The sequence below is a fragment of the Pan paniscus genome, chromosome 3 (assembly GCF_029289425.2).
Source record: "Pan paniscus chromosome 3, NHGRI_mPanPan1-v2.0_pri, whole genome shotgun sequence".
Lineage (NCBI taxonomy): Eukaryota > Metazoa > Chordata > Mammalia > Primates > Hominidae > Pan > Pan paniscus.
Genome location: NC_073252.2, coordinates 182,085,538 through 182,229,716, shown reverse-complemented (window position 1 = coordinate 182,229,716; position 144,179 = coordinate 182,085,538). Strand labels below are relative to the sequence as shown.

Here is a 144,179-nt window from a genome sequence, read left to right as displayed (position 1 = left end):
GATGGAGTCTCACTCTGTCACCCAGGCTGGAGTGCAGTGGCGCAATCTCAGCTCACTGCAGCCTCTGCCTCCTGGGTTCAAGCGATTCTCCTGCCTCAGCCTCCTGAATAGCTGGGATTACAGGTGCCTGCCACCACGCCCAGCTAATTTTTGTATTTTTAGTAGAGATGGGGTTTCACCATGTTGATCAGGCTGATCTCAAACTCAGGACTTCGTGGTCCACCTGCTTCGGCCTCCCAAAGTGCTGGGATTACAGGTGTGAGCCACCACGCCCGGCAGCTTGCAGGTAGCTGCTTTCTTGCTGTGTGTTCACATGGTCATTCGTCTGTGTGTGCACACGTGTAGTGTCTGTGTGTGTGTCCTAGCCTCCTCTTCTTATAAGGACACCAGTCAAACTGGATTAGGGCCCACTTTCCTGACCCCCTTTTACCTTAATTCCCATTTTAAAAGGCTTATCTTCAAATACCATCACATTCTAAGGTACTGGGGGTTAGAGCTTCAATATGTGAGTTTTAGGGAGACACAGTTGAGCTCATAACATTTTCTATAGAACAATCAAGTTTGAGACATGCCACATGCTATATTTTCTTCTTGGAAATTTGCAAGGTATATATGCATATGAATGACTATGCAAAGTCCTGGAAAACATCCAGTATTCATCTTTCACACTCTCCCTGTTTGATCCATTATTTATTGATAACCTTCCACTGGCTTCCTTTATGCATTGGCTGAGTGCATTGAGCTGCCGCGTGGAAATACGATCTGCCGGCTGCCGCTGGCAGTCAGGAAGGGAAGGTGGACATGGAGAGAGCAAGCAAAAGCTGGAGTCTCAAGGAGATGAAGTGGAACCCCGGGCTGTATCTCATTAGAGCGCACGTTGGCCTCTCATCACTTCCAGGCCTCCGGCTTTGAAGATGCTCAGGGAGTTGCTTTGGAGGGCTACGTGGAGAGAATGGGATTGGTAAGTGGGCAAGAGGGTTGGCTCTTGCTGGATGGAATTGCGTCTTCCATCTCTTCCAAGGGGACTTCTGGATTGCCAGGGGCCTGGCATGTCCTGCCTCACCCATACTTGCTGGCCAGGGTGAGTGGCCTCTCACCTGGCCTAACCTTGCTGCCCTCTTTGTTTTGCTCTTTGCGGGTGAGGAAAAGAGCAGAGCTGCAGATGCCACTGGAGCGTGGCCAGGCTGGGTGAGGACCCACACAGAAAGGTGTGGGCAGGCGTGGTGGGTGGGGGCGGGGGATAAGGCATGGGCCCTGGGCAGTCAGCCAGTGCCCCCGTCACGCCCTGGCTCCAGGTGTCCAGCATCAGCCGTGTGCACATCCCACCTCGCAGGCCTCTCCCGGCTGCTGGCCCACTTTCTGCATGCTACTCCTACTTCTCTGACCTCCTGCTCAGCTCAGCTATCCTAGCTCCGAGTTTCGCCTTTCTTCTTGAATACAATCAGAATTCTCTCTGTTGGCCCTGGACCCCCATGCTGAACAATTCCCATGGTGCTGGCCTTCTCTCAATCCTCTGAATTAAACCCCAGACTCACTGCAAGTCTTCAGTCAAGTGAAGACTTCCGGTGGCCTCTCTGCCACCCTGGCACTCGAGGAAGCAGATGCTTCTCTCTCTTCCTGTAGTGCTCTTACCATGAATCATCTCCAGGTCCTTCCAACAGGATCAGTCAGCTCCTCGTCTCAGCTGTGCTGTAACCCTGGTATCTCTGCAGCCTGGTGAAGATGACGGTGTTTTAATAAAGCGTGCATCTCTACAGTAACTGGCCTGGCACATGCGAACAGCAACAGCAGCTTCCTCTCCTGCAGGGTACGGTGCAGATTGCTTTCCACGCATTATTTCTGCTCCTCGCACCACCCTCCCCAACCCGAAAGATAGAGCATATTGTCCTAATTTTACCAAGCAGAAAACTGGCTCGCAGAGAGCAGCTCTGCTCAGCTAGGGCATGTCAGAGCACTGCCTGGGACCCACATCTCCTGACTCCAGGGCCAAGGCACCTCCGGGCCCTCACACGGGCATTAATAGAGATACATTTCATGTTCAAACCAGCCCTTTGGCCAAGCATCATCCTCAGTCTCTCAGAACTTACTGCATTTTCTTCTAAACCCCAATTCAAAAGTTCCATATAGCATGGTGGTTCGTGCCTATAATCCCAGTGGGAGGCCGAAGTGGGGGGACTGCTTGAAGCCAGGAATTTGAGACCAGCCTGGGTAACAAAGCGAGACCCCATGTGTAAAAAATAAAATAAATGAAAAATTAGCTGGGCGTGAAGGTGCACCCTTGTAGTCCCAGCTACTCCAAAGTCTGAGGCGGGAGAATTACTTAAGCCCAGGAGTTCGAGGCTGCAATAAGTCATGATTGTACCATAGCACTCCAGCCTGGGTGACAGAGAGAGACCCTGTCTCTAAAAAACAAAAGAAATAAAAAATTAGCTGAGCAGGGTTGCACATACCTGCAGTCCCAGCTCCTTGGGAGGCTGAGGCAGGAGAATTGCTTGAGTCTAGGAGGTCAAGGCTGCAGTGAGCTGTGGCCATACCACTGCACTCCAGCCTGGGCGACAGAGCAAGACTCTGTCTCAAAAAAAAAAAAAAGTCCCTCAGTAGGCTCTGTCATAATACTCCCCTTGGTATTCACTGCACTTGGTAACCCTGAAACAATTCCTACAGTGAACCCCATTCACTGAATTGCTTTGGGAAACGTACACTTTCTAAATTAAAGCTGTCACATCAGTGTGAGAGTTATGCTTACCCAGGAGGTCTGGACGCGTTTCTCTCCTGGTTTGGCCTTGATCTGTTATCCTTGCGGCTTCCTTTTTCAGAATCTCCCTCTCTCGTCTCTGCCTCCACAGTCGGTCCCCACCCCACACCTCACAGAATGTATTTGCATTCTAAGCAACATCCCTTCAAACCTCACACATGTCTTTTTCTCCTATATATATTTAAAAGTAATACATTTAAGGACGTGCCAACTTAATTAAATACTCTTGAGATACTCACAAAATCATGGGAGTTGTCCATGGTGGCATTTCTTCTTTTTTTCTTGAGATGGAGTCTAGCTCTGTCACAGTGGTGTGATCTCGGCTCACTGCAACCTCTGCCTCCTGGGTTCAGGTGATTCTCTTACCTCAGCCTCCCGAGTAGCTGGGATTACAGGCGCCCACCACCATGCCTGGCTAATTTTTGTATTTTTAGTAGAGATGGGTTTTCACCATGTTGGCCAGGCTGGTCTGGAGCTCCTGACCTCAGGTGATCCACCTGCCTTGGCCTCCAAAAGCGCTGGGATTACAGGCATGAGCCGCCACACCCAGCCCCGTGGTGCACTTCTTAAGCAGAATTTTGTGTTCATGCCATCGAGAAAGGGCTAGTAAAATATTTTGTATTTCTTTAAGACTTAGTTTAAAAAGCGTTGTAAAAATATTTTCTCACCAGATCCTTAAACAATCTCTAAGAGGATTAGGCTGGTTGGTATTTTACAGACGAGGAAACAGGCTCAGAGTGGGTGGGTGACTTGGAGCACCCCGCAGCTGATGTGGAGGGAGGTCTTCTGAGCCAAGGTCTGTGCACATTGTCTACACCACACCGCACTACACGTGGTGTAGACAATGTGCACTGATTTTAGCTCAGAAGCCCTCTCTCCACATCATGGATAAATGTAGCTTTTATCCAGAGGGCCTACTGACGCCCTGTTTGGTGGACCAGTGCTCTGCAATAAAAGCAAACCTTATCCTCTGTTGGAAGTCCCATGTCCACAATTCCGTTAAGAATTCTGGCCTGTGCTTGTGCCCTTGCTGGCTATAATGTGATGGAGATGTGGTTGAAACGACCACGGGGAGAGTTTCAGTGACATCTCGTTTTTTCCCCTGAGTCTGGGATATGGAACACATAGTCTCTTCCTTCAGCTTCTTAATCTCCTGGGTGGGAGAGGGGAGGAACATCCATTTATATCAGGGGTGTCCAATCTTTTGGCTTCTTCCCTGGGAAGAAGAAGAATTGTCTTGGGTCACACATAAAACACACTAACGATAGCCGATGAGCTAAAAAACAATCACATACACACAAAAAATCTCATGATGTTTTAAGAAAGTTTACGAATTTGTGTTGGGCCACATTCAAAGCTGTCCTGGGCCTCTTGCAGCCCATGGGCTGTGAGGTGGGACAAGCTTGATTTACGCCAATTGCAGGAGAAATCACTAGGTTGATGGAGTTCAGAACCAATCGTGGCCTCAAGAAAGCTCTCATTCCCTCGCTACTGCCAGATAAAAATGTAGAATCTGAAACCAAATCTGTCTATGCAGGGTTTGGAAACTGGTCACTATGGCAGCAGATACAGTCTGACAGTGTATGACCTTCTGCTGGTTTTGTCCAAGTTAAGCCAGACTTTATGAGAACAAACCAGCCACGTGAAAAGCTAGAGAAGAACATACCAGGAATAGAGACTAGGAAACAGGGAGCCCTGAGGAAGGAATGCACAGAGTGAGTTTCAGCAACAGAAAGGTCTTCAGTGTGGCTAAAGCAAAATTGGCAGACTTCTTTTGTAGTGGGCCAGCTAGCAAATATTTCAAGCTTTGTGGGCCATTTAGCCTTGGTTGCAACAGGTGAGCTCTAAAAAATAAGAGCTGCTTCTTTAGCCTAAAAGCAACCCTGGACAATACGTAAATGAATGAGCATGGCTATGTTGCAATGAAACTTTATTTATCAACACTGAAATTTGAATTGCATCTCATTTTCATGTGTCACAAAATATTGCTTTTCTTTTTTCTTTTTTCTAGCCATTTAAAAATGTAAAAATCATTCTTGGTTCAGAGGCTGTACAAAAACAGGCAGTAGGCTGGCTTTTGCCTGTGGGCTGTCGTGTGGAGACCTCTATGCTAAGCATAGTGAGCAGGGAAAAGAATAGTTGCAGATGAAATTAGAAAGTTAGGCAAAGGCCAGACCATATGCAGAGAGAGGTTTTAAGCCATTGAAGGGAGTGTGAATTTTATTCTAATTGCTATGGGAAATGTGTGAAGAACTTTAGGCAGGAAAGTGACATGATATATTTGAATCACACTCTGGTGCCTCTGAGCAGACTGAACTATTGGGGAAAAAAAAAGTAGAAGCAGAGATACTGGTGAGGAGCCTGCTCCAGCTGACCAGGCAAAGATGATAAAACACGACACTGGGAATTCCATCCCCAGCCTCAAAAGGGATGACCTCTCAGGATGAGAGAGTGTTTAAGTATCCAAGAGTGCCCAGAACATACTTTATACTCAGAATGTTAGTGCCATGTGCTTTTTTTTCTTTCTTTGGTGGAAAAAGCTAAGGATACTTGGCTTTGTCCAAATCTCTAAAATGGGTCGTTCTACTTAAAGCAGGTGAGATAATGTCATTAAAAGCAAGTAGACATATGTTTAAGTTCTGTTAATGACTCTGTGACAGAATACAGGCACACACGCGCACACACACACACACACACATATATATGTTAACTTTAGGTGTCAGTGACTAGGCTAAAGGATACCCAGGTAGCTGGTAAAACATTATTTTTGGGTGTGTCTGTGACTGTATTTTAGGAAGAAGTTAGCATTAGAGTCTGTAGGCTGAATAAAGAAGATCTTCTCTCATCCATGTGGGCAGGCATCATCCACTCTGTTGAGGAAGTGCCAGAATAGAACATAAAGCCAAAGGAAGGGTGGTCAAACATTCTCTGTTTGAATGAGAACAGCCATCTTCTCCTGCCCTTAGCCATCAGTGCTCCTGGTCCTTGGACCTTCAGACTTGAACCAGGACTTACATCATCAGCTCTCCTGGTTGTCAGGCCTTCAGACTTGAACTGAATTATACCACTGGCTTGCCTACTTCTCCAGCTTACACATGGTGGTGGGACTTCTTGGCCTCCATAAACACATGGGCCAATTCCTGTAATAAATTGCTCTCTCTCTCTTTCTGTGGTATATATATATGTGTGTATACACACATATATATGGTGTATATATGTGTGTGTGTGTACACAGACACACATACCTATTGATATATGGTATTAGGGTTCTCTACAGAAATAGAACCAATAGTCTAAATACCCCTGAGGGTCATGGGAATCTCAGCATGTCAATGGGGGCATTTTTACATTAATAACTGAAGAAAAATGTGGCCTTTTAATGATTTTTTAAGATTAGGGAACAAAAATAAGTGAGAAGGAGTCAAATCAGGGCTGTAAGGTGGATGCCTGATGATTCCCTTTAAAACTCTTGCAAAAATGCCCTTGTTTGATGAGCAGAATGAGCAGGAGCATTGTCCGGGTGGAGAAGGAGTCTCTGGTGAAGCTTTCCTGGGCAATTTTCTGCTAAGGCTCTGGCTGGCTTTCTCAAGATACTCTTATCATAATAAGCAGAAGTTATTGTTCTTTGGGAATCCAGAAGGTCAACAAGCAAAATGCCTAGCGCACTCCCCAGAATGGTCACCTTTGCTCTTGACCAGTCCTCTTTTGCTCTGACTGGACCACTTCCACCTCTTGGTAGCCATGGCTTTGACTGTGCTTTGTCTTCAGGATTGTACCGGTAAAGCCATGTTTCCTCTCCTGTTACAATTCTTTGAACAAACGCTTCAGATTATTGATCCCTCTTGTTTAAAATTTCCATAGAAAACTCTGCTCTTCTTTGCAGCTGATCTTGGAGCAACAGTTTTGGCACCCATTAAGGGGAAAGTTCGCTCAACTTAATTTTTTAGTCAGAATTGTGTAAGCTGAACCAATTGTGATGTCTGTAGTGTTAGCTATTGTTTCTGCTGTTAATTGTCAGTCCCCTTTAATTGGGGGCATCAACAAGATTTTTTTTTTTTCCTTGCGAATTGATGTGAATGGTCTGCTGCTGTGGGCTTCATCTTCAGCATTGTCTCATCCCTTCTTGAAACAACTTTTTGGGGCTCCTGAAGGCAGCAGAGGCTGAGGCCTGGAGCCAGGCTGGGGCAGCCCTAGGAGGTGTCTTAGCCAAAGCAGGTGTCCTTCGGGGGCCACAGGCCGCCCACCTGCCTCAGGCCCTTGGCCACCCCTCCCCTCCCTGCGCCCAGTCCCCAGTCGTGCCAGAGAAGCTGTGCTGCTGCCTGGTGGGAATTGGGGGAAGGGAAGTTGAGAAGAAGGTCCTGGGGTAGAGCTCGGGCCTGCTGCCCACACAGACTGCCGTGGCTGAGAGAGTAGGATCCTGGCCGTCCCTGTGCCTGTCTTCTTGGAAGGAGCAGGGGTGCCTTGTAGCTGCACCTGTGAGGAGCAGGATTCTGCTGCAGGCACTCAGCCAGCAGCTGCAGGCTCTGTTGTTTTTACACCGGTGACAAATGACATGGCCAGACACACTGCAATGTCTGAAGAAACCTCTGTAGAAGAGCAGGATGCTGTGGACGCGCTGTGGCCCAGACAGAGGCTGCCAAGCAGATGGAACCTGCACTCGGCCAATTTGGCCAAAGAAGCCCCCATACTCTCCGTGAAAGAGTTCCACCAGAAGCTGTTGTGTCAGTAACAGTCTCAAAAAAAAAAAAAAAAATCAAACAACAACAACAACAACAAAAACCCCACAAACCCACCAACACTAAAGATCAGTTTTGAGTCTGATTTGAAAGCTAGGATCCAATTCTGCAGAGGCATTGACATGGTGAGACGCCATCCTAATAGCCAGATCTGCAGGTCCCTCCATCATGCCAGTGAGAATGCTCCATTCACCATTCCTCAGCTTCTGGTTCCAGTTTCAGAGTTCTCTCTGTATTGGAGGAGTGTTAAAGCTAGAGGGGCCTTTACCCACTTCCTCTTATGCCCAGATCTGAATATGGAGGTCAAGAGGGGAAAGTGACATGTCCTAAATCCGAGTAGAGTGAACACCCTGCAGAGAGGCCTGGCCTGCTCGCTCGTCAGACTCTGGGACTTGTGGTGTGAGTTCTTTACCCCTCTATAGGTTCTATACCTACTTCATTTTGTGTATTTACAAAGATAAAAGCATTTAATCATTAGTTATTAATGTTAAGTACACAGCAAAAGCATAAATATGACCTTTATTCTTGGCTTCAAACCTGATCTAACTTGCTGAATTTCTTATGGGGTCATAGATTCAGGGAGATTCAGGGTGAATGACTGATTGTATTTGTTTTCTAGGGCTGCTGTAAAAGATTACCACAAATTTGGTGGTTAAAAAAAACAAACAAACAGGAATTTATTCTCTCACTGTTCTGGAGACCAGAAATCTGAAATCAGGGTGCCAGTAAAAGGCCCTAATCCTTGCAAAGGTTCTAGGGAGGATCCTTTCTTGCCTCGTCCAGCTTCTGGTGGCTCTTGCAGTTCCTTGGCTTGTGGCTGCATCACTCCAATCCCTGCCTCCATCTTTACATGGACTTCTCCTCTGGGTATGCGTCTTCTCTTCTATCTCATAATGTCCTTAGATTTAGGGCCCCTACCCATGTAATCCAGGATGATCTTCTCATCTTAACATCCTTAATTGAATTATATCTGCAAAGACTCTTTTTTTTCCATAGAAGATTGCATTCATAGGTTTTGGGTGTTAGGCCATGGACATATATTTTGGGGGGTCACCATTCAACCTGCTACAACTATGGACTCTGTCTTGGACAAAAGGTTACTTTAGGAAATCAGTGGCATAATTTGTCTACGTATAAGATGCAAGTTGATGCATTGCCCTGGAATCATTTCCTAATTGCTTCCAGTATGCGAATCTTACCTCTTTGATTAAGTTCTAAGTTTTATGTCCAGGGCTTTTAAAATTGAATTCCTCGATCTAATTATGAACTAGTGTCATCCCATTGTCTTGGCTTGCAAGATTCCGATAAGTTTGCTGTTAACTTTATTTTTGTTCCTTGTATATAATATGTTATTTTCTTCTCTGGCTGCTTTAAAAATTTTTCTCTTTATCATGAGTTTTCAGAAATTTGATTACGATATGCCTTATTGTGTTTTTTATTTGTTTGATTACCTTGCTTATGGTGTGTTGAGTTTCTTGGATCTGTGATCTTATTACTTTCATCAGACTTGGAAAAATTTTGTTCATTATTTCTTCAAATATTTTTCTCTGGCCTCTGTTTCTCATTCTGAGACTTCAGTTATATATATTTTTCAGACAGCTTTGTGTTGTCCCGAGAGTCACTCAGTCTCTGTGCATTTTTTCTTTCAGTCTTTTAAAAAAAAGTTCTGTTCTTTATTTTGGATACATTCGATTACTATGAGTTTCTGTCCCTGTGTCTTTTCTGTCTAATTTTCTGCTAATCCTATCCAGTGAATCGTGAAGAATAAAGTTTTATTTTAGAATAGTCATAGATTTATAGAAAAATCGTGAAGATATACTCTGTATATCCGCTTTGCTATAAAGAAATGCCAGAGATTGGGTAATTTATAAAGCAGAGAGGTTTAATTGGCTTACGGTTCTGTAAGCTGTACAAGAAGCATGAATCTGGCATCTGTTTGGCTTCTAGGGAGGTCTCAAGAAAATTTCAATCATGGTGGAAGGCAATGAGAAAGCAGGCAGTACATCTTACATGGCCGGAGTAGGAGGAAGAGAGAGAGGGGAAAGGTTCTACACATTTTTAAATGACCAGATCTCACAATAACTCACTCACCCACTATTGCTAGGACAACACCAAAGGGGATGTGTTAAGCCAGGAGAAGCCACCCCCATGAGCCAATCATCTCCTACCAAGCCCCACCTCCAACTTTGGGGATTACAATTCAAAATGAGATTTGGGTGGGAACACAGATCCAAACCATATCACCCCAACCCAGTTTCAATTTTGTGCATATGGCCAGCCAGTTTTCCCAGTGCCATTTATTAAATAGGGAATCCTTTCCCCATTGCTTGTTTTTGTCAGGTTTGTTGAAGATCAGATGGTTGTAGATATGCAGTCTTAGTTCTGAGATCTCTATTCTGTTCCATCAGTCTATGTGTCTTGTTTTTATACCAGTACCATGCTGTTTTGGTTACTGTAGCCTTGTAGTATGGTTTGAAGTCAGGTAGTGTGATGCCTCCAGCTTTGTTCTTTTTGCTTAGGATTGTCTTGGCTATACAGGCTCTTTTTTGGTTCCATGTGAATTTTAAAATAGTTTTTTTCTAATTATGTGAAGAATGTCAATGGTAGTTTAATGGGGATAGCAATGAATCTATAAATTGCTTTGGGCAGTATGGCCATTTTCACGATACTGATTCTTCTTATCCATGAGCATGGAATTTTTTCTATTTGTTTGTGTCCTCCCTGATTTGTTTGAGCAATGGTTTATAGTTCTCCTTGAAGAGGTCCTTCACTTCTCTTGTTAGCTGTATTCCTAGGTATTTTATTCTTTTTGTGGCAATTGTGAATGGGAGTTCATTCATGATTTGCCTCTCTGCTTGCCTGTTGTTGGTGTAAAGAATGCTTGTGATTTTTGCAGATTGAACGTATTTTTTTTAAAAGATAAAAATAAAAAATAACAATAAAATAATACAAATAAAAATACCGTATAACAACTATTTACATAGCATTTACATGGCATTAGGTGCTGTAAGTAATCTAGAGATGATTTACTGTATACAGGAGGATGCACATAAGTTATATACAAATACTGCTCTGTTTTATGTAAGGGACTTGAGTATCTGTGAATTTCCTCATCCATGGGGTCCTCAAACTAATTGCCCTTAGATAATGAGGGATGACTATACTTTATTTATTTTAATGCTCAAAATTTTCAGCATTGACTATCCTTAGTTTGCTACTGTGTTCCTCTGACATTTTACTTTTTAGCACTTTCTTACATACTACCATTTTTTATTAGCACTTTTTAACTTCTGGCACTATAAGATGCTCCAGGCTCATCTTGTATATTTCCTGCCCCAGTCCTAAAATCAGTCATTTCTCCAAGGAGGCCTTGTTCCTTTTGTTGGAGAATGGTTTTAGAAACCAAGATCTGAGCACTGGCTCTACTAAGTGAAATTTTCATTTCAGATGGTGTACTTTTTTTTTTTTTTTGAGATGGAGTCTCGCTCTGTTGCCCAGGCTGGAGTGTAGTGGTGTGATCTCGGCTCACTGCAAGCTCCACCTCCCAGGTTCACACCATTCTCCTGCCTCAGCCTCCTGAGTAGCTGGGATTACAGGCGCCTGCCACCACACCTGGCTAATTTTTCTATTTTTTTTTTTTTTAGTAGAGACGGGGTTTCACTATGTTGGTCAGACTGGTCTTGAACTCCTGACCTCATGATCCACCCACCTCTGCCTCCCAAAGTGCTGGGATTATAGGCGTGAGCCACCGCGCCTGGCCCAGATGGTGTGCTTTTATCTTAGAAATTTCATTTGGTTCTTTTTTGAAAATATTCCATTTATTTCCTCATTAGCTTCATATTTTCCTTGAGATATGCATTCACAATCATAGTAGCTCTTTAAAAATATTCTTATCTACTAGTTCTATCATCTCTGGCTTTTATCCATGATTGTCTTTATTGATTGATTTTTTTCTCTCGATTATGGGTCATATTTTCTTACTTTTTGACATGTTTGGTATTTTTTTTATTGGATTTTAGACATTGTGAATTTACATTGTTGTGTGTCTAGATTTTTGTGTACTTGTTTTTTTATCTTACTTTCATAATATTTTGGTTTTTTTAGGCAGGCAGTTATACTTGCAGATCAGTCAGCCCTTGAGACCTGTTTTTTAGTTTTGCTCAGGCAAGGCTAAAATAGCTTTCAGTCCATAGATTTTTCAGCCTTACCAGAGAGACATGAATACCTTGGATAATCCGTAAGCTCTCTCCATTCTGGCTCTCAGGAGCTCGATCAATTCTAAGGCCCATGCGAGCTCTGGGAATATTTAGTTTAGCATGTTTTAGTCATTCTTTGTCCAGCAGAGTGGAATATTGTTGTCCACATACATGGCCCAATACTCAGCAAACGCTCAAGTAGACATACTCTGTATAATCACGGCCCAATACTCAGCAAATGCTCAAGTAGACATACTCTATATAATCACTTCCCTTCCAGAACTCTGCTTCACAACTTCCAGCTGCCTCAGCCTATCTGATCTCTGATGTTTGTTTTCTCAACTCCCTTTCCTGGCTGTTTTTGAGTCCTCCCATCATTGCAACTGCAGTACGAAAATTGCCTCTGTCATAGATGATCACAGGGCTTACTTCGTTTGTTTCTTCTCAAGGATCATAGTCTTGTGCTGCTTATTACTTAATGCCTGAAAATAATTGCTTTATATGTTTTGTCCAGTTTTCTAGTTGTTTTCTCCAGGATTTCAAGTCCAGTGCTTTTACTCTCTCATGGCCAATGGTCCCTTTAGTTTTTATCGTGATGATGGTCTTAATCTCCACATCTGATCTTCATTCTAATGTTGTGCTATATATTGGGATGCCTTTTAAATTTGGAAAATCATGCTGTTGGAAATTTTTTAGGAAACGTTCTTATGTCTTTGCTAACTTCCTGTCTATTGTCATCTAAATTTTCATTTTCTGGAATTTCCGTTGGATATTGGATCCCTTGGATTGAGCCTCCATTTTCCTTGGTTCTTTCTTTCATTTGTTTGTTTTGGATACTGCCCATTTCTTTATTATTTCCTTATATCTTATATGAGATTTACTTGACCTTACCTTCTGTATGAGTCCACTTTCACATTGCCATAAATAACTACCTGAGACTGGGTAATTTATGAATGAAAGAGGTTTATTTGACTCACAGTTATGCATGGCTGGGGAGACCTCAGGAAACTTACAATTATGGCGGAAGGTGAAGGGAAAGCAAGGCAGGCCTTACATGGCAGCAGGAGAGAGAGAGAACAAAGGGAGAAGTGCCACCCTTTTAAACCATCAGATCTTGTGAGAACTCCGTCACTAACACAAGTACAGCATGTGGGAAACCACCCCCATGATCTAATCACCTCCCACCAGGTCCCTCCCTCGACACGTGGGGATTACAATTTGAGATGAGATATGGGTGGGGACACAGAGTCAAATCATATCATCTTCCAATTATTCTATTGAATTTTAAATTTCTATCACATTTTTATTTCTAAGAGCTTTTCTTTGTTCTCTACTTATTCATTTTTATATTACTTTGCTCTTATTTCACAGATGCAATATGTTCTCTCATATCACTAATGAGGTTAATTAAAGTTTTTTTGCAGTCTTTTTCCTTGTATCATCTTGCTTTTTTCTGGTTCTTCTATTCTGTTTGTTTTCATCTTGGTCATGTAAGAGTTTTTCCTTGAGTGTCTCTTCACCCGGGGAGTGGAGGGGTCACTTTTTAAAAGTAAGGCACCAAGGGCCAGTGCAGTGGCTCATGCCTGTAATCTCAGCAATTTGGGAGGCTGAGGTGGGAGGATTGCCGGAGCCCAGGAGGTTGGGGCTGCAGTGAGCTGTGGTCATGCCACTGCACTCTAGCCTGGGTGACAGAGTAAGACCCTGTCTCAGTAATAATAATAAGAAAAAGAAGAAGAAATCAAAAAGGCTGACCAGAAAGCTCTGTGTACATGTGTTGGGCTTATGACGCTGGTGGCCTTCGTTGAGGAAAATTGAGGGACCAGCTCCACTGAGGAAAATTGAGGGTCTCCAAATATCATGAGTTTGCAAGTATTTTCTCTGGCATAGCATCCTGCAATTTCTTTTCTGAGGATTTTACTCTGGTTGCTTTTCTGGGTCTCAGCAGTGGGAGGGGGATGGAGATATCTCACTATTTACTAAGCTGAGTGTTCCTCAATTCTTTTGCCTGGAAAAAACTCCATTTTTGTCCTCTTCAGTATCTGCAGGGAGAGGAGTCAACCAGCCACTTGAGAACTGGATGGAGGTTGAGAATTGGAGAGACCTAACTGTTCCCTATTAGCTTAATCCTGCTGTCCTTCTGTTCAGTTTCCCCTCTTCCTGTGCCTTGCCTTTGAAGATTCTATGTGGAAATTAGCTCACTTCCCATAGAAAGCCCCTCAACTCCCTTTGTGAGGAATGAGGTTTGACTTTCTTTCTCTCTGCTAAGTCATTTGTCATTCCTTTTTCCAAATTCTTTTTTCCTCATTGACACATAATAGATGTACATATTTTGGGGGGTACATGTGATAATTTGTTGCGTTCATACATTGTGTAAAGATCAAATCAGGGTAACTGGGATATCCATGACCTTAAATATTTATCCTTCTTCCAAAATTGTGTCTTCTCATTTCATGTTTACAGATATTTCTTAGTTTCCTAAGGATGGGGTGTATTTCTGTGACTTGTTCTCCTTGCTGTTTCTGAGTTATTTTTGAGAGAGGGCAGCCGGTGAGTATGTCTTTACTCTGCCATTCTGAAACCAGGTCTCTTACACTTTTATAGCAGAAAACATGGCTCACCATATCATGGATTTCTGTAGTTCCTTTGTTTTTTAAAGTTTAAAACCTAAAGTTAGAGATAAACAAACTTTTAATCTACTTTGGGCTTTACATTGGCTAACTGGAAGAGATGAATTCTATAGAAAAAGGGCTATGGACACATACCACCAAGCATCTGGGTAGAATCCTACTTTAGTGCACAGGTGTTCTGCCTGTGTGACCACAAGGTAAACATCTGGATATTAGACATTGTCTTCGTTAGTTTTCACCAGATGTTTGGTGTTATGGAATAGGCATAGCCATGTAAGTAAATTAACTCGCACGTGAAACACTGAGTTAACAAATAACCGGGCGCGGTGGCTCACGCCTGGAATCCCAGCACTTCGGGAGGCTGAGGCGGGCGGATCACGAGGTCAGGAGATCGAGACCATCCTGGCTAACACGGTGAAACCCCGTCTCTGCTAAAAATACAAAAAATTAGCCAGTTGTGGTGGCGGGAGCCTGTAGTCCCAGCTACTCGGGAGGCTGAGGCAGGAGAATGGCATGAACCCGGGAGATGGAGCTTGCGGTGAGCCAAAATGGTGCCATTGCACTCCAGCCTGGGCGACAGAGTGAGACTCTGTCTCAAAAAAAAAAAAAAAAAAAAAAAAAAAACCAAAAACAAAACAAATAACTTGAAGCTACTCTTCCGTACATCCTGCGTGTGACCATGAATGAGTGAGCCTGTCATTACGTCAGCCCATCCACTGATGAATGCTATAAGAGGGGCCAAGGAATTCATGTCTGCGGGCACTGACATGAAAAGTTACTGACTGTAACTTTTCTCTTTCGTTCCTAAGGAATCTGTTAAAGTATCACAAGGAGATAGTTTTCCATCTATGCTTTCAGAGGCTGAAGAGCTGCCTTAGAGATTTGATTAAATGCACATATTTCTTCCACATGTTGGATCTAGGATTCCTCCTACCATCCCTAATTTAACTGGGAAACAACCCTTCTTTTATAACTCTACTGATATCTTGAATATATAATTCAGCAAAATCCCCTTGGCTTGAAAACTGAGCTGGATTGGACTAGAGGACCGAATGCGTTTGTCAGATTGGTGCTCTCGGTGGAGTGAGAAGATGTTTAAGTCTGAAGGCCACTGTCAAGGATTTTTAAGGCTGGATATTAGCAACAGATACATATACACACATAAATCTACTTTTGATTACTCTGCTCTTTATTTTCAACCTGTTCTGTAAGGTAGAGCTCAAATCCCACTCCCTGGCGGAAGCTTTCTGAGCCTTTCCTTGGGCGTCCTCACTGGCTTCCTTGTTTACGATTGGCAGTTGGTTAGCTCTGTGCTTGACTGATGCCAGTGTCACCTTGAAATGAGGGACCTCTATCTCCCGTACCTCAGAAGAGGTACAGTGGAAACTGGATGAAGGCACCTGCTCTTCCCAAAGCCTCTGAACTGGCGCTGTGGGCTTACAGTAGTGTTGAGCAGAAATGTACACAGCACTTTATTCTCCAAGCGCACTCAGTGCGACCGGCCCCACCAGCGGCTTCCTTCCTGGGGATGCATCCAGCCGGCCTGGAAGGTGCTGGGTCGGTTCTCCAAGGTGATGTAGGCGAACTCCATGGTACAAGGCAGAAGACCTCCAGAGTAGGTGCAGGATTCAGGCCAGCATGAGAGGAATGTCCCTCCACCCCTCACAGTTCTACACTTCAGGAAACTCTCATCCTTTAGGCAGCAGAGATACACAGGAAGGGCTAAGATGGGCCGCTGTCACAGGGAGAGCCGGCAGCCTCAGAGGGAACTGAGACGATTGCTGGTTAAAAGTCTGCGTGGGTCTGTTGGGTGGCTTTGGGTAAAAGGACTCCCGCGGCCAGATGTGGTGGCTCACGCCTGTAATCCCAGCACTTTGGGAAGCCGAGGTGGGTGATGGCTTGAGCTCAGGAGTTTGAGACCAGCCTGGGCAACATGGTGAAACTCTGTCTCTACAAAAAATACAAAAAATTAGCCAGGTGTGGTGGCACACGCCTGTGGTCTCAGCTGCTCGGGAGGCTGAAGTGGGAGGATCACTTGAGCCTGGGAAGTCGAGGCTGCAGTGAACTCCGACTGCACCACTGAACTCCAGCCTGAGCAACAGAGCCAGGCTCTGTCTCGAAAAAACAAACAAAAAAAGGGACCTCTGCCAGAAGGCCCTTGAAGTGATACCAACATAGTTGGCAGTAAAAAAAAATTTATAATTAATTGCCCAGGGCAGGTCACACACACACACACACACACACACACACACACACACAACCTAATAAAACAGAAATCAGAAACTAGTGATTTTATTTTCTCTTTAATTTTTTTCATTTTCACATTTTCATTTTGTTTTAAAAATTTTACTTTTTTCAATATAAAAAGAATTAATAACCGACCTGTCGTCAAGGTAACCAATATTAATAGCTTGGCATGTCCACCTTTCTATCTTTTTTTAATTCAAACTTTTTGGGGGGTGTCACTGTTGCCTTTGCAAAAAGGAGATTATAATAGGAACATTTCTTTGCACCTTGACTTTCATTCTTTACAATACATCCTGTCCTCTTTCTAGATCGACAGATTTTTTTTTTTCTTTTTGAGACAAGATCTCACTCTGTCGCATAAGCCGAAGTGCATTGGTGCACTCTTGGCTTACTGCAACCTCTGTTTCCCGGGTTCAAGTGATCCCCCCAATTCAGCCTCCTAAATAGTTGGGACTACAGGTGCATGCCATCAACACAGCTAATTTTTTTTTTTTTTTTTTTTTTTTTGTATTTTTGTAGAGACGGGATTTCACCAAGTTGCCCAGGCTGGTCTCAAACTCCTGAGCTCAAGCCATCCACCCAGCTTGGCCTCCCGAAGTGCTGGGATTACAGGTGTGAGCCACCGCACCCAGTCAACAGATATTCTCAATTTGTTCATTTTTGTTGGTGCATAACATTCCAGAGAATGGATCAACCACAGTTAATTCAATCACTTAGTTATAAACAGACATTCAAGTTTTTTCTAGTGATTTTGTCACTACAAATAAGTCTGTAGTGCTCTAATGTTCTACTATAATTATGTATTATTTATTTTAGAAAAACATTTAAAATATATTAATGAAAGAGATTAAAAGAAAGATAATTATACTATGAAGCTGGGAAGCCCTATACTATATAATACTATAGAGTCAATGATTTTGAATGAATACATAGATGAATGTACTAAAATGTTACCTGGGAATGTGGCTCCATGCCATTTGTCTCTTGCAATAATGATCTTTTCATTGCAGTCTATGTCTCCCAATGCACACTGCAAAGGCCTTAAGATCAGGAACTAGGCCTTTCTTCCTTGGCTCCTCCAAAGCTCTGAGCATAGCCGTGCCAAAGGCAAACAGTCCCAGGCCCACACATCCCAGGGTGCTCTAACAGTTTCTTCTAAAAAATAGCAGTTTAGACTTCAGAATGAAATTTTCCCAAGTATACAATGTTATAAACTGGTGTATTCTCATGCCAGCCCACAAACCCTTCTTTTAACCCATAATGAAGCTGAACTATGTACTTATAATATTACAGTTTCTTATTATTTCTGTGGGAAAAAATGTTCTGAATTCCAAATGAGGATCTGGGCAGAAGAGCCCTCCTCTACTCTGTGTGCGTGTGTGTCTGCGTGTGTGTCTGCATGTGTGTGTCTCGTGTGTGTCTGTGTGTGTGTGAGAAACAGAGAAGGGGAGAGATCCTTTCCGTCATTGCCCTCAAACAAGATGTTCTTGTCTTTCCTCTTCTGCCGATCTGGCTGGGTATGGACATTGAGCAAGTGAAGTAGGCAATATGATAAGTAAATATGAAAGTGCCAGAAAGAAAGCCGAAGAACAAATTTAACATAGATGTCTGATGTTGTTCTTTGAGTCCTCATTCATTTTTGAGATTTAAGAATTTGAATTTGATTGCTAAGAATACAGTAATTGAAATTTAATGTAAGCGAAATGAAATTTACAATTAGAGAAGACACTTTAGTTGTTACACATTTCTCAGAATTCTTAAGCATATTTAAAACATGATATTCATCAAAACAAAATGTTATTTAGATACTTACGATGAGCATGGGATGTATGATTTATTAATAGCTATTGAGCTGGTCACACATTAATTGATACATTATTTTTATACTTTGGGAGCACTGAATCCCAGAAAGTTTGTTCTTATATGTTATTATAAGTTCCTTTGGAGAGTCAATATTTGAACTGCTAAGGTAAAAACAAATACTTCTAAAAAGGAAGTATTTTGATGAAATGAAAGACTGGGAGAAACTATACAGCATTTGTAGGAAAAAATTATCATCTGTCTAGATTTAAAAATTCTTAAAAGACGTGTTAATCAGTGCTTTCTGTTTTGAAGCATGGTAGAAAAAACAGCTAGGCATTATAGCCAGTGAATATAAAAAATCATAAGCATATCAGGAAATAGGTTCTGAAATCACCTATAAAATTATGTAATATTTTGTCTTTTTTTTTTTTTTGGAGACAATTCTTGCACTGTTGCCCAGGCTGGAGTGCAGTGGTGCGATCTTGGCTCACTGCAACCTCCACCTCCCAGGTTCAAGTGATTCTCCTGCCTCAGCCTCCAAGTAGCTGGGATTACAGGCACTCACCACTATGCCCAGCTGATTTTTTGTATTTTTGTGTTTTTAGTAGAGACGGGGTTTCTTTTTTTTTCTTTTTTTTTTTTTTTGAGACGGAATCTCGCTCTGTCGCCCAGGCTAGAGTGCAGTAGCATTATCTCGGCTCACTGCAAGCTCTGCCTCCCGGGTTCATGCCATTCTCCTGCCTCAGCCTCCCAAGTAGCTGGGACTACAGGCGCCCGCCACCACGCCTGGCTAATTTTTTTTTGTATTTTTAGTAGAGACAGGATTTCACTGTGGTCTCGATCTCCTGACCTCATGATCCGCCCCCCTCGGCCTCCCAGAGTGCTGGGATTATAGGAGTGAGCCACCACGCCTGGCCGAGACAGGCTTTCACTGTTGGCCAGGCTGGTCTCAAACTCCTGACCTCGTGATCCGCCCTCTTTGGCCTCCCAAAGTGCTGGGACTACAGGCATGAGCCACTGTGCCCGGCCAGCATTTTGTCTTAATAAAAGTCAAATCTGTTCTCAAAAATGTTAACTTTCCAATAGGAAAAAGAATCACCCATAGCCCATCACTCAGAGACACCCACTGTTAATGTTTTGATGTACTTCCCTGTGGTTTCATGTATGTGCCCATCTTTACGGTGGTCATACTCTTTTCCTTTTACTCTCAATGTATAGCAGAAATATTTCCAACTAACATGCTTAAGTTCATAATCGGCAAAAGTATCAACAAATGAAAAGATATCTGTGTGGTAAGATATTTCTATGCATTGTGAGAGATGATAGAATGAGGGATAACGTTCCTCCAATTTCTCCATCAGCAAAAAAGATTTGTCAGAAACTGTCATAACAGTGTGACATCCACTGCACACATTGTGAAACAAGTGGCCATAATGCTGTTGGTTGTGTGGAGTCTGGATAAATAAGTAACAAGGAGGAAGGGGCCCCATGTTGGGGAGGGCCCCAAGTGGAGAAGAACAATGAACAGTTGGGAGAGATGGCTAATCACAAACATCTGTGGGCACAACGACATCTGTTTTGCAGGTAGCCCTTCCAGCATGACCCTATTAGACTTCCCTCCAGCCTGTTTCTTTGCAGACAGCCCCTTCTCTGCTGTGCTGCCTGTTGCAACCTTGCAACATATTTTCATACTTTTTTCATACTTTCTCTAAAAAATCTGCCTTTTTTTTTTTTTTTTTTTACCTACAACTATCCTGGTAAATCCCTTACCAACTGTGAAGACTGCCCTGGCTAGTAGCACCCGTGGCACATTCTACATCATTGGAAAGACCAAAAGATCTTATCAAGATAGGAAATACAACTAAAGAAAAGTGGAGGCATTTTGAGCATAATTTGATGATGATGGCCCTGTAATGTGGGTATCTCATAAGTGGCTGGCTCTGCCTGGCTGCCCAACACAATCTTGCTAACTAAGGTGATGCTGGCCAAGCCTTCTCCTGTTTGCAGTACTGTTTCTTCTCTCCTTCAGTCTTACAGCATTTCAGTCATGTTTGGCTGCATTTTCTTTCTTCTCTCCAATTATTTGAAATGAAGTGAAACTAATAGTTGATATTAATGACTTTGATTTTTTTCCCTATATTTTTAAGCAACATAATCTTTTTCCTAAATGACATCCTACCCAGAACTTCAATATGTAAGACAGAAAAAAGCAGACCTTCTTTGTTTGGAAAGGAGCGGTGCCTAAAGCCAGAATCCACAGTTTCAGGTTGAGAAAATATATGACGGGCTGTTGAAACCAGTATTTTCTTTCAAATTACAGCACATTCAAATTTTACTTATGCTGATTGTTTTGCCAACAAAAATTCAGTTTTGCAGAAACCATTTATCACATAAGGAGTTTCTGATGGAAAAATCTGAAAATTTTTAGAAATCAAAAAAGTGCTGGCCAGGCGCAGTGGCTCACGCCTGTAATCCCAGCACTTTGGGAGGCAGAGGTGGGCGGATCACGAGGTCAGGAGATCAAGACCATGGTGAAACCCTGTCTCTATTAAAAATACAAAAAATTAGCCGGGCATGGTGGCATGTGCCTGTAGTCCCAGCTACTCGGGAGGCTGAGGCAGGAGAATGGCATGAACCTGGCAGGCGGAGCTTGCAGCGAGCCGAGATAGTGCCACTGCACTCCAGCCTGGGCAACAGAGCGAGACTCCGTCTCAAAAAAAAAAAAAAAAAAGTGAATACATTTGAAACCATTACAAGTTTGAAATGAATGTTGGTTTTGTGGTGACACAATCTCTGAAAATTATTACTGTTCATTCAAGATGGAATGAGGAAAATAGTGTGTGCCTGAAATCCACAGTTGAATATACTTCTTCTTCTTTTTTTTGAGACAAGGTCTTGCTCTGTTGCCCAGGCTAGAGTACTGTGACACCACTGAAACCGACCCAATAGTTCCATAGACAGTTTTTTTCTTGGAAAACCGTATCAATTGATCCTTCTGGTCTTAAAGCTTGAAATTTACATTTGTTTTATCTGAGCTTCTTCCTCAGGAAAGGACCTCCAGGTCTGGCAAAAAGTACCTAAGAACTAAAACTTACCAGCTAATCATATCCAGACAATGAGATGCCAGGCCCTCATTCATCATGATTGCTTCCTTGCCCCTCCCTAGTTCCTGCTTTCTTACACATTATTACACATCTTCCCTGCTACATAAACCCCTAATTTTAGTGGCCAGGGAGATGGATTTAAGACTGATCTCCCATCTCCTTGGCTGCAACACCCGATGAAAGCCTTCTTCCTTGGCAATAATTGTTGCTTAGTGATTGGTGATTGGCTTTCTGTGAGGTGAGCAGCGGGACCTAGACTGAACCCCTGGCATTTTGGGGACATGGTCACGGCTCACTGCAGCTTTGAACTCCTGGGCTCAATAAATCCTCCCATCTAAGCCTCCCACGTAGCTGAGACCACAGGCTCTAGCCACCATGCCCAGCTGATTTTTGTAATTTTTTTGTAGAGACGGGGTCTATCTGTGTTGCTCAGGCTGGTCTCGAACTCCTGGTCTCAAGCAATCCTCTTGCCTTGGCCTCCCAAGTGCTGGGATTATACACGCGAACCACCACACACACCTGGCCTGGCCTAGCTTGTTTTTTTTTCTTTTTAAAGTTGTTGTGTATTTGTGTGGGCGTGTTTGGTAAAAGAACATTAATTAATTTTATTTATTTGTGGAAATGGAAATTGGAGAGAAAGTTAAAGGGGAATAAATATTTTGACTTAGGAATTCAAAAATAGAATTAAAAAGACTGAATTGTTTTAGAGTGTTACAAATGTGTCATGCAATAGACTGAGAGGGCAATAAAGAACAGTTGAAAATTCCTCTAAGAAATCAACGACTTGGCAGGTGCAGTGGCTCACACCTGTAATCCCAACATCTTGGGAGGCTGAGGTAGGAGGATCATTTAAGGCCAGAAGTCTGAAACCAGCCTGGACAACATAATGAGACTCTGTCCCTACAAAAAATAAGAAAATTATCCAGGCATGGTGGTGCACACCTCTGGTTCCAGCTACTCAGGTGGTTGAGGCAGGAGGATTGCTTGAACCCAGGAGTTAAAGGCTGCAGTGAGCTGTGATTGTGCCATTGCACTCCAGCCTGGGTGACAGAGAAAGACCCTGACTCTAAAAAACTTTAAAAAAAATCAACAACTGAAGAAATTCTTGCATTTCATTGATGTTGCAGAGACAATTGGGAAATGTATAGTGTCAGTTTTTAAAACCACAAGTCGATCTTATTTAGAACCCTTTAGAGTCTTCCTATTGCTCTTAAAATAAAATGCAAACCCCTTATTCTGGTGTCTTCCACCTGTTCACCACATCCCTGTCCTCTTTCTGTCACACAACTCTGAAATCAGTCATTTCCTGTCTGTTCCCAGAATATTGCCAGACCCTCTTGCTTCCCAGACCTCTGGCCCCACTCTTTCCTCTGCTTGGGTGAAGTTGGTACCTGTGGAGGGTCGAATTGTGTTCTCCTGCTGCAAATTCATATGCTGAAGTCCTAACTCCCAGTACCTCAGAACGTGGCCTTATTTGGACATAGGTTAGTTGGAGATATAATTAGTTAAAATGAGGTGCTATGGGAATAGGGTGGGCTCCTTATCCAATACGATCAATGTAAGTGTCCTTATCAAAAAAGGAAATGTGGGCCGGGCGCGGTGGCTCACGCCTATAATTCCGGCACTCTGGGAGGCCGAGGTGGAGGGATCATGAGGTCAGGGGATCGAGACCATCCTTGCTAACACGGTGAAACCCCGTCTCTACTAAAAATAGAAAAAATTAGCTGGACGTGGTGGCGGGCACCTGTAGTCCCAGCTACTTGGGAGGCTGAGGCAGGAGAATGGCGTGAACCTGGGAGGCGGAGCTTGCAGTGAGCCAAGATTGGGCCACTGCATTCCAGCCTGGGCGACAGAGCAAGATTCAGTCTCAAAAAAAAAAAAAAAGGAAATGTGGACACAGACACATGTGCAGGGAGAACACCACATAACCATCAAGACAGAGATTGGGATGATACATTTACAAGCCAAAGAATGCCCAAGCTTGCTGGCAAGCCACCAGAAGCCAGGAGGTGTGGAAGTCTCCCCCACAGCCTTGAGAAGGAACCAACTCTGTAGATGCCTTGTTCTCAGACTTCCAGCCTCCATAACTATAAGACAATAAATTTTGGTTATTTAGGCCACTCAGTTGTGGGACTTTCTTATGGCAGCCTTGACAAACTAATACAGGACCACATCATTCTTCAGGTCTTGGCTTAAATCTCATTTCCTCAGAGCAAGCTTCTTGACCACCTAGTTGACACAGCATTTTCTACCAAAGCGCCTGTTGATTTCCTTCAGAGCACTGAGACAAACCCGTGACTATTGTGTTGGTTTGCTTGTTTATTTGTCTGTTGCCTTCACCTTCACTAGAGCATCAGGGGCATGGGCGCAGGGGTCTTGTCTGGCTCTTGTTCTCTTCACAGCAGCTCTCAGAGTGCCTGGAGCATCCCAGTGCTCAATAAACATGGAGGGTAAATGACGCCAAGATGCATCAAAGGTTAAGGAGAATGCGCCAAGAGCTGTGTATGTGAATTGCCATGCACATTTGGTATTTAGCAGAGATAAAGTTTTTTAAGGAAGTGAGAACATTTCTAAATGTTCTCAATCCTTTGTTTTATGACACTCTGCTGTCTTTCTGATTGGTGAATTTCCAAACATTTTCGAATAGAATAAAGGTGTATTATTCAGAATGCTATGAAGTTTGGGAAGGAAGAGAACACACTGAACATCATCATGCTTCATACGCTGAGACCAAAGGCTTACAGAGAAATGGTGAAAGTTGCAGCAAATGAGCAAAGAACCTGAATAGGCATTTTCCATACAAGACATACAAATGGCCAACAGGTGTATGCAAAAGTGCTCAACATCATGAATCATCAGAGAAATGCAAATCAAAATCACAATGAGATATATCTCCCTCCTGTTAGAAGGGCTATAAAAGGGAACCTTTGCACACTTGGTGGGAATATAGACTGTTGCAGCCATTATGGAAAACAGTATGGAGGTGCCTCCAAAAATTAAAATGGAATTACCATTTGAATGAGACTACCAAATGGAACCACCATGCGATCCAGCAATCCCACTTCTGGGTACATATCAAAAGGAAATAAAATCAATATCCTGAGGAGATGTCTGCTCCCTTATATTCACTGCGGCGTTATTTCCAATAGCCAAGACGTGGAAACAGCCCAAGTGTCCACCAATAGATGAAAAGATAAAGAAACTGTGGTTCATATATACAATGGAATATTATTCAACCATAAAAAGAGAAAGAAATCCTATCTCATTTGCAACATGGATGAACCTGGGAGACATTATGCTAAGTAAAATAAGCCAGACACAGAAAGACAAATATTGTGTGGTTTCACTTACATGTGGAATCTATAAATGTTAAACTCATAGAAGCAGAAAGTAAAATGGTGGTTGCCAGGGACTGGAAGTGGAATGGAGAGATGTTAGTCAAAAGATACAAAATGTTTAGTTATGTATAATATCAATATGTTCTGGGAGCTGATCATAGCAGGGCGAGTGGCGGATGTTTTAATTCATTTGTGGTAATTGTTACACAATATATGTATATCAAATAATCATGTGGTTTACTTTGAATATGTTCAATCTTTATTTGACAATTACATATTTTATTTTTACTTACTTTAAATAAATTTATTTATTTATTTATTTACAGATAGGGCCTCCTTCTGTCACCCAGTCTGGAGTTCAGTGGCATGATTATAGCTCACTGCAGACTTGAACACCTGGTCTCAAGGGAACCTCCTGCCTCAGCCTTTCAAGTAGCTAGGACTATAGGTGCACGCTACCACACCCTCTTAATTTTTTTTTTTTTTTTTTGTGTGTGTGTGTGTGTAGACAGTCTCGCTATATTTCCCAGGCTGGTTTTGAAATCCTGTCCTCAAGTGATCCTCCTGCCTTGACCTTCCAAAGCTCTGAGATTACAGGAATGAGCCACCATGCCTGGCTGACAATTAAATATTTTAAAATAAGAAAACAAATATAAACACTATTAAACATTTCTTCAAATATACAGATGACCAGTGAACCAAGTAGTCTCCTAAATTTAGGTTACAAATTTGAAATTTATTCTTTAAAATATCTTCAATACCTGAAACTATTATAGTAATTGCTCTGCAGAATGTCAAGGCAAAGCTATAGACACCATGTCCCTCTGTCTTTAAAGGTAAAAGGACTACTTTATAGTTTGTCACCATAGAGAAATAAGGAATATTTCACATATTCCACAGCCATTTGGGAAATTATGCCAAAAAACACTTCATGAAGTTTTCAAAGTTGAAAGCCTTCCTTTGGGAAAGGAAAAACACACACACGTGCGCACACACACACGCACACACACAGACACACAAACACACGGAGATGCACACAGACATAGACACACACACACACACACACACAGACACACACAGAAATCCAGGCAATTTTAGAGAATGTGTTTTCCCTTCAGAACAGGGCAGAATGAGTATCACCCAAAACTGAACAATATATTACTCAATGTAAACTCATGATTTTCAGAAAATAGTTGCAACAAAATGACCCCCACTTCCTAGTTTCTTGTAAAATGGAAGGAACCATTACATAAAGTAACAGTCAAACATGCTCAAGAATTTTTCAACTTGAGGCCAATGACCTTTGAACTTTGACTGATGGTTTTTTCAATCCCATCGCTGTTCTATTGTCGCAAAAAATTTAACTTGGCTGTGTGTTTATTCAACTTGGACTTCACAATAATGTTCTTTGCAACGCAGGACTGTTAATCTGTGGCTTTTGTATTGGCAACTGTTCTGGCAAGGGTGGAACCCTCGTTTTCCATGACTTTCTAACCTCCTGAATTGCAGCACCTTGGAGGGGAGCTCCAGTGGCCAAGACAGAAGTGGTCCCAGTGATTCTGGGGAGAAAACTGAGCATCTGCTTGCAGACCTGGGGCTCCTGATTTAATCATAGCTATAAATACTTAGGTTTTCATTTATATGCCTTCATGTTACACATTCCTAAGTTGCATGTACAGTTCTAAAGGCTGTGATTACAGGTGGAGATGATGTCGGTGCCATTACTGGGATGCCACAGTGGAAATCAACATGTCAACCTACAAGACTGTAAGAAAACGTCTTAGAAGGCTGGGACTTTCATTCATTTGGTTCACTGCTGTATCCCTAGTGCTGGGAAATGTTCCTGAGCACTCAACAGATGTTATTTGAATGATCATTTTATGAAACTTTGTTTCAATTTTAGGAAACTAAGTTAAAAACCCATTTGAAAGGGGTCAACTTTGAATGTGCCTTTACATTTCTTCCTTAGTTAAGATCCACTCAAGGAGAGATCCGGCACTATTGTGCTGAAGTAATATTGTCCGCACCCGACTCCCCTGAAAAGAAATGAGTCCTGAGGCAGCCAGGCAGATCTTTTAGGATATTCCATCCCACAGGTGAAATACAAACATGCTTCATCCAGGAGATGACTCTAGTTTCACTATACAAGACCCTTCAGCTTTTTTCACGTTAGACTGAAGTGTTTGGTCAGATTTCCTCAGTATGACAAAGGTTACTCTTTTTTTTTTTTCTTTTCTTTTTTTTTTTGAGATGGAGTCTCGCTCTGGCTCTGTTGCCCAGGCTGGAGTGCAGTGGTGTGATCTCCGCTCACTGCAAGCTCCACCTCCCGGGTTCATGTCGTTCTCCTGCCTCAGCTTCCCGAGTAGCTGGGACTACAGGCGCCCACCACCACGCCCGGCTAATTTTTGTATTTTTAGTAGAGACGGGGTTTCACCGTGTTAGCCAGGATGTTCTCGATCTCCTGACCTCATGATCCACCCGCTTCGGCCTCCCAAAGTGCTGGGATTACAGGCGTGAGCCACTGAGCCTACTTTCTTACCCAGGCTTCCAAAAAGGCTGGAGTTTCCACAGAGATTTATTACTATATGCATCTCATCAAAGGGCTAAGATACTTCTTGACTGTGTATATCAGTACCATGTGGCTGTTTTGGTTCATTTGTACATTTTTGGTTTGCAGTGACATGTCATCAAGGGCCTAAGAACAGAAATTCATTCTGTCTATGTTTTATGAGTTTAGGGGCCTGGAAAATTGCAAGCAACACCCATGCTTCAGGGAGGCCCCAGGACTCAGGAAAGGGGGCAGTCTGTGAGTCCTCCCAGTTTCCCAGCTAATCAATGAAGTGAACAGTGCAAGGTTGTGGAAAAGATGTTTTCTCTGACTTGGGACATGTATAATTTGTTGCACCTGAGGCATGTGTAGGAGCTAATGTGTTCAGAGCTCAGAAGTTACAGATTTTGGAGTCATCAGCAAATAGTGATATCTGAAGCCCTGGGCGTGGAGGAGAACACCCAAAGATAAAGCATGTAGAATGAGAAAATAAGAGGGTTGAAGATAGAATGCCTGGAAACACCATAATTTAGGGGGCTGGCAGCAGACGAGGAACCGGCCAAGAACTAGAATAGGACAGCAGGCTGTCACATGGGCATTGCGGAGAGCAGCCTGCACAGTCAGCATTCTTAAATCCTACACAGAGACAGAGGAGATGCGGATTGGAAACGGTCCCTTAGAAAGATCACTAGAAGGAAATACATAAAAATATCCACAGGTCTATTCCTGACTAGTGAGATGTCAGGTGGCTTATGTTCTTCTCTCACCATTCTTGCATCTTCCAAATTCTGTACAAGAAACATTAATTACATTTATATAAAAAGCTATTAAAATATAAAACAAGGCTCTGATCAAGTCTAAAATATTTTATGAGAGCCTGATGAAAAGAGCAAGTAATTATTAATTCACAAGTATTTCAGTGCCTGTGTGCTGGGCACCATGCTAAAGATAAAACAATGAACAAGAGGACGGCTCTGTTGTTTGACAAAAAGGAACGGAGGCTGGTTTGGCAAGGGAGGGATGTAGGGCTTGTGGGACACAATGGCAGGAGATGAGGCTGGAAAGGTCGTTTGGTGCCAGATTACAATGGACTTTATGTGTCTTGTCAAATAATATGGTCTTTATTCTGAAGGCTACAGAGAGGCTTTTGAGGGGGGCAGTGTTAGGTTTGGAATTGTGCTTTACCTGAAGTTAATTTTCGACTGGATTTTGGCAGTAGTGTGGCTGCTGGCCTGGGGGAGTCCAAGCAGGAGACCAAGAGCACAGGCAGCAGGCAAGTGCAGTAACTGAATGAAGGCAGTGCCCTGAGCACGGGCCAGGCCCAGAGATATTTAGGGGTAGTGTCAATAGGATATGACTGATTGGATGTATGTTGCACGAAGTAGGGCATTAAGAAAAAAAAGGAACAACAAACTTCTTCCTGCTTATCAAAGACCATAATTAGGGCAATGGCCTTTCCTGAAACACGTTCCTTGGGAAGTCAAGCATGAGCATCACAATAGTTTGGAAGGTATCTGCACCCAGCAAGTGAGTTTCCAGTTAGCCTCACGCATGGCAATAGGTGGTTAGGATGCAGGATGCAGGTTCGTGGCCCCAGCCCTGTCTGGCTCCCCTGAAATCACACCACAGAGGCAGCTGCCTTTCGTAAACACAAGGCAGGCAGTGTTAGCTGGTACAACTAGGCCTCATTATTTCTTTCACCTGGGGCCTGTGCACGGAGGCTGCTGACATGAGTGGACTCCCACGTGTGTGGTGAATGAGAAGTTCAAAGTGACACTTTGCATTCTTCCCTTCTCCACTCTCCTCTTCCCGCTCCAGGAAAAATAAAGGAAGATGATTGTTTTGGTACAGGAAAAAAAAAAAAAAAAAAGAATACTAGGTTTTTAACTTGTGTCCCCGGGTTGGGTAAAGAATGACAACTATTCTATAGTTTGTATAGACTTTCCCTTAGTGGTCATTGCTATATGACATAAGAAAGTCAGTGCCTGGGCCAGGCACTGTCACAGGCCTGTAGTCCCAGCTACTTGGGAGGTTGAAGCAGGAGAATTGCTTAAGGCCAGGAGTTCAAGGTTACAGTAAGCTATGATAGCACAACCTGAGTGACAGAGCAAGACCCTTTCTTTTTTTTTTTTTTGAGACAGAGTTTCGCTCTTGTTGCCCAGGCTGGAGTGCAATGGCACAATCTCGGCTCACCACAACCTGCGCCTCCTGGGTTCAAGCAATTCTCCTGCCTCAGCCTCCCAAGTAGCTGGGATTAGAGGCATGCGCCACCACACCTGGCTAATTTTGTATTTTTAGTAGAGATGGGGTTTCTCCATGTTGGTCAGGCTGGTCACAAACTCCCGACCTCAGGTGATCCTCCTGCTTTGGCCTTCCAAAATGCTGGGATTACAGGCATGAGCCACCGCGCCCTGCCTACCCTGTCTCTTAAAAAAAAAAGGTGAGTATTATAATAGAGGGAATAAGGAATAATGTGTATGTGAGGTCTATTTCTGAGACCAGAGCCACAAAACAGAATCCTGCACCTTAGCCATTTTCTTACCACATGCGTTTTCTTGGATACTTCCATTTTTCCAGTCTATATAATTCAATACTTCTGTGACAGAGAGATGTTGGAGTTTTTTGTTTTGTTTTTGTTTTTTGGCAACTCTTTACAAACAAACAGCTATGGTCTCCCAGGAAGGAACTTCCTCTGTCGAGTACAGAAGTCTGGGAAAAGACTGGTGAAATTGCATGCGAGGAAGAAACAGGTCTAACTAAATGTGAATCTATACTTTTAAAGCAAGGGACCTCAAAGGGTAGGTCCCAAGGAAGTTGCATTGCTTGCTGCACTTGTCATACGGGCTGTACCTTCTTCTCTCATTTATTTCCATTTACAGCGTTGAAAACTGAGGCCTTAGGCTTTGGTTGAAAACCGAGGCCAAGGGTGACCAGCCAGTGAGTTAAGGAGGCCCCAGCCGAACTTTGCTGGAAGTGCTCCAGCATAAAGCCTCTCTCCAGAACCAGCCGCCACTGAGACGTCTTGAAGTCAAAGTAACTCACACCCTTGTCCACCTGGCCCTGCGGTGAAGAAACTTCGGTCGCACAGGCTCCAGAACTCATCTTGGCGTGGGCTGTGACTTACTGGGGGATGGGCCTCCTTTTCGTTCTAGCTCCTAAATGGAGCGGAGCGCCAGGTGGTGTCAGAGGGGGCGGCGGCCCCTCCAATGGTGGCACCCTCAGCCACGGATAAGGTTCCAATTAGGTAAGGACGCAAGTAATGCTGTCGTTTCGGCTGACTGCTCCTTTCATTCCTTGGAGGTGGTCAGTGTCACAAAACGAATTTTCATTTACTCTAAACGGTCACACCAGCCCTGCTAACTGGATGGTCGCAGCCCCGTGCCTTCGCCGGACGCCCTCCTGGAACCTTCAGGCCACCCTGAGGATGGAGACTCGGGTGCCCGCTCTCCTCCCCTACCGCCGCGGGCCTGCGCCCCCCGCCCCGGACCCCGACTCGGACGTTCTAGCCGCACGTGCGGGCGCCCCTGGGTGCGCGCCACGGACTCACGAGCCGCCGCTTGTTGCTCCCGCCGCCGCGACCTGGGGAAGCGAAAATGAAATTGACTTTTCCGAGAAATGATGAAAGCGGCGCTGCCCGCCAATGAGCTGCTGCGGCGAACTTCCGCACCTCCCGGCCGGGCCGCTCGCGCCCTCCCTCCGCCTCCACCTCCCGGTTGCACAAGCTTGAAACAAACACTGGGGAGGAAGGGCGGAGGGAGGAGGGCGGAGAGGGGAGGCGAGGGAGGGAGCGCGGCCGGAGGAGGGCGGGGGGTGGGGGGATTTCCAGCCGCGGCTCTTCGCAGTTTCCTCTCCTTGTTTTGCTTTCGATCTGGACTGTTCTCAGGCAAGCCGGGGAGTAACTTTTAGTTTTGCTCCTGCGATTATTCAACTGACGGGCTTTCATTTCCATTTCACACACCCTAGCAACACTTATACCTTGCGGAATTGTATTGGTAGCGTGAAAAAAGCACACTGAGAGGTAACATTTTTCAAATAATAGTTGTGACTGTGTGTGTTTCTCTCGAGGGCATGTTTCTGGGGACTGTGGGGGGCCGTGTGTGTATGCGTGTCCTGATGCCTTGACACGATGTTTTGCAGACGGAAAATGCCGGGGTTCATAAATATTAATACTGATTTTTGGAGGAACAGTCGGCGCAATTATGGATCATCTGATTTTAGGGGAAGCAGGTTCTGCTGCTGTTGCTGCTGCTACTGGGGCTGCTGAGGCTGCGAGGAGGAGGCGGTAGAGAGGGAGGAGGAGGAGGAGGAGGTTGGTGGAGGTTTAATTTCACTTTTGGATTTGCAGATGCGGAGAGGGCTCCATGGACACAGACCTGCTGTGTGTGCTTCTGCGCCCCAGGTGTTGTGTGTGGGGGTGCAGGTCAGCTGGAGTCGGGCCTCATTTAAAACAAAATTGTGTGTATGTGCGTGTTTGTGTGTGCGCGCGTGTGTGTGTGCAGCCACCGCCGCCACCGGATCCGAAGGAGGGGAGCGGGTCCTTCTCGGTGCCCGCGGCGGCGCCTCTCCAGGCTGCCTCCAGCGTAAATAAGCAGGCACCGCCGCCCGCCCGGCTGCCCGCGCCCGCTCCCCGGCCGGGAGGAGCGCCTCCAGCCACGGCCAGAGGAAACTTGCTGGGGCGCCCCGCGGCGGTCCAGGGGCTCGCCTGCCTGCCGGGCTCGGGGTCGGGTCGCGGGCGTCGGATGCCAGCGGCCGGGGCGGGAGGGCGGGCTCGGAGCCGGGCCGGGCGCCGGGCCTGGCCGACGCGCCCTGCTTCCTGGGGGCTGGGCCGCCGCCGCCGCCGCTCAGAAGGGACGCCGCGTCCTCCTTCCCGCCGGCCAGCGCCCGGTCGGGCCCTGGGGCTTTGTCATTGCACTTGTCCCAGCGCGCCAGGGGCTCGGGCGGCGCGTCCCAGGAAGGCACCGTGCCGAGGGGTCAGCCGCCCGGGCCGCGGCCTAGCGCCGTGCGCCCCCGGGTCCCCGCAGGCGCCCCCGGCCGGCCTCGCGCGCTGGGCCTGACCCGCCTCGGCTACGGAGCGGGCGAGGTGGGGGCGGGGAGCCTCCGGGGACCGAGCGGCGCAGTGGGGGCCGGCGTCCCCTCGGGGTCCCGGGGCGCGGGCCGCGGCGGGGTGGGGACGCGAGTGCCCGCCCCGTGCCCTCCGACCCGGCTCCGGGCGCCGGGTGACATTCGCCCGCTGGCCGAACATGGTTGGTGCAAAGCCGCGGCGGCCGCCACTTCCTTTCCGCCTCGCCGGTAGGGCTCGCCCACCGAGTGAAGCCGGCCGCGGCCAATCGCGGCGCCCGCCTGCTCCCAGTGGCACGGCCTGGGGGCCGGCGTCCGCCGGGGCTGGGGAAGCCGTTCCAAGTTCCAAGGGTCGCGGGTGTAACTCATGCCCCTCCCAGCACGCGCCGGCGTCTCCCCTTGGCCCCCGGTCTGGGTGCGTTTGCCACCCTCTCCTCCTTGTTCCCTAAGAAGCGGGGGAGGGGAAGGAGGCGGGCAGCCTGGGCAGGGCGCCAGGGCCGTGGTCGGGCACCAGGTGAAACGCCCGGGTCAGTCTGTGTAGGCCGGACCCTTGGCGCTCGGCTGCGGATGTGATCCATGGGACTGGCAGCCGAGGTAGCTCAGAAGAGCGAGGTGGCTTTCGCTCGTTTCTAACCCTCTACTGTCTGAAACTTGGGGACATATTGCCCGCCCCCTCCCTCTTCAACCTCCTCCCTCCGGTTGCTCCTTGTCCTTGGTTATGGAAGGAAAAAACTCAGTTGTTCTAAATGAGGAAAAGTGGTGCTGGCATTCGTCTTCAGCCACCGGCCTCCTTATGGCTGTGACTCGGTCTGCTTTTAATGAATGGCCAGGAGGTATGGAGGATAGTTAGATTTCCTGTTGTGGATTTTCAGGAATCACCGAGACTGCTGTCAAGCCTGCAGTCATTTCCTAGTTTTCATATCGACTGCAGGTTCTCTTTGAGCAGTTCAGTTTTTGGTGCTTAAGGGCAGGTGCACAACGGGGTCTGGGGTTAGACCAGGCGGTGGATAGTCTTGATGCCAGGCAGATGCAGTTATCCCTACCAGGCCCAGAGGGTGACTCTGTTTAACTTCACCACGCACGCAGATTCAGGATTCTCTGATTTCCCCAACTTTCCTTTATTCTTCTTTTAGTGGGAGAAGGGGCAAAAATAGAAACCTAAAAAATCCTGGGAAAAGGAGCCTTTTCTGAGGAAACTTCAGCAGATGAAATATTTAAGACTTGAACTGGGATCTCTAGGGGGAACGTTGGAACATCTATTGATTGATGTGTCAAAGTCCGGAATTTCACTGTAATTAGTGAACGATTATAACTTGTAACTTTGTCTGTTGTGTAAGAAATTACATTTTGGTCTCTTAGATCCAAGAGTTCTTGTCTGTTACGATTTGTAACTGCTTGTTAAAATTAAACATTTACATATTTCATTCTCAGTGAGTTGTCATTTTTTTGTTAGAGAAAGTTCCAGTTATTTCAGATTTACTTACCTGTAAAAATGTCAGCATAATCAAAAGTAAGGATTTGTAGTCAAACTGGAAGCAAATTATGGCAAACACATGCGTGCCGTGAAGTTCTGACAGCCTTATGAACAATGGTCCCACTTTTATCCCACTTTCTGAAACACTTTATTAGGCAAATAGTGCACCAGAGCAAAAGATGTTTAAACTTACTGGAAAAATAGAAACTTTGGATGCTCCACATTTGATGTGCATCAATTTTCTCATGTTACCAACGATGTTATATTTTTATTCTTAACGTCATCTCGTACAAAACTGTTGTTTTTAGAGCATTTTCACATAATATCCTTTTGATAGTGAAAAACCACTGTACTCTATCTAAATGGAGTATCTGGGTTATAGTTCCCTTATCTGCCTTATACCAAAAAGGGCTTAACGCAGACAAGAGAATTTATGTACACACTCAATAAATATCCTTAGAACATCTATTATAAGCCAGACACAGTGCTAGCCTCTGTATACTCAACTGACAGCGAGAAAGACAGCGTCTTTACACTAGGTTGTGTTCTGGTGAGTGAGCTGACCATTAACAACGAAAAATACAGTTATTACCTTTTGGGGTTAGCTGTAAGGAGGATAATAATAATTCTTAACTATATCTCGTAAGTGTTGCTTTCATGAACAATTGAGATACTGTATATGAAAGAACATTGCATAAATTATGGCAGTCTACAAATGTGTAAGGCATTAACTTTCAAAATTATATCAGATTATTCTTAGTGTAAAAGGGCCAGATAATCATGACTGGATTAGACACTATCTTTCTCATAGAATTTCCAGCAAGGAGGGATTTTACTTCTGAGCGTATATAAATAATGATAAAAGATTAAACATGGAATAACTGTTTTATGTAAAGTATCAAAAAAATTTCACAGTGGAATCCGATATTGTCAGTGAATTTTTTCCTGTCAGAAGGAAAGTTAGGTGGTATCCATGGAGACCAAATGATATGGAAATAACAGTGATTGGACCAATGTATTTTCCCTCTTTATGTCAGATAAGAAAATCTTCCCAAGCCTCTCTGTGCTTTAGTCTGAATCTTCTTCACTCTCGTGTCAGCTTCTTCATTATCTGTCATTGCAGGTGTGCACTGGGCTGATTGTAGTATTTTGCTTTTACCACCTTTTTTTCTTTTTTTTTTTGTTTTTTGAGGCAGAGTCTTGCTCTGTCGCCCAGACTGGTGTACAGTGGCACAATTTCAGCTCACTGCAACCTCTGCTTCCAGGTTCAAGCAATTCCTGTGCTTCAGCTTCCCGAGTAGTTGGGACTACAGGCGTGCGCAGGCGTGCGCTACCATGCCTGGCTAATTTTTGTATTTTTAGTAGAGACGGGGTTTCAGCATGCTGGCCAGCTTGTCTCGAACTCCTGACCTCAGGTGATCTGCCCACCTCAGCCTTCTGAAGTTCTGGGATTACAGGCATGAGCCACTGCGCCGGCCTGCTTTACCATCTTGGCTCATGTGCATTTATTGAATGCTTACTGTGTGCCCAACACTGTATATGTGACAAGATACATGAAAGTAAATATTAACTGATAGCATATATTTATAACATATATTAAAATACATAATATATGCAAATAAATGAAACTGCGGTGAAATGTCAGTTATTATTAGTAAAAATTAGTTCTTCTTTTCATCTGTATGAGACATGATGTTCCTTCCTGCACAGGGGTAGGAGGTCAGGACCTTCTGTCTCTGCCTGCCCCGTCGGCCCCCTGTGTTTGGCCTGAGTGTAATCAGTGGTCGGTGCACGATGCCAGCTTCATGCACAGTGTGCTGAATTGAGGAGTGGCTCTGGTGGTGGGAGTGACTGATGGAAAAGTGGGTGAGGAAGTTCCATCAAACTTTATCAACAAAGAACAAAGAATGATGAATAACATATAGGGTCCAGATTTGAACATGAAGACGGTATTTTTTATAGAGTACCAAGGAAAACACACAAGCAGGAAACGCAGCTCACAGGTCCCCTTTGTCCCTGGGACTCCGTCTGAGGCTCGTTGGATTCAGAGCAAGCAGCAGGCCTGAAGTCTTGGCATTGACCTTCAAAGGTCCCCTAAAAATAATTTTCCCCCTCAGAAGCTCCATCTTATGACAAACTGTCTCTGAAACAAATTGTGTTTATTTAAGTAGACTTCATGTATCCTTTTTCTTTTATTAGAGTCAAAGTCTCACTCTGTCCACCAGGCTGGAGTGCGGTGGCTCGATCATAGCTCACTGCAGGCTCAAACTCCTGGGCACAAGTGATCCTCCTGCCTCAGTCTCCTGAGTAGCTGGGACAACAGGCATGTGCCACCCCAAAGCCCAACATACATTTTTGTGTAGAGACGGGGTCTCGATATGTTGCCCAGACTGGTCTCAAACCCTTGGCCTCAAATGATCCTCCCTCCTCAGCATCCCAAAGTGCTGGGATTATAGGCGTGAGCCACTGCACCCGGCCCTAGTGCCCATTTTTATTCCTCAGAAACACATATGACTTCCAGTCAGAACTCCTGATTGCCTTGAGAAAACTGGTATCATCAAATCTCGTTGATCTCATTATAGCCAAAGGTAGAGACCCGTGGTGTGTTGGACAGGCTGGCCAGCTCCGTGTGAGAGAAACTCACCATCCCGTTAGGCTTTCTGAGGCACTGAAACTAGCCGGGACCCTCCATCAATAACTTGGTCTGCTTGGGGATCCAGGAACCCCATGCAATTATTTTAAATGAATAAATGATTTTGTTAAATGTAGTAACACATGCAATGGTTTTCTTAAATGCACACATTGTGTTATTATTTCATTTGTTTATTAAATATTTCTTGACAGCCAGCTGTGTACAAGGCTCTGCGGTGGAAGGTGCATGAACTCAGATGCCTAGAGTGGCCTTTTAGTTCTCCAATGACTTCCCCCTTTGGAAGTTTTCACTGTAAAATGTGACTGGATAATTCTGTCATCCTCAGGAGACAGAACCTGTGTGTGTTATGAAAATCACCTGGGGAGGGGACTTTTAGAAATTACACGGGACCTTTTAGATTTGAGACTATCTGTGGCCCCCTTTCCCTTCCTTCCCCTTCCTGCCTTGATAGTGAGCCTCTTATTCACCATTGGATCCCTGCTCCCCAGCCTCCCTCAGGTGTGTGGCCAGAGCAGAAATGGAAAGCCACTGAATCAAGGATCTCTTCCCAGGGCCAAATAGTTGATCCTTTCCTTGGCTCAGATGAAACCTCTTTCCACATTTTAAAAAGCACTTTGGACAGGGGCCTGTGGTCACTCTGTTGGCTCTGCCCACTTGCCCTTGCTTGCCATACAGAAATGGGACTCATGTTAAGTTTGTGATACATTGAATTTTCCTTTTTTTTTCTTTTTTGAGAAAGAGTCTCGATCTTGTCTCCTGGGCTGGAGGGCAGTGGTGTGATCTCGGCTCACTGCAACCTCCGCCTCCTGGGTTAAAGTGATTCTCCTGCCTCAGCCTCCCGAGTAGCTGGGATTACAGGCACATGCCACCACGCCGGGCTAATTTTTGTATTTTTAGTAGAGATGAGGTTTCGCCATGTTGGCCGGCTGGTCTCGAACTCCTGACCTCAGGTGATCTGCCCGCCTCGGCCTCCCCAAGTATTCGGATTACAGGTGTGAGCCACCGCGCCCAGCCGAGTTTTCCATTTTGAAGAGGCAAGAAGGACTTTATTTTATTTTATGTATTTGTCTCTTTGTCCAGGAAGGCCATGGAGAATTAGGCATTTGGTTTTGTTTTGTTGCTATTTTGGTTTATAGCTCCTTTATCAGTTTAGTATTCCCTTCTGATAAGCAAGAAAGAGCGGAGTTGACAAAGAATGTCTGCAGATGAGAAGCAGGTGTGTGAGGTTCCTTCTGATGATGGATTCTAAGTATTTTTATCCCAAAGGCAAGACTAATTTAGTTCAGCAAAATACCTTAATTTAGGATTTTGTGTGATAAAAGCCTGTCCTGTTTTCATTAAATGACGATTTTTGAGAATTAACTACTTGCTGTGTAATTTTCATAAATAATTTCATTTGGGCATACTTAACACTCTGTTGCTATCTGCTGAAGGCATTTGATACTCGCACACCTAATGCCATCAAAGGAGAGATGAGCATACACTTTAATTTGTTCTTATTGAGTGTACATTTTAATTGTTCTTATGAATGTCAGATTTTGGGAAGATCCAAAGAAGTACTCTGTAGACAGAATACGCTGTCCTGGCCCCCCTAAGCTTAGAATCCTGCCAATTTTCCCATTTCATGAGATTGACCTTTCAGATGAGGAGGAACTGCATACAAATTGCTTTATTTCAAGTAATATCTACCATGTTATTTTTGAAAGAATTCTTTTGTCCTTTTAACCCTAGATCTATTGGAGAAGATGAGAAAAATTACAGTGGTGATAAGAGAGCGTCTTAACACCTAGATATGATGGGTGTGTTGGGTGATAGGATAGGAATGGGAGGCTGGTGGAAAGTGAGAGTTGGGGGATGGGGTGATGAGAAGGAAAATAGGCGACTAGTGCCTCCTGGATTCTTGAATGGGAGAGAGTGAAGAGACAATCAGGCAGGGAGATTTTCTGTCTTTGCACAAATGTCACTGAAAGAGTTTTAGAGATCGGAGGGGTGAGGTGAAGTTGGTTAGGCAATTAGTGATAACTCAAGGACCAGTTGAAAGACTGGAGGACCCTCCACTGCTGACTGTGGGATCAGATCCTTTTATCCTGGGGATGAGAAAGGCTGATGGGAAAACTGCTAGGCAGCTGCTGACATTATACCACCAGGAAACATGAAGTTGTGAGTAGTTGTCACTTGGACATGGCTGAAGTCACCTTAGGGTACAGTGATGTTGCTGCATCACAACGTTTAGGTCATCAATGGGCCATACACATGACTGTGGCCCCATAAGATGATAATATCATACTTTTACCTTTTGCTATGTTTAGATACACAGATACTTGCCATTGTGCTACAGTTGCCTACAGTCCTCAGTACAGTAACCTGCAGTACATGTTTGCAGCCTGGAAGCCATAGGCCATACCATAAACCTGGGTGTGTAGGAGGTTATACCATGTAGGTTTGTGTAAGTACGCTCTGTGATGTTCACACAATGACAAAATTGCTTAATGGTGCATTTCTCAGAATGTATAAGTGTGCTGATGTTGATGCATTGTTTGGGGATGGGGAAACTGATACTATGTGAGGCCCCAAACTCAATCTAAAACTGCCTTTGGAGGCAACCACGGAAATACGGTAATAGCTCTCTTAGGCCCTTCTTCCCCCGTACTGATCTTTCTTGGTACTGTTTTATTTTATTTTTAAACTCTTGAAATAATACATAATAGATGTAAGTATTTTCAGGGCACATGTAATAATTTAGTGCATTCATATTTGTAATTTGTAATGATAAATCAATGTAATTGTGCTATTGAGATTGTGGGAGGTAAATATGGAATCAGGGAAATAGAATGGGCTGATAATGTGTTTTCCTAAAGAACAGATGGGACTGGCTGTGCGCGTTGGCTCACGCCTGTAATCCCAGGACTTTGGGAGGCCGAGGCGGGCGGATTGCCTGAGGTCAGGAGTTCAAGACCAGCCTGGCCAACATGGTGAAACCCCGTCTCTACTAAAAATACAAAAATTAGCTGGGCATGGTGGCGGGCACCTGTAGTCCCAGCTACTCGGGAGGCTGAGGCAGGAGAATCGCTTGAACCCAGGCGGCGGAGGTTGCAGTGAGCCGAGATCGCACCATTGCACTCCAGCTTGGGTGACAAGAGTGAGACTTCATCTCAAAAAAAAAACAAAAAACAAAAAACAACCAGATGGGACAAGTTAAAACTGAACTATGAATTCCATAAGTGGGTAGTGTGGGTCACTGAGTGGGGCACTGAGTACTCCACAGTGACTGTAGTCAGGATTCTACATTGAAATAAACTTTCTGGAATTTACCTTGGTGCTATATACTTAAAGTCTTAAAAATGTTAAGCTCTCTGTTCCAGTAATTCTGCTTCTTGGAACCTACTTACGTGAAGTAACCAGAGATGGGAACAAAGATGTATGTACACGGATGTTTATTGAATTAGCTTTTGTTATGTAAAAACTTGGAAACAAGCTAAATATCCAACAATAGAGACACATTTGAACGAATTACGGCACATCCAGACAGACTATAGGTAGCTTATAAAGCTCGTGTTTTCGAGCAGCGTTTGGTGATGGGAAAATATTTATGATCTATGCTGATTGGGTGGGGAAAAAATGATATGAAATTGTGCTTCTAATTTTATTTTTAAAACATATGTGTATATTGGGGTATTTTTAAAAACCTGGAAGAAAACATATCTTTTTGATGGTGGAATTGTGGGTGTTTGGCTTTTTTTTCCCTTCTTGAAACATTTTTGTATTTTCCAAATTTAAAACAGCAAGCACAATTACCAATTACCCTTTTAACCAGAAAAATATTCTCAAGAGAGTGCTAATATGTCATCTCTGCCCTCACCTCTGGTCCACGTAAGGTTAGGAAAAACACACTGGTCCTGCTGAGGAGGAGGCTGTGCATGGACGGGGCCATTCTCGAGCCTTTCTGCCTCCATGTGTGGAGCAGGCTCTAGAGCCAGGGCTTTCCTGGCCAGGCTCTTGGAAGCCTTTGTCCTCAGACAGCTGTGGCTACTTGGAGACACTTAGATTGGTGGCTTTTTGGTGAGGTTGGGACATAATGTTTTGTCAGTAACTGCGAAGGGCTTGAGATATGATTTCACTTCACAGTTAACATTCTTTATACATATGAATACTGCAGAAACACAAAACCCCTGGGTAGGAGAAAAGAGTTCCTTGTTGATATTTACAACTGGGGCAACAGCCTGAGTGACACTATTGTGTCAGGCCCCTAAACCTTGACCCTTAGGTGACACTGAAAACTAATGGAATGTACATGTGGGCTACACTTTGTTGACAGGGACAGAGCAGCTGTCCCTCTCCCATCCCAAAAGGAGAGAGAGAGAGAAAAAAAAAAAAGAAGAAAAAGGAAAACCAAACAAACAAACACCTTAGCTCCCCTGACATGGGATGAAAAGGTTCCAGGGGTCTTATCCTAACCTTTCAGAATGTGAGACACTTGTAACCTGGGGATGTCTCCAAGGTCTGTTTTTCATGCTTTTTGAAATACACATGCCTAGGGAGATACATCTTCCCAGCACCTTGGGAACCAAGGTGAAATTATTTGGTCCTCTTGAGGAGATTAGAGGTTTTATTATCCTTTTGGAAAAGAGCATTTAATGTACACAAATGGCTACAGATCTAATTCTCATAGTAAGTGAAGTATAAAATGTTTGTAGGGGAAGTGAGAGTGAACATTCCCTGTCTTCATGTCCTATATAGTCCCTATCTTCATGTCCTGTACATTCCCTATCTTCATATGCTATACAGTCGCTATTTTCATATCCTATATGGCTCCTATATTCATATCCCATACATTCCCTATCCTGTACATTCCCTACCTTCATGTCATATATGGTCCTATCTTCAGACCTTTTATGGTCCCCATCTTCATACCCTATACATTCCTTATCTTCATGTCCTAAACAGTCTCCGTCTTCATATCCTACACATTCCCTATCTTCATTTCTTAACAGTCCCCATCTTCATATCCTATATAGTCCCCATCTTCATGTCCTGTACATTCCCTATCTTCATATCCTATACATTCCCTATCATCATGTCCTAAATGGTCGCTGTCTTCATATCCTGCACATTCTCTATCTTCATGTCCAATACATTCCCTATCTTCATGTCCTATATGGTCCCTATCTTCATGTCATAAACGGTCCCTATCTTCGTGTCCTATACATTTTTTCCCTTTATATTATATTCATTTCTGTATATTAGGAGGTGAATGCATTTTATAGGAGTCTGGAAAGAAGCCTGAGAAGTTGTATTTTCCCCTCACACCTGCCTTTACAAGACCGCTGTTGGAGAATGACAGTAGAACTTAATCAGAGTGTGACCTCTGACTTTTCAAACTGAAGACCTCAAATCTCCAATTTTTATCTGAAAAAATATTAGAATAGTTTCACTCTCTTTATGAACAAGGAGACGTTTTTGGATTGCTACGGAAGTAGGATTGGGCATGACCATTATGAGTTCAGAGGCTGAATGCCGTACCACAGCCCATCAAAAAAAAAAAATATATATATATATATATACACGATATTGTCCAATACAAATATAAAGTGAGCCACATGTATAGTTTTAATTTTCTAGTAGCCACTTAGAAAAGTAAAAAGAACTAGGTAAAATTAATTGTAATAATATATCTCATTTAACTAATTTTATCTAAAATATTTCAGTATGTCGTTAATGTAAAAATACTAATGAGATATTTTGTATCCATTTTTCATACTGAGTATTTAAAATCCAATGTGTCCTTTACACCTATAGCACATCTTAATTCAGCCCAGCCACATTCCAAGGGCATGGTAGACCTATGTGGCTGGTGGCTACCATCTTGGTTGGTGCAGCATAAGGAAATCAAGGTGTGAAGACAATACAGGGGAAAGTTGTAGTACAGTCCTGAAAGGACTGAAGGAAAGTAGAGTTGGAGTGGTTGTTTTGGTCATAACTGTATGACTCTCCCTGTGGCTCTCCCCACAAACCATACCTGATCTCTTCAGCCTAAAACAATGAAATGCTCTGAATTTCTATAGAAGCAGCATACTCTACATCCCATTCCTAGGGTAGTTAGCTATCTGCATCTTGATGAGATGAATGTTTTCTAGACTCTTGAACTGTTATGAAAATCTTAGATTATTTGAATTTTTCCATTTGTATCACCTATGTGGTAAGTTATTTGAGAGCCAGGATCCAGTCCGATTTATTTGCATTCCTCACCGGTGTTTGACACCTTTAAGACCTAGATAAATATTAGTTTATTTGATTTTCAGCAGTAAAGCAAAGGTTAGCTTGAAAGGCTGAATTCCAGCTCAGGAAGGGTGGCACAGATCTAGTTTGTACTAGAAACCTAATGGTATATGAATTGAACACATAAACATTAGGATTTGTCACTTTGCATTAGGATTTGTTACTTTGTATTAGGGCTTCCACACCCAGAAGGTGAAAAATTGTTCGGATTTTCCTCCTTCGTATCCAGACCTTTAAAAAATCTTATCAGTTCCTTCTTTTGATGTTTAAGTTCCAATGATGATCCTAATACCTTCTTGTAGGGATAAATAAGCTATATTTGGTGATGACCTGGAGATAAACATTTGGAAGCTGGTACTTTTTCCATGGGTTCTTTGTTAACAATAACTTTGTTATTAACAAACACAGCCCACAACATCTAGGCGATGAAATTCTTTTGAAATCAAGTATAGTATTTTACAGTTGCCTTCATTTGTTCTCTTTGACTGTAATTGTTGGGTTGAAGCAACAGACTTATCCAGAGAGCCAAGGCAATTTATTTTTACTGAAGACTACCTAAGAACTGCTTAGGTAGCTTTTCTCTGCAAGATTAAATGTGACCTTCATGGAATCATGTTAGCAGGGCCAGCAGCTAGAAAAATAAAGACTAAACCAAACCTTCAGCAGCGAAATTCCCAGCTGCTCAGTGGCTCAGAGCTTTCCTGATTGCTTTCTTCCAATGAAAACACTGTAGATTAGTTTTAAGTGAATTCTAGTAGGTTTGGGGATTTGCAACTGACAGAAGAACAGCAAAGTGTAATCTCACTTTAAAATAATAGTCCTGAAGGTAAATCTCTATTGGCTCTTTCTTGGGATGCTGGGATTTTTGTTCATATGGGAAAACTTAACTCATATGCACTGTTTAGCTGACCTTTGAAGGTAAGGCCCTAGAAGGCAGACGGAGGCTGGACACCTGGGGATGTGGGGCAGGACTGCTGCTCCTCTTTCTTCTCTCCATTGTAGGCGGGTGGAAACTTGGGAAGCCTGAGAGGAAGGTCCCTGTAGGGAATGTAGGTGACCCGTTTTTTCCACTTTTGGGTGTGGTCATCCTGACGATTGGTGAAGTCAGGGTGAACTGAAAATGTTACAGGAGAGGATTTACTTAACTTACAGGTGCTTTTAATGCATTGCGATTTTTTTTTTCTTGAAAGTCCTCACAGTTTGGGAGATGGGGGTTGGGGGGGGTGGGGTAGAGGAGAGTGCTCAGCTGAAACCGTTGACTATTTTGATCATTCATCCATTCAGTCATTTATTTAGCAGGTGTTGATTCAGTGCTAACGATATGTAGAGGGAGGTATAAAACGAAAGAAAATTATCTTGGATTTGAGGTAGCCAGGTAGGTAGATGGTCTGCATTCCTTACAGTTAGGAGCCTAATTCATCCAGATAGAGAAAACGCAATTAGGCAAGTAAGATGACAGTTCCAGAAACGATTTTACTTATCTGTGAGTCCCTTTTATAGTTCTTTCATGGGCCCTGTGGGGTTGTTTCAGATTGTAGGGGAAGCCGCAGTGCTAATGTGACAGATTTTTTTGCCAAGTGTATACATTTTATTTTATTTTTTTAAAACAGACTCTTAATAGATTGTAAAATAGGCATAGAACAACGTATTGTTTTGTTGTTCTTTCTGTTTTTCCACAATTCTCCCACATTTAGTTTGGAACATGGAACTATGGTCTGGTGTCATTAAGGAAAACTGATGGGGTTAAATCCTGATAATTATCTCCCCTCTCTACTTCCCCTTCCCTTGTGGGGAGACACTGTAACCAGCAGAGCTGCAGAATCAATACTCCTGCCCCCCACGGTAAAGTGAAGGAAGCTGATGAAAGATATCCAGGAACTCTTGGCACTATTTTTGAAATTTTTATGTGGATTGGAAATAATTTCAAAATAAAAAGGTTTTTTTAAGGCTTCCCATTAGTGCTCTAGAGTTACTGTTGCTTATTTAAAATAACAGCCTAATAGAGTATATTTGTAAGTTCCTTTGTTTGCTTCCCCACGTCGATCTAAAAGGGATTTTAGTAGCTCTTTTTCTACGTAGGTCCTACTTTAGGTTAGTACCCTCTCCTCACAGGGCTTGAGAAGACATTGCCTTGAAGGGGAAACTGGTCCTTACTTCATTTTGAAAATGCCTCCTTTTCTCTCTTCACACGTGTGTGTGTGTGTGTGCGCGTGCATGTGTGTGTGTGCGCGTGCATGCGTGTGTGTGTGTGTGTTTGGCTATAGTGAATACTTTAAGTTGCCTGAAATTAAGGAATAATTATCATCCATAAAAGCACTGAAGGAAACAGTGGCAGCAAGTAGGGAATTCATAAATGCATGTTGAAGCATTCTTTTTAAAACTGTGGTAAAATTTACAAAACAAAATTTACCATCATAATCATCTTAAAGTGTATAATTTGGTGACGTTAATTACATTCACAAGGTTGCCTAAGCATCACCACCATCCATCTCCAGAACTTTTTCAGTATCTGGATCAGAATCTCTATACCCATTAAACCATAACTCTGCTTCCCGCAGCCCCTGGCAGCCAGCATTCTACTTTCTGTCTGTGAATCTGGCCACTCGAGATGTCTCATGTAAGTGGAATCATACAGTCTTTGTCTTTTTGTGTCTGGCTTATTTTGCTTAGCAGAATGTTTTCCAGGTCCACCCATGTTGTAGCATGCATCAGAGCTTCATTCCTCCGTAAGACTGAGTAATATTCCTCGATTGTGTTCGTCCATTCATCTGTTGGTAGATACTGGGATTCTTATTAATTTGGCTACTGTGAATAAGGCTGCTGTAATCACTGGTATAAAAGTATCTGTTTGAGTCCCTGCTTCCAGTTATTTCAATTCTGTAGAATGGCTGGGTCATACGGTAATCCTATGTTTAACATTTGAAGAACCACCGAATTGTTTTCCATAGCTGTACCATTTTGCATCCCCATCAGCAATGCACACCGGTTCCAGGTTTTCCACACCTTTTACCAACATTTGTTATTGTTATCCTTTTTTTTTTTATAGGGCCACCCTAATAGGTATGAAGTGGTAGCTCACGATGGTTTTGATTTGCATTTCCCCGGTAATTAATGATGCTGAGCATCTCTTCATGTGCTCCTAGCCATTTGTATATCTTCTTAGGAGGAATGTCTATTCAAGGGCTTTCTTCATTTTTGATTTTGTTGTTGTTGAGCTGTAGGTTCGAGTCATTCATTTTGTGGTTTTGAAAATGACACACTAGTAAGTCTGAAAAACTAAGCTTCTCCCCATTACAGTATATGTAGCATGTGGCAAAAAGTTCTGTTTTAGAATTTCGAGATGCTGTGAAGCTGATGAAGCACACTTTGAGGAATTAACTTAGGCTGGAGTGAAGTAAATCAGAGTGCATGGGTAAGTGAGAATCAGATAGAATCTCGCGCCATGCTGGAATTGGGAGTTTCTGTAGCAACGATTGCCTGCCCCTTCCCTTCATTTTTTCAGCTGGAGAAATCAAGTAACCTGCTCAGTGTATTGTGGCCAGGTTAAGTACTTAGTATGTTTTGTTGAACCGTGCAGTAAATAATTATTTTTTTTCTGTTGTATTTTGAATCCGGAAATGTCTTGTGAGAGGAGAAATAGCAGTGCTTGAATATGGTAGTGGATTTATCCTCGCGGCTGCCCTTGTGGTAGCCTCTCTGCTTGGGACTCGGATATGGTAGTGAATTTATCGTTGCGGCTGCCCTGTCTGCTTGGGACTCATGAAAAAAGCCTTAGAGTTCTTCACTTCTGTGGTATTTCAGGATAAACATTAGTAAAAACAGCCTCAGAGTAACATTTGGGGACTTAAGAATTTAAATATAATCCATTCAATTATGGTTCAATAGTATTACTGAGTGGATGAAAAAAAAATATTGCCGTAATAACAGATCTGTTAAGTAAAATGGATAAAAGCATTTGTGTATTTATTGTGAATTGTTGACAGCATGAGAAGCCATTCATTTGTTCTTACAAGAGCCATAGTAGATAAAGAAATTCAGTGAAATAACACAACTGTATGGAAGCAAATTCATTGTTGGTTTAGTTTTATGTCCTGCAGAAATTTTTCGTTTTGCTCAATCCTTTTGAAGAGTTGAACTTTATTGAATACTATAGCCTGGCAAGGTCATGTGTGGATTATAACTGAGTTGTAAATAATTGGAAGAAGATGCATAATATATGTGAGAAACAGAGAAATAATATATGTGTTGTGAAGCAGAGTGGTAAGAGGAGTTGCAAAAAATTTTATTCTCTTTAGGCTTGGGGCAACGATTTTAAAAATCCTTAAAACTAGTTTTAAGTACTGTGAAAACAAACATGATAATGATGAAATTAAATTGAAGACTCTCTTCTACAAACAAATATCTTAAATAAAACCCTCAGAGGAAGTCATTCCTTCAGCAGACAATTTTGAACAGCTGTGTGTGAAGCCCTATGCTGCGAAGATGTAAAGTTGAAAATTTCGGATCCATGCTCTCAAAGAGCTTATCATTTGGTTAGAGAGACAAGCAGGTAAATAACCATTCCTGGTCATGAAAAGAACGAAAGATGGGCTTCATGGAAGCACAGCAAGCCAAAGGCTAAGGGAGAGAAGAGGAAGAAGCAGCATCTTCTTTCTATTCTTTTTAATTTACTGGAGCTACCCATGATGAACTAAGAATTATGTCTTTGACCAGAGAAACTGGGGCGTGCCTCACCACTGACTTCTGACTGGCCGGAAGGAGGGAGGCAATGTCATCTGGTGGCCAGTGGGTGAGCAGGGCATTTTTGGTTGAAAGAACAGCAAGAGCAAAGACATGAAGGGTTGACAGTTTCTTCCGTTCCTGGTGCATGGACCACTCTCCAGGGTGGCTGGAACAAACAGATGAAGGAGGGAGTGTCAGAGCCAGTTCCTGGTGGCCACAAATATCTCACTCAGTGCATGTGTTCCTGTTTCCCAGTAAGGAAGGGTTTTGTTCCGAGGATACAGCCAGCTTTTTTCTTTTTTTTTGGAAGGTTATTGAGGATTTGGAACATTTTCCCCTGTGCGTTTCAGAAAATGATAGCTAATGACTGTTAGCAGCAGGGCGTGTCGCAGCTGTGCACCTGCAGCATTGGAGAGGAGCTCTGAGGCGTGTGCATTTGTAGTCTGCGGTCCATTGCGGGAAGGACTGGGTTGTGCCTTTGATAATAGCCAGGCCTGTCTTTGAGGTGCTTTTATATAAGTTTCTAAGAGGAAATGATGAATAGGTACAAAAATATTTTTTGTACTTTCTTTTGTTTGTTTTGAATCGGTTTGTAAAGAGAGTGATTATAATAAGTTTATAATCCTCAAGTGAGGAGGAATTAAAGACAGTTGGCTCAAATTCAGGTAAGAAACCCAAGTTAGAGAATCAAGGATAATGGCAAGACCCCCCAGAAACAATGCCTTCATAGGGCAGAAGTTAGGACAGGGCTTCCTATCTGCCCAGAGTGTCCCCAGGTCCTCCGAGTGACGCCACGCCAGGCCACAGAAGGGCTGGGCGAACACCTCAGGTGCAAACCTTAGCCAGTGGGACTCAGGAACTGGAGGGAGCCCCAGAGCTGCCCGTGCATATTGAGGCTTCTTCCCTGCATTGGGACCACATGGATGATCCAGGAAAATTCCCCTCTGTCAAGGTCAACAGACAACCTTTAAATCACCTGCCTCCTTTATTCCCATTTGTCACATAACACAGTCTATTCACAGGTCGCAGAGGCTAGCGTGTGGGATACTTGGGAGGCATGATTCCACCTGTATCATGTTTTAACCAATTACCTCACGCTCTTCATCCGACGCAGCTACAGAGTGATCAGGGAGATGTGGCCATCAGGTGCCGAGGCCCTCACAGCTGGGGTGACCGGCTGCCTTGATGGCATTGACTGGATGTTTGCCGGACTCTTCACTTCCCTGGGGCGATAAATTGGAAGGTGTTATTCAAAGGCCTAGATATTCCTGTGGTTTATTTCAGTATTTCACCGTCTCCACTGTATTATCACTAACTGCCTTTTTTGAACCGGTTATATGTTGTGGAGGCCGAGCCACATGACTCGCGTAGACTCGGTGCCCTCAGTACGTGTTGGCTGAATTAGTTGCAGTGACTGACTTGGTCCTCCAATTGTTATTTCCTGTCCAGACACAGAGGCGCCTGCAGGACATTGGTGCCCCTGGGCTCAGGCACCCCGTTTCCCGGTGGGGAAGGCGGACCGGGCCGCAGGAAAGCGCGTCAGCCGGGTGTGTGCCCTGGCTGGACCGAGGGCTTTCCTCCGCTCAGTCGTCAGGGACCCTCGCTAAGGTGCAAGGACACGTGGCTGACTCTGAACTAGCAGCTTCAGGGAAACCTTCCAGCAGATTCTCCACCGCGGCTCTCACGTTCCCTGTGGCGCAGCTTCTTGGTATCACCAATGGCTCAAACATGCGGTCGTCACCCCTGTCTTGCCCTTGTCGTTGTTCTTCCTTTTGTTGGGAATGTTGTTTCTTCCCTTCCACCTGAGGATCCCTCGGCTTCCAGGCCCAGTTCAGATGCCCCCTCTTCTAGGAAGCCTTCCAGAGTCCTCTCTTCTGGGTTTTTACATAAAATATTAAAACTTCCCCATAGGCCTTTGAAAAAAATTCATCTATTTGAAGTGCAGAGTCACATTTTTGTGAGGCGAATGAACTAATGGGGGTGAGTCTGATGCAGAGAGGGAACTCAGACCCAATGTGTCAGACGCCCGTGATCAGTGTGATCAGTGATGGTGGGTGTGCGGCCGCAGGGCAGGCACCCACTCCGGTGTGCTCTTCCTGGCAGGCTTCGAGTCTCACCTCCGGGACACCACGTCTTGCTTGAAAGCCTGCTTTAACACTGACGTGCCCGCCTTCGTCTTTGCAGGGTAAGCCCTTTGAGGCCAGAGATCATGTCTTCATTATCTTTGTATACTCCACAGAGCTTTAGATAATGCTTGGCACACAGCGATTTTCATGTGGTTGGCTCGGGGTAAGGTTTTTGGAATGAAAAGTTGAACCAACGTAATTCAAAACTGTATTAACATCCTTAGCCGGATTCACCCAGAAAATGGCATGTAAATAGTAAAATTTTTTTTTAGGTTGCATGCTTTTTGTAGTCATTTTATTTCCTTTGCTTATCATTTGTTCATAAGTTTATCCATCACAACGTATAGTTAATATCATCTGCCTTATCCTCCTCAGCCCTTGCCCTCAGTGAGTTTTCCAGGAGGGATTCATCCACTTTCTTATCAATGAGTGATTACTACATGTCATTATGTGCAAGCTACTGTGCTCCATATTTTGGGATGAGTGAGATGGGACTCCTCCTCACAGGACTTTATACAGAGATAAGCCCGTTGCCAAGTACCTGAAGCTGTAAGCTTTGGTTGCATCAGAAGGTGGAAGGAGGCTGAGTGCGGTGGCTCATGCCTGTAATCCCAGCGCTTTGGGAGGCTGAGATGGGAGGATCACTTGAGGCCAGGAGGTTGAGACCAGCCTGGGCAACGTGGGGAGATGCCTTTCTCTACAAAAAAAAAAAAAGAAGAAGAAGAAGAAGAAGAAGAAGGAAGGGAGGGGGAGGGGAGGGAGAGGGGAGAGGGGAGAGGGAGGGGAGAGGAGGGAAGGGGGAGGGGGAGGGGAGGGAAGGGGGAGGGGAGGGAAGGGGGAGGGGAGGGAGAGGGGAGAGAGGAGAGGAGGGGAGGGGGAGGGAAGGGGGAGGGGAGGGGAGGAAGAAGAAAGCAATCAGTGGGATAAGAGGTTAGAAGAAGAAGGTGGAGGGAATCAGTGGGAACAAGAGGTTAGAAAGGTGGGATGGGGATGAATTATGGTGGCCAGGAGTCCAGATTTTATTCAGTGGGCGTTGTGGAACCGTGGAAGGATTTTCTGCAAGGTCAGGAGCCATTTGGGGAGATTAATCTGGCCAAGAATGTGCAGGGTGGAGAATATGCTTCTATTACAGAAGGTGGACCCTGGACATCGTCTTGCTCCTTGTGGAACACTGACTTAGTCACTGCAGTTAGGTGGAGCACGGGCCCTACTGTTTGGAATTTCTTTGGGGAAGTCTTAGGGGAGACCAAGGAAATCTCACCTCATACTTTTCCTCCTAACATAAACTAGCCTTTATCTGTTTCTTCTCACGGTAGCTCTGCTAAGTTGCTATTAAGATCTCTGTTTAGTGATGAGGAAACTATGGCTTGGAGAAGTTGAAGGTTGTGAGTGGTGAGGTTCCAATTCAGGTGTGCTTGACGCCACATCTGAGCTCCCACTACCATATTATGCTTTAACAAGGAGAGGGAAAGAAAAGAAATCATTGTGGTCCTGGGAGGGGTTGGCAGAGAGGGGAAATAGTGACCATCCAATGGCTGCCAGATCCGACCCTCCCACCTCTGGCTACCATTCAGAAACTGGTGAGAGGCAGTAGGTATCTTCCAAAAATATTTGAAGACAGTTCTGCAGCTCGCAGAGGAGACATGGATTCTTGCTTTGGAGGTATTCCTGTACTTAGAGTGGTAGCAGTTTTGGCTCTTTTTCCAGTTGGAATTCATTGGTAATTGGGATGGTTTATCCCAGGAATAGAATCAAACTAGCGGAAACTGTAGTGCGTAAGTTTATAGTTTGTGTGCTGGAGCTTGACCAGATTTGAACATAAAGAGTTAAATTGGATGTCTCTATAATAATTAATAATAATAATAACACCAAGAATAGCTGGTAACCTTTATGGAGAGCTCCCTGGCAGAGGGGACAGCTTAAAGGAAATCCTCAGAGGAAAAGTGGCAGCAAGAAGCAGACCCTGAGGGCCAGCCTGTGGATGTGGAGTGTGGGAGGAAATCATTTATTCTCATCCAGGGGAAAAGATCGTGCCCTTCAAATCAACCTTTCAGAACAAGTTATTTTCAGGCAACTGGTTTTTGGGAAGGCGTTGGTTTTCAAGGTAGTCTACTAGTGATGTGATTGAAGTCAGAAAGCAGCAATTTTGTTGCTCTATGCAAATAGGTTTTCTTAGGTTCCAGTTCCAGTATGCTGGCTCTTTGAGTTTCTGTTATTTGACTTTTCACAAATACTGACCACATTGACATCTCCTCTATCTTGTCCCCTTTTCTTTTCTGTGTTCCTGAAGGGGCAAAACACACCTTTTGAGGTCTGTGGAGCTCAAAAATGAAGTCAAAGGTGACTGGGTGACACAAACAGCTCAGGTAATTCAGGTCCTGCCGTTTCTGCCACGCTCCTCCTCCTCAAGCCAGCATGGCTCAGTTATCCACTTTGATGTCTACCCTTTTCCCACGTGCCTCCTCTTATTGAACTTGTTCTCTATACTGTTACCTCTCCAGTGTCTGCACCAGAGGACTGAGAGGTCTTTTCCGGCTTGCATACTGCAGGCTGACACAGTCTTAAAGGAACTTCCCACTGCACTCTGAGGAGGAGGAGCTGTGCCTTCTCGAGGTCACGTTACTTCTCCTGTACTGCAAAGGCAGTGCTCAGAGGACGTGCTGATTAAGGGAAATATAGGATCACTTCTTTTCCCATTTTCCATATGGAAAGAAGCTTTGAAAATGCAGTATGTGCTCGAGTCCATATGCTTCGAAATCTGTGCATGATTCTTGCTTTGCTGAATTGCAGAGGCTGATGCCATCTAGATGCTGCGACCCAGGGCCAAACACACCTAAGGGTCCCAGCATGAGTTTAAATTTATAAAATACTTTTAAAAGTCAGTCTACCCTTTTAGGTCTTAATGGCCTTGCATAAATTTTTCTAGAAAATGCTCTTTAAAAAAATGATGGAGTAAAAAGTACTCTTAGATTTTCATAATTTAAATGTATCTGGAAGGTAATTTAACTGCAATTCACAGTTTTCTCATGTTGTCTGTTTTTTACAGAAAAGAATATTACATGTGTATCTGCATCAAATTTAAAGATCATTGTAGTTTTTTCTTTTTTTAATTTTAAGACAGCATGTTTCACACATGATTAGATTACTTGGGAAGCATTCCTAGAAGTGACATGGCTGGGTCCAAGGGTGTATTTTTAACATTTTTAATACCTTGGCCAAGCTGCCGTTTGGAAATTTTGTACCTATTTTATACTCCCACCCATAATGCATGTAAGATGCAAAACACTATTCTAGATATTTTACATGTTTATTTGCTTTTTTCTTCTCTCTCTCTCTATTTCTTCTTTCTTTCTTTCCCTTTTTTTTTTTTTTTTTTTTTTTTTGAGACAGGGTCCTGCTCTGTTGCTCATGCTGGAGTGTAGTGGCATGATCATAGCTCACTGCAGCCTCTACCTCCTGGGCTCAAGTGAACCTCCTGCTTCGGCCTCCCAAAGTGCTGGGATTACAGGTGTGAGCCACCGCATTGCCTTATTTTACATGCTTCTTCATTTAATCCTCACAAAGCCTGATGAGAACAGAGAAGGTCAGTAACCTGCCCAAAGTCACAGCTAAATGATAGAGCTGGGGGCGAAAGCAGGCAGTGCTGCAGAGCTCCACGGTCCATGTTGTTGCTGCGCCTGGTCTGCACTTCCATGGCAGCCGGCATGAGAACATGAGCAAAGAGAGGCTGTGATGAGACTCCTTCCTTCTGGGAGCCTCTGGATATGGCTATGGCCTCGTCTTTCACTCTCCTTCTTGATTCATCAGGTAGGACAGGTGCAGAATGCTTTTCCTGGGCCAAAGCCTATGGTCTTCGCATTCTTTATGCAGCAGTATAATTTGGAAAGAAGCAATGGTCACTTTGGAGAGCCAGCCCCTTTGCTCAGCTCTCCTGTGCCCCTGTGCTGCTGTCGTTGCCCCTGTCACCTCTGCCAGCATCATTTCCCATGACTGCAGTGCTGGGGGGACTTGGGCCTGGCCTGGGTCCCTATATCACCTGAGGAAGGTCTCCAAATAGAGGTGTGAAGGTTTTACAGAGTTTGTGTAGGGATTTCAGGCTTTAAACCCTTGCTTGTCTTTGCTGCTGCATTTGGTGTGAGAGATTGCAAAAAAAATGTGTATGTTTTCATCGGTGCAACCCTAGGGTCATATAGGGTCAAAAGGCTTCCTCTTTTAGGAAGAGTCCCAGACAGCTGCTAACTTATCTTCTTGTTCCGTCCCTGTTTGTGGGGGATTTGTATTTTTAATTGTCTTTCACTCTGAACAAAGACTGAGCAAGCAGTAAGTGTTGGGAAGGGCCCCAGGGAACATTCTGGCTTGTGTTTTCTTTCTGATCTGTGGGCCTGGGGGACTTCAATGTTCACTTTCCTGACAGGAGGAGACAACCATAGGAACTAGTGTGGTGTCCAGTGCCAGCTGGGGAAGCAAACCAGTTTCCTAGCATTTATGTTTCAGGATCAATGGCACATGCAGAAAAATACTATATCCCAGGGGTTCTATATTACCAAGAATACCCCTGAAGATGAAGCCCATTTTTGGATCCTCAGTTCTCATGATAATGGAGTTTGATGACCTAGAGTCAGCTTTGGCATGGGCTAAGCCAGAGCACCCTTTTAAAATGAGGATAGTAATGAGAGCGACCCCATGGGGTTACTGTGAGGGTTAAATGAGATAATGTATAGAGTTTAATGCTGAGTGCATCGTGGGTGCCCAGTGAATAGTCATTGCTCTCACGATCCCCACCACCACTATTATCTCCCTAGACATCAGGAGAACAATTTTGTGAAGCAACTTTGGACTTTTGCATGTATATATTTATAAACAATTCAGTGCCTGCAAATGTAGAAGCTGATTTAAGTACCTTGGCCCTTATGGTAGGAAGGTCTCTGGGGCCCCTTCACCTTGACCCTCTTTACCTTTAGAGTTTCTTCTTTCTTCACACTTTCGTGAGGAAGTATGTGCCTCTTTGAACTGAATTTCTACCCAAGTACCATGGAATCTAAACAGTTCAGTGCTTTTCAACTTCTCACGTTGCATGATATTTGCCATTTGATTCAAAATTACGTGATAAAAGAAATGGAGGAGGTAAACTTGCCAGACAATTCCTGTGTCTGTTTTTGCATTTGTGCCTCTGGGTATTTAGTCTTTTCGGTTTGCACCAGGGCTTCCGCGGAGGAGGAGGGCATGTGAAATGGAGCAGTTGCTTACGTACTCGTCTCAGTGGACGGTGTGGATGTCATTCATAGGGCATGCACAGCAACAAACAAACAAACAAATGCCATTTAACGTGATCCTTGGAAAGGTATTTTTATAATAACTTTAGTTTTTAAATCAAATATTTAGAATGTCATGGAGAAAGAACAATGATATTACAAATGCCATCATAAAGGAACCTTAGGGAGACTATTTTAAAGAAATTTTGAATCTAAATATTTAAAGCTTTTCTTATTTTATAAGTATTTTATGTATTTGATTGGTAAGGTAAAGCACATACATATTGTTAGGTAAACTCAACTTAAAGGAAATAATACTTTTAAATGGCTACTTAAGATTTCAAATTTTATAAAAATATTTAGGAAAAGTATTTTTCCACTTTCTAATAAGCAGAAATAGTTTGCATTACATTTTTTCATTTCAGAACTAAACAGTGCTATTATTCACTACATTAAGCCTAGTGTGTGCCAGATTAATGTGTAATATAAATACAGTTTAAGGAAAATGATGCTGATTTTTCTGTATAGCATGATAATAATAATATATTCCAAAGATTGAAATAACTTGAAATCTACTGCAAGCCCCAAATCCCTTATTTGCAATCCAAAATGCTCTGAAACTGAAAGTTATTATCATGACTCATTTGGCAGGATAGTCTGCCCTGAATTGACATGAAGCTATTCATAGCTTTTATTTATCCCAATCAGTGTGAATGTTCATGTTTCACTGCAGAAATATTAACTGTGTTGGATTAAGGGGTTCTGCCCTAATTACTTTCCGGGGTGTTTTGTTCCTTGTGGTATATGGTATGTGTACCGCATTATCTTGCTAACATCCACACACTTTTGAATTCTGAAGACTTTATCTGGCCCCAAGATTTTGAATAGAAGATGGTGAGCCTGCATCAGTATACCTAGCCCCTACAACCACCTACAAACACCAGGCTTCTCACATCCTGGTGTTTCCAGGAACAGTCGCTCTTTATATCTGTTTCAGGTGTCAGTATTAATGAGACCCCATTCACATTCAGAAGTGCTCCATTTTGGCTTGGTCACCATACTGACCACATACCATAGTTCTTGGTAACGGCCAGCGCAGTGTTGGTGAACATCAGTACATTTCTAGTGATTTCCCATGTATAAAATAAACAAGATCTACATAAACAACATTCCAGATTGTATCTTGAAAACCTAAAGTCATTTAAAGCATTATTGGTAAGGTATCCCCGACTGCCTGTCTAGATGGCATTTCCCACGCATTGGTGCACGTTTCTTTTGATGGCAGTTCATCCTTCTCCTCACCGTGATTGCCTGTGTCCCTGTTTTCTCTTTCTAGGCTGCAAGCTCCTTCCGTCATTGCGTATCACTATGCTGGGCGTATATAGCAAGTTCATTATTTAGTCAACTCATATTTATTGAGCGTTGGCCTCTGCCGTACTCTGGGCCCTGGGAATAGCATGCTGAACAAAACAGAATTGACTTTGGTCCTCATGGAGATTCTTGTCTACAGATTTGGGGGCCTGGCCTGGCGAAATGGAGAAGGCTTGCTGTCAAGTGACTTTGAAGCCAAATCTGAAAAATGAGTAAGAGTTAGCTTGTGAGAGGGGATGCTCTTGAGGCCGAGGGGCGACAGACGCAGAGACTTGGGACGGACCCCTCGCTGGAGGCTTGTGGGGTAAGGACAGGCTTTAGGCAGTGGAATGATGAGAGTCTGTTTGTGCTTTTGGAAGGGTGTTCTGGCTGTAGGGCAGAGCTGGGTTGGGGTTGGGGGCCGAGGAGAGCAGTCTGAGTGGCTGCCTGGTCCAGGCTTTGTGGAAGGAAGGATCGGTTCTTCACCCCTGGTTTCGGTTTCTGTTCTGAGTGTGGGAGCTGTTTTTGGACAGTGCTGTGTGCTCTTCTCCGGAGTCCGAGGCCAGGGGAGTGACTGCAGTGTTCAGCCAAGTACGAGCAAGTGGAACTGACGGCTGTTCAGGCTTCCGTCTTGCACACGTCGAGGAAACGTTGTAAACAAGAAACAAAAAGCAAAGCCCTTACTCCTAGTGGGTCTTCCCTGAGCCAAGTGCTTGAAAAGCTGTGGGAGTGGGAACTGTTGTCATGATCGAAAATGAAACTATTCTGGGAACGCCAGCTTTGGGGCGCTGGGAACCCTGAAGTGTCCTGCAGAGAACTGGTGGTGGAGGGGCCTCTGGAGGACAAACATCTACGATTTGCAAATCTATCAGTGACCCAGCGATGGCACTTCTGGCGGTTTTTATTCCACCTTAACTTTGAGGTGAGGCAGAGTGACTTGGAAACCAATTCTGTGCTTTAAAATATAAAACATAAATAACTTCTATTGAATTAGCACAGAAGTTTGGCTGGAGGTAAATCTTTGGCGCCTAAATCTGAGCGCTTTTCTCTCAAATAGGCACGAGAGCTCTTTGGCCGTCTTATTTCTCCTCTTCTACACAACCGAACAATTTAAGTGAATTATGGACCATCACTCCTCATCTCCCCCAGGAAATGAAGCTTAGAGCCTCCTTGTTCAGCTAATTGTTGCTTGATTAAGCTGCCCCTTATGGATGGATAGATAAAGTGATTGATGCATGTGCTTATTAATACCATCCCGGTGCACGGAGGACGAATAAACCGCCAGCAGCTTCATTTAAGCACCACAAAGGGGGTTTCCTAGAGTTTGTTGCATTTGCAGAAAGGCTGTCGTCGTCTTTCCCTCTGTACTGGAAATTACTTACCTACTTGGTATTGTATTTCTGGCCAAGTCGTTTTCTTTTGAGCTAATTTCAGACTTCCACCACAGTTTAACAATAGTACAAAGAATTATTTTTCTACACCTTTGGAGAGTAACTTGCCAATACTGATATCCCATCACTCCTGAGTACTCGAATGTGTCTTTGCTGTAACGAAGACAGTCTCCATTGAGACCCTGGCACGGCCATCAGAATCAGGAAACTGGCACCGCTGTGTGAGTCGCCTCCCACCCGCAGACCCCGTTCCTGTTGGAATGTCTCAGTCATGTCCCTTGCAGCAGGAGAATCTGATGCAGGGCTAGGTGTTGAATTTCGGTGCCCTGCCTCCTTCATTATTCCTTGACTTCCATGAACTTGGCACTTTTGACAATGACAAGGCAATTTTCTTAGAGAATGTGTATCCGTTTGGGCTTGTTGACGTTTCTGGTTATGCATTTCTTACAAGAATATCACGGCGGTGAGACTTTCTTCTTCTTGCATCCTTACAGGTGATACGTGCTTTTGATTTGCCCCTTAATTCGTAACGTTCATTTGATCTTTTAATTAAGGAGCCGTCAGTCAGCCTTCTCCATGATAAAGTTAGTCTTTTTCCCTTTGTCATAAAAAATATTTTGTGGGAGGTATTTTTGAGGCTATGTAAGTATCCCATTTTTCACCAGCCTTTTACCCACTGGTTAGCATCCATTGGTATTTCTTGGCTGAGTACTACTTTGATAGCTACCAAATGTCGATCTTCTAAGTCCATCATTCTTCCTGCATTTATTTGTTTGCATTCTACATTTTGGGAAAGCTTTTTCATTCCCCTATTTATTTATTCGTAGATTCCAATTTTGTTCAATGACAGAAATACATTTCAGTCATGTATTTGGGTGCTCAGATTGTCTTAGATGTGGCCAGTGGGAGCTCCATCAGGTTGGGTTCTGTGACTTTTTTTTGACATGTTGCTATTATCTTTTGAGCCCTTCCTTATTTTCTGGCCCAGGCTTATCTTTTGCTTTCCCTGCCCCAGCTCTGGAGTCAGCCATTTCTCCAAGGAGCCCTGATTCCTTTTGGTGGAGGATGGTGTTTGGAAACCAAGATTTGGGCACTGCCTGTGCTCATTGCTGTTGGGGTCTTGCTGTTCCCAGGCCCTTTTAGTGTCAAGGTTAGAGAATATCTGTATTAGTTGCATATATACTTACACATATGCATGCTTTTTTTGTTTTTTTTTGAGACGGAGTCTTGCTCTGTCGCCCAGGCTGGAGTGCAATGGCGCGATCTTGGCTCACTGCAAGCTCCACTTCCTGGGTTCAAGCAATTCTCCCTGCCTCAGCCTCCCGAGTAGCTGGGACTACAGGTGCCCATCACCACGCCTGGCTAATTTTTTTTTTATTTTTAGTAGAGACGGGGTTTCACCGTGTTAGCCGGGGTGGTCTCGATCTCCTGACCTCGTGATCCGTCCGCCTCCTATGCATGCTTTTTTACCTCTGTATTTATTTCTGTGTTTATCGAGATATATGAAAAAGCACAAATTCAAATCAAGTCCTCCTATTCTAGTGCCACAGCCTGGGTTATTGTAGTTTTCTTTCTTTCTGTATCTGTAACTTCCTTCTCCAGTAGTCAAAAGCCTCACTTCCATTACCCTGGTATATAATATAATTTACTCAGTTGCCTGTGTGTATGTGGTCTTGTGTCCCCACGGTTGCCCCACCACAATGACGATGCCCTCCTCACCTCCCTGCTCTGGCTCCCAGCCCCTGCACAGGGCTGTGGTCTCCCTTCTGTGTCTATCCTCACTGCCCACATGGGCTTTTGTATTCTGTGTGCCAGGTGGCTGCTGCCCCAGCCACCCTAACAGGTGCTCTCTTTCTGCCAATACCTACCCTGGCTGCACCTGCCCCTCTACCCCTAGTGTCTACTCTATTAGTTTCCTCTGGCTGCCATAACAAATTACCACAAACTGGGAAGCATGAAACAACAGAAATTTATTCCCTCACAGTTTTGAAGGCCAAAAGTTGGCAATTAAGGTATGGACAGGGTTGGTTCCTATTGGGGACCCTGAGCGGGAATCTGCACCATGCCTCTCTCCTACCTTCTGGTGGCTGCTAGCAATCCTTGGCTTTCTTTGGCTTATGGAGGAGTCACTCTAATGCCTGCCTCTGTCTTCATACAACATTCTCCTTTCTTCTATGTGTGTCTGTGTCCAAGTTTCCCTCTTCTTAAAAGGACACCAGTCATATTGGATTTAGGGCCCATTCTAATCTGGTATGACCTCGTTTAACTTGATTATATCTGCGCAGACTCCATATGCAGAAAAGGTCACATTCACAGGCTCCAGGTGGACACGAATGTTGGGGGGCCACTGTTCAACCCAGTACATCTTCTTTGCTGCGTTGCACCAAATGGGCTTTTGGAGTAAATCATTCATAAAGGAAGGGTGGAGGAAGGAAGGGAAGAAGGAAACTCAGTTGTTTTGAGAAGAATGTTCTCTATTACTGTATTGTTCTTCTTCTTCTTTTTTTTTTTTTTTGTGATGGAGTCTCACTCTGTCGCCCAGGCTGGAGTGCAGTGGCATGATCTCAATTCACTGTAACCTCTGCCTCCAGGGTTCAAGCGATTCTTCTGACTCAGCCTCTTGAGTAGCTGAGATTACAGGCACGCACCACCATGCCCAGCTAATTTATATATATTTTAGTAGAGATGGGCTTTCACCATGTTGACGAGGCTGGTGTCGATCTCTTGAGCTCACGTAATCCGCCTGCCTTGGCCTCCCAAAGCGCTGGGATTACAGGTGTGAGCCACTGTGCCTGGCCTATTGTTCTTATTTTCTCATCTAAAATTAGGGCACCCTGCTGACATCAGGACAGTCTTGGAAAACTCAGGACTTAAGAGTGAGCACAGGATGGCACTTACTGTGATGACACTGGGCTGTTCAGGAAACACGTTCACCTTCTGTTCTGTGCCAACCCGGGGTTGGGGCACACCCCCGCCCCCCAGAGGCCCAGTTCCAGGTCAAACAACTGTCTCTTGGTGCATGTTGTCAGCCCGGCGCATGCTCTGAGTTCTGTAAGGGTGAGTGAACGGGGAACTCTGACTGTCATTGGTGCTGTGGGGGAAGAGAGCAGCGTGTCAGCACGTGGACTCAGCTGGGGACTCATGGGGAAGCCACCATGGTACGGCAGGGCCTGGAAGTTTGCGCGTGGTCCTTGATTGCCCTGATGGTTAAAACCGCCTGCTCCCCGACTTTTTTCACATTATGCTCTGTGCATTCCTGCACAAATTAAATATTCTAGACAGTAGTTCTCCCTTATCTGTGGTTTTGCTTTTAGTGGTTACAGTTATCCATGGTCAACTGAGGTCTGAAAATATTAAATGGGAAATTGCAGAAATAAACAATTCATAAGTTTTAAATTGTGCACTGTTGCAAGTAGCATGATGGAATGTAACATCCCACCTCTTCCTGCCCAGGACATAAATCATCCCTTTGTTGAGATGAGGGAATCTGCTGTAGTCCCAATACTCTATTATTTGACTCTATTACATTTTCTTTAAACATCTTCCCACTGTCTGGTATTTGGGTTAGTTTTGCTATATAAATAATGCTCTTTGAACAATATTGACCATAAATTTGTGTCTGCAGAAACTATTATTTGTTAAATATCAACTATTGATGGATCAGGTACTAGGCTAGGCATGTTACACATCTTATTTAATCCTTACCGCAAACCGTGCGGAAGTTATCCCATTTTACAGAGGAGAAAACTGAGGCATAGGGTCTTGGGTTCTGTTACCTTCTGCGTTTGGTTCCTGAAGCAGTGCCCTGGGAAGTGGCTATAGTTGCCGGATGGAGACCTGAATGGCTTCTACAGTTGTGGAGATGGTGACCAGCACCAGGGGATTTCTGAATTTTTGGGGCAATGGCTTGTTGATTTCTCATTTAAGGTCTCATTTTTGTCACTATACTGTATATGAGATAAGGTCCCTCTCCTCATCTCATATACAGTATAGTGTTAAAAAAGCGTCACTAGCCAAGGCTGGCTCCTGCCCACTTGTCATGGATATGGGAGTTGCCGAGGTCTTCCCTGGTCTCTGCCCTGCCCTTAGGGGGCTGTGCTGTCCTGGAGTCATGTGGCTGTCAGACCTCGGGTGTCATCCTGAGTCCTGCATTGCAGCTGCCATCCTACTCCATGATGAATAAGGGTAGGCCTATGAAGGGCCTAATCACTTATTAGGAATTTGCATGTTGCCAAATTAATGAGCTAAGGGTCAGACATGATTGATCACCATTAATACCCAAACCATTTCCTAGGTCTGTCATCTCAGCAGAAGTTGTGGTCATAGATGAGCTTACACTGGCTAGGGAAAGCTTTCTGGGATGGGTGGATTTAAAACTGTCTCCTGGATTTCTCAAAGAACTAAAAATAGAACTGCCATTCAACCCAGCAATTCCATTACTGGGTATATACTGAAAGGAAAAGAAATCATTCTAGCAAAAGATACCTGTACTTTTATGTTTATTGCAACATTATTCACAATAGCAAAGATATGGACTTAACCTAGGTCCTCATCAGCAGTGGACTGGATAAAGAAAATATGGTATATATACACTATGGAATACTATGCAGCCATAAAAACAATGAAATCATTCACAATAAGAAGCATGGAGCTGGAGGTCATTATCTTAAATGAATTAACACAGAATCAGAAAACCAAATACTACCACATGTTCTCACTTATAAGACGGAGCTAAACACTGAGTACACATGGACATGAGGATGGGAACAAGAAACAGTGAGGATTCCAGAAGGGGAGAGAGAGGAAGTAGGGCAAGGGTTGAAAAACTACCTATTGGGTACTATGTTCACTACTTGGACAGCAGGATCATTAGGAGCCCAAACCCCAGTATCATTGCAATATACCCATGTAACAAACCTGCACAGGTACCCCCTGAATTTAAAACTGAAAGCAAAAACAAAAACAACCTGTAATCCCAGCACTTTGAGAAGCTGAGGTGCGTGGATCAGCTGAGGTCAGGAGTTTGAGACCAGCCTGGCCAACATGGTGAAACCCCATCTCTACTGAAAATGCAAAAATTCACTGGGCAAGGTGGCACGTGCCTGTAATCCCAGCTACACAGGAGGCTGAGGCAGGAGAATCGCTTGAACCTGGGAGGCGGAGGGTGCAGTGAGCAGAGATCGTGCCATTGCATTCCAGCCTGGGTGACAAGAGTGAGACTCTGTCTCAAGCAAAACAAAACAACCCCTCCCACCCCGCTGCCCCCACCACCCCCACCCCCACCCCCACCCCCACAAAGTTATCTTCTGAAGACCAAGAGAGAAGTACTTGGTATCAAGTGGTAAAAAACAAACAGGGCTGAGAGATTTAAGTAGGTTGGAGAAAGGAGTTTTGGGGCACAGGGTTTTTGTACTTCTTAGAGGTCCTGATACTAAAAATGAGGTCATTTTTAGAGTGGGAAGCAAAACGGCCCCATAACGAAGTGTTTGCTCTTCATATGCGCTGAAATGGCAGGAGGTGGAAATTGACAAATATTGAGGATTCTTACTACTTCACTGGTTTTCAGCACCTTAAATAAATGTTAATGTGAAATTAACATTAAGATAGTAGCGCGTTTGCCTTCTATGGGACTTACTTGTGCTTCTGAAATAGTTCTTCAGGTTAATCAGTTATGGGCTGGGCAGGGCACACTTTCCTCCCCTTCTGCCTTCAAAAGACCCTGGAAGCACCCAGGTGGCCCTGCTTTATGGCAGAAGCAGCAACTAAAATGAAACAACTGATTCATCTGCATCCAGGTGATGCAAAGCCAGGAAAAAGCCCCTCTGGTTCTCTCTTGTTTCCTTAAAGAGAGCATGGAGGTGAAGGGGTGGAGAGAGGGTGAGTATCTTTATTTTGGAGTATGGGAGTGTTTTCCTAGTCCGGACTACAAAAGGAAAGCTCGGGTTGGCCAGGAAACGCAGCATGTTTTGTTGATGCCCACTCGCTGGGAAAGTATTAAATGGGGCAGGAAGTGTGACTTTGGAAGGGGCTGCAAAAAGGAGGCTGGGAAACTGCTTCCTGTGCACCCGGGCCAGCTCAGGAGCTGGAACGATGCTTGGCAGGCTGTGGGGATCTTGCTGCCCTGGCTGTGTCCCCTTCCACACAGGCTCCCAGTGCAGATGCCAGGTCAGATGGAGGTGTGGGGCCCTCTCTACCTCTTGATGTGAACCCCAGTTTGGCCTGCCTGTGCGAGCCTCATATCCAAAGGCTAAGTAAGGGCCTAAGACTCCAGTTCAAATATGAGTTTTACCACTCAGCAGCTCTGTGACCTTGGGAAGTTACTTAACCTTACATGCCTCAGTTTCTTCATCTGTAAAATGGGGACCACAGTAGTACCCACGTTCTTGGGATGCTGTGAATCAGGTGAGCTTATCCTCTTAAGGTGCTTAGAACTTGCCTAACACTGCTAAGCGCTTAATACTCCTAGCAATTGTTAATACCCTCATGGTGGAGGATATTGACAACATCCTGATAAGTGGGACACTCCCTGCTGACCAGCTGGTATCATTTTCAAGGGTTTGCAGGTCTAGATCTGGATCAGGCAGTTACTCACAGAAAAGCTCCCTTGCTTACCAACAGGTTGTGTTCCAAAGGTGATTAAGTTTGCAGAGTGTGCATCAGGCTTTTTAAAACTAAGCTTTTCCCAAAACAAAGCTGTTTCAGTAGCAGGAACACTACAGGGGTGTCACGAGCAGGTATTTTCTTTCCACCAGATACCTGACCACTCACTGTGATTTGGAAAGATTAGAACCGGCCTGGAAACGATGTTTCCATCTTTGATGACAAAGCTTTCCTCATTCATGGTAGCCACATTTCAGGTATTCAGGAGCCACCTTGTTGACTGCCCTGATAAATAACAAGTTAATTGTTGCAAAACGTCTACTGGATAGTGCTGGTCTACATTCATTGGGTGTTTGCTGGGTGCAGAGTACCAGGCCTATTTAGGCCTAAGGAGCATTGGTCTCAGTGGATTATAGCACATCACAATGAACCGGTGACCTTAGGGCAGTGTAAGATGCGTGCTAACTCACTGTTAGAGGCAGTGAGTTTTATGACTTCAAGGGAAGGGGGCATGTATGTGTCTTGTGTTGGCCAGGCCAAGTATTGTGGAAAAGAGACATTTGAACAATCTTTCACGGTATGGCGAGACGTTTCCAGGCTGGGCCTTTCTCCTGAGCTCCAGCCTCGCACAGCTAATAGCCCAGCCATCACCTCTTTTTGGGTATCCCAAAGATCTCCAACCCTGTAGGCCCCAAACCACTCTCAGTATCTCTCCTCAAACATCCCACATCTTCTGTTGCAGAGTGGCACTCCCACCCATCTAGTCTAAGAAAGGGAAAAAGGTCACACCCAAGTGAGTATGAAGAGGGAGGCGAGGTAGACATTCAGAAAGAAGAGCCTCGCAGATCTCTTTTCTCTGTGAAGCTGGAGGCAGGGAGGGATCTGAAATTGCACCTGTGGAAAATGGGAACAGGACCTGGGGAGAAGAAAGCAAAAAAGATCTGCAGAGGCAGAGACTCTGAGAGCTCAGATGAGGCGATCAGCCGCCCATCTGCTGCGAGGTTCTCCAGCCTCTCACAAATGTTTGCAGTGTGAGCAAACAAGACGGAGGCATGAAGGCCCATTTGTAGTGGGAAAGTGGCCAGGCCACTGTGTGGGAAGGAGAATGGGGCCGGGGAATGGGCATTCTAGGGAGAAGGGCAGGAGGCCTCTGGAGCTGGAATCCCATGTTAACGTTGCTGCCCATGTTAATATATAAGCCTACATAGTCTTGTACTCTCACCCAGCAGACACGCAGTATCGGCCTCCACTGTGTGGAATGTGGAAGTGGATTGAAGGGAGGGTGGCCAGGACAGGGACGCTGCAGCAGCTCGGGGCAGAGCGGAGAGCCCCTGAACAGGCTGCAGCGGGAGCATGGAAGGAGGCCGTGGGTAATGGGGATGGTCCGACGGATGGAGACTGCACCCCTTGGTGGCTGACACGGCAATGGGTGGGAGGGCCAGGGAAGTGGCTACTGAGCCAGGGAAAGTCAAGAAAGTGTCAGCAGAGAGGTCTAGCTGCTTTCCCATTCGTGTTCTTGCACTGTGTTTCTTACATCTGCCTAGGGAACTGCCCTTTGAGAGTTTGTGGGGACCTTTCTCAGAAAAGTACACATCTGGGTGAATGTTAACACACTGCATGTATTTTTAAGGCTTCATCTCTGGATGAAGATCTGCTGTTCTTGTTAGGCTGCATTGAGAACTGTTTTCTAGAGTGACCGCTGGGTCATCTGCAGAACCAAGAACCAGTGATAGACAGGTGACTTTTGTGCACACACACATAGGGGCCCCAAGTCAGTTTGCTCGATTATGGTTCTGATGCAGCACACATTTCAGGTACCAGAGGAGTCTGTGGTCAGAGACAAGGTAAATTTTATAAAGCAGCTATGGGAATAGCTTCCGAAAGGATATAGAAAATGTGCCTAATAGGAAAATTGTGCATAGAATGGCAAGTATGTAAAACTGTAATCTGGATGATTTTCAGCCTGGAAAACTAGTTTTGTGGTATTTAAAAGCATTTTAGACTTTTGATTTCATATACGTTTCTATTCCATTAATGATGAAATCTATTCACCACTGGCCTCCTGTTTTCCCATGACTCAACTGGAGATGTTTATTAAACATCTAGAATCTGGAAGTCCATTGGGTTAATGGATACTAAATAACAGTGATTTTCATACTTAATTGCTTATCAAAATTATTCTAGGATAAAAAAAAAATTCCCGGTTCTTATTAGAGTGGGGCCAGGGACCTTTTTTTTTTTAAGTACCCCCGCTCCGCCCCGCTTTTTTTTTTTTTTTTTTTTTTTAAGTTTTAAGGTAATAGCATTGCAAGGCAGTTTTGGGATAGTGGCATGAACAGAACAGAAAAGAATAAAGGTGGGTTATGATGTATTTGGAGTAGCAGTCCTGCCTCATCATTCATCCTGAAAAATCTACGTAGTAGGAGAATTGGTGGTTGAATTGCTTAAAACCTTATGAGGAAGACTGGCTGGAGACTCCCATTCTTAAATGAACCTATGACTTTCTAAAGTTCAACAAAACTTATAAAAATCAGTTTTGCATTGGTGCAGATAATATGTACACTGAGAGGCATGGTTTTTTCCGTATCTAGCCCTCCATCCAAACGTTAAACGTCTTTCTGATTTCAGGACTGGCAATGGCTGACTTCAGCCGTCAGGGTCCCATGAGAGTCTGGAGAGTGATTTGAATGTCGCAGGCAGAGCAGGAGGAAGCATGGCCGCATAGGAAGGTCTCAGGCCACCTCTCTCATATAGGGGGTCCTGTTATCTTTGCTCCGAACATACTATTTTCATGCCATGAAGTTCTTGTACATTTTATTTCTACCTCTTAGCAGTCAGTACAGCTCTTAGGATCTGCTTCTCCTTGTTTCCCTGTTTCTACAAAAATGTTAAAAATATTAGGCCAGGCGCGGGGCTCACGCCTGTAATCCCAGGACTTTGGGAGGCCAAGGCAGGCGAGTCACATATCGTCTTCTGCACTCTACTTCTCACAGTGCCCCCTCCCTCTCTCTGCCGTCCACATGCTCGCACACACCCGCACACACACCGTCGGGAGGCAGTCCAGCCTAGTGCAATGTTTTTATACCCCTTCAACCCCAGGACCAGTATAATATAATGTGACATTAAATGGAAGCAAACGTTTCATAAAACAATGCTTACCTCACTTTGTTCGGGGTGCTCCCTCATTTTCCATTCCATCATTGTAAATTAAAATTAAGTTAAAAGTGCTGATCTTAATGCAACAAATGATCCCACGACCCTCTGGTGGGTTGTTAGCAGAGACTTGCAAAACACAGGTCTAGAGGTTTCTGGCATATTCTTTGGAGTCGGATGTAGATTTGAATGTTTGCTTTACCACTTAATGGCTGTAAGTGGAGCTTTGTAAGTAGCTTCATTTCCTCATCTGTAGAACGGAGAGTAGCTACTCTGCCTCATGTGGCTTGTTGGAAGATTAAGTGAAATAACGCATGAAAGGCATTTGGGCTGAGGGTCAGGCTCTAGTTAGGGCTGGAATGGTATTGATGGGGATGATGATGATGATGTTCAACTTCTAACTCCAGCTTTCAATTTACATAACTTTCATGGAAATTCTTACTTTTGCTGAAAAAGCACACAGAAGTCGTTGTGAGGAACTTGCAAGAGGAACTTGCATTTGGGAAAAGACTATTGTGTGCCCAGGAAAAATTACTACTAAACACTGCTGTTAGATTCCTATACGCGTGTCATCGTGTGTGTGTGTGTTTTTTTTTTTTTGTACATTCCAATAGCCACTGTCCTGACCCAGAGCAGTAGTTCTAGCTCACCTCCTTCCCTCCATTTGGCTCTGTATAGAGTGCTGCATGACTCGTGAAACTGAAGCATGGCTTTTCCCAAGTCGTGCACTCAGAAGTCATTATAGCAGCCTGCGTAAACAAGCTCAGACTCTAGCTGGGCATCTGAGACCCTCCTGAGGTTCAAGTCCTGCCTCCTCATCTAGAGGCGTGGATGACTTAGACATTTTCTTTTCTTTCTTATTTCTTCTTCTTATTTTTTGTGGGGGCTGCCTTTTTGGCTATGCTTTTCCTATCTCTAAAATGATGATAATAGGCTGGGCACTGTGACTTATGCCTCTAACCTTAGCAGTTTGGGAGGTTGAAGTAGGAGGATCGCTTGAGGCCAGGAGTTCAAACCAACCCGGGCAACATAGGTAGTGAAACCCCTGTTTCTACAAAAATATTTTAAAAAATTAGGCCAGGCGCGGTGGCTCATGCCTGTAATCCCAGGACTTTGGGAGGCCAAAGCAGGTGGATCATCAGGTCAAGAGTTCAAGACCAGCCTGACCAACATGGTGAAACCCCGTCTCGACTAAAAATACAAAAAAATTAGCTGGGCGTGGTGGCGCATGCCTGTAATCTCAGCTACTCAGGAGACTGAGGCAGGAGAATTGCTTGAACCCGGGAGGCAGAGGTTGCAGTGAGCCGAGATTGCACGACTATACTCTAGCCTGGGTGACAGAGCGAGACTCCATCTCAAAAAAACCGAAAAACAAAAAATTAGCTGGGTGTAGTGGATGCACCTGTAGTCCTGGGTACTTGAGAGGCTGAGGTGAGAGGCTCTCTTGAACCCAGGAAGTCAGGACTGTAGTGAGCTAGGATTGCACCACTGCACTCTAGTCTGGGTGACAGAGTGAGACCTGTCTCAAAAATAAAATGAAAAAATAAAATGGGGATACTAGTATTTAACTGGTTAGAGCTGTTATGAGAGTTAAAGATGATTGATGTGAAATACCCAGTGCTTGCTTCTCACACACCAGTGACTCTTATGAAGACACCCATGTTGGTGCATAAGACAGTTGCTCTGCTCACATCAGCAAACACATCTTCAGTCCTGCTTTGGCCGCCGATACCAACCTTTTACCTCCCCTGGCTTGCCTGCCACCTTCTCCCTGCCTAGACAGCACCTCCCCATCCATTAAGGTCTTCCTTTACCATAAAGCTTTCCTTTGCCATAAAGCTTTCTCTTACAAGCCCATTTAACAATGATTTATGTATTCCTTATGAACTACCTTAGTTGGCAATTAATAATACACTACCTTCTGATCTTTATTGCATAGTCTTTTATTATTATAATTATAGGATTATTAGTTAGCTTTATGTGATTTATCTCTCACATCCTCAGTTAACTTATTTGTTCCTTGAGGGTAGTGATCATGTCTTACCGTCTTTGAATCCCCCACAGCACTCAGCACAGTTCCTTGTAACAATGTGTGTTTAATGAATTTTTGCTGATCCATTGGGTGACTGGGTAATAAGAAAAGGCGTTCCATGGCCGGGCGCAGTGGCTCACGCCTGTAATCCCAGCACTTTGGGAGGCCAAAGTGGGCAGATCACGAGGTCAAGAGATTGAGATCATCCTGGCCAACATGATGAAACCCTGTCTCTACTGAAAATACAAAAATTAGCTGGGCATGGTGGCGGGCACCTGTAGTCCCAGCTACTCTGGAGGCTGAGGCAGGAGAATTGCTTGAACCTGGGAGGCAGAGGTTGCAGTGAGTCGAGTTCGAGTCACTGCACTCCAGCCCAACGACAGAGCGAGACTCTGTCTCAAAAAAAAAAGAAAAAAGAAAAAGAAAAAGAAAAAAGAAAAGCTCCAGAGATAATATGAATCCTAGGGTAATGTTATGTTCCTCAAGATTTGATTTATATTTACTTTTGGTAGTTCCAGGTCATTTTCATTTGATCAGGGATTGAGATGATTCAAAGCTGGGCTTCAGCCTTTGATATTAGTTTATTTCTACTTAGTTGTATTACTTACAAAGCTTGTGAGGGTGTTTCCAGGAACCCCTTTTCCTAGCTGGGTCCTGATCTTCAATTTTTGTCTCCTCAGTCACCTGAGTGTGTCAAAAGCTCTGCTTTCAAAGCCCCACAGCCTCCTCTTCAGAAAGGAGCAGCTGTCCCTGCACTAGGATGACAGCAGCCCTAAATGTCAGGTTCACCTTCCTGGGTTTCTTTTTCTCCTAGATCTTGCCCCCCTAATTTTTAACTACCTTGTTAGCTCTCTGATGCATTTAAATGGATTTTAAAAATATATTTTGCCCATGTTTCTTAGTTATTCAGCCTGAGAGTCAGGTCTGAATTACCTACTGTACCATTACCAGAAGCACCACCCCCCTCTCAGCTAAGGAATTTATTACCTTAAATCCAGCAGGCACATTTAGAAGTCTCTGGAACAGAGAATTAACATGATTGAATGGTATTTTAGGAAGATGACTGTCAGTGGTTTGCAAGACGGAGAGGAGTTTGGAAAGTCTCAGTAAGTAGAACAATTGAGAGGTCTTCATAAGTCAGTGCTTTCTAAAGTACGATGAAGGCAGAGGTTAGAGTGGATAAGCCTGGGTGTTTCACGTTAGATAGGCCTGAATTTAAATGAGAGTCTTGGCTCTCCACTTACTAGCAGGTAATAAAGGATAATAAAGTCCCTATGTCCTAGGCTTGTAAGGGTTAAATGGCAAAACTTGTAGAAAACCCTAGGTTTTTAATTTTTTATTTTTAGAGAGGGGCTGTCTTTCTGCCACCCAGGCTGGAATGCAGTGGTGTGATCATGGCTCACTGCAGCCTCGAACTCCTGGCTTCAAGTGATTGTCCCACCTCAGCCTCCCAAGGAGCTGAAAAGACAGGTGTGTCCCACCACACCTAGCAAGAAAACCCTAGTTTTAATGCCCAGCACATAGTAGGTGCTCTGTAAATGGTAACCGTTGCTCTTACTATTCCAAGAACCAAAATTCAGTTATTTGGGTGAAAATTCAACCTCACTGTTAATAGCACTAATCATGGATAGTACTGTCAACTTCATGGGGGATCATTCGTGACTTACGAATCACAATGAATAGCTTGCATGCCTTATATAGCAGGCTTGGCACCAGTGATATTCTCAATACCCACCATGGGCTGAATTGACTTATGGCCAGATGCCACAGTTTTGAAGCCAGTCCCAGCCTCAAATCTCAAAGGTGTAAAGGTAGATGATTTTACAAAGTGCCTTTCGTCAGGCTCCAGGGTAGATGCTTCAACTCTTTTACTTACTTTGAAGTACAGGTTGCTCATATATTAGGTTTGCAGAACCATAAAATGTTAGCATTTTACTTCTAAAAACAACCTGATGTGCAAGAAGAGAAGCTTACAGAAAAGAAAACCTCAGATTATGATTCATCGTATCATGGATAACCCCAGGAATCATCTGTTTAAAACGTCCCATTTTTCTAGATGATCAAAGTGTGGACCAGGAAGATGGAGGGATTAGCCCAAGGACACACAACAGCAATGGCAGAGTCGAGGCTGCGACAGAACTGTCCTGATTTCTGTGCATTAAACATAGCCACTCTGTGTCATCTCCACTGAGTTACCTGCCTTCTCTAACTCTGTTCGAGGTTCATGTGGCCTGGCTGTTAGCGCCTGTGGGAGGCTTGCCTTACAGAAAGACCAGCGTGTCACCTTGACTTTCGATAATGGAAGCTAGACAATACATACCGAGTAAGCATCTTTCTTTCCAGTCCTCAGTCCTTTGACCCTCTGTGCCTGTCATCTCAGTCTTTTAATCTCCGGAACCATAATTAATCTATTTTTAGTGTCCAACTAAATGATCCATTTCTGGTGCTAGGCTTGAGGTAGATTCTGCCTTTGCTGTTTTTCACAGAAGTAAAGATGTATGCTCACCCTCGGCTAGTCATGAGAAACCTATGTAAAATGGCAAACTTTGTACCGTGTCGCGTGGCAAGCGCACTGGTTATGCACTACCTGCCCAGGGCGTGGGAGATGGGTCAGGGGAGAAAAATCAAGTCACAAAGGAGAAGGGCCTTCATGTAACTGGGTTAGCTTTTCATTGAGTCTCATTGGAGATGTCCTAGCTACAAACAAACCAACCAACCAACCCAAACAAACAAAACCTGAAATAAGTGTAGCCCTTTTTAAGTTTATTTTTTACTCTGATGAAATACTTGTTCGATTTTTTGCTTTTTCTAAAAGTTACCTATAATTAGTAACAGTCCTGATTGAAGATTATGAACTTTTCTAATAAGTTTGCGGTTTGGCTGAGCTGCATCCTTACTAGACAGGCACATTGCGTAAGTGAGGAATGCACCCAGCTGGTGGATGACAAGCCCGGCACGCCGACCAGCGGAGGAGTCTATCAGAATGGCCAAAATGACCACACAGCAGGAGCATGGGAGAGCCAGGCCATTGAGCATGAACAATAAGGGGCTCTAGAGCTTTGCTTCTCAGAGTGTGACCCAAGGACCTAGGGGCTTGTCAGAGATGCAGACCACAGCGGTCGCCTGGAATCCACTGACTTGGGATTCCTGTGCACGTTCAAGTTGGCGAAGCGCTGGATTTCAGGATTTCACAGTCAGCTCTTCCCTTTACGTTGGCCAAACTGACCCTATCATTCTTTTGCTAAAATCCTTCGGTTTCCTCTTCAGTCTTAGATCGTGGTCATGACCAAAATCCTAGGCATGGTCTTCTGGGTGAGCCGGGTCTCTGGGCCCTCCCTGTCACTGACTGCTGTCCACAGGGGCCACCTTGCCTCAGGGCCTTTGCAGCTCTCCCTTCTCTGTTAGTTGTTCAGGGCTGCCATAACAGACGGCTTTCACACAACAGAAATGTATTCCATCACAATTCTGGAGGCCAGAAGTCTCAGATCAAGGAATCAGTAGGGCCCTGCTCTGCCTCAAGGGTCTTGGGGAGAATCCTTCCTTGCCTCTTCCAGCTTCTGGTGGCTCCAGGCATCGTTGGCTGCAGCAGCCTCACCGCAGTCTCTGCCTTTGGCTTCACATGCCCATCCTCCCTCTGTGTCTGTGTCTTCACGCGGCATTCTTCTGTGTGTCTGTGTCCACACTTCCCTCCTCTTATAAGGACATCGGGTTCCTGCGAGCTACTGGTCACAATATTTTGTCAGCTGATCATTGTATAACCTTGTCTTATGTGTTTCTGTTTGAAGACACCCTCTGTAATATTTATTGTTGATTGATTAGCATTGAACTCACAGCACTATAATGCATGCCTGAGCAAAGCTTATCTTATATAAGTATTTTCCCTGTAAGGCGCATCATAGCCTTCTGGTTCTTAGGAACCCGGGAAGGCACTTCAGCACAATGCCTGGGGGCCATTTTAAACAGCAAAGTCACCAAAAAAAGCACAACGATGTGAAAAATGTCGCACTCCGTAGCCTGTGAAAAGGACACTTGTTTGCCATAGGAGAGCAAGAGCGGGAAGGCAGAGTGTGGCCTTGTCCAGCCTCAGCTGGGAACACGTGCATCAGATGACTTGAATTCAGCACACGTCCGCGAGTGACCACCAACGCATCTGAGTATTGATTTGGGGGTTGTGGATATGTTTCAGTGAGTAGGCAAATTCACAGATACAGAATCTGCGAACAGTGTGGATCGAATGTGTCTTCACACACAGGCTTTAGTTTTAAAGACAGAAAGTTGGGTTTTTTGTCTTGGTGCTTTGCTTTACCTGACGATTGACTTTTTCGACTACTGTTTCCATTTAAAACTGATCTTCACTGTCTTTCAGAGAGATGCCCGTCTGTGTGAACTTTAAAAGCCATCACTAATATAAGAACGGGAACCACCATGGGCTGGAGGGGGCCACCTGATAGGAACCATACCATATGGCTTTTTGAACTATTTTGGATGTGACCATTTTTTTTTTTTTCCCCCAACTGGTTATTTGTGAGAAACATAATGGAGGAAATATGATATTCTGAGTACTAGCTGGAGGCAGGGCCACTTCCACACGCCTCTCGTGTTTCCATATTGCTAGGCTCAGGCTCAGCTGCAGCGCCAGGGACCATGCACAGCACTTCTGCACGTCAGGCTGTCAGGAGAACTGGCGTCTGTTGCTCTCTACTCGTGACCACTATACCTACCCCTATCCTGTAACTACTCTTCCCTCGCTCTTCCCTCTATTTTCTTGACCGCTCTGGATTTAGTGGTCTCCAATCTGTGTCTTGAGGTCTTTTCCAGAGGGAAGATCAGGCCGGGCTGGTGGTCACTACCCTGGGGGGCAGAGCTCTTGCAGGGTGAGCCTTTGAGGGGTCACCAGTGCACTTCTCTGTGCACAGCTTTCCCCAGCACTCCCTAGTCTTTTCTGAAACTCTTTATCATCTTCATGGGGCATGGTACCTCCCTTCTTTCCAGTGTCCTGTTAGTTTGGGAGTTCCTAGATGGCAGGGAATGTCATCTTTCCCTGTTCCTGGAGCATCATTCTCAATACATGACCTTTGAATGGGTGGATGAACAAATGAATGAATGGAACAAATGAATGAATGAGACCAAGAGCAGCAGTATCTGCAACTCCTTGTGGCCATTCCGTGTTCTTGTGAAATATCTCTAAGGTTCCCGTTTGTGTCTCAAAGAATGGTGGCTGGAGCCTCCATATGAGTGGAGGAGGCCAACCTCTGGCGGCACCCCACCTAGGCCATCAGAGCCATCTTCAGAGCTGGCCTGGGCCTGGCAGTGAGTGTTTCCTATGTGGAAGGCAACATTTGCGCTTTGTAGGACTAGCAAAAGACCTAGAAGAGGGCGGAGCATGGGAGCTCATGTCTGTAATCTCTGCACTTTGGGAGGTCAAGGTGGGAGGACTGCTTGAGCCCAGGAATTTGAGACCAGCCTGGGCAGCATAGGGAGACCCCAGCTCTACAAAAAATAAAAAAAATTAGCTGGGCATGGTGGCTCACACCTGTGGTCCCAGCTACTGGGAGGCTGAGGTGGGAAAATCGCTTGAGCCCAGGAGGTTGAGGCTGCAGTGAGCTGTGATCATGTCACTGCACTCCCGTCTGGGTGACAGAGTGAGACCCTGCCTCCAGAAAAAAAAGGTGATGCTCTTCCTATGGTAGAACTTAAATTTGGTTAGGAAAAGAGAGTGGACTATACACAGCCGAGAGGTGTATAGGTAAGGCAAGGGATAAGATGAAAGACTTTACTTAAAACAACTGCCCTAAAGCAATGTTTGGTTTTTCAAAGGAGCAGTGTAAGATCAGTGAGTAACATAGGAGCTGGAGGCAGAGGGACTACTTTAGGCGGGAGTGGTCTGGGAAGCCCTTGTGGAGGAGGAGGCTGAGTCTTAGAGGGCGGATAAGGACCTGCAAGGCCAGGGAATGAAGAGCAGAGGGCACGGGATGAGCACGGAGCAGGAGGTGTCTGCAGCAGTCAGTGGGCCAGACTGCAGGAGGCATACAAGGAAAAGGCTGGGCCAGACTGCAGGAGGCATACGGGCCCAGGGTGAGGCCCAGGGGGTGGGGGTCATGGAAGGATGCTTGTAACTCTGGCATGTTCTGGGCGCAGGGAATAGAGGAGAGAGGAAGTCCATGGCAAGCTGGGAAGGAGAGTTATTGAGACATCAGCCCAAATGCCAATGAATAGAATTTTCAGAGCTCAATTTTGGAGGACATGAACAAAAGAAGAAAGGGACCAATCAGGATTGAGAAGAGGATGACAGTGTCACACTGTCTGTGAGGTCCTATAGAATGGAGGCTTGCACCTGACCCATCTTTGCTTTTGGAGCCCAGATTAGATGTAAATGCAGGCATAGATAGGGTGAAGATGAGTGGGGGACAGTGTGGAAGGTACTTTGTTAGTGATTCCCCTCTGGATCTATTCCGATGGACCAGGAGAAGTCTATCTTAGAAAGGAATCTGGAAGCAGCAGGGAGGCATTGTGTGGACTGGCGGAGGAAGGGTGGTCAGACTATGAAAATGATTTTCAAAGGGAAAGTAAGTTAAAGGAAAAGGGGGTGGTGTCAGGTCAGCGGGGAGGCTGGCATTGAAGAAAGACACTTGGGTGAGAGAATGCATTCGGGTAAAAGCAAAAGCAAAGGAGATACCTCTGCAGGGTTCCAGGGGCTCTGGAAGTAAAGTCAGGAGGGACGGGTAGTTGGTGGAAAACTTTGGGAAAGCCAAATTAACTGATTCCTTTCGAGCTTTAAATGTTAATATTGGGGGTTGAAAGCGTTTGTATAACCCAGATTCTCAAAAGGAATGGCTTGGCTATCATAATTTTTTCCCACAACTGCTTTGCTCTGCCCACCCCTTGGCTCTTGGAAGGATCATCCCCAAAGGCGTTGGGGCCTCTGAGCAACGGAAGCCTCAAAACACGGCCAGTGTAGTGGGGATAAAGCCTCCCTCTAGGCAAATTCCTGGAGAGGAGTGTGGGTCCTGGTCTCCAATGTCCATAGGACCCTCCCAGCAGAGGGCAGGCCTGGACCATCCTGTGTCCCCACATAGCCCCCTGGCTGGTGCGAGGGCTGGGCTTGCACAGGTGGCACAGCCCCTGAGTACACCAACCCCCCAGCCCCCTGGTTCCCAGCCCCAGGAAAGGAGAGAAGGAAAGGGTCAGGCGGGGTGTAGAACTCTGCAGTGCAGACACCACACTGAGTGGCACCAACGCCTGACGCCGTGTTTCTCTCCCTCAAGGGCACCATGCCGGTGGAAAGGATGCGCATGCGCCCGTGGCTGGAGGAGCAGATAAACTCCAACACGATCCCAGGGCTCAAGTGGCTTAACAAGGTGAGTGGGTCAGGGTGGGTGTATGTGTGAGAGAGGTCCTGGCTGAAACACGCCCATGCGGACTGCTGAAAGTAAAATCGTTTGTATTCAAAATCTTAGGCTTATTCATGACAAAAACCAGCCAACCCAAAATGATCATAAAACATCAGGTTATCATCTCAAAGGCTTTTTTTCTTTTAGAGACAGGGTCTCACTATATGGCCCACGCTGGAGTGCAGTGGTGCAATCATGACTCACTGCAGCCTCGACCTCTTGGGTTCAAGTGATCCTCCCACCTCAGCCTCCAGAGTAGCTGGAACTACAGGTAAACGTCACCACACCTGGCTAATTTTTGTATTTTTTTGTAGAGCTGGGATCTCGCCATGTTGCCCAGGCTGGTCTTGAACTCCTGGGCTGAAGTGATCCTCCCACCTCAGCCTCCCAAAGTGTGGGGATTACAGGCATGAGCCACTGAACCCGGTCACAAAAGGATTTGTATCCTGTACGACTGTAGCCTCAGCCTGGAGTCTCCAATGTCTGCTCACCTTTGGTGTTTTGGCTGACTGCCTCTCGAAAGCTCCTTGCTTTTTTTGGAAAGCTCCTTGCTTCTTTGAGGATTCTTACCCTCTTCCTTCTCCAAATTCCTTTTTTTTGCTTCTCCTGGCCTTTTAGGACTAGAGGACATGGAAACTCCAGGGTTTTATATTAGGAATGGAGCATTTCCTTTTCCATGTTCTCTGTTTAAAGAAAGCTTGCTTTTGTCTTTAAAAAAAGCCTTCTTTTTACCTCTGTAATGAAGCCCTAACTGTGTGTCCACCTTTCCTAAGAAAGCAGCCAGTCATTTACAACCTGCCCCTTCCAGGCACAAACACTCCCTTACATTGTTAACCTTAAAACTTTTAATTTAATTGATCCTAGCTATTAGGGGTGAATCAGAAAGAGATAATGTCGGCAAAAATGAAAAACTTCTGGAACTATATAATCTAGAAAAGCAACTAAATATATATCATGCCTTCTTTAAGGAGGCCCAGGAGAGAAGTTCCTCTCCTACCAGAACAGTTCTGAGTAAATGCCTTTTTCCTCTTCTCCACTCCCTCCCCTTTTCTTTTTTAATCTTAAGGACACAATGAATAATTCAGCTGGCCAGGCTTTATCTTTGTATCAGGTACAAGAGCTTAGAGCCAGATTGCAGATTATAGTCTGCTTCCAACAAGGGAACAGGATATTGCAGTATAATTTTTTTTAACTAATATCATTCCTGGCCTTATTGGGTCTTTTCAGATATCTTTCAAATCTTATTTCTTTTTACTATTTTCCTTTTATCCACTTATTTTGATTTTTTTTTTCTTTAGACAAGGTCTCCCTCTGTCACCCAGGCTGGAGTGCAGTGGCGCGACCTCAGCTCACTGTCACCTCTGCCTCTGTGCTCAAGCGAGCCTCCCACCTTTGTCTCCCAAGTAGCTGGGACCACAGGTGCGCTCCTGGATAATTTTTATATTTTTTGTAGAGATGGGGTTTCACTATGTTGCCCAGACTGGTCTGGAACTTCAGGACTCAAGTGCTGCCCGCCTTGGCCTTCCAAAGTGCTGGGATTACAGGCATGAGCCGCAGTGCCCAGCCTGATTTTGAATTTAATGTTACTGTGTTGAATATGTCTGTCTGAGCCTTTCTGAAACAAGGTGAGGCACTAAGTAAATAGAAATGAAGAAACCATCTGCTTATTTCCTGTGACCTGTCCCATATCTCAAGGTCTTACCACAATGTATTTTTCTAGGGTTGCTCTATCTATAGTGTTTTAGATTTACATATGTAATCAGCTTCTTCCAAAGAAACAAACAAGAAATGGAGTTGCTCCTTGGTCAGCTCAGTTAGCAGGGGTGCCGTGGAGGTATAAGGAAGGGGGGTCCAGAGTAAAGGGGAGCTGGACAGCCAGGGTAGCAAATGACACTGAATGAAAGCTGACGTGTACTCAGCACTTACTGTGTGCCAGGCACCCTTCTAAGCAAGGTACGTGCATTAGCTCACGTTCCGCCACCATGGGGTAGGTACAGTTAATATTTTCCATTTTACAGACAAGGAAACCAAGGCACAGAGAGGTTAAGTAAGATTCTGTTTTGAGGAACAAGGTAGCGTTACTGTTTGATGTGGAGTGGGAGAGGAAAGCAAATGCTCCTGTGTTCTAAAGAGAAGCAAGTGGTCTGCTTCTGCTTTTCCTTTTTTAAAAATACCTCCACTAGTTTTGGTTGGCAGGATGCAGTGGAGAACAGACAGTGTCTCACACCTCTCCTGTTGAGCAGGTGCCTGATATGTTGACCGCTGTGATTGGTTTAGACTAACCATTAGTCCCTTCTTGGTGCTGTAGTAGATGGAACTGTGGCTCCCGGAGAAGATATGTCCACATCCTAACCCCCAGAACCTGTGGATGTCACCTCATTTGGAAAAAGGGTTTTTGCAGATATAGTGAAGGACCTTGAGATGAAATCATCCTGGATTTTCTGGGTGGGCCCTGATGCCAATGAGGAGTGTCTTTATAAGAGACAGAAGAGGAGAAGGCACACACAGAGGAGAGAGGCGTGTGAGGACTGAGGCAGAGACTGGAAATAGGCAGCCACAGCCGAGGGACTCCAAGAAGAGGCGAGGAAGGATCCTTCCCAGAGCCTTGGAAAGGAGTGAGCCCTGCCTGGGCGCAGTGGCTCACGCCTGTAATCCCCACACTTTGGGAGGCTGAGTTGGGCAGATCACCTGAGGTCAGGAGTTTGAGACCAGCCTGGCCAACATGGTGAAACTCCATCTCTACTAAAAACACAAAAATTAGCTTGGTGTGGTGGCAGGTGCCTGTAATCCCAGCTACTTGGGAGGCTGAGGCAAGTGAATCACTTGAACCTGGGAGGTTGAGGTTGCAGTGGTGGAGGTTGCAGTGAGCTGAGATTGCGCCACTGCACTCCAGCCTGGGCAACAGAGCAAGACTCCATCTCAAAAACAAACAAACAAACAAACAAAAAAACCGGAGTGAGCCCTGCAGACACCTTGATTTTGGACTTCTGGCCTTCAGGACTGTGATGGAATACGTTTCTGTTGCTGTGAGCCACCCAGTTCGTGTAATTTTTCACGACAGTCTTGGGAGATTGATGCACCCTCTAAGGGTCACCTCCTTACTGGGACTCTCGGTTGAGATGCCTTTTCTTCCATCTATTTTGTCCATGTTTTTCTGATACAGAACCAGAAGGCAAATGGATTTCCCTTTGTGCAAATGAATACTTGGCCCCTTTCAGGCAGTCCTTACCTGCTGAGCGTCACTCATCTGGCTCTTGGCTCGAGAGTTCTCTTCCCGAGGCATGGAAGGAAAGGAGACCTCTGTGTCATCTCACAGGGCTCCTCCGCTACAGCTGGACCTGAGCCAGGCTGATGAAGAAGAGCATGCCCGTGGCTGCCAGCCCGTGCCGCCTCTCAGCACCGCCCTGGCACAGAGGCCAAGGCCTGCACTGTGGCCCCGAGGCCCTGTCAAGCTGCATCCTGCTGAGGCCTAGCCAGAGTGGGCACGTGGCGCTGCTCGTGCACATGGGCACTGCCATCACTGTCACTGCAGGCCTCGGCTGGGGTCAGGATCTCTTCTCTCCATACCTACACTCCCACAGGGCATCTTTTTATAGGTTTCCGCTAACTTAGGCTTGTTGGCATTCATCTGTCCGTATAAATACTTAACTGAGAGCCTAATGTTCTTCCCTCCCATTCACAAGCATTCTGCCTGGGAATCCTTGTTTATATTTTGAGTGGTTTGAGGTCATTCCAAGATCTCTTTTGCCACTGAAGATTGTTGTAACTCTTAGAATACACTGTCCACGGGGCTGTGGGACTCACTTCTGCTTCAGTCGGCATTCAGGATGTGTTCATGTTTATCGTGAAGTGCTCCAGGCTGGGAGCCCCATGCACCGGTGCCTTGGCTATCTTCTTCGTGTCTGCATGCTCAGGGCCAGGCCTAGTGCCTGGTAAGTGGGAGGCCCTCTGTCAAAATTGTTCTGGGAATACACAGATGAATGTCATGGACTTGAAGGGGAGCAACATTGGTGGTGTTTTTATTCTGTTAAGATAATCAGATTTATGGACACTGGCTTGGCAGTTGTCACATGGCTCTCAGAAAGTCCATTCAACCTACTCCATTCTTAGTAAGAGAGAAAGAGTTGGTTAATTAATGCCTTAAATTTGTTTCCATCCTCTATTGTCTTAGTCTGTTCCCTGTTGCTTATAACAGAATACCTGACTCTGGATAATTTGTAAAGAAGAGGAATTTATTTCTTACAGTTATGGAGGCTGAGAAGTCCAAGGTTGAGGGGCTGCATCTGGTGAGGGCCTTCTTGCTGGTGGGGACCCTCTGCAGAGTCCTGAGGCAGTGCAGGGTATCACCTGGTGCGGGGAACGAGCATGCTTACGTGCTAGCACAGGTCTCTCGTCCTCTTAAAAAGCCACAATCCTACCCCCATGACAACTCATTAATCCATTAATCCCTGAATGGATTAATCCACTCATGAGGGCAGGGCCCTCATGACTCAATCACCTCTTAAAGGCCCCACCTCTCAGTACTGCCACATTGGGGATTAAATGTCAATATAAGTTTCATAGGGGGCAAATATTCAAACAATAGCACCTACTTTTAATAAGTTTGAAGGAGGGTGGGAATGGAATGGGTCCCTTGGATTCCTCTGAAGGAACAGCGAGGAAGTTTGGAAAAGTGCATTATAACCAGCTCATGAATGAGACCTTGGCTGGGGCAATTTACCTTTGGTTATGGGTATTTGCAAATGTGCATAGCATGTTTGAGTAGCCCAATGACAAAAAGAAATAGGATAGCAAATTTTCATATGCCTGTATCTAGATGTATGAATATTTTGCCTTATCTTTGTGTGTGTGTGTGTGTGATCTGTGTGTATCTGGTATATTAAAGCAGCTCCCTGACAGCATACATTGTAAGACATTAGGGCATTTTCTTATATATCCACAGTATGCCATTGTTAATTGGACAAAATTAATACTGTTTAATATCATCACTGCTCCATTCAGATTAAGAATGCCTTGAGTATTCCCAAATAATCTTTTTACAGTTGATTTGTTCAAATCAGAATTCAAAGGCTGTCCACAGGTTGTGTTTGGTGTTTATGACTCTAAGTCTCTGCTGACTGTGGGCCTCTGTTTTTTCCCTTCTTGCCATTGACTTGTTGAGACCAGGTTAGTTTTGGGTTTGTCCACGTGCTTGCTTGTGGTTCCCTGGGCCATTTCTTGAGGAAGGAAGGAGGCAGTCACATCCGGGGTCCTGGTTTCTCTCGTAGCTCCGTGTGACCCCCAACTCTGGTGGGGTTATTGATGTCCTTATTTCCTCCTGGATCCATGCACTAAGGCAGGGGAATCATCAGATCTTTCCCTTTTTTTCACTTTGAGAGTAGACTTGTGTTTGTGTAAACATCAGGCTATCTCTGACCAGGGTAAGGAGTCCAGACGAAAATAGCACACTAATTGGAACATCTTGCAAATGTTGGGGGGAAGAAGAGGCAGAGGAGATAACAGAACTAGTTTCCATGTGGGGCCAAGGAACATTGTTCTACATTGCTCAAAATAATGTCAGATGCTTTTCTGAAGTCAAGCAGCACTCATCTCTCCTGCCTTCCTTCAGATGGGCAGAGTTGTGCACACACGTACAAATGGTGGGCCCTGGCACGGGGCGTCTATCTATACACAGCATGTACCACCACCACGTGTGCAGGACTGGTCACTCGGGGATGAGACACCTGGCACATACTGACGTCACGGGGTCTACACACACATAGCAACACCGTCATGTCCCATGGAACACACAACTTGTGACCAGAATGTTTACTGGTCAGAATCTCTTTCAGTTTTAAAATGAATCTTGCTTTCTCTTACCTTTTCATATGGTCTTCTTCAAAAAAAGAATCTGTGATACAATTTTAAAGATATTTCTGATAAGTTTATTAGTCTTTTCTTTTTTTTTTCCTGAAGTATGAAAAACTAGGTAAAGGTGACATGTAGTTTAAAAAATATTTACCATTTTAAAGTGACATTCACGATGTCATGCAGCCATCACCACTGTCCAGTTCCAGAACTTTTTAACCCTCCAAAAGGAAATGCTGTACCCATTAATCAGTCACTTCCCATTTCCCTCCCCGCTAGCTTGTGGCAACCAGTAATCTGCTCTCTGTCTCTATGGATTTGCCTTTTCTGGATATTTCATGTAAATGGAATCATTCAATATTTGGCCTTTTGTGTCTGGCTTCTTTCATCCAGCATAATGTTTTCAAGGTTCGTCCACGTGGTAGCATGTGTCAATACTCTATTCCTTTTTGTGGCTGAATAATATTCCATTGTATGGATATACCACATTTTGTTTACCCATTCATCAGCTGATGGACACTCGGGTTGTTTCTATGTTTTGGCTTTTGTAAGTAGTGCTGCTATGAACATTTATGTTTTGGTTTGAATGTTGGCTTAGAATTCTTTGGGTATATATCCAGGTGTAAAATTCCTGGATCATCAGGTAATTCTGTGTTTCACTTTCTTGAGGAATGGCCAGACTTTTCCTCCAGAGTGGCTGTACCATTTTGCACTTCCACAGCGATGTGTGAGGATTCCAGTTTCTCCACATCCTCACCAACGTTTGTTATTTGTGTATCTTTTTTTGGAGACATGTCTGTGGGTTAGTCTGTTTCATGTTGCTACAAAGGACTACCTGGGGCTGGGTAATTTATAAAAAAATGAGGTTTCTTTGGGTCAGGGTTCTAGGCTGTACAAGAAGCATGACCTTGGCATCTGCCTCTGATAAGGCCTCAGGATGGGAGGCAAAGGGCATTACATGGCAAGAGAGGGAGGAAGAGAGAATGGTGCAGGCGACAGGCTGTTTTGAATAATCAGCTCTCACCGGAGCTAATGGAGTGAGAGCTTACTCATTACCACGAGAACGACACCAAGCCATTCATGAGGGATCCTGCCCCATGACCCAAACACTGTCCACCAGACCCCACCTGCAACACTAGCGATCACATTTTAACACGAGATTTTGAGGGGACAAACACCTGAACTATTCTAGTCTACTCAGGCCTGTTGCACATTTCAAGAGGGTCCATAGTGTATGTTGCTGGGTTCGGTCAGCGCTTTTGTAGTTGCATGACTTTTGCGGTTTCTGTGGGACTAGGTTTGGTTGTGTGTGTGTATGTGTATGCATGCATGCGTGCAGATGCTTAAAAAGATCTACTTTATCTGTATCAATTTTGTGTCTTGCAAGTTAGATTTCAGATTGTGTCACCCTAGAACTCCTTTGATCTAGAAAAAAGTGCAACAGCAAATTCTTAAGAATCTCGGTGTTTAAGCATAAAGCTTTAGATTCTGGGCGTGCACTTCAGGAAAAGCTCTTTCACAAAATGAATTTTCACTTGTATTCATTTTCATGTGAACATCAATAAATAGCATTAAGTGATTTTGCTGTCGATTTTCATCTACATTAAAGCATAAAATGTCACTCAGCCCCTTTCTGATCACTGTCCTTTTGAAATTGGCTAACCCGAAGCCCTCTCTGTGGATGATGCAGAATGAACACCGAGGAATTTATGAAAAAGTCTCTCACTTTCAGTTCTCCTTTAATAACTGACTTTTTAGAAGATGGTAGAATTTTCCTTTTAACAGGTTTTGGGAAACTCTCCAATGTTCTGAAATAGTCTTTGTTCTGGCTTTGTGATTGGTTCTGTGGAGAGGCGCTGAATCTCTTTGAGGACAGCTGGGACCCTTTCTGTGCTTCACTATGTGAGACTGAAGTGGTGGAAACTCCCTGCTGACATTTCCTCTCCTTCCTCAGTGTCTAGTGCAGGGATCTGCATACCTAGCAATTACCAGAACTGCCTTGAGAGCTTTGAAAGAGCACAACCTCCTGGGCTTTAATCTCCACAGAATCCAGGTCTCAACTGGTCTGTCATAGGACAGGGACTCTTCCAAATCTAAAAGCTGGGAGACAGTGAGTGGGTGATTAAGTAATAGTATATGGAGTCCCATGACCTGGGTTTTGAACTTAGACACTTATTATCCTGCAAGTTCCTTGACTAAATAGTTAAAATCTGCTTCTCGGTTTCCTCAGCTATAAAATGGAAATCGTAACATATACCTCACTCAGGAGGCTGTGGGAGGAAGACAAAACTGAGGTTCCTGTGGATGTGGGTAGTCAGATGCGCAGTGCCAATGGGACCTTAGTACCTGCCGGTACCGCTGCAAGAGCTGCTTGGGCCAGGTTCCTCATCTGTAGCTTTACTAAGAGTACGGCTTTGTTACTAAACCATGGGTTTCCAATCATGTGTTTTTCAGAGTTGCTTGAGGCGGTTTTGAGTTACAGACCTCAACACTGAGAGAGATGTAGAGATAGTCTGATATAAGGATTGTATTGAGGGATGTTTCTCCAGAAAAATGTGTCATTTCATAACCTCTACCTCTTTGTTTGCACTTCTTGCTATTTCTTGCAGGCAGTAGACCCACAGGGATTCGAACATTACTTTCTATTTCTGTTGGATGCACAAGCAAATGGAGATATTTGGTTTCTGTGACAGTGGCCTCAGATGTACCCGACTTTTCTTTAGTAGCATCAAGGGTTTTGGAAAGTTGTCTAATTTTTAATTTACCTAAGATAGCTGGAGTTACTATTTACCAAACAATGAGAATAAATTATAAGAGTAAGCATTAGAAGTTTCGGTAGGTGGCCATTTTTCTGTGGTTTTATTAAAAAAAGAGGCACAGGGCCGGGTGTGGTGGCTCACACCTGTAATCCCAGCAGTTTGGAAGCCTGAGGCGGGCAGATCACTTGAGGTCAGGAGTTCGAGACCAGCCTGGCCAGCATGGCAAAACCCCATCTCTACCAAAAATACAAAACTTGGCCAGGCGTGGTGGCACATGCCAGTAATCCTAGCTACTCAGGAGGCTGAGGTGGGAGAATCTCTTGAACCCGGGAGATGGAGGTTGTAGTGAGCTGATATCGCACCACTACACTGCAGCCTGGGCAACAGAGCGAGACTCTGTCTCCAAAAAAATATATTGAAAAATAGAAAAGAGGCACAAATAATGGAACACACTGGCATATCCCAAATCATCACCTTTGACCTTGGAAAACATTCCTGCTCTGCAAGACTTCACGAGACTGACTGTCACTCGGGGTAGTCTATCAAGATTTGGGATCCAGCGGGGAAAGTGGGTTTGGTTTACAGTAGATTTTCTTGTCAGCAGTCAACACATTCAGCGATGCTTGCTGGGGAATCTTGCTGGCTAGACCTTCACAACCTTTTGCAATGGTGGGCCAAAACCCATGACTGCAGTTCTTCTTTACCTTTTTTTTTTTCAGGAAAAGAAGATTTTTCAGATCCCCTGGATGCATGCGGCTAGACATGGGTGGGATGTGGAAAAAGATGCACCACTCTTTAGAAACTGGGCAATCCATACAGGTACTAAAACTCCCTGCAGCGTTTATAGAGGAAGGCACTCTTGCTTAGTTTTGTTTTTATTACACATAAAATAGCCTGGCTTATGACCTCCTGAAGATGGCTCTGAAAAACCTGTGACTTGTCCCTAGGCACATCCAGGACACATGGGGTACAAACTGCAGCCCTCAGAAGTAATGCTCCCCTCATCCTATACACTCTTAGTCCTTCAATTTCCTATAAATGTGGTATTCTAAGAAGTTCCCTAGGTGTTACCAGGGGAATAGAAACTCAGTTGTTCTGATGGTATAAACTTTGGTCAAATTTATCTCCCCCCCAAAAGGTAGTCAGAAATACCTGTATTTATTACAACCTTTACGTAGGGAGCTGTTTACAGGAATGGACTTTGTTGGAGCGTCAGATGAAAAAGAGGCACTCAGGTTCCCTCTGCCTGTTGACTTTGCAGCCTCTCAGTCTTCTGTATTTTTCTTACACTGATGCTCCATTCTTCCAGCATTTATAGTTTCCTCAAGCTGTTCAGTAGAACCAGGGTGACCAACTTGTCCCAGTTTGCCTGGAACTGTTCAGGTTTTAAAAACAAAATTCCCACATCCCAAGAACTTTCTCACCCCCAGGTACACCAGGACGATTGGTCACTGGAGGTATAGCATGGAGTGAAAAGGTTTCCTTATACTGCCTGACCAGCAATACTGTGTTTCCAGAAATTCCTTCCTCTGTATCTAATGTTTTCTCTCTTTTTCTTAATCTTTGTCTCTTTTGTTAGGAAAGCATCAACCAGGAATAGATAAACCTGATCCCAAAACATGGAAGGCGAATTTCAGATGCGCCATGAATTCCTTGCCTGATATTGAAGAAGTCAAGGATAAAAGCATAAAGAAAGGAAACAATGCCTTCAGGGTCTACCGAATGCTGCCCCTATCTGAACGGCCTTCTAAGAAAGGTAAAGGCATTTACAGACTAAAATAAGATAAATCAATTTGTGTCATCGTGCCTTCGTGATCTCTTCATTTCTACATCTGCAGTCACTTTGCAGGTAGAATAGCCTGTTCATGCTGTAGGGGATCATTCCGCCCCTACCTGGCTTGGAAACAAGACTTTCGATTCACCAAAGGCAGTGAAAGATACATGTGGAATTTTGACCATGTACAGATTAAAGCAACAGGTTCATTGAGAGTTTCAGAAAGAATTTAATTTGAGGGAAATGTTTCTCTGGAGGCCCTTCATGAATTAATCCAAAACTACATTTTTGTTGCCACAGGAAAGAAACCAAAGACAGAAAAAGAAGACAAAGTTAAGCACATCAAGGTAATCTTGGGTGATTCAGAGAGAAAGCCAAAGTTGGGATCCTATTAATGACTCATATTCTGCCTTGTAAAGACGAGTCACAGGACCTCAGTGTGTCCTCTTTCTTCCTTTGCTTGTGTCTTCTGTGCTTTACATGTTTGCTCTTCAGCATGTATCCACTTGCAGACATAGGTACACAGGGCCCTGCCTCATCCCGTTTCTCTGGGAAATTTATGAATGAAGTCACAGATTCTCACTGTGCTCGGCAGGCTGAGGCCTCCATCTGGCCACCACCGCCGTTGCCAGCGGTCATTTTGTGCCAGCTAAACTCCACAACAGCTTATGTCTCATACTATTAAGTATATTTTCAGGCTATTAAGTATACTTTAATATGTATTAAATGTTATAGACCTCTATACAATGTATGAACTCTATGTTACAGACATTCCATCACAGGCCCTTCGGTGGGGGACAGAGTGGTCAGTGTCAGCACTCTATCAGCACAGCTCTCAGTGGCTGCCTTCTGTCCACTGTAGAATCATCTCTCACACCCCACAAAGGTTTTCCATGGGATGTGCATGTGTGTGTCAGCTTCTCACTAGGCTGTGTCGTCTGAAGTCCCCTACAGTCTGAGGATCTTTATGCACAGATTAGGTGGCCCTTGTTAAATAGTAAGAGAAGAGCCGAATATGCCCTGCAAAACTGGGGACGAGCTTCAGTGGCTGAGCAGAGAGCATACACTGCGGTCACAGACCCAGGGATCTCAGACAGATTGTCGAGCTCCCTGGCGTCCCTTTGCAGATGAAGAAATTTAGGCGGAGGGTGTTTTTGCAGTGATGCTTTCAGTTTCACTTTTACTAGTTTTTATTTTTAACTAAATTTAAGTATTGTACTGTATTAAAGGCCTAATTTTGTTTTAACTTTTCATTGTGGAAAGATTTTATGCACATAGGAAGGAGACAGTTGAGTAAAATTTACCCCATAGGCTATCATTCAGATTAATTTTAACCTTAATCAGCTCCTGGCCAGTTTTGCTTCATCAATAGCCCCTCCCATTTCCTGACTTCTAACATGAAATTGCAGCCCTTCAACCATTTTTGACTTACAAAAGTAATTTATTTATTTAATTTTTTTTAAACTGAGATGGAGTTTTGCTCTATTGGCACAGGCTGGAGTGCAATGGCGCGATCTTGGCTCATTGCAACCTCCGCCTCCTGGGTTCAAGCGATTCTCCTGCCTCAACCTCCCGAGTAGCTGAGACTACAAACACGTGCCACCATGCCCAGCTAATTTTTGTATTTTTAGTAGAGATGGGGTTTCACCATGTTGGACAGGCTGGTCTTGAACTCCTGACCTTAAGTGATTCGCCCACCTCAGTCTCCCAAAGTGCTGGGAATACAGGCGTGAGCCACGGCACTTGGCCCCAAAACAGTTTTTTATAGTTCAGCTTTTTTTTGAACTATTTTTTGGAATTTGAAGCAAATTCCAAACCTCATAGCATTTCTTCCATAATAGTTCAGTCTATATATTTAAAAGATAAGTGCTCTGTAAAAATACCATGATGTCATTACTGTACCTGAAAAAGTTCACAGTAATTTCTCAATATCAGTGAATATCCAGCCAGTGGTCAGAGTTTCAGTTGTTTCATACATGTTATAACATTCGTGTAGTTTGTTACTTAAATTAAGACCCATATAAAATCCACATGTGATTTTTGAATGTCTTTTAAGTATTTTTTAAGTATATATGTTTCTCCTATATTACCTCTTAAAACATTTTTTTTTTTTTACAATTGAACAAACCTAGTTGTTAGCCATATCATTTCTCACAGTTTTTGTTTTTGTTTTTGTTTTTTTGTTTTTTTTTTTGAGACAAGGTCTTACTCTGTCACCCAGGCTGGAGTGAAGTGATGCGATCATGGCTCACTGCAGCCCCAACCTCCCGGGCTCAGGTGATCCTCCCGCCTCAGCCTCCCTCTAGTAGTTGGGTCTACAGGTGTGTGCCACCAAGCATGGATAATTTAAAAAAATTTTCTTTTATAGAGGTGAGGTTTCATTCTGTTGCCCAGGCTGGTCTCAAACTCCTGGCCTCAAGTAATCCTCTTGCCTCGGCTTCCCAAAATGTTGGAATTACAAGTGTGAGCCTGGCTGAGTTTGTATTTTTAGGGCCTACGTTTTGATTCATGTTATTTAGTCAGAAAAGCACAGCTTTCTCACACATGTGTGAGAATTTGCTACAATTTCAAGTGTGACTGAATCGCATTTACTACTCTTCTCCCATTATCTAGCTCAGTGCCTGGCCCAGAACATATCACTAATACGTATTTGATAACTGAATAGATGCATCCGCATTTGTTGACTAAATAGATGTATAAATAAGTAGGATATGTGGGGTGGGAGTGAGGGGTTTTCCATTAGGATGCAGATTTAATTTCATAATCGCAGTTAATGGAGAAATAAGAATGGAGTAACAGATGTTGCCTTTTCAGCACACTTTGCTCACATGTACCCACTGTATTCCATCGAACGCCAGATGCCAATGATGCTAAGATGCACCGTTATTTTATGTATCTCTTAGAAAAACTGCTTCCAATGAAACCATGACACGTAATGGATTGAAAGGCATGTCCTCTTTCAGGGATGTGGCAATGCGAGGAAATGTACATCTTAGTAGTTCATGCCATGTGGTGGTCCCGTTTGTCCGGGATCTCTACAGCCACATCGGCACTGGTGGTGTCTTCACATGGCCCTGAAATGAGCAAGTTGTGGAAGGCACGGTCCTGGGTGGGCTTGACCATCCTGGCCCAGGGAAGTAAGTGAGAGATCCCGTTAGGTGCAGCCGTGTGGGTCAAGAGCCACCTCAGCCAAGTGTGTTTTATGAAATCCTTGTGCCGTGAAGATATGATTCATACCTGAAACTTTTTTCTTGAAAGGACCTGATTCCTTCAGCGGAAGGCAGGTGATTCATTAGGCCTAAACACAGCCTTACTTTTGAATTTAGATCTACTTGCATTGTGCTTTCCAGTGTAGCAGGGAAGCTCAGAAGAGGCCAGTGGGCTTCCCGAGTTCTGTGCTTCCTGGCTGTTCAAGCTATTGTGTGGACTCAGTGTCTCTGTAGAGTGTTTGAAAAGTGAACTCCCTAGGGCGTCTGGAATTGGAAAGTCAGAGGACAATTACTAGCTATTAATATATTACTTTTTAATTGTATATCAAAACACCCAAGCACTGAGTTAATATATCCTGTGCAAATATACTAAACCTACTTAGTCTATCCAAATATGTAACTGGATACACTACGTAGGTTTCTTCTACTGAGGAAATTTGTCTTTCATATGGTAACTAGGTATGAAAATTTGCTGTTGAAGCAAGCTTTTCCCAATCTTCAAGTTGAAGTTTTAATTAGCAAACAATGTTTACAACATGTAGGCCAAGTGTTAGAATTTTCTTGGGGTCACTCATGATTTATCTCCATGCTATATGTCCCCCAACAAATAGTCTCCCCGAGACTGGAACACCCAAGGCCCATTGGCCATGTGGCAGGTGCAGAAACGGCCTCAGCATCCTCTGACATTTCGCTTTGTGAGCATATCCCTGCAAACTCAGTCAGCCATGTTTTCCTTGAGCTAAGCCCCACCTGTGCGGCAGTAACTGGATATCTAAGGAAATAAGAACAAGAAAAACAGCTGGGTACAGTGGTACATGCCTGTCCCAGCTACTCAGGAGGCTGAGGTGTAGGAGGATGGCTTGAGCCCAGGAGTTTGAGGCTGCAGTGAGCCGTGATTGCACCACTGCGCTCCAGCCTGGGCAACAGAGCAGGACCCCTTCCCCACCTCAAAAAAGAAAGAAAAACAATAATGGATTCTACATCATCAGTGCATGTATATGTTTCAGAAAATATCATGGAACGGTTTGCTCTGAGACTTCAGACAAGGCCAAGAACAGTAAGAATAGAAGTAGTTAAAACAGAGAGGTGCTAGTTGTTGATATTTTTGAGCTGATTCCAAGTTCCCAGCTATGATTTTTGTCTCACTGAGTTCTCCCTGTGATGGGCAGGTCGTTTCCCTTTTATACATTTAGGAAATGGGTGCACAGAGAAGCGGATTCATTTTCCCAAGGCTGCATTGCTTTACAGAGCTGAGATTTGAATCCAAGTTTGTCCACCGGGTGCCTCGTAGCCTTTGGGGCCTAAGCCAGGCCTTGAGGGGTGGACAGGGTCAAACTGGTCCTTCCCCAGCACTAGGGGCATCAGGAATGAAGGCCTGGAGATGACAGTTGGTTTGTCTTTCCTGGATGAGACAGGAAACTGGCTTAATTAGAGCAGCAGTTTGTGTGAGAGGGCAACGGGAAATACAGGCATGTAGGTGGGGTGAATAGAAATGGGTACTTCCTGCTTCGCAGGGTTGTTTGCAGCTGAAACATACATGCCTTGAAACTGTAAAGTGCTTCCAGATCAAAGTGTTAGTGTTATGAAGGAGACAGAATTGGGAAGGGCTGCCAAAGTCGCTTGGAAAAGATTAGGCCTGGTCTGTATTCGTTCTGAGCACAGACCTATGGGTAGAAGTTATAGAAAAGCAGATAGGGGTTCGGCTGCTCTTTCTCATAGAGCTGTTGGCTCTAACAGTGACCTGAGCTGGATTAACACAGCACACTCCCTGGCAGGGCTGCTACTGGAGTGATCCCTTCACCAGTTGGAAGAGGTCTTCAGCTTTTAAACTTTAATCAAATGAAAGCACACACCAGCAACTCACTTGAAAAACAGATAAGATGAGAGATGCCCTGGGTGAAGCAGGTTATCAGGCTTATTCTGCCTGCCCGGGATCCTCCCCTCCCATGTGGTGGCTCAGAACGGGAGCTCCGAACCCAGTTTGAAGAGCTTGAGGGACAGTTTTACGGAATGAGACACAGTTGAACTCCTTGGAGCACCCTTAGAGCAGGCGGGAATTGATATGTAAGGGAGGCCTTTCTCACCCAGATGGGAAGGAGTGGGAGGCAGGAGAGACTGCTGTGGAAAGGCAGTAGCTGGTGCCACTGGCATGGAGGGAGGAGACGTTTCTCCAGAAAGTGGAAGAGGGTACGGAGGATGCAGATTAAGAGCGGCCTAAAGAGGAGGCCCCGGCGTTTTGCACCTTCAGAAGGGAGTGTTGGGAATGGAGGTCGTTTTGTGGAGAGGGTGTTTCGCTTTGGACATGCTGCCTTTGAAGTGACAGAGAGCCCTGAAGGTAAATGCCAGCTAGAAAGTCGGAGGGTACAGCACTCGAGTGAGTGCCCAACGGGCAGATGTGTGGTCATTTACTTGAGAATGGCGTTGGTAGCTTTGGAAACTGATGCCTTCTCTAAGAGATGCAGACAAAGGCCCGCAGAGAAGATACAGAGAAAAGTGAGCTAAGGGAAAAAGTCAAGAGGGAAGCTGCAGTGAGAGAAGGCAGGAAGAGAATGACGACGGCCTCATTCCAAGCAAGGAGCAGAAGGAAGGTGGTTCTGGGACCGGGCAGGAGGCCCCAGCCTGTCTTACGAGAGCTTCTGTTCTCAGTGGCATTGCGCCTCTGTGCTGGGTGTGTGCACTCGCCAAGGTCCAGTTCCCTGACCTGCTTGTGAAGTCCAGCTGTCAGCCTACACGTTCTGTTAGCAGAGACCTAGAGATGTCCTTAAATTTGATGTCCTTAAATCTGGCTTCAAAGACACTGGCTTTGCACAGATGAGTTAGAGCATTTTGGAAGGTGGGAGGTGGGCTGGAGGCCCATTAAATGGGACTTCAGAGACAAGGGGCATTAGCACAGGGTTGAGACAGCATGGGCTCGGAGCAGAGGGGAGTCCCTCTGCTGTCCTCTAACTCTGGTCTGTCCCCAAGCCCATTCAGCAAGTGTAGCTTCAAGACCAGCTAAAGGTGTATTATTTTACAGGTCTAAAGAAGTGTGCTCCTGTCCCTGAACTCTCTCTTGTGCCAGTTTGCTTTTGCTTAAAATCCCTTAAACCAGAGACCAAACCTTGGATTCTGTAATTATAGCAAAGGTTCTTGAGCATCAATGTTTGGCGGAGTTCGTGCACCCACGTAGACCAATCCTTGGATTCTACAATTAGAGCAAAGATTTTTGAACATAAATGTTTGGTGGAGTTCATGCACCATGGAGGAGTCTGGACCCAAGCAGAGTCTTTTTTTTTTTTTTAATCTTTGGAGCAAGGGGAGAAAATTAAAAGCCAAGAAAGCTATGGGTTACTTGATTTACAGAAGAGCCTCTATCTAAAGTGAGAAAGGGAGCAGACAGAGGGGATGTGAATCCTGGCCAGGATTAACCGGGCCAGGTTATGGTGCAGCAAAGCAGGAGTTGAGCCAGGGCAGGAGTGGGGCATCGGGGGTCCAGGAGAGGCTTCGGGCGAAGAGTGTTCAGGGCCTGCAGGATCTCTGTGTTTATTTTACATAGAGAACTCCACGCCCCTTTTCTTCATTTGAGATCCTTGGATTTTTAATATACCTTAGATTTAGATGTTCCTACTTCTAATCATTTCAAAAATTGTGACCCAGTTTAGTGAAGATCCTTCTCTCCTGGCTCTGCACCCTGGATGGAGGCGTTTCGGGAGGTGCCGGCTCCGTTTTACTGTGCCATTGACTGTACTGTCTGTCCGGAGTAACAGTGTCAGTGAGATGATTGGCACTGATGGCTCTGAAATGACAGGGTTTCTTTTGAAGTGGGGTGAGGGGAGTAACACAGTGTTTGGAATAGTCTCTCCCAGCCTCCATCGGTGGAATATATGATGCCATTATAGAAGTGGTCAGTGCAGGATACAGGGTAAGAATGGAGAGAGTAGAAGGCTGGGCATGGTGGCTCACGTCTTTAATCCCAGCACTTTGGGAGGCCGAGGTGGGCAGATCACCTGAGGTCAGGGGTTCGAGACCAGCCTGGCCAACATGGTGAAACCCCGTCTCTACTAAAAATACAAAAAATTAGCCAGGCATGGTGGCAGGCACCTGTAATCCCAGCTACTTGGGAGGCTGAGGCAGGAGAATCTCTTGAACCCGGGAGGCGGAGGTTGCAGTGAGCCAAGATCACGCCATTGCACTCTAGCCTGGGTGATAGTGTGACACCCCATGTCAAAAAAAAAAAAAAGTATGGAGAGAGAGTAGAACAGTGTTCAAAAGAGTGTCTCAGTCTCCACTGGAATTAGGGCAGGATACAAGGGCTTCTTAAGACAGAAAGCTCCTGGAATTGAACCATATTTCGTGACCAAAGACAGAGTTCAGTTCCGGTGTCTCCGCAGGCTAAAAGTAGCGTGATCTTGGAAAATTAATTTAGTCTCTGAGTCGTCGTTTTCTCAAGTGATAAAAGTATCACTTGTCACTAATTAAACTGTAGATCATGTGTAACACTTAGAGGTCTTCAATGGAGAAATCAGAATTAATTTAGCTTTTTAAATATATGCAAGCCTGACTGCCTCATTACTTTTATAAGAAACCTAGAAACAGAATGACTAAAAAAATAAGGTCAGACAGCAAAGGAAGCCCATACAAATGAGCAGTTCTCTTGTAACTTCTTCAGAGGCCTGTGCTTAGTTCTTTTTGAGGGAGTTGAAGAAATGGAGGTGGAATAGTGAAAGGTGGGGCATGACTCGGGGTGGGGAAACTGACCAGGGGTCATTGAGGACGCCATTGAGAAAGGAGGCTGCTGTTGGAGAGGTGGAGAATTGCAGCAGTGTCAGACAGTTCAGGCCACCATGGAAGGACAGCATGGTCCATCAGAGGTCAGAATATGGGGCTGGGGGAAGGGATTTGAGAAAAGGCCCTTGGATTTGGGAGAGCACAGTTTTGTTGGTGACCTTTGGTGATGGTGAGTACTTATTTACTAGTAAGTGCCATGTACGTAGTTAGCTCATTTAATCTTCACCTTATCCCTATGACGTGGGTCCTGTTATTGTCCTCAGTTTACAACTGTCCGCAGTGCCCTAGGGTGGCTTACGGAAGTTAAATAAGGAGCTGCAACCAGTGAGGAGTGGAGGTGCCAGGCTTTGCTCCAGGCCCTTCTGATTCCAAAGCCCGAGCTCTCAAGACCCTTCTGGGAGCTTGATTCTGCAGGTGGAGAGGAAGCGAGACCACAGGAACTAATGGGGGCCCAGGTGGAGAGGCGAAGTCCGGAAAGGCAGACAGCGGGTCGGAAGTTTGGTTGTGAAGGAAGGGAAAACCTGCTGACTCGCCCAGGTCACAGGCAAGTGGTTTTTTGTTTTTTGTTTTTTGTTTTTTTTTTCAGAAAGGGCAGACTTTTTTTTTTTTTGTCTTTAAGAATCAGGCTCTCACTCTGTCACCCAGGCTGGAGTGCAGTGACATGATCATAGCTCATTGCATCCTTGAACTCCTGGGCTCAAGAGAGCCTCCCAACACCACAGCCTCCCAAGTACCCAGGACAAGAGGCGTGCACCGCCACACCCGGCTAATGCTTTCATTTTTTGTAGAGACAGGGTCTTGCTATGTTGCCCAGGCCGGTCTCGAACTCCTGGGCTGAAACGATCCTGCAGCCTCAGCCTCCCAAAGTGCTGAGATTCCAGGGTGAGCCACCGTGCTTGGCCCAAGAAAAGGCAGACTTCTTATTTAGAACCTGTAAGAGAGAAGAGTGCAAGATGCTGGGGGAGAAAGGAGTAAAAATCGTGCCTGGTAGGGATGGATATTCTGGGCCTGCCCTTATGTTGGACCTTCAGGACATCTGGTAAACCAGGCAGTGTATAGTTTGTTTAAAAACCGAGCTATACAGTGGAGTGATGCCTTTGAAGTCATGTTATTAAGGTGGGAGTTTGCCAGGTGGGATTATGAAGGAGGAGGTTATTTCCCCTCCTTCCGTTAGTGACTTTTTGAGGATTTTGGGGGGATTGATTCCAAGTAGTGTATAAATAAGCTGATGAGAACACCCACCATGTTTCAGAGCCGACCACTGTTGACTTTTCCAAGCACAGTCACGTCTACTTGCATGATCCTCTGCTTCCAGTCCTGTGTTCCTTCTGCTCTCTACCCTCTTCCGCTTGGGATTCCTTGGGTGTTGTCCTGTGTGGCTTTTGTCTGACTTGATTGCTATCATAGCAGCAGATGCAAACTTACCTTGAGAGCTGAACGTCCACAGGCACCTCAGGGCTGGCTTTTGCAGAGCTGTTTAGTACAAGGGAGTGGAGAGTTCTGGTGCACTTGGAAAAAAAGCACACATTTAGAGCTCCAGTAAAGGAAAGGAATTTGTTCTCATTATTTCATTAGTGTGCACGTGCAGAATTCTTGGGCTGGATGAGATATTCGGCCACCTGAAGGGCATTTATGTAAAGCCCATGGTGTGGGGTTGCCCGGCTGGACTCAGGCCAAGGTGATCATCCAGCCATCCAGTGCAGGGCCTCAGGTGGCCAGAGGCCATGGCAAAACTTATCTGCAGAGAATTCATCTACAACGTCCTCTGGGCTCCTGTTCTTGGGCCAGTCACTGAGGCAGAGCTTTTCCTAAGAAATAATTATGAAAGAGGTAGCATGATTCCTCCCTTAGGAGAAAGCCAGGCATTGATTCTTTTGAGCACCCCCTCAGCGGAGGAGAGTGTAGAATCCACGCAGTGCAGCATTTTACAGAGACAATGATGCAGCTCTGCGTAGCCCCAAAGCTATTGTCTGCAGGTGGAAGCATTTCCTAAAGGCAAGCCAGATGGGCCGGTACCGTTTCCTTGAAGGAAAATGGAAGGGGCTGAATACCCAGCGGTGTTCCCTGGGCAGAAATGTGCTTTAAAACAGGCCAGTTTAAAGAAGCAGGGAATGAATGTATTCGGCAGCTGAACATGAATGACCCTAGCATTAAAGAAAGTAGGCAGAGGGTAGAATTTCAGCTAAGAGAAGGGAGGGGAAAGGAAGTGTTCTCAATTCTTTTTTCTTTTCTTCTTCCTAGCAAGAACCAGTTGAGTCATCTCTGGGGCTTAGTAATGGAGTAAGTGATCTTTCTCCTGAGTATGCGGTCCTGACTTCAACTATAAAAAATGAAGTGGATAGTACGGTGAACATCATAGGTAAACTGTTTTGACGTCTCATTTTTTATACATACCAGCAGCCCCCTGGGGTCTAAAATTTGTAAAACAGTGAACTTCAAATAACATAGTCAGTGGGAGGAGGTCTTGGAATCATCTCAGAATGCAAGTTCCAGCCCCCAGATTTCAAGGCTGAGAAACGAAGGCTTTTGAGGATCAGATAAAGGAACTTAGACGGGTCAGCCTCCGTGGAAGAAGGCTGGGGTGACCTCTCAGGAAAAATGTTTGTTTCCCGGCGGCTCGTGGCTAGCGATCCCAGTCTTTCACTATTTGGTTCACGTGGACAAAAGAGTATTTATTTAACTCGGGAACCAAGGAGAGGGAAGATGGTCCTCGCGAGTCCTCTCAGCAACTGCTTCCTGGCAGACAGAGAAACTGAGGCACAGAGACATGTTGCCAAAGGGCCCACTCTGATTCAGCAGATATGTTTGAGCACCTTCTGTATATCAGACTCAGTACTAGGAGCAGGAAATAGATGGAGGAGGCCCAATTTCTTTTTTCATGGAGGGACAGAGATAGTAAACAAAGACACCCCCCGATAACTGCAGTGTTACCATGTGTGGTAAATACTGCAAAAAAAAAAGAAAGGGGAGAGAAAAATCAAGGCACCAAATTTAGATTGGAGGTCTCAGAGGAGCAGTGTTTTCCCTCCTTCGTAACAGTTGAACAACTTCCAGATGTAGCTAGCTGCGCACCCCCCCGAGGAGAGCAGGGTCTTTACAATGAAGACACATCTTCTGATGTTCCTTCTCTCCTGTATGGCCAGATGCACAGGTATAGTGCCCAAAAGACCTCAGCCTGCTTTCCCTTTAAGGGGAAGGAGAAGAAAAATCTCCTTTTTATTTTTACTTTCTTTCAGCATTGAATTTTTGTTGTGTGTGTGGTGACTTCTGTTTTTGGGAAACGGAAGAAGCCAGCAGCATGCTGAATTGTCCTGACAGGCCTCCGCTGGCCTCTTGCCGAGGTTAGCAGTGCTTTTTTTGTATTTAAACCATCTCCCGGGCAGTGTAAAAAGTTTGCAGGTGCGGACATTCTGTCTGACTGGTCTCGGCAGTGCTCTATAACCCTGTTGTGTTTCTTGATAAAACACAGCCGCACCCTTTAATAAAGCAAAGATTGCTATGAAACCAGAGAGTCTATTCATTACTGTGGAGTAACTAGAGCAGTCTGTAGTGACTAGACATACGGCAATTAGGAAGTCATGGAGTTGGGATTTTTGTCTTAATTTTGGCTGCTCCAAGTGCCCCCTGTAGGATATTCTTTTTTCGGGAATTGTTTCCAAACTTGCCTGTCTTTATCTATGGTGAAACTCAAGCCACTTTTTAAGGCAAGCCTGCAAACCCAAGTATCAACATGGGCTCCTGAAGGCACAGGAGAGCAGATTCACAGCTTACTGACCAGTGTTAGGGTCCCCACGAGGGCCACCCATTTGAACTCAAGGTTGGCAGACTCTGGTCCCAGCACTTGCCGTGGTTTCAGGATGGCCAGAGGTGACACAGGGCTATGGAACCCTGGGTCTTCATCTCTTCCCATATCCTTTGTTTCCCCTTCTTTTTGCCATATTTTATTGTGCTTCAGATAGAACTTTTATTTATAAGATAAAAAGTAGCTCTGAGGCTGGGCGCGGTGGCTCATGCCTGTAATCCCAGCACTTTGGGAGGCCGAGGTGGGTGGTTCACGAGCTCAGCAGATCAAGACCATCCTGGCCAATATGGTGAAACCCTGTCTCTACTAAAAATACAAAAATTAGCTGGGCGTGGTGGCAGGTGCCTGTAGTCCCAGCTACTCAGGAGGCTGAGGCAGGAGAATCGATTGAACCCAGGAGGCGGAGGTTGCAGTGAGCCAAGATGGCACCACTGCGCTCCAGCCTGGGTGACAGAGGGAGACTGCCTCAAAAAAAAAAAAAAAAAAAAAAGATAAAAAGTAGCTCTGGGTGAGTCTTTAGATGGAAGGCACCACCTCTTAGGAGGTCACCCATGCTGTCAGCCGTGCCCATGCCTTCTTCCTGGAAGCTGAGTTGTTCACCCCTTAGGAGAAGGGGCCTGAGACAAGGCATTCGATTTTATCCACACCCCTAGAATGCTCTTAGCAAGATGAAACTCCATATGAGATGTGAACTCTTACATCGCAATATGCCCAGACACAGAACCCACAACAACATACTTTATTCTTGGCTGTATTGGACCTGGAGCACCTGGGCACTGAGGTGAGACTGTGGGGCCACTCCTCAGTCACCAGGTGCCAACCGAGAGACCTGGGCAGTGGAGTTGGGCTGCTGTGTTTTCAGCCTTAAGAAGTTTTTATTTACTCAAGAAAGCTGTCATCTTTTTGTGAGGCTATATATTATTTTCTCCTTCCCTCTCTCCCTGGCTGCCACTGCCTCGTTTGTAATTAGCTGTCAGCTCCTCCTATCTTCCCTCACCGTACTTCTCAAGTCCATCCCCTTGTTTCTGACACTGTGTGTGGGCCTGCCTTGGCTGTCACCTGGGCTCTGCTTCCATTCTGCTCCCCATTTATTCTTCTCACAAAATAAAGAATGCCAGTGTCATCATGTCACCACTGCCCCTAAGAGAAGGAGCTGAGTTCCCCCAGGTCCCCGGGGTCTGGCATGATCTAGGCCCTGCCCACCGCTTTCATACCTGTCTTTGAACTTGAATTACTCTGAACAAGTTAAGCTCCCTGTGGCTGCTCATAGAGACAGTGAGGTTGGTGGTGGGTCTCCTTATGGTGGAGCAGCTGCAAAGGCTTTGTCCACAGGGCACAGTGAGGGGTGGACATGTGGCAGTTCCAGCAGGAGGTATAGCTCCAGCCCAACACGTCTCATCCACACTTCCGCTCCCAGATCATTGACCCTTGAGACACTGGTTACCTCTACTGAGTTTTGTTTTGTTTTGTTTTTTTTTTGAGACCGAGTTTCACTCTGTTGCCCAGGCTGGAGTGCAGTGGCGCAATCTCGGCTCACTGCAACCTCCGCCTCCTGGGTTCAAGCGATTCTCCTGCCTCAGCTTCCCAAGTAGCTGGGATTACAGGGATGCGCCACCACGCCTGGGTAATTTTTTTTGTATTTAGTAGAGATGGAGTTTCACCATGTTGGTCAGGCTGGTCTTGAACTGCTGACCTCAAATGATCCACCTACCTCGGTCTCCCAAAGTGCTAGGATTACAGGTGTGAGCCACCGCGCCTGGCCTCTACTGAGTTTTTACTGGGATGCATCCTGTGCTTCCCTTCATGTAGTAGCCTGAGATGCTGTTTTCTCACGGGGTGCAAGGTGCACACTGCCCTGTCCCACTCTTGCCTCCTCCTGCACTCTGTCACCCTGGTGAGGTGTATGCAGCCTGTAGTCAGGGACAGCCTGGCCCAGGCACCTACAGATCCCTGTCTCGGAGTCACCGGCCCCGCGGTGACCTTCTCTCCCACCATGGCTCTCGAGTGCCTAAACCAAATCATGGCTGTATTTTATACCGAAAGAGCACGAGATTAGAAGTCAAAAGACTTGGGTTCTAGACCTGCTTCTGAAGTTTTTTATTTACCATGTGATTTTGGGCAAACTCCTTAATCTTTTGAAATTCAATTTCTATATAGATTGGAAACAATATATAATTATTTATAAAATGGAAATATTTAAAATTATATAGAAAATGGAAATAATCGTACTGATCCTGCCCATCTCGCAGAGTTATTGTGAGGATGAAGTGAAATGTACAGATAAATCACTCTGGGGCTAGAAGGGGGTAAAATGATATGATTATCATATTACCAAAATCATATTAAAATATATTTGATTAAGAAAAGTAGCCTCCATCTGTGCCGTGTCATCAAGGCTGGTGTGAAGTTTAACTCCTGAAACTTTCAGAGGGGTCGGGGGAAATTTCCCTGCATGATGCTCTGCTGATGGCCTGATTTTTTATGCCTGCTAGTAAGTTTCATTCTTGACTCTGCAGCTACCTGGGTGACCTTAGCAATTTACCTGAGCTCTGGGTTTCAGCTTTTTTCAACTGTAAAATGGTAGGACCAAACCACCTCCAAGGACCCCTCTGTTTCTAATAATCTGCTTTTAAGCACTTTCTCTGAGGCATGGGAGCAAGTTGCTTTCTCAGGTGGAGACCTACATTAAGTCAACAATTGCTAATAAAGTGAGAATGACCTTTTAAAGAAGCAAACCGGTTCATCAGTAACCAGCCATAAATAATATTGTTATAATTCTCAGCAACTAGATTCAGATAAAATTGCATTCCTGTGGGTGACTCTTTTCAGATGTGCTGACTTTAATAAACTGGAGAAACTTAGTGGATTTCTAGTTCTTCTGTTTGAGAATTTCCCTGGCACACAATAGATAACTGTTGAAAAGAAATGTCACTGTTAGTTATGAGCCTGGAGACTCACTAAGGTGAGATTCAAAAGTTTTTATCCTGAGAGGGGCTAAGAAAGCCCTCAGTAGCTCAGTTTGGACTTCATTAACTCTCTCTGTTAGGGAGAGCATATTATAAAGAGTTGAAATTTGGAGTTGGGTAAGGCTAACATTGAATCCCGGTTCTGCTGCTGATTGTCTGTCTGACCTTGAATTAGTCATGTAGTTCTGTCTTGTATGGTTGTTTCAGCATGTCTAGAATAGGGATCACTATTGTGCCTTCCTCATGGGTTGTGAGGTCTTGGGAGGTGGTAGGGAGAAGCAAAGATCAGTGCTCAGAAAGTCAGGTTTTGTCATTATTCAGTCAGGACACTCTTTGGTACCCAGAGGAGTGCCACTTCTGACTGTTTACTGTAGCAGGTAAGTTTGTTATTCCTGTGTCTTTTCACCTGTCAGGAGTCAGTGTTGCTGTCTGTTTTGCCGCTTGGTGGTCCAGGGAAATCAGTTCACATGTCGAGAGAGAGAGAGAGAGAAACAGATAGAGACTGGTTAGTGAGAGTGTTGATGCTCATCTGAGAGCATTTCGATATTGGGATTTCCCTGCTTCTCTCATGGGCTTTCACTCGAGAGCTGGAAAGTTTCTAAAGTACCCACGATGTTTGGATGGAGAGAAGCCATTGTCCCTTACCAGGGCATAAAGCAACACACTCCTATGGGGGAATTTGGCCTGAGAGATAACGTAATTATATTAACTTGGTATCCAGATCATAGCCCAGAAAACAGAATGACTTTTCTGTCCTGGTCAGCCGCATTCAGGATACACCTAAAATCTGCATGGACGTGCTTATCTACTTTTTTCCCCAAGTCATGTATATTAAGTGAAATACGGTAAAATTCACCCCTTTTAAGGCATACGGTCCTATAAATGTTGACAGACGCACTCAGTGATGTAACTACCACCATAGTCAAGACAGAACATTTTCATCACCCCAACATGTTTCCTCCCTGGCCCCAGCCCTCGCACCCACAGTCGGCTGTCTTTATCACTTCCCAAAGGTTTCAAGAGTCCACTTGCCAGAAGTCTTGACATTTTTCTAGAAAACATTAATTGTCACGTCCCGTATTTGCAGATTGTCACAATCCCCTGCAGGACTTCACTCTGGCTCCAGTCAGTGAGCCTCGGCCCCATCACATGTCCATTTATTCAGGGGAGAGTCCCTGAGCGCCTCTCCGGTGGGAGTTGTGAGCATGTGTCATGACTGGACACAAAAAGTTCATACTTTGGTTGAGGAGAGATGCCATTGACCAACTCAAAGCTCCATACAGGTATATAGAGTTAACCAGCAACTTCAGGTCAGAAGTGTCACAAGGTCGCGGCCCATCGTAGTTTCGGCCGAGTGACGGGGACAGTGAGTGAGAGGCACCCAGGGGAGAGAGGCCAGTCTGTGCTGGCGGGTCAGGAAGGGGCTCCAGAAGTCAGGGGCATGGTGAATGCTGCCTGTTGCTCAACCCCCACTCCTGTGCCACTACCTCATTGAAGCCTTTGATTCCTCAAACTGGAAAAAACACCCCACTTCTCTCGCTTCCATTGTATGGCCCCCTTCTTTTTCTTTTCTTTCTTTTCAATGTTCACGGCCTTAAACTGACTCTCTAGATGGTTAGTCGCTGGCCTATAGCCATGTATATGAACTTCTTACAAACCGGATCCTTGACTGCATCGATCTTCCGCTGCTCCTTCTAGCCCTGGGAGGCTGGGAGGTGCAAGCAGGTGTTCCATAAATCTCTGTTAGTTGAATAACCGACTAGGACGTCATGGGGAGAAGCAGTGAGAGAAAGAATTCCTGGTTGGAACAAAGGGATCTGACTAGGGGGATACTTGAGCTGCTGCCATTGTTTGTAGTCCCAGCTGGCTTTGCTGTCTTTCTGTTAGGAGCAACATGCAAAGGAGAGATGAGTTTTGAAATATTGGAAGTTAAAATGGCTTCGACTTAAGTCACATTTATCTAAGACCTTCACTGCCTTAGTATGCAAGGTATCGCTGCGCCCTCCCTCCTCAAACTCTCACACCCCATTTGGTTGCTACCTCCACCCACCAGCTGCTTCTCAGGACTTAGGATAGGGCAGGACATTATCTTGTTTTCCTGCCATTTTATTTTACTTGGCGGGAAGAGGCAGAGGAAACTAGAGAGAGGTTGGTGTAGGTCAGCGTCAGTCTGTGTCTGGTGACCTGCATAACTGATGTCCTCAGCCTCACATAGGATGATCCAAAGGATGGAATAAATGGGCTTGGGAGTCTGCCTGCCATATATAGCCTGCCTGCCTTTTCTTTAATTTTATCCCCACCAGGAAAACCTAAGCAGGATCCGGTTTCCCTTCCATTCTGTATGCTGTGGCTTTTGGACTCTTGTATCACAGCCCCAAATCCCCTTTCTGAGCCTCTTTTGTGCCTTTCCTTTCTTTATTAAAGGACCTATGAATTGCCACTGCCCTCTAAAACCTTCCTTGCGTAGAAATCAGATAATGTGCTTGTCACTCCACAGAAAGCAATTAAAACAGGAACCTGTTTATAAACAAAAATACTTCAGAAAATAAAATACTTGGAGTGATTAAAACGAGCCTCTCCATGACGCCTGGCGTCTCAAGGAGACTGGAATGCGTTCTAACCTGAATACTTTGCTGATTGGTGAGAAAATGACTGCAACATAGAGCACCACATATACTCCAAGCTGTGCGAGTTTGGACAAGTCACTCTCCCTCTCTGTGCCTGAGTTTCTTCATCTATAACAGGATAACGATGCTTTCTCTGTCATCCTTATGGGTTAAAATGTTAAAATAACAGATACAGGTATGAGTAAAACGTTGATGATGGTGGCAAAGTGCTTTGAGGACCTTGGGAATTATTTCTTCACCTTTATTTATTGAAGCTAATTTTCAGGGACATTTCATCCAACTAACAGTGGTATGAGGTCAGTTTCATTCAAAATGAGGGCAGGACCTTAGGGACCTTCAAATTAAAATGGCCATGAAACATCATTACTTACCTATGAGAATGGCCAAAATAAATAAACAGTGACGACACGAAATGCTGCCGAGGCTGTGGAGAAATTTGATCACTCAGACACTGCTGGTGGGAATGTAAAATGGCACGGTCACTCCGGGAAGCAGTTTGGCAATTTTCTTGTAAAATTAAACATGAAATTACCATATGACTCAGCAATTGCATTCTTGGGCATTTATCCCAGAGAAATGGAAACTTATATTCATACAAAACCTGAACACAAACATCCATAGCAGCATTATTTGTAATAGTCAAAGGCTTGTAGCAACTCAGACATCCTTCAGAGGGGAGAATAAACACACTGGTACACCTATACTGTGGAATACTACTCGGCAATTGAAAAGGAACCGATGACTGATACACACAACAACTTGGGTGACTCTGCAGTGAATTATGCTGAGTAAAAAAAAAGCCAGCCCCAAAAGTCTACTGTATGAGTCCATTAATATAACATCCTTGAAATGAACAAATTAATGAAATGGGGAACAGATTAATAGTTGCCCAGGGGTCATGGACAAAGAGATGGATGGGGAGGTACTGAAGGAAGGTGGCTATGGTTACAAAGAGTAACGTGAGAGAGATTGGTCATGATGGAACTGTTTGGTGTTTTGACAGTGGTGGTAGGTACATGAACCTTTATGTGTGATAAAATTGCACTTAGTCCTGGTGCAGGTACACGCTCACACAAAAGAGTGCAAGTAAAACTGAGGAAATCGGAACAAGATGGGTGGATTGTTATTTATGTCAATACTCTGGTTGCGATATTGTATTCTAGCTTTGTAGCATATAACCATTGGAAGAAATTGAGTAAAAGGCACACAGGATCTCTCTGTATTATTTCTTACAACTGTATGTGAGTTTACAATGATCTCAAAATAAACAATATAAGAAAAATATTTGAGGCAGTTTTCAGAGCCAGGGTGGTCAGAATCCATCTTATCAGTGTTCCGCGGAGCTGATGCTACTAATGTTTGCCAGAATTGGAGATCTGACTCTATTCCATTGTGCTGATATTTCAGCCAGTTGGACATGTTGCCTGTAGAGCAGGAAGAGAGCTGGGAGCGTAAGCAGAGCGCCCCCCAGCTAGATGGGGACCTTGGGCATTTATCCCAGAGAAATGGAAACTTATGTTCATACAAAACCTGAACACAAACATTCACACAGCTAGATGTGACACAATTGGGTAGATTTTCATGGCCCTTCCTCTTTAGTAAGGTTTGATAATGTCTCCCTGGATTGTAGAACCCAGAAAATAAGCACAGCGCCTTCTTTTGGAGCAAGAGCAGGGAGCAGAAGTCGGTCAGGTTCAAAGTACTGTCATGTCTGGCCCTGGGGCTGGGGCTGGATGCCGCCTCTGGTCCTGTGGCCTTGGCTGTGACGGGGTTGACTGTAGAATTCTGCTGAGCTGGATAGGACATGGCCACCGTGCGTGCCATTGGCAGGCATGCTGGAGACAGACCTGGGGAGCCAAGTGCTGGCCGGCTGCTCCCTGGGAGACATCACTCCAGAGCTACAGAGCTCAGGCGTGTTCTTCAGCCCCATGGCAGGGGACAGATGGTGATGGGAGCCTGGCGACCTGGCTCTTTTGGGGAAGACTTTCTTTCTTGAGAAAGTGTGCTAGAATTGTGAGGTCAGCAGACTTTGCATGATGGCTGTCTTTTCTTTGAAGTTGTAGGACAGTCCCATCTGGACAGCAACATTGAGAATCAAGAGATTGTCACCAATCCGCCAGACATTTGCCAAGTTGTAGAGGTGACCACTGAGAGCGACGAGCAGCCGGTCAGCATGAGCGAGCTCTACCCTCTGCAGATCTCCCCCGTGTCTTCCTATGCAGGTAAGCGTCAGCGGGAGGCTCCGGGAGGCGTGGGAACCGGCCGCGCAGTCCTTTGGTCTAGGGTCACCCATCTCACCACCCCACGGAGCATCCCTCCTCTGTCCTAGGAGTTGTTCTTCCTGGAGTTTTTCATACTTTAATTATCTTGATCAACATCTTCTTGGACACTTTTGTTCTCAGGTAGAGGACAGGATCACAGCATTTCTTTACTCAGCTGGCCATGACATTTTTTATTTATTTATTTATTTTTTTTGAGACAGAGTCTCGCTCTGTCTCCCAGGCTGGAGTGCAGTGGGATGATCTCGGCTCACTGTAACCTCCGCCTCCCAGGTTCAAGAGATTCTTCTGCCTGAGCCTCCTGAGTAGCTGGGATTACAGGCGCACACCACCATGCCAGCTAATTTTTGTATTTTTAGTAGAGACGAGGATTCACCATGTTGGCCAGGCTGGTCTCGAGCTCCTAACGTCAGGTGATCCGCCCACCTTGGCCTCCCAAAGTGCTGGAATTACAGGTGTGACCCACAGTGCCTGGCCTCCCATAACATTTTTATATATGGTTACAGATAAGATTTCTTTAGGGCAGTAGTTCATCAGAGTCTAATTTATTAGCCCAAGTTATTAGAAATTTGGCAGAGTGTTTTAATGGATTCTCAGTTTGAGCAGGCTGGATAGGACCTTAGAGATGATCTCTTCCTGTTCCTTCATTTCTGAAAGGGAAGGGGCTTGCTCAGGGTCGTACAGTCAGCAAGAGTTTGGGCCAGGACTTGACCTCAGCCTTCAGACCCCAAGCTCATTGCTAGATCCATTCCATCCACCAAGCGTACTTGTCCTTTCCACATATTTTCTCTTTCTTTTTATATCTAGTACAGGTTCTAATTAGGCCAGATGACTGAGCCCATTTCCAATTCTCCAGGGACTTGGCTGCATAATGACAGGAGTTGGCCCAGGCAGAGTCACAGGGGGAGGAACAGATCCAGTTGGTACTTCCATTCTTCCAGAGTAAAAGGATGGCTCCTCTTGTTCACCAGCATTACTTCATCTCCTCTCTTCCTGATGATCTCCATTGAATTTTGTGGAAATCAATCGTAATTAGGAAATATAAATTCTGAGTCAGTGTTACTGCTTGCAGATATTAAAAATAAAAAGCAGAGTCCCCATCCTGGGAAACTGCAGTTCAGCTCTAGTAAATAGTTCAGGGATTCTTCCCTGTGCTCTTTACACGCTGCCAAATGGGGTGTCCTCCAGTAGGTGCCACCCCCAACACTGGCTCCGACCAGCATTGGAATTAGAGTTGACTCAAAGGACTGTTGTTTGTGAATTATCAGCCACTAAATCTAATCTCATTTTCCCTGAATGCCAACTTTCTTTTTTTTTTTTCACTTTTAAAAACTGTGGTAAAATACATTAACATAAAATTTACCATTTTAGCCATTTTTAGGTGCACAGTTTAGTAGCATTAAGTGCATTGATGTTGTGCAGCCATCACCAGCATCCACCTCCAGAACGTTTTTCATCTTGCAAAACTGAAACTCTGTCTGCATTAAACACTAAGTCCTCTTTTCCCTCCTCCACCCCAGCCCCTGGCAACCTCCTGCCTATTTTCTATCTCAATGAATTTGGCTATTCTAGGTACCTCCTATGAGTGGAATCATAGTGCTTGTTGTTTTGTGACTGGCTTATTTCACTTAGCATAGGTCCTAGTGTGCATTTATGCTAGGAGCGTAAGTGGAATGTGAGAATAGACCTTGGCCACAGGAAGATTATAATCTGTCAAACAGGATGAGCTTGTCATCAGTGATTTATTCAGCAAATGCGTTTTGGACTCTTATACGTGCCCGTCCCTGTTTGGTCCTTGCCAGTGTGCAGTCACAAGAACTACTATGTTTTGCAAGTTTATTGTGCCCTGGGAACCATGCTCAGTGCTTGGGTACAGTTGACTGTTGTTGTTGTTGTTGTTTGTTGTTGTTGTTAATAGAAATAGGGTTCTGCCTTGCTGCCCAGGCTGGTCTAGAACTCCTGGGCTCAAGTGATCTGCTCGCCTCAGCCTCCCAAAGTGCTGGGATTACAGGCATGAGCTGCCACGCCTGGTATGATACAGTTGACTTGTTTAATTATGATTAGAGTAACCCTGTCAGCCTGGGCATTGTCATCATCCCGTTTTTAAAAGTGATGAATCTGGCTGGGTGTGGTGGCTCACGTCTGTAATCCCTGCACTGGAAGGCTGAAGTGAGAGGATCACTTGAGCCCGGAAATTGGAGACCAGCCTGGGCAACATAGTGAGACCCCATTTCTACAAAAAATAAAAAAAGTTAACCGGGTGTGGTGGCATGTGCCCGCCACTTGGAAGGCTGAGGCAGGGGCATCCCCTTGAGCCCAGGAGTTCAAGGCTTCATTGAGCCCTGGTTGCACCATTGCACTCCAGCCTGGGTGACAGAGCGAGATCCTGTCTTAAAAAAAAAAAAAAGAAAATATGTATATATATATATATATATGGATCTGCGGCTGGCGTGGGTAGAGCAGTGTGTCTGAGGGAGGAACGATTGGGAGCACAGCTAGAACCCATGAGCCGTTGATGCCAAAGGCCGGTCCTTAACCCCCGCCCTGTGTTGCTGCCCTGGACAGCGCACGGGCTCTGCCGTTCAGAACACAGCCACATCCCGTGATCTCATTTGATTTTCACAAGGACCCACCAAAGGAGGCAGAGCAGAATGTTTATGCCTTAATTTTACAGTAGAGCTAACCGAAGCGTGAAACACTCAGCCACTTTGCTTATATTTACATAGTTATGGCTAAAAACCCATGACTTTCTTCTATAGCCTGCTGCTGCAGGCATCGTTACGCTCCATGTGGTTTGCTTTCTCTCTTCTTTTTTAGGGGGTTGGAGCTTTAGAATAGACTTCTATGTTTATCTGTTGAGTAAGACTTTTCTGAGGTCTTCTTGGGGATTCTGGAAAGACCTCTTCTTGCTGTTCTGCCAGCAGTGGCATTTGCTCAAGCAAAAGATTCCGGAGAACAGCAGATCCATGCAGAGAGAAACAAACATTTCATTACTCTCTTCAGGACATTTGCATAGGTTTGAAAGGAAGGATTTCAGTGCCAGGATGGCAGTCAACAGGAGGTTTTGCTGGAGCCTGGCTTTTCAGCCTGGCCTTTGGTTCTTTCCGTTGTTTTCATTGTCTGGATTCTCCAGAACCTCGTGGAGGGAGGCTTACTGGTTGGAGGCAAAATGTTCCGTCGCTGCTGCTGTTCTAGAGCTCACAGTGATGTAAAACATTTCCCTGCTACTGACTGTAGCTAATTTTAGTTCCTCCGTCAGAAATTGTATAACATGCTGTCAGGAAAGGCAGCTTTCTGCGTGTATTCACCTTTCTTGCTTTATGTTCTCCAGTAGAGTCGGCCATTTGCCTGTTTTTCATGATGGAGTTCCTTTGTTTGGGCTGTTCATCTGAATTTCAACCTCCTCTGACCACCTTTTTTTTTTTTTTTTTTTTTTTTGAGACGGAGTCTCGCTCTGTCACCCAGGCTGGAGTGCAGTGGCACGATCTCGACTCACTGCAAGCTCTGCCTCGCGGGTTCGCGCCATTCTCCTGCCTCAGCCTCCCGAGTAGCTGGGACTACAGGCGCCCGCCACCAAGCCCGGCTAATTTTTTTTGTATTTTTAGTAGAGACGGGGTTTCACTGTGTTAGCCAGGATGGTCTCGATCTCCTGACCTCGTGATCCACCCGCCTCGGCCTCCCAAAGTGCTGGGATTCCAGGCGTGAGCCACCGCGCCCGGCATGCTCTGACCACCTTTATTCATCTGTTTGGGAAACTGGTATTTGGAGGCTGCTGTTTGCTAGTTTTTCCCCCTACTGATCATTGAATTATAATCCCAGTAGTATATTACAAAACCACATTCAGTTTTGCAAGTCTGTCTTCTCCTCTATGGTCTAAATATTATGGTGAGAAAGAGAAGAGATAGTACTTGCGTTGGATGTTTTAAGACAACATAAAATTCTAGTGTGATTTGTGAAACTTTCATACTAGGGAGGGACATTTCAAAGTGCCACTTTGGGAAACTCTGGCGGAGAGACATGTCATGTTTAAAGGTCCATTACAAAGTGACCCCTTGCCTGATCTGTGGCATCAGAATTTTATTAGGTGGTTGATGGTTTAGTAGAAGAAAACCACAGTAGAATAATGGGGGAGGATGGGTAAGAGGGGCTGGAGAGTAGACTCGAGAAGAAAACATCGTCTGAAGGACTCACTGGCTATAATGAGAGAGTGGAGATCGCCTGCTGACCAGCAGCCATCAGTAAAGGCTTTGAATCCTTCGGGAAACCACACCAGGCTTGCATTTTGTTGGGCGGAGCAAAGACACAATCGCTTTGAGATTAAGAGGACTCCGATTTGAAAATAATTTACTCCTGGTGAAAGTAATTGAGAATATGATCAATAGAAAGAAATTCAAATCAAACTTGCTGAACAAGAGCCTTCCAGAAGGTGTAGCAGAATGTCAGAGTGCAAAAAGCCTTTCAGGTGAAAGTGCATCCTCTCCCTTCCAGCAGTGTTCCTGCTTAGACAATATGTATATTCTCAGGGAGGTGTTAAAAACTGGACTGGGTAGAGAGTGAACCTACAGCCAGTGTCACCCTAGAACTGGAAGAGCTTTTGAGATCATCTAATCCAAATCCTCCCCTTCCTTCCCACCCTAGATGCTTTCAGGAAAACTGAGACCAGAAAGGTTAAGTGAATTACTCATGTGCCTGTTGGTACCGTACGAACACCTTCAGCTTCTTCAGCTTGTTTGGAGTTGCTGGAGAAGCAACTCCAGACTTCTTTATTCCATTGTATTCGAAGTAAGTAATAAACAAAAAGCAAAAACAAATCCAAACTAATCAAAAGGGAAAATGAAATGACAACGTATGTTGATAGTTCGATAGTAACACTGATCTGGAGGCCCAGCTGCAGTCAGCTCCCTTGTGTAAGAAGTCAGCGTGGAAGTGGCAATGGTGGTCAAACCAAGGAAACAGAGGACACGGGGCGCGGTGCATCCAACAAAGCACTTGAAGCCACCGATTCTGGGGTCACAGAGAGAACTGCTCCCCTCAGGGGGAGGTTCAGGGTTCTCTGCTCCTAAGCTAAGGTACTGAAGGCCCCTTTTTAAAACTGTCAGTGTCCTAATAAGGCGCATCTTCCTGACGACTTCAGATGCTGTGGAACTTAATCTAGACACGACGCTCTTTAACTCGCATTTGTGTCAGCTGAAAACATAAGTTCGGAGCGTGTGTATCTTTTCTTATCTGCAGCTATTTCCCCGAAGCTGAAAACTGGGTACTTAAAGGAAGTTAGCATCCCGGTCACATTCATGGGCGGTGCAAGGTCTTACCCAGGAGCCTTACCCCAGGATCTGACTTCCAGCCCCTCCTGCACCTGCGACTGGGGCTGTGCTGGAATCCCAGCCCCCAAAGCATGCTTGGTGGCGTATCTTTGTTTGTATTTGGAGGGGAAAGGAAAAGAAGACAGTGATATTTATGGAGAGTCATTAGGAGTGAAGAGCATCTGAACCCGTATGAAAGGAAGAGAAAGCTTGGCTTTGGAGCACAAAGAAAGCTAAGCATAAAATGGAAAGCGGATCTTGAAATGTTGTCAGAGACCAGAACAGCAGGGAAGCAGGGCTGCTGTGTGCAGTGCACAGGCCCTGGAATCAGAAGTACAGTTTTGTTTTCTCTCCTCTGTGCTGTCTCAGTTGGCAACTTTGGCAAGTTTCTCAACATCTCTGTTCCTCATTTTTCTTCTTGGGAGTGGCTGTTCCGATTCCTGCCTCCTCAGGATACTGAGCCAGCACGAGGGTTCTCTGAGGAGGGGAATTTTCTTTTTCTGTTGGTTTTCATGTGTTTCTGCGTGGAAACAATTCTTGTGCTTGGCAACGTCAGCTCATCTTCATAGCTGGGATCGTCGTCAGCTGAGGCTGAGGGCTTCTCTGGGCCTCTGTGGCTCCCAGCATGGGGTGTTTTGGGGAAACATGCCCAGTCCGAGGAGTGGAGAGATCTGTCTTCTGCATGCTCATGGCCAGCCCACCGCGATCACTCAGGTTTGTGTGAAGTTACTGGAGAACAGTGGCTGAGAAACAGGCCCAGAGACTCCAGGCTGGGACCAGTGGAGTCCACATTCTTACTTTCCTTGTTTAAGGAATGCACCTGTGGCACAGTTTGTCCATTTGTTCTTTTGCCTTTAATTGATAGAGAGCCTGGTCTGGGCTAATGCTCTCAGTGGAAGAAAGGGCTCTGTCTGGGCTGGAGCCATCTCATCCCAGCTCTGCCACCAGGAAGATGTGAGACAGAGGCCAGCCCCTCAGCAGGGACCGGGTGGAAAGCTGGAAGGCACTGGAGCATAAGAGCTCTTCTGCGTAACGGGGGATGAGAGCAGCTGCTTCCTGACGTAGGACCCCTGTGAGACCTGCATGCAAAGCCTCTGGCATGGCACTGACCCATAGGGCTCCCTAAATGTTTGCTTCTTTTAGAACACGAGCTTCACTTTTGGATTTTCTTGTGTTGTGAAATATACGTCACCTAAAATTTACCATACTTTTGGGTATGGGGTTATTAAATTCAGCATTGGAACTAAATAGGAGGAAAGGCAGTTAAAGGTTGCCATCAGGAAGAGAAGCTATTGCAGTTACTCTTTAGGCCTTGTCTGTAAAACGAATGGCTCAGGCTAAGTGATCTCTAAATGCCTAAATATTGCACAGGCTCTGCCCTCTGTGATTTTATTTCTCAATGGTTATGGACACTGGAATAATCGCACACCATTGATATTTTATTTTACAAAATCAAAATGTTTTTACGTTTAAAAAGCTTTTTATAAGCATAGGTCATGTGTAATCACTAGACTTCGATTCCATTAATCCAGCCTGTTGTGCAAACCCAGTGTTAAGCAGTGCTGATGTATGGAGTGTGTGCTGTGTGCCAGGCCCTTGCTAGGCCTTTCCCATGTACCCTCTCACTCACTCTCCATGTAATCCTCTTAGATGGTGGCAGTGCCCTCATTTTACAGAGGAGAAAACTGCAGCTCAGTAAAGGTGAGAAACTTGCCCAGTGTCTCACAGCTGGCAGGCCAAATGGGGATGGCAACTGATTGGCTGCCATAACCATGCAGCCACAAACTTAGTGGCTTGAAGCAACACACATTTGGATCTTACAGTTTCTTTGAGTCAGGAATCCAGGCGTGGCTTAGCTGGGTCCTCTGCTGCAGAGTCTTGCAAACCTGCCATGGAGGTGTTGGCTACAGCTGCTGTCTCATCTGAGGCTCAACTGGGGAAGGGTCCATTTCCAAGCTCATGTGGTTTTGGCAAAATTAAGTTTCTTGCAGGTTGTTGGACTAAGGGCCTCAGTCTCTTGCTGGCTGTTGGCTGGAAGCAGTCCTTAGTTCTTTGCCATAAGAGCCTTCCCAACACGGTTGCTTGCTTTAGCAAGGCCAGCAAGGCAGAGTGTTTCCTCTCCCAGCAGGTTTCTGAGTTATGTAACATGATCATGGACACAGGATCACATCCATTTCATCCCCTTTGCTGTATCTTATTTGTTAGAAGCAGACACATTCCATCCACACTCAAGGGAGGCAATCCCAAAGAAAGTGAATCCAAGGAGGTGAGGATCATGGGGAGCACCCCAGATCTGTCCACCTACAGTAACCCACATGGCAGATGCAACTCTAGAAATCCAGGATCTAAGTCCTAAAGGGGTGAGAGGCAAAGGAAGGATCTGAGTGGGATGGGGATAATGTAGGAAGACCTTTTGGAAACGGTCAACTCTGCACTGGGAATTAAATGAATTGGTTGGCATGGATTGAAAGACAGGACCCATGTGGGCATTGTGGACAGAGCTGCAGTGAGGAGGGCCCCAGGGACCAGCGCCCCTTCCTGGGAGGTAGTGCCCAGTGTAGACACAGCCCGGCCCTGGCCAAGGGAGCCTCCTCAGAGCTCTCAAGCCGGGTTTCTCCGAAGATTACAGAGTTGAAATTCACTCTAGCTTCTCCCGTGTAGAATGTTTCACTTTACAAAGGGAGGGAGGTGATGCGTTTAGTTACTCAGTCTCCTTTTTATAAACACTGCCCGAGCCTGGGGACAGCTTGAGGGACAGGAATGATGGCCCTGTGTTTTTCTCTCTGTGAACAGAAAGCGAAACGACTGATAGTGTGCCCAGCGATGAAGAGAGTGCCGAGGTAAGCCACCGCCCAGCCTGCCCACGATGCTGCCAAGGAAAAGCCTCCCGACCAGCTCCGGGCTTTCCTTGCTGCTGGTTACGCACCTTTCCTTTAGATCACAAGCTTCACTTTGGGATTTTCTTCTGTGGTGAAATATGCATCACCAGAATTTACCATACTTTTGGGTTTGGGGTTATAAAATTCGGCGTTGGAACTGAAAGGAGGAAAGGGAGTTAAATGTTACCATCAGGTAGAGAAGCTGTGATAGCAGGAAAAGGCAATTGAAGTGGAGGCTGGAAATGCTGATGCTCTTACCACTTAAACATCCTACTTCACCGGCAAAAATAGAACAGCCTTCCCAGCCAAAAGCAGTGACCAGTACACGTCACAAAATGCTAAGCAAAAGCCTCTTCCACGTGTGCGTGGGTTCCCTCCCCCTGTGACCCGTGCCCAGAGCTGGTTGTGTGCCCCATCTCGATTCCGAGTGGGTCCCGTCCCCTCTCCCTCCCATAGATGGGGTGTGCACAATGGCAGAAAGTGGCTGGAATGGAGATGGAAAGCATTCCTGCTGGCCACCTGCTGGGGGTCTGCGCTTGAGTGAATGAGAGAGAGAGAGGGAGGGAGCAGGAGAGAGGGAAGCTCATGGTTGTTTGAATTAGTGGTTTCCCATGTACTAAACACCTTCAGAAAAAGTGCAGGGATTCTGAAAAGACAGATGTACACGCTCCCATACACCCTGGCCTGATTTCTTCAAGGTTGCAGCTCTAGCCCCTTCTCTGAATGAAGCCAGCCCTGAGGCCGCTGCTTGCTGTACACCATGGAGCTCTAAGCCGCCCCCATTTGAAAGCAATCAAGGGGCATTCATTGCCTGTCACTAAGTTCCTCACTGCCTTTTCTCTGAAAATGCAGGTTGGCTCAGGTTGACTGGGCCAGCACTGAGGGACTGAGTCGCTGTGCCACACTGGCCATGGTGACCTGAAACCTATCGAATAATCGGGCCGAGCCGCAGAGCACAAGGGAACCAGAAACCAAGCTGCTGCCTTCTTTTCCTGCCTTCATAGAGTAGTCTGGAAAGTATTTCTGGGAGGTAGCAAATGGGAATTGATTTTTAAAAAAAAAAGAAAAGGGAAGAAAAACCATTACTTGGCATATGAATAGCTGGGTGCAATAGATTTCAGTTGAGGGATGTAGAGGTGCTAAGCCTTTGTTCATTCTGCAGTTCTTAAAAAACTCAGCTAAAGCACCAACACATGGGAACGACACATTTTTCATTTAAAAATTTTTTTTGTGGGTTGTTGTTTTGAGACAAGGTCTCATTCTGTTGCCCTGGCTGGAGTGCAGTGGCGCAATCATAGCTGACTGAGGCCTTGACTTACTGTGCTCCAGTGATCCTCCCGCCTCAGCCTCCCGAGTTGCTGGGGCTAAAGGTGTGCACCACCATGCCTAGCTAATTCTTACGTTTTGTAGAGATGAGGACTCACTGCATTGCCCAGGCTGGTCTCAAACTCCTGAGGTTAAGTGATCCTCCAGCCTCAGCCTCCCAAAGTGCTGGGATGACAGGCATGAGCCACCACACCTGGCCAGTGATGCATCTTTAAAAAGCCATCCAATAGAAGGAGAAGGAAATACATATCTTAATTACTTTCTTGAAAGGGGCGGCCACACTGGCGGAAGAGGAATATTGAAGGCAAACAGTACCTCAGCAACATGGGGACTCGAGGCTCCTACCTGCTGCCCGGCATGGCGTCCTTCGTCACTTCCAACAAACCGGACCTCCAGGTCACCATCAAAGAGGAGAGCAATCCGGTGCCTTACAACAGCTCCTGGCCCCCTTTTCAAGACCTCCCCCTGTCTTCCTCCATGACCCCAGCATCCAGCAGCAGTCGGCCAGACCGGGAGACCCGGGCCAGCGTCATCAAGAAAACATCGGATATCACCCAGGCCCGCGTCAAGAGCTGTTAAGCCTCTGACTCTCCCCGGTGGTTGTTGGGGCTTCTTGGCTTTGTTTTGTTGTTTGTTTGTATTTTATTTTTTTCTCTCTGACACCTATTTTAGACAAATCTAAGGGAAAAAGCCTTGACAATAGAACATTGATTGCTGTGTCCAACTCCAGTACTGGAGCTTCTCTTTAACTCAGGACTCCAGCCCATTGGTAGACGTGTGTTTCTAGAGCCTGCTGGATCTCCCAGGGCTACTCGCTCAAGTTCAAGGACCAACAAGGGCAGTGGAGGTGCTGCATTGCCTGCGGTCAAGGCCAGCAAGGTGGAGTGGATGCCTCAGAACGGACGAGATAATGTGAACTAGCTGGAATTTTTTATTCTTGTGAATATGTACATAGGCAGCACTAGCGACATTGCAGTCTGCTTCTGCACCTTATCTTAAAGCACTTACAGATAGGCCTTCTTGTGATCTTGCTCTATCTCACAGCACACTCAGCACCCCCTTCTCTGCCCATTCCCCAGCCTCTCTTCCTATCCCATCCCATCCCATCCCATCCCATCCCATCCCATCCCATCCCATCCCATCCCATCCCATCCCATCCCGCTCTTTTCCTACTTTTCCTTCCCTCAAAGCTTCCATTCCACATCCGGAGGAGAAGAAGGAAATGAATTTCTCTACAGATGTCCCATTTTCAGACTGCTTTAAAAAAAATCCTTCTAATCTGCTATGCTTGAATGCCACGCGGTACAAAGGAAAAAGTATCATGGAAATATTATGCAAATTCCCAGATTTGAAGACAAAAATACTCTAATTCTAACCAGAGCAAGCTTTTTTATTTTTTATACAGGGGAATATTTTATTCAAGGTAAAATTCTAAATAAAATATAATTGTTTTTTATCTTTTCTACAGCAAATTTATAATTTTAAGATTCCTTTTCTTGTTTATCAGCAGTTGTTATTACATCCTTGTGGCACATTTTTTTTTTTAATTTTGTAAAGGTGAAAAAAGCTTTTATGAGCTCATGTAGCAATCAGATTATCCTGTGGATTGATAATAAATGAATATGATATATAGTTAAATTTTTAAGGGGCATCACTCCTGGCTTTGTCTGTGTCTGCTTTAAAAGAGCATAATCACGGAATAGGACTGACAAAGGATTGTTTCTTTTTGGGGACCAAAATGTTTTCCCTTGTTGACCACAAGAAACCGTGGAGGTTCTTACTGTGAGGCTTCAGTTGACTTCTTCTCTTGAGTGCTCGCCTGAGCAGGGGCCCGTGCTGAGCGTTTTGCATGACTTCCCGTCTTCATTCATCACACTTGTGCTGTAGAATAGGCATTCATCTCCATTTCATGTGGAGGAAATGAAGACTGAATGTGAAGATGCCTTTACTTGGCTCATAGTGGCACTAAGAGGCAAGGGCACAAGTTGGGCACAAGTTGAGCCCAATTCTCTGTGCTATGAAGGGGGTCTTTTTTCTTGTAAGCGTATCCGTTATCTCAAATGTCTGTCTTCCTCTGTGTTGGGAGCATTCCCTGTGGAGGGGGAGTATTTTAGCCACGCCACTGGTTTCCTTCTCTGCTCTGAGCAAGGTTCACCCACCTCTGTGTCTTTCCTGTTTTCATCCTTAGGCTTACACGTACGACGAACGTCTCGTGTTTATGTCACTTAGAGGGGTGCATGGATAAGACATTTTCCACAACAGGAAATATGTATTGGGCTCTAACACCATGTCCGTCACTCGTCTTTCTGGGACCTGAGGCCTTAAACATAGACCCTGCCCTCAAAACTTGGGGTCTGTCTTGTGGAATAAAAGGGGTGACTTCAAGAACACCAGTCTTTATCAGCCACTTGTGTTTGAAGGTATAGTCTTGGCCTGGAGAAAGCCACAGCACCAGCCTCCCCTGCATCCCCAGTATCTTACTTTGTAAAATCAGAATATGAAAACTTCGCTACCCGCCTACTACCTCTGGGGGGTTGTGGAGGAGATTGCTAAGTTAGTATTTGAAGAGGTTCCTTTAATGAAAGGACAAAAGGCTATTTTTATGCCTATCTCCATGTGTGGCTGCAGATATAATTAGCGGTCATAAAGTTATCCAGCCCTGAATGGAAATCAACTGGAGCATTTTCCTGGCGGATGCGTTGTAGTTGAAATGCCACACACAGAGGTGGGGCTGCTTCTGGAAGGAGCACCTTCGTTGACTGTCTCAGTTTCTTAGTGGAAGGGGAGTTATCAGGAAGAAACGGATGCTCCCTGGCTACTTGGCACCCGGCTTTTCAGTTAAGACCTGCTCTTCCCCCAGGTCCTGAATGGAGAAGTTCAGTTCTTTGAGACTTACATCTAAAACGTTTTACTGAGTCATCCTGTTTTAAATAAATTAACAAAACAGCAACAGAAGGTTGCCCTGAGTCACGTGGCCTGGTTATCAAAGGGTTTAAGGTAGCTCAGGTCTCCTCCCCCTTCCTTCTTCCCAACAAAGACTCAGGGCTTCTTCCTGCATCTCGGTCCCGAATGCCATTCCTGCTGCCCTCCCCCTGCTTCTGTAGTGTAACTAGACTTCCCAAGCCCCATCAAGTGGAAGAAAATTCAGGACTTGGAAATGCACCATTTAAGTTCCAGAGATGATACTCCATTGCCAATAAGGCCATGAAAAACAGAATCATGTTTAAAATCCTTCTGAGAAAGCCTGTGTTGTTTCTAAGTGATACTTGCCAGCAACGCAGGAAAACAAGCTAGTCTCAGGATGCCTAGGGTTGACATGGGGAAGGAAAACAAAGGCATTGGGGCAGCTCATGGACCCAAGCCTCAGACCTGGTCGTCACTTAGAGGAAGTGCCAGGGACGCATGCTTCTGGTTGGTATTTGTGTGAGCTGATAGGCTTTGATGATGGGCTTGGGTGTGTGTGTGCACATGTGCGTTTAATAGCAAGTTCAAGTTCAGTGTAACTGCCTTTGGAACAATAGTTTCCATTCTCTGCAGCCAGTACCTGGGTCACTCCCTTGATAATGGGCTCACTGTACAGCTGTGAACTGTGAATTCAGGGACATGTATTTCTGCCCAGCCTTGAGGTTGCAAGCACCCAGCACATCCACACACCTCGATGAAAGGGGCTTCTGGATTGCCATTTGCATATCTAAATAAATCCACCCTCAACCGTACTGTTTTGTCCGTGTTTTGATGAACCACTGCCAAAGGTGGTATTTAGTCTATTTCAAAGGATTTGTAAAAAAGAAGAAATACACATGGCTATGGAATACAAATTCTTTGGACATCAAAACCCTAAAACAATACCCTTTCCCCACCCAAATCCCAAGTGTACCGTACTATCATGTAACCACTACTGAGACAGAGATTTTAGAAGTGAAGGAGATGAGTGATTTGATTTCAGGAGTCTGAGTTTTCAAACTTGTGCTTTTGGAAGTGCTTTGCATGTGAATGGAAAGATGGTAAGCCCCAACTGGCCTCCTGCCCCTAATTCAGAGAGATGGAACATGAGACGTTCCTTCTGCTTGAGGCCACTCTGTAACCTGCGTTCATTAGGCTTTAAAGGCCCCCTGCTATTGTAGTTTTGGACAAATAAGCCCAGATAAAAGGTTAAAAAAAAAAAAGAACCCCCACTATTCTGCCAGATTTCTCCTGATAAAAGACAAAAGCTAGGGAAAGGTTTACACACAGGTAGCCAAGATGAGTTCATTGGCATTCAGGGGTCAAACAGCTAATGTCTGAGTGCCAGTTTGGTTTGGAGGCACAAACTCGTTTTTACATGGTGCTGTTCAGCCGCCTACCTCACCCTGAAACTCCATCCCGCAGTACAATGACGTGCCTGGGGCCAGAGTTATCAGAGCCGGTAGGACATGACTCTGACCTCCCTCTGTCCCCAGGCTGCAGTGGACCCCTCCCAAGGGCAGTTGGGTGACACCATCAGCTTCTTGAGGCTGCTTCTCACTCATTTGCACCCCAACATGTGAATCGAGGTTGGGTACTACTAGGCTGTCATCCCCGGGATCTCCTCCCCTGAGCCCCACCATCCCGGTGTCAAAAGAACAGGGCTGGGACTCTTGGCTTCACCCCCTTAGGAATGTGTCCAACCACAGGCCTGGAGAGGAGAGCCCGGCCGTGCGAAGCTTCAGGTCAGGAGATGCAGGAAGCTGGCAGGAGTCAGGGGGAGATGCTTTTTCGTGAGGCTGTCTGGACTCTGGGTCCCCACTGGCCCCATGGGACACTGGTACCACCCCCATTCCCTGTCTGGGCTTGGGCATCACTGGTCCTGCTGTGCAGACAAATGAGGGTTTTGTAGAGGTTTGCTTCTGTGGCCACACGAACAACAGGTGCAGAGGCACTGTGTCTCTGCTTCCGAAAATAGTGCCTGGAAGGAAGGAAGTGGTCAGGCCTAATAGCTGGTTTTAGCAAAAATGTTAAGTCTGTCCAAGAACCCGGGTTGTGCCGTGGAAGGATCAAGATGTAGCACATTTCAGAGTTCACATAGTCTGAAAACAGCCTGCTCTGGAGTCTGACCAAGTTTCTTCAGAAGACAAGCAGTGTGTGTGCTTCTGTTCCTGTAAGCACACTGCCCTTTGGAGGTTTGGTCAGTTTCCCCATATCTGCTTTATAAACACGTTCAGACAGAGATTGCTGGTGCTGTGGAATGTAGTGTGCTGGGATTGTGCAACCGCTGCCCAGTTAACCCCTTACATGCATGGCTGGAGAAACACCAATATCACATGCAACAGCCTGTGTCGCGAAAACAGTTAATTTTAAAAACACAACTTTTTTTTTTTTTGCAGGTGCAAAAAAACTCCAGAGTGATAGCATCTTTAAGTTTCACTTTTGGTTGGGAAGCATATTTTAAAATCTAAACACCCAAACATCTCTCCACATGAATCATCAGGGAGAGGATATCCAAGATGTTCTGGCAGCTTGGGTTGTGTGTCTGAGAATACTCTTATTCTCCAAATTTTCTCTAATGTGCCAGTTCAGAAGCGTTGACATTTCGAATCCACACATTGCACCGGAACTCACTGCCTGAAGTTTCAGGATAATGTTAGCAGCGAGATGGGAGTGCGTTCCTTAATCGGGGGAAGGTGATGACTAAGCCTTTATTCATCCCCAGAATTAACATTGATCCATATTTTCTGCAGAGTTCACTCTGCTGAATCCCAAGGGGACTTCCCCGGTGCTGTGACTCAAGAGCACATGTTTATGCTGCAGTATCTTTTCTCTGGGAAGCTCATGTTTTGAATGTAACTGAGATGCAGAAAAGATGTCACAGGCTCAGCTCTGAAATATTCAGGGTACAAGCAATAGAAATTTTAGTGAAAAACATAAAATACAACCCAAAGCCATTGCTTGGATTTTACCTGATGGTCCCGGGGATGCTGTGCAACACAGCTGATATGGGAAGGAGAGCACAGGTGGATTTGTGTCTTCAAACTTTTATTTGCAAAATTGATCTAAAGTAATGTAATTACAGTGCCTTTCTCAGCAACTAACATATTTAATTAGGGTAACCAATCATCTTTTTGCCCAGAACTGAGGGGATTCTCAGGACATGGGGCTTTTAGTGCTAAAACCAGGAACGTCTCACGCAAACTGGGAGGGGATGTCACCTAAATGTAATGCTGAGTTACATAGCACGAAGGACATTTTGTGTTTTTGGAGGATTTTTAAAACCCAGGTAAATGTTTCATGAGGAGGTGTTATTGAGGATATCTTGTCGATGACCCTATTAATGCATGAATTTAATGTGGTGTTTGGTTAAGAAAGGTAGATTTCGTTCATTCAACCCTATGTACTGAATTCCTGCTATTTTCTAGTACTCTTCTAAATGTCAGGGAGTTGTTACAGAAGTGAACAAAACAAAGTATTTGTTCTAATGGAGCTTAAATCCTAGTAAGGTGGACAATCAACAAATAATAAAAATAATCTTTGGGTGACAATCACTGCTATGGAGAAAAACAAAGCAGGATATGGAGTGATGAAGATATTCAAGGCTTTCATTTTAGAGCTTAAAGGATCGATTGCAGGGTTGGCTGTTGTGAAAACCAGCAGTTAGAGGGAAAGAAGGAAAACAGCATATATCAATGGGGCTTAGTTGCAGGAAGCAAAAACCACGCCAGCTATTTTAAGCAGAAAGTCATTGTCTAGAGAGAAGCAGGTGTTTACAACGTTGTTGGGAAGGCTGGAGGAGCCGGCTTGCGGGTGCTTCCACATCTGCCACCACCGTAAAGGGAGGAAATCAGGAGCCTGTCACTGGGAATAGTGACTCCGAAGACACATTGTTTTAGCTGAAATCTGTTCATTAGAAAGTTCTGTCACCACCACTTTAATGTCTCTCGACACCCATGCAATCAGTGGCTGAACTTTGAGACATGGCTTCAGAAAGCCCCGGTGTTACCACAATCATGCTTGCCAGTGTTTACAGCCAATCAGTAGGAGGTGGCTTCTGCCTCCATTCTGACTCCCAAATCTCTTGCAAATGCATATAATTGGTTGAACCTAATTCACAGTTAGAACCCCAGCTGCAAGTGAGACGAAAAATGGCTCTCAGAGTTCCCACCTCTGCAGTAGAGGAAGACACTCCAGAAGGAGTTGAGAATGGGTGCTGAGTGCCTCTTCAGGATGTCTGTCACACCTCAGGAAACCTGCCAGGAATACCAAAGGGAGTGAAAAATCCAAGGTAAGAATATCCAGAGAATAAAATCTGCATCCCATACCTTCCAGTGTAGATGGGAAAGCAACATATGTAGTGGGAAGAGAATACGTTTTTTGAAATCAGATAAACCTGGGTTCACTCTGCTCTTATTTGCTGATGACTTTGGGCACATCTCTTTGTATCTATGAGAAGAAGTTTCTTAACATATAAAATGGAGGTATTGACACCTTACTTGCAAGGTGAGAATTAGATAAGATAATGTAAAGTATGAAGTACATTGCAAGCACTCAATTATATCAGCCACACCATCTGCATATAAAATAGCTAAGATCCATATTTTGGAGCACTGATTCCAAACTACCCATCTTCTCCCAGACTTCCATGAATTCAAGATTTGACCACTGAGGATCTCAGAGCTCAGACATGTGACCCCAGTTTCTATATAGCTAAAATTAGTCTTTCCTTCTCTGAGCTATCCCTTTTTTGAGCAAGCCTCATTCTGTTGTCAAGTGGCATAAAAGGAGCTGAGAATTTATTCCTTTCTGGTAGAAGTTGAAGGGGATATAAACCTGCTGGCAGTTAATTTAATTTGATTTTTGTTTTTTAAGACAGGGTCTTGTTCTGTCACCCAGGCTGGAGTGCAGGCTCACTGCAACCTCTGCCTCCTGGGCTCAAGCCATCCTCCCACCTCAGCCTCCTGAGTAGTAGCTGGGAATACAGGTGCATGCCACCATGCCCAGCTAATTTTTTTGTATGTTTTTTGTAGAGACAGAGTTTCACCATGTTGCCCAGGCTTATCTCAAACTCCTGAGCTCAAGTGATCCACCCGCCTCAGTCTCACAAAGTGCTGGGATTATAGGTGTGAGCCACCGTGGCTGGCCAATTTTGTTTTTTAAACAACATAGATTCAAACAAACTTTTTAAGCTTTATAAAGCCACCCAGTAGAATTACATTAACTTTTGATTATTGAAGTGATTCTAATTTGCTTCATTCTGGCCATTGATACAGTTTCCCTTGTGACCAGTTTGCATTATAATTCCCACTAGATCCTGGGATTCATGACATTTTGACTCAGCAATTTTGAAATTGGGAATATTTCAACATATTCATAAAACAGAGCTACAAACATTAAGCTTTTGTGCTTTCTTGGTATCTTTCTACCCTATGCTAGAATCTCACACTCAGGACAGGATGAGGGAGCTTACATGGCAGGTGCTTTGTCAGAACCTAACTTGTGCCAGGCATGAGGGCAGGGCCAGGCCTTCTGTGTTATCTGTTTGCATAAACAGATTAACGTAGGGGCTGAGGAGGCTCCTGGGAAAAGAGCTAGAAGAGCTTGTAGAGAAGGGATCCCAGGAAAAGAATCTAGCCTGAGGATGGGGCCAATTAGGCTCTGAAGGTGGTAGGAGGTGTTCTTGGTACAGTGTCTTGACGGCTGCCTGAACCCGTGAAGACACCTGCCTGCTTCAAGGGGTGTGTGTACCTTGAAGAGAGAATGGCTGGGAGTGTAAAACTGCCACTTCAGGTCCCAGTCACCCCTTGTATTAGCCCGTTTTCATACTACTATAAAGAAATACCCAAGACTGGGTAATTTATAAAGGAAAGAGGTTTAATTGACTCATAGTTCCACATGGCTGGGGAGGCCTCAGGAAACTTACAATCATGGCAGAAGAGGAAGCAGGCATGTCTTACATGGCGGCAGGTGAGAGAAGCCCGTGAAGGCAGAACTGTCAAACACTTACAAAACCATTAGATCTTGTGAGAACTCACTCATTATCTCGAGAACAACATGCAGAAACCACCCCCATGATCTAATCACCTCCCACCAGGTCCCTTCCTCAACAGTGGGGATTATGGGGATTACAATATGAGATGAGATTTGGGTGGAGGCACAGAGCCAAACCATATCACCTATATTAAGCAGAGTTTTCCCTAGCTATTTCTTAGTGGCCTGAGACTGGGTGGCAGATCAAGTAGAAGATGAGAACTTCCCCAGTAATGACAGAGGCATATGGCCCGGTAAAAGTTCCTAGACATTCTGGAATAGGACTGCATCAGTAGATGCTATGGTCTGAATGTTTATGTCCCCTCGAAATTCATATATTGAAACACAATCTCCAGTGCAATAGTATTAAGAGGTGGGGACTTTGAGAGATGATTAGGTCATGAGGACTCCGCCCTTATGAATGGGTTGATGCCCTTATTAAAAAGGCCTAAGGAAGCTTGTTTGCCCCTTTCACCATGTGAGGACAGACAGAAGGTGCCATTTATGAGGAACAGGTCCTCCCCAGACACTGAATTTGCTTACGCCTTCATCTTGGACTTCCCAGCCACCAGAACTGTGAGAAATAAATTTCTATTGTTTATAAATTACCAAGTCTGAGGTATTTTGTTATAGCATCCCAAAGTGACTAAGACAGTAGGGAAAGCAGAAGTCTTAGCTAAGGAATGAAAATTGCCTAAAGGCAGAAAGGCAGTAGGTAGGCCGTTGGCCCAAGCAGTGGCAGCTCCAGGGCTAGGGATGGCAGAAGTGTACTTAGTGGATTGGCACACAAAAGCAGAGAACCCTGGATACTAAAGGTGGAAGGGACCTCAAAAATGGTAGTGGAGGCTGGGCGCAGTGGCTCACGCCTGTAATCCCAGCACTTTGAGAGGCCAAGGTGGGCAGATCACCTGAGGTCAGGAGTTTGAGACCAGCCTGGTCAACATGGTGAAACCCCGTCTCTACTAAAAATACAAAAATTAGCCAGGCATGGTGGCAGGTTCCTGCAATCCCAGCTACTTGAGAGGCTGAGGCAGAAGACTCGCTTGAACCCAGCAGGCAAATGTTGCAGTGAGCCGAGATTGCGCCATTGCACTCCAGCCTGGGCAATAGAGTGAGGCTCCATCTCAAAAAAAAAAAAAAAAAAGGTAGCAGCAGGGGGTGCTGCTATTGAATTCCTGAGGTTTCATAGGCTGGGGTCTCAAGGTTAGGACTTGAATGTTTAGGACAGCTCATGTAGTAGTAATATGACATCATGTGTACCTACAGGTTGGGAAGCCCTGGGACATTGAAGTTACAACTGGATGATAAAAACAGAGTTTTTTCCTTGTGACGTGACCACTGTGATGTAAAGCTGTATCTCCTTCATTTCATCAAGAAATTCTTAAAGTTCTCCCCCAGCTTGCTTTCATCTTTCCCTTCATTGCCAACTCTGTAAGAAGTACCACCCCTTTTCTTTGAATCTGATTCTCCTCCAAGAAGCAATGCTTCTCTGAGGCTTTCACCTTTGCTCACATCAAAGCCCCCACACCGAATAAATACCATCCTTACATGCCCTTCCAGAGACTCCCCTAATGGACGAGCTTCATCCAGCAAAAGATAACTGGGGAAACTTCAGCAAAAGGACTGTTGATGAAAATGTGCTGTATTTGATTGTATACCTAAGACTGAAACAGGGAACATGGTTGGAATTATACTAAGTAAATATGATATGTTCTCACAAAGTAGAAAGAATGCAACTAACTAGTATAGAAGAAGAGGGAAAGTAAAATAATATTGTTTACAATTTTATAGGTATTGGGTGTGAGTTAAATTATACCACTTAAAATGAACAGAACAGACAGTAAAAAGTGAAGTAAGAAAAAAGGACAAAGGTATCATAAAAGATATAAATTCAAAAGTATCGAAATACTTATGCATCAAAACAACTATGGCAAAATTTTACTGATTCAGTATTATGCCTATGAAAATTATTCCGTTCAGTGATTTGGAGAAGAGGGTAAAGAAATGTTTACACATCAGAATCTGTGGAGGGGAGAATGTGTGTCTGGAAAGAAAATGGTATTTTGTCTCATTGGTTTGATTTGTTTTTAGTTATAATATTTCATCTATTTTGAATTTTATAAAAATAACAGTAATGTATGTGATTTTTATGCTGATGAAGAGAAAATGGATTCAAAAAGGTTAAGAAACACTAATCCCAGGGAGCCTCCAGAATAATTGTGGCCATCTGAATTTGAAGCTCCTCACAGAACCCTTAAATTCAACAGGAGCACAAGATAATCACCCATGGTCCATGCCTTCAGCGTTAGTGGAAGATGGAGGATACCACAAATGTTAAGTGACCAATAAGTAGAGAAACAAACACCATATTCCAAATGAACTCCCATCACTTATACCCACTGTAAGCTGTGTGCAGAGAGTGGGAGAAAGAAGACTTAAAATCCCCAGGAAAAAGAGGAAAGAGGCAGAGAAAACTTAGACATAGCATAAACAAAATCACCTCCAGAAAGTAAAAGTTTCACTGCTAAGTGACACATTCACAGCACAGTTAAAGGGAAGGGGATTGAAAATAAGCAGAACCAGAAGTAGCAGCTTCAAAGGAGCATTGCTTCTTGGGGAGAATCACATAAACTAAGAAACAGTAGTGCTCCTTAGAGACTTGATAGTGATGAGAAAGAAGGAGCTAAGAGGGAAAAATGGAGGATCTTGCAGAAATTAGAGAGAAATAAGACATAATGGCCCACTATCCCATTACTACCCATTTCTGCACTGCACTGACAGGAGAGGATATTCCTGAATTAAGAACCTGTCCAAAAAAATTTAAAATAAATTTAAAAAAGCAACCTAATTCCAAAAAGAGCTACTATTAGAAGAACACATACACACACAAATGAGAATCATTACAGTTTAACTGATGAGAATTCTTAACCAAAACCAACCAAAGAGCAGAAGAAAACTGTAACCCAACATTCCAAACTGAAGTAGTTATCTTCAAACAATGGGACGTATTTAGAAAAAAAAAACAAAACCCAGAAACAGAAATTTGATAACTAAGGCCCATAATGGGCACAAAATAGGAAGACATGCAATGAGTTGATTGAGCTATGGAATGAAATTCAAGAAAAATACAAAATCATTTCAAAAATGAAGAATAGATTACAAGGTAGTGAAGGATAATAGATTTGAACATTGAACAATTTCAACATTGAAAAGGGGCAGTAAAATAAGGAAGGGAATAAAGAAGGATGTAAACAGGGTTAAACACAAGTGATTGGAATGGAGGATGGGCAAATAAGATCCAACATACATATGATAGGAGCTCCTGGAGAAGAAAAACAAAGCAATGGAATGGAACTGTAATTCAAGAAAACTTTCCAGAAAGAAGAGAAAATATAATGTATGTATTGAAGAGGCCCACTCTATATCTAGAAAAACTGACCTAGAGAGAATAACTGAGATATTTTTAGTAAACTATGAGGCTTTAAAGGTAAACACACACACACACACACACACACACACACACATAATCCTCAGGGCCTATGTTATTTTCCTGTGGCTGCTGTAACAAATGCCCACAAACTTGGTGGCTTAAAAGAACAGAAATGTGTTATTTCACTTTTGGCCAGAAGTCCAAAATCAAATTGTCAGCAGGGCTATGTCCCCTCCAAAGCCTCCAGGGGAGGATCCCTCCTTGCCTTTTCCAGCTTCCAGTGGCTCCAGGTGTTCTTTTGGCTTGTGAGTGCATGACTCCAAACTCCACCTCTGTCTTCACATGCACTTTTCCTCTTTATCCCTGTCTCTTTCCTCTACTGTCTCTCTCAAATCCCCCCTGCGCCTTTCTCTTATAGGAATACTTGTCATTGAAATTAGGGCCCACCTGGATAATCCATGATGATCTCATCTCAAGATCCTTAACTTAATGACATCTGCAGAGACTGGTTTATCAAATAAGGTAAGATTCACATGTTGCAGGGACTTAGACATAAACATATCTTTTTGAGGCCATTATTCAATCCACTACAGGGCCTCCAGGCAAAGAGCTCAAATTACTTATAAGGGTAAGAATACTAAACTGGCATCAGACTTCTCATAAGCAACAGACAAAGCAAGTCAATAATGGAACAGCCTTTTAAAGGACTTATGAACAGAGTGTGAGCCAATGTTTTTATATCCAGCCAGGCTCTTTCAAGTATCAAGATTAAAGTAAAACAGTTTCAACATGCAATAACTCAGGGATACTGTACACATGTACAGGAGGACTCTCCTAGAGGTTGAGCTTTGAGCAAAACTAGAAAAAATTTAGCAAAAGGACTGGTGGTGAAAATATATTTTGTGGTTGATATGGTCTGGTTCTGTGTCCCACCCAAATCTCATCTTGAATTGTAATCCCCACAGTTTGGGGACGGACCTCCTGGCAGGTGATTAGGTCATGGGGACAGTTTCCCCCATGCTGGTCTCATGATAGTGAGTGAGTTCTCATGAGATCTGATGCTTTTATAAGGGGCTTTTCCCACTTTGCTTGGCACTTCTCTCTCCTGCCACCATGTCAGGAAGGACATGTTCACTTCCCCTTCTGCCATGATTGTAAGTTTCCTGAGGCCTCCCCAGCCACGTGGAACGGTGAGTCAATTTGACCTCTTTCCTTTATAAATTACCCAGTCTCAAGTATTTCTTCATAACAGCATGAAATGAGCTAATACAGTGGAGTATATTGCATGGTGAAAATTTAATATTTTTAATTGTATAGTTAAAACATGGGTGAGGACATGGATTAAAGAGTAGTATATATATATATTATATGTTCTGAAAAGCAAAAATTATGCAATCAAAAAGAAAAGAGAGGGGAAGAGAGAAAGAAAGGAGAAAGCAGAGAAGTAGAATTAACAGTTAGGTAGAAAATGGGTGAAGGAGAAGAGTATAAATGGTCATACCAGACAATAGAATGTTCAGTAAGAAGAAAAGGAAGTTAGAAGGGATTAAAATGGAATAAATACAACCACTGGAACAAACATACAAACATTCTGAAATGCCAAAAGAAATGAAAAAAAAATAAATAGCAAATACAATATGGCAATTAAAGAAGGAAATATGGTAAGTATGACACATGCAGTAATTATAAAATAATATGATACTTGAGACCAAATATATGAGTCATACCAATAAATGGATTGGGCTTCAGTGGTTTCTTCTCTTTTCTTGTTATAGTGATGAATAAGCCAATTCTCAAACTGACCCACAAGGCAAAACCTGACCTCATGCTATATTTAATAGACATACATCAAACATGGTGATTTAAAAGGCCAAAAATGTAAAAAACTGGCAAATATATACCAGAAAAATAAAAACAATAAGAAGGTAGGATAGTGATTATTATATCAGATGAGTCAATTCAGGCCAAAAAGCCTTAAATGAGACAATGAAATACACTATGCAATATTGAAAACCAGGTTTCACAGTTAATGTACAATAATTATGACCATGCACCAAATAACACAGCAACCACCAATATAAAACAGAAATCACACAAAGTGAGAATAGGAATAGAATATTAAACACATTAATAGGAGACTTTAACATCACAGCCAGTACAAGACGGATTGAATGGGAAGAAAATAAAGTTGTTTAAATAACTTAATAATAAAGTAGACCTTATGCATATTCAACACTATGCCCTAGTAATAGAGAATGTATTTTCTTTTCAAATATACATTGATCATTTTGAAAAATTGGCCATATAAGGCCGGGTATGATGGCTAACATCTGTAATCCCAGCACTTTGGGAGGCCAAAGTGGGAGGATCACTTAAGCCTAGGAGTTCAAGATTGCCAATATAGTGGGACCTTGTCTCTACAAAACAAATACAAAAATTAGCCAGGTGTGGTGGGTGCATCTGCAGTCCCAGCTACTCGGGAGGCTGAGGTAGGAGGATAGCTTGAGCCCAGGAGGTTGAGAGTGCAGTGATCTGTGATCACGCATTGCATGATTAGCCTGGGCAACAGAGTGAGACCCTATCTTAAAAAGAAAATTCATCATATATTTGTATTTATGGTTGCATTAAATTAACCTGGATAGGCTTGGTAGACCTCTGCTTTTACTCTAGCTTCTGCCATGGTCTTTTCTAGTATAGTCTGAGTTGCATGCACAAGAAAAACAGTTCTCACTTCAATGTGTGATTAAATCCAAAAGTTGACAAGTTATTCTCTCTGACCTTTTCCAGACACAGCATAACAAGTATCTCCTTTTTAAGCACAGGATGTGGGATGATTGCAAATAAAATGTGCTTTCAGACACAAGTTTCAAGGGATAGATAACTCCTTCACATCTGCAGGCCTAGTTGGAGAAGTATTAATATTTGATGCTTCTGCTCCTGCAAGCCATTTGGTATGCCAGTCAGCTGGGCTGTGTGTTCCGTGCTATGGCCTGTGAGATGTACAATGTCATCACATGGCTATTCGGCAGGGTCAGTGGGAAACATGAGAAATGGTAAGTTAGTTGCATATGAAATATGTGCAGAAAAGAAAAGCTGAGCAGTCCTTCCACAGAGCATGCACAAAGTACTGCTGCTTGTGCTACAACAGTTATGTCATTTATTATAAAGTATATGTTATGGTTAATACTGAGCGTCAACTTGATTGGATTGAAGGATACGAAGTATTGATCCTGGGTGTGTCTGTTGAGGGTGTTGCCAAAGGAGACTAACATTTGAGTCAGTGGGCTGGAAAGGCAGACCCACCCTTAATCTGGGTGGGCACAATCTAATCAGCTGCCAGCACGGCCAAAATAAAAAGCAGGCAGAGAAATGTGAAAAGACTAGACTGGCTTAGCCTCCCAGCCCACATCTTTCTCCTGTGCTGGATGCTTCCTGCCCTTGAACATCAGACTCCAAGTTCTTCAGCTTTTGGACTTAGGCTGGCTTCCTTGTTCCTCAGCTTGCAGACGGCATATTGTGGGACCTTGTGATCCTGTAAGTGAATACTCCTTAATAAACTCCCCTTCATATATATATATATATGTATATATATGTGTATATATATGTATATATACACATATATGTATACATGTATATATATAGGTATATATACACGTGTATATATATAGGTATATATACACGTGTATATATATAGGTATATATACACGTGTATATATATAGGTATATATACACGTGTATATATATAGGTATATATACACGTGTATGTATATAGGTATATATACACGTGTATGTATATAGGTATATATACACGTGTATATAGGTATATATACACGTGTATATAGGTATATATACACGTGTATATATATAGGTATATATACACGTGTATATAGGTATATATACACGTGTATATATATAGGTATATATACACGTGTATATATATAGGTATATATACACGTGTATATATATAGGTATATATACACGTGTATATATATAGGTATATATACACGTGTATATATATAGGTATATATACACGTGTATATATATAGGTATATATACACGTGTATATATATAGGTATATATACACGTGTATATATAGGTATATATACACGTGTATATATATAGGTATATATACACGTGTATATATATAGGTATATATACACGTGTATATATATAGGTGTATATATACACGTGTATATATATAGGTGTATATATACACGTGTATATATATAGGTGTATATATACACGTGTATATATATAGGTGTATATATACACGTGTATATATATAGGTGTATATATACGTGTATATATATAGGTATATATAGGTGTGTATATATAGGTGTATATATAGGTGTGTATATATAGGTATATATAGGTGTATATATAGGTATATGTGTGTATATATACACCTATATATACCTATATATATACCTATACATAATATATACCTATATACACGTATATATACCTATATATGTATATATACACCTATATATATACCTATATATACCTATGTATATACCTATATATATACCTATATATAGGTATATATATACCTATATATACCTATATATACCTATGTATATACCTATATATATACCTATATATACCTATGTATATACCTATATATATACACATATATATACCTATGTATATACGTGTATATATATATACCTATATATATATATACACACCATTAGTTCTGTCCCTCTAGGAAACCCTAATATGGTATATACCTACACCATTTATTTTGTTATTTAGTAATTCCTTTTTTCTTTTATGAGAAACAATTTTGGCAAAATGAGCTCTTAAAAAAATGCATGCATGCTCGATGAAAAAGTATTACTGTCTTTTGGCACTCAAGTAGTTCATAATAAATAATGTAATTTGCACAAAACGTTTGAAGATGTTTGCCATCCAACAGGGACTGTGGCTATATCGCTGACCTCAAGAAAACCTGCGGACAAAATCTGCTAAAGAAGTATCAGCATCTATTTCAAAAGTTAGCCATTATTTTAAGAAGACTGTGCTGGAAGACGGGTATTTAACACAAACAGATGCAAAAGGTACATTTCCGTGTCACTGTGAAGCAGTGCTGGCTCCTTATTTAATCGGACATCTGCTCTTCCAAGTGCATTTTTTCTGCTTGCAATAGTGGCTCCCAGGGAAGGGCTGGGGGTACTGATGGGCCTGACGGTGGGTGGAAAAACCCAGGCCTTCGGTGTGCCATGCAGCAATGTTCAGCAATGTAAAAAATGAGGCCTTTTCCTATAAAGGAAATCAACCCAGGTAAGTCAGGTTTATCTGAAAGGCTTTGTGCCGAGAGAGGGGTTACATGTGGAGGATTTCATGGCCAGAAATGAGAGGAAAGGGTTTCTAGCTGACCCAGTAGGCGGGGGTGGGGGGTGGTATTCTTGTTTTCTTTTGGAGGGGACAGGGTCTCACTCTGTCACCCAGGCTGGAGTGCAGTGGCGCCATCTCGACTCACTGCAACCTTCGCCTCCCAAGCTCAAGCAATCCTTCGACCTCAGCTTCCAGAGTAGCTGGGATTACAGATGCACGCTACCATGCCCGGCTAATTTTTGTATTTTTTGTAGATACGGGGTTTCACCGTGTTGACCAGACTGATTTTGAACTCCTGGGCTCAATCGGTCCACCTGCCTCGGCCTCCCAAAGTGCTGAGATTATAGGTGTGAGCCCCTGCGCCTGGCCAGGGATGCCGTTCTTCACTCTCCAGTAAGCAGAATGGCTCCAGAAGGGAGGGCGAGGGCTAAGGGGCAGAGGCCTGAAGTCCTGTTTGCTTTATCTTCTGGTTTCAGTGTGTGTGCAGGGCTGCGAGCGCTGGCAGGGGCATCTGGCTGCCCGAGGCACACACGGGTCATGCTCACTCTCACGCTGGGGCTCTGAGCGAGGGTGACACTGAGCCCAGATGCGGTGACTCTTTCTTCCAGAGCTTTGAGTAAATTTCTTCCAGAGACATCTGCATCTTGGCGCGGCTTGGCTTTGCCCTCCTGTATAGGTTCTTGTTATTTATTTCCGGAATTTCCGGAGTGGGGCATTTACTCTTCATTTTAAAGGACTGGCTGGGTGGGAATTGTTTCAGAGGCGGCAAGGCACAGCTCTTACTGGTAAAACAGAAAGGGAAGGGCATTTGTGTGGGGACTTTTAACCACAATGAAAAGGTTGTTTGCTTTATAGCTATTAAAAAGAAGGGGAAAACCTCCCACCAAAAAGCAAAATAACAACACACATGAGCACACAAAGCTGCAAAATTCTTGGATAGGATTAATTTCGAATTCCTTGATTAGATTCAAGTTGGTGTTTCACAATAGCCACATCATTACTAATTCAAAGGAAGTTCAAGGCCTTGGGAAAGAAAGCCTCCATCTCTTAGCACAGCCGTGAAAATATGCATTTTCCTGTAAGCCTTCAGAAAATGACGTCTGAGCTAGAAGAAATTAACCTAACGGCAGTTCAGGCAGGAAGCTTAAAATAAGCTTAACTGTTGTCTTCTTCCTTTTTAGGTTGGTTTCCCTCCAAGCTGGGATTTGAACTCTCTTATCTCCAGGGTTAGGGTTGGAGACGGAGTTGTAAGGACAGAAAGGGAAGAGGAATACACACATTTTTAGCTGACGGGCTTGGCCCCAGCTTTGCAGGCTAACTGAAACTCCCAAGGCCTTGAGATTTTTGAAAACTGCCATATTTCCTCTAGTTGAAGACTCGTTTTATATTTTTTCACATGTTAACATTTATGAAATTGGGATGTGTAATGTATGCCCTGTCAAAAAATTTTCCAGCAGCCATTTAGAGGAGTGACACACCAACGTGGCCTGCCTGGCCTGTGGCCACACCTCCTTAGCCAGCTTCGTGGAAGTATCTGTTCATCCATTTTGTCATTTTGTTTTGTTATTTTCATTGGTGGCACAGCACCCTGTTAACTTAGATTCATGCCCCTAATTGCCACTGAAAGTGTCTTTCACAAAGATAACTCTGCTTTACAGCATTGGAGCAAAAGTCACCATGCGTGCAAAAGATTGCCTGGCACATGCCAGGCATTAGGCATCGCCCCCACTGCACAGAGTAAATGACACACTTTTCAAAGCAAGGGGAAATTGGTATGACTACTTCATGCACCATTAAAAACAAAAAACTATTATTCAGGCTCCAAAATCTTTAAAAGCTTCTAGTGATTTTCAAAAGAAGCTGCTTAATGTTTATCTTTAAAATAAGGAAAAACAGAATTATAAGTTTAGCTGAAGAGGAAATGCCAATAAACCACTAGGATTCTCTATGATGCCCTCAAATTACATTGTCAATCTTAAGTGTGCTGACGAGGCCAAGCTCATAAGCATGGCCGGAAACTGGCATTCTCCATACCGCTGTGAGTAACTGTGGGTGTCCAAAATCATGTGGAAGAATATTTAGTCTCTGATAATGAAACAGGCCAGAGTTAAACTTTGGTAATGAAAGCAGCATATAATGGCATGGATAAGTGAATTCTAAAGTCATTTAAGAAGACACACAGTAAGATGTGCCTCTCTCTCTCTCTCTCTCTCTCTCTCTTTCTCTGTCTCTTCCTTTCTTTTCCTCCCTTTTTTCTTTCTTTATTTTTGGCGGGGGACAGAGTTTCATTCTTGTTGCTCAGGCTGGAGTTCAATGGCACGATCTTGGCTCACTGCAACCTCTGCCTACTGGATTCAAGTGATTCTCCTGCCTCAGCCTCCCGAGTAGCTGGGATTACAGGCATGCGCCACCACGCCCGGCTAATTTTGTATTTTTAGTAGAGACAGGGTTTCTCCATGTTGGTCAGGCTGGTCTTGAACTCTTGACCTCAGGTGATCCACCTGCCTCAGCCTCCCAAAGTGCTGGGATTACAGGCGTGAGCCACCGCGCCAGGCCCCTCCCTTCTTTGTTTCTAATCTCTCTTCCTTCCTTCTTTTCTTTCTTTCTCCCACTGAAATGCTGCTATTAAATTGATAGAGTATCTTATAATTGATGGTATCTTAGAATTGGGGAAATAGAGTGTTTGTCAGGCTGCTTGACTTAGCAGCTGAGGGTTGAAGGGATGGAGGTAATTTCAAATCAGCGAGATTACTGGATTTCTTTTTAAAAGGTGCTGATGAGATAGAATCACCATAACAGAGTCAAGCGCAGATAAAAAAGATCAGCAAAGGCCAGGTTCCCTCAACTTATTTTGAATGGATGGAGAAATGGTGAATCTTGGGTTTGTGAGTATGACCAGTGGGTCATACGGGCAGAAAAGCAAGCGGCAGTCTCAAAAGCAGAGGGCATTTAGAATCCAAGGTTCAAGCTGGAAGAGATCTTGGTCACCTCCTTGTTGAATGCCTCAATTGAATGGATGAGGAAAATGGGCTCATATGGCAGAAATAATCTGTAGAGCTAGGACAGGATCCTAGGTGTCCAGCCCCCTGTTCTACGGATTTTCATTTGGAGAAGTCAGTCATGTACCTGCCTCAGGGCCTTTGCACCTCTTTTCTCTTTGCCCAGATCATTCTTCCCCTAAATAGCCACATGGCTTTCTTCCTCATCTCCTTCAAGTTTTTGCTTAAATTTCAGTTTGTCAATGAGGTCTTCTCTGACCATTTAGACCAGAATATGCCACCTTAAAATATGACTATGGAAGACCAGAATATGCCACCCCAAAATATGCTTCTTGGGCATAAGGATTATTTTGAGCTGATTATTTTGAGAAACTGCAGACACAGGAGTTCTAATCTGAAAACAGATCCCTGTGCAGGGGAAATCTACATCTATAAAGGAAGTCTCTGCTTGTAAGAGTATCTCCCTCTCAGTATCAGGGCAAGAAGGATGCGTGGAAGTCACTGGAGACTCTTGTCAATGAAGCAGGTGCTGACTTAATTCTGCAAAACAAACCTTACCCTTGTCTACCCTGAGTTTCCTGGTGACCTCCCCACAGCACTCCAACCAGCAATGCAGGAGAGCTGAGGTCTCGGCATCCTCATTCACACCTGGTATTGCCAGTTCTTTCTTTTTAATGTTAGCCATTCTCATAGGTGTTTGTATTTTCAACTTACACTTCCTTAATTACTGATGATGTTGATCTTTTCATGTTTAATAGGGTGGAAACAAAGTTAAACAGATTTCTCTACTGCAGCAGGACTCAGAGCTTTTTCGAATTGCCTGACGGGCAGATTGCTGGGAATTCTTTTTCTATGGTCAAGTAAAGATTACAAGGCTAGAATTCCAGCGAAGCTATTTTGGCAAATACTGACCTACATGATTGAAGGGGTCCAGAATATGCCACCCCAAAATATGCCACTTTGACATACGGTTTATTTTGGGCTGCAAGCGATTGAAAATGAGCAGATGCAGGATGAATCCTCTGCTCTCTTTTTCTACCTGAAAACAGGGCGTAACATTCCCTTTGTGGAAGGTGTTCCTCGACTCCCATAGCAGGAAGTGTAGAGCAACTCTTACCATCAAAGATGGACAGTCAGCACTGAGATGAGTCTGCATAGACAAACTTTTTTTTTTTAAAGTTTGTTCCATTAATCTCCCCCATGTATTTGCTAGTCACTTTCCCACAACGTATCATCCCTTTCCTTTGTTAAGATGATATATACGTCCCTGAGCCTAATCACTTGGCATTTCACTACTTTTCTGTGAACTCCTATGCACGTAAAAATATAAATACATTTGTATTCCTTTTCTCCTGTTAACCTGTCTTGCGTCAGTGAAATTTACAGGCTCCAGCCATTCAACTTATGGGACAGAAGAAAGTTTTTCCTCCCTAACGTGATCAAGCACATATTCTTCTAGAAAGCATTTCATCCCTTTCCAAGCAATTCATTTCATATTACTTCCTTCTGATTTCCCTTCATAACAGAAACATTTTGGGGTTATCAACTATGCTACCTTCAAGCCTTTGCTCATGCTATTCTATCTGCTTGGAATGCCTTTCCCTTTTTCCTCTTCTCACTTAATCTACCCAGCCTTTCCAGTCTTCCTCCTGCCTCTTCTGTCAGAAATGAGGCAGGAATAATACAGGGTGGTCGCAGAAGAATAGAAAATTCTAGGCAGGCATTTCACAGGACTAGCAAAAGGAAACTGTTGAAATAGCCACAGGAGCTAGGGGCTGATAGGACCCTGAAAAAACTAGGGTGTAGGCCAAGCTGGCTAAGACCGACTAGACCCAACATGGTGCTGGATTTGACTCAGGTTTCTCTTAGGCCCTCATTATTCATTCATTAACATACAAATCACATACCCACCAGTGCCATGACAGTTCCAGGAGCACCCATATTTGGTGTAAAAGTGGGTGGCACCACAGTTCTGAGAAATCTCCACCTTTTTCGAGGAATTTTCATGAATATTCCACCCCTTGGTTAAAGAAACTCATAAAAGTAGCAGCTCCAAACACCCTTGCGCACAACTTTCTCTGGAGTCCGCCTGCCCTCCCCTATCTTGAGTGTGTACTTTCACTTTGCAACAAATCTCTGTACTTTCACTATTTTCTGACTCATCCTTGAATTTCTTCTCCCGATGATATCAAGCACCTGGGCACTGGCTGGGGTCAAGGTCCCACTTGTGTTTGGGGACCTGCCCAGCCCACCGGTATCATGACTGGGCCACTCATGGGACTCATGATCAGATCCTGACTAGCTTTTTTCTATATTTTCCCAAAGGAGTTCTGCTCCATTTTTCTAACTAAATAGTTAGTGGAAGGCCCTAGTACCCTAGACCTTTTAAAAAGTCCCTTGATACATTGAGCTGAGCATAGCTATTGCTTACAAACATTTACTGAATTCGTACACAGTAAATCAACAGGCATTTATGTCAGCTCACTTAAACGTTAGCTCTTCATTTAGCCAGCTACCAAGAATAAATGTCAAAAAGAGAACTTTGTAATTCCTGGCTAAAAGGGGAGAAGACATTTAATTGGAAATTATGGAGCTCACAGCTGGCTTTCTTGGAACTTATAGATGAAATTAAAAGTGTATGGCCAAGCCTACCAACAAAACCCCCAAACCATTACTTCTCCTTTGACACATCATTCATGAAATGAAGGAATTAGAGAGATCACCCAGTCCACACTTATCTCCAAGCTGAATTGCACCCAAGGCTGGAAGAAACAAATGGAGCCCATGGCATTCAAATTTCTGTGCCCTTCTCTCCTCTCCTTGGTTCTCTCCCATGTTTTGTCAAACTTCCCACACCCAGCTCCTTAACCAAAGGGACTGGCTAGGTCAGGCAGAGGTTGAGTCAAGAGTGCTCAGGTGTCCCAGGATGACTGTCAAGAGTGGTGGCAGCTCTCCTATGTCTCAGCCCCCCAGGAGCACCTCAGCCCTGCAACGGCATCAAACTGGGTGGCACACACTAGTATGGAGCCAGAAATCAGTCAGTGGGAATATGATGCACCCAATTTTACAGTGACTGTGTCCTGAAACTCCCTGTCCTTTGTTCTTTCAACAAATATAGATTGAGCAGCCATTATATATCAGGCACTATAGGAGTTCCTGGAGGATACTGGTCTGAAGTTAGCATGATCTTGACTCAAGAAACTTATAGTCCTGATAAGAACTTCCACCAGAATTCCAGATGTAAGTCATGTTTCCTGGGTTATGCTATTGGTGGTGATGGTGGGGGAGGGAAGGAGGGTGGGTTGAAATAATAGCCTACGAGTAGTCACAGATTTGTATGGCTTTGACTCCCAGGCATAGGAGTTGGGAGTTTTGAGGGTCATCAGTATATGAAGTTCTTTGATCTTCTTGGCTTCCAGAAGGCAGCACAGGCCTTGCTGTTTGCCCATGCCCATGCGGTCAGCTCTCTTGGGTACCGTGGCATGCAGATGCAGACACTCACCCAAGACACCGTGTAGTGCTGATTACTGGCTGAAGACACTGAATATCTGATATAGTTTGGATGTTTGACCCCTCCAAATCTCATGTTGAAACTAGATTCCCAGTGTTGGAGGTGGGGCCTGGTGGGAGGTGTTTGGATTGTGGGATTGGATCCCTTATGGCCATCTTGGTGCCATCCTTGTGGTAATGAGCAAGTTCTTTATCTACTAGTTCCTGAGCGATCTGGTTGCTAAAAAGAGTCTAGCAGCATCATCCGCTCCCTCTCCTCTCTTACCATGTGATATGCACACACCGGCTACCCTTCGCCTACTGCTCCAGCACCACGCTTCATGTACAGCCTGTAGAACTCTGAGCCAAATAAACCTCTTTTCTTTATAAATTATTGACTTTCAGGTATTTCTTTATAGCGACAGGAATAGACCAAGACAATATCTATCTATCATCTATCTATCTGTCTCCCCACTCCCACTTCTGTGACAGGAGACTTATCACCTAGTCCTGCCCTCTACCCAAGCTTCTGTGACCATCCCCCACTCAAATCTGCCCCAACAGTAACCTCAAGTGGGCTTGAGTCCTTGTCACCCCAATTTGCACTAATTTTGTTTCCTATGCTTCAGAATTGTACTTGTTAATATATAAAAATATTCAGGCTGCCCTAGTTTATGTAACACCTTTGAGAGGTGGCAGTGAGCAACCGCTTCCGCCAGGTGCACACAGCCCCCCACCAGTGTGCAGGGTCTGGTCAGTGGAGGACAGCCTAGGTTGCAGCTGAATCTTACCTCATCAGGGCACAGCCAAGCCAGGTCCTGAAGGCATGGCCCCTGGCTGGATTATTGTGAGGCAGTAGACACCTTCACAGCTATTTGCCTTATCTTTATGACTGTTTCCCAAAGGTGTCCCTGACTTGAGCTCAAAGGAAGGTCTCTCAGGGCCGCCCATCCTGACTTTCTGGTCACACCACAAATGACCCTCCCAAGGGTCACATCTTCACTAAACACACCTGGCCCCCTCCAGACCCCACCATTGCTACAAGCCTGAGGCAAGAGGGTACCACACTTCTCTTCTCTGTCTCAACTCATCCACATGGGCCTGGCTGTCACTAATTCCTCACAGCATGGCTGAGACCACAGTGTAATGTTTAACAGGGTTTCATCAGAGGTCAAGGCTAAAGGAAGGAATATAAAACCACGAGGGTACCACACTTCTCTCCTTTGTCTCAACACATCCACATGGGCCTGGCTGTCACTAATTCCTCACAGCATGGCTGAGAACACAGTGTAATGTTTAACAGGGTTTCATCAGAGGTCAAGGCTAAAGGAAGGAATATAAAACCACACAGGGGTGTTCTGGCTATACGATAACCTCACAAAGACATGGTATCAATGTATTTCCCAAAGTCTGGTTTCAAAAAGTCTTGGGATGCAGCATTACACATGGGCTTGCTGTGACAAATACACATACTCCTGGACTTACGATGGGGTGCCATTCAGACAAACCTGTTGTAAATATCACAGCTTAGCTCAACTCCCTTAAACATGCTCAGAACATACATCAACTTTGCTGGGCAGAATCACGTAGCAACACAGGACAACGTAGAGTGTCAGTCATTCACCCTCACGACTGTGGCGGACTGGGAGCTGCGGCTCACTGCCACTGCCCAGCATGGAGAGGGAGTATCATACTGCACATCACTAGCCTGGGAAAAGAGCAAATGGCAAAATTCATTCCAAGTATGGCTTCTGTTGAACGCATGTCACTTTTACACCATCATAACATCAAAAAATCGTAAGTTAGAGACCATCTACTTAACAGAGATTTCAATGAAATAGTGCCTTAGATTGTGAAGTATATATTAATTCATTGCATTATTAATTAGGATTTAAATTACTAATGTACTGTCACAGCAGCCTTTCTTGGTAGAACCTCTGTGGACTGGGCTAGAGGCGCTGTGCTGATTTTCGGGCAGAGCTGATCTTGTTCCTGCAGCTTCAGGATGGGTTGTAAGGAAGGTGAAAGAACAACGTGCAATATGGCAAGTTGCAACATGGTCACAAATTCTTTGGCACTTTTCCCATCAAGAGGTAGGGGCTGTGTCCACTCCCCTGGATTCTGGGTCTGCTTTAACCAATAGAGAATGGCAGAAGTGGTACCGTATGACTCCCAAGGCCAAGTCATGGAAGGCAATCTAGACTTGCATTGTTGCCTGGTAACATCTGCCCTTGGGGCCCTGAACTTCCCTGTGAGCGGTCCCTGGAGCCTGAGGCCACCATGCTGCAGTGACCACAGGTAGATGCTCTGGTCACCAGCCCCAACTCAGCCAGCCGCCAGCCAGCCCAACTCAAAGACTGGACATAGGAGCCAAGATGTTGCCAGGTCAATGGATCATCCAGCCCCATCCATCCTAGCCCCAGCCATGGGACTCAACACAGCTGAGGCCCCAGACATCACGGAGAAGAGCCATGCCTTCTGTTCTCTTTCCAAATTCCTGACCTACAGAATCTGGGAGCATAAGGATGAAATGGTTGTTTCATGGTTTTTTATGCAACAATAGGTGAGTGAAACATGCAACCTCTTCTCAATCACTTCCTTAGCCTTAAGAATTAAATCCTACATCCTTAGCTCTCCAAGTAGAAGACTGGACAAGTCATGCTGCTTATTTTTCCTTCTTTCATTTCAGTTGCAGTGGGAACTAGTTTTGCAGGCCTGTTCGCTTCCCAGGGCTGTTGTAAGAAGTTACCACAAACTTGGTGGCTTAAAATAACAAAATGTAAGACCCTGGGAAGAACCTTAGAATGTGTTCAAATGGTCATAGGTTTATAAAATTTGCAAAAGTAAGACACTTAAGCAATGGAGACTGCTGGTTATTTCCATTCTTGCTTCCTCTCTGTTTCTGTTTTCCTTGCGTGGGTGCTGGGAGTGGCCCGGGGTGTTTTTCCATATTTGCTTTAGTGGAGTTCAAGTTAGAGATATATTTAGTTTTGGTTAAATGGGACCTATTTATGTGGTTTTCTGACAATTTCACATATAGCTGAGTTATGAATAACCATCCTGATGAGGAATGACTTCCAGGAATACTCCCTGAGCCCACTGGGCTGATTTTCCTGATGTCAAGACATAAATGTGCAGCGTCAGAGAACGCAGGGCAATTGATACCAGCCCTGGAAGTGTGTGGGGAAGGGGAGGAAAAACAATGTTTGAAATATGTGGAGCCAGCAGCTCGTCTGTGGAAAATTCTTCCAGCCATCACAGGATAAAACTGTTGGTAGAGGACTTGATTCTTAATGATGCTTATTCAAAAGTGTAGTTCTCCCCAGTTCAGAATAACCTTGGGGATATAGTTTAGATACATGTCCTCACCCAAATTGCATATTGAAATATAATTCCTATGTTGGAGGTGGGGCCTGGTGGGAGGTGATTGGATCCTGATGGCAGATCATGAATGGTTTAGCACCATCCCTCTTGGTACTGTCCTCATGATAACAAATGAGTTCTTGTGAGCTCTGGTCATTTAAAAGTATGTATCACCTCCCCCTTGCTCTCTTGCTCCCGTTCTGGCCATGTGA

At 44.5% G+C, this 144,179-nt stretch overlaps 1 protein-coding gene, 1 long non-coding RNA gene and 1 other non-coding gene across 5 annotated transcripts; 2 read left to right on the top strand and 1 right to left on the bottom strand.

Moving 5' to 3' along the window:
* The first annotated feature begins 31,166 nt into the window (after positions 1 to 31,166).
* Positions 31,167 to 118,024, top strand: IRF2 (interferon regulatory factor 2). Of its 3 annotated transcripts, none has more exons than XM_003823459.5 (9): positions 31,167 to 31,372; positions 76,707 to 76,799; positions 86,158 to 86,257; positions 87,018 to 87,194; positions 87,513 to 87,559; positions 97,430 to 97,547; positions 106,641 to 106,805; positions 114,959 to 115,005; positions 116,641 to 118,024. In XM_003823459.5, exons 2-9 carry the CDS (start codon positions 76,713 to 76,715, stop codon positions 116,947 to 116,949), a joined length of 1,050 nt encoding a protein of 349 aa, XP_003823507.1. In that variant the 5' UTR covers positions 31,167 to 31,372; positions 76,707 to 76,712; the 3' UTR covers positions 116,950 to 118,024. The 3 variants fall into 3 exon arrangements, with proteins under 3 accessions (XP_003823507.1, XP_063460083.1, XP_063460084.1); XM_063604013.1 differs by lacking the exon at positions 31,167 to 31,372 and adding an exon at positions 31,683 to 31,753; XM_063604014.1 differs by lacking the exon at positions 31,167 to 31,372 and adding an exon at positions 31,689 to 31,753 and having other exon boundaries at positions 106,647 to 106,805.
* On the bottom strand, positions 73,769 to 73,852 carry LOC112439714 (small nucleolar RNA SNORD79). The gene has a single exon (XR_003027952.1). It is a non-coding gene; the product is annotated as a small nucleolar RNA SNORD79 (small nucleolar RNA).
* Positions 118,025 to 123,433: 5,409 nt separating the features above from the next.
* LOC130541479 (uncharacterized) lies at positions 123,434 to 140,954 on the top strand. The gene is made up of 7 exons (XR_008955537.2): positions 123,434 to 123,604; positions 129,195 to 129,298; positions 133,698 to 133,839; positions 134,371 to 134,509; positions 137,712 to 137,766; positions 140,234 to 140,355; positions 140,535 to 140,954. It is a non-coding gene; the product is annotated as an uncharacterized LOC130541479 (long non-coding RNA).
* The last annotated feature ends 3,225 nt before the right edge of the window (positions 140,955 to 144,179 follow it).

Excerpts from the sequence above, each read along its gene's own strand:
- IRF2 (XM_063604013.1), top strand. The coding sequence starts at position 31,700 with ATGCGGAGAGGGCTCCATGGACACAGACCTGCTGTGTGTGCTTCTGCG. Across the intron at positions 31,754-76,706 it reads TGTGTGCTTCTGCGCCCCAG|GGCACCATGCCGGTGGAAAG; the intron begins GTGTTGTGTGTG and ends CTCTCCCTCAAG. Across the intron at positions 76,800-86,157 it reads GGCTCAAGTGGCTTAACAAG|GAAAAGAAGATTTTTCAGAT; the intron begins GTGAGTGGGTCA and ends TTTTTTTTTCAG.